At 40.9% G+C, this 142,582-nt stretch overlaps 12 protein-coding genes and 1 pseudogene across 18 annotated transcripts; 8 read left to right on the plus strand and 5 right to left on the minus strand.

Moving 5' to 3' along the window:
- Positions 1 to 3,005: 3,005 nt before the first annotated feature.
- On the minus strand, positions 3,006 to 3,952 carry LOC121591538 (transmembrane protein 70 homolog, mitochondrial). The gene is made up of 2 exons (XM_041912171.1): positions 3,319 to 3,952; positions 3,006 to 3,253 (listed from the first exon to the last, which is right to left on the minus strand). Exons 1-2 carry the CDS (start codon positions 3,826 to 3,828, stop codon positions 3,038 to 3,040), a joined length of 726 nt encoding a protein of 241 aa, XP_041768105.1. The 5' UTR covers positions 3,829 to 3,952; the 3' UTR covers positions 3,006 to 3,037.
- Positions 3,953 to 5,767: 1,815 nt separating this feature from the next.
- LOC121592735 (catalase-like) lies at positions 5,768 to 15,222 on the plus strand. The gene is made up of 2 exons (XM_041914473.1): positions 5,768 to 6,026; positions 13,401 to 15,222. The coding sequence occupies exons 1-2, from the start codon at positions 5,973 to 5,975 to the stop codon at positions 14,859 to 14,861; spliced, it is 1,515 nt and encodes a 504-aa protein (XP_041770407.1). The 5' UTR covers positions 5,768 to 5,972; the 3' UTR covers positions 14,862 to 15,222.
- A 1,611-nt stretch (positions 15,223 to 16,833) lies between these two features.
- Positions 16,834 to 27,127, plus strand: LOC121592485 (deformed epidermal autoregulatory factor 1). The gene is made up of 5 exons (XM_041913970.1): positions 16,834 to 18,234; positions 22,585 to 23,266; positions 23,379 to 23,894; positions 24,134 to 24,369; positions 24,450 to 27,127. The coding sequence occupies exons 1-5, from the start codon at positions 18,166 to 18,168 to the stop codon at positions 24,618 to 24,620; spliced, it is 1,674 nt and encodes a 557-aa protein (XP_041769904.1). The 5' UTR covers positions 16,834 to 18,165; the 3' UTR covers positions 24,621 to 27,127.
- A 9,069-nt stretch (positions 27,128 to 36,196) lies between these two features.
- LOC121594037 (mitochondrial pyruvate carrier 2-like) lies at positions 36,197 to 37,073 on the plus strand. The gene is made up of 3 exons (XM_041916906.1): positions 36,197 to 36,403; positions 36,522 to 36,562; positions 36,650 to 37,073. Exons 1-3 carry the CDS (start codon positions 36,319 to 36,321, stop codon positions 36,878 to 36,880), a joined length of 357 nt encoding a protein of 118 aa, XP_041772840.1. The 5' UTR covers positions 36,197 to 36,318; the 3' UTR covers positions 36,881 to 37,073.
- A 4,634-nt stretch (positions 37,074 to 41,707) lies between these two features.
- On the plus strand, positions 41,708 to 46,105 carry LOC121594036 (helix-loop-helix protein 1). 2 transcript variants are annotated; one of them, XM_041916905.1, is made up of 2 exons: positions 41,708 to 42,038; positions 45,620 to 46,105. In XM_041916905.1, exon 2 carries the CDS (start codon positions 45,620 to 45,622, stop codon positions 46,046 to 46,048), a length of 429 nt encoding a protein of 142 aa, XP_041772839.1. In that variant the 5' UTR covers positions 41,708 to 42,038; the 3' UTR covers positions 46,049 to 46,105. The 2 variants fall into 2 exon arrangements, with proteins under 2 accessions (XP_041772839.1, XP_041772838.1); XM_041916904.1 differs by having other exon boundaries at positions 41,708 to 42,024.
- A 328-nt stretch (positions 46,106 to 46,433) lies between these two features.
- On the minus strand, positions 46,434 to 58,994 carry LOC121593209. Of its 4 annotated transcripts, XM_041915398.1 has the most exons (7): positions 58,882 to 58,994; positions 58,654 to 58,776; positions 58,504 to 58,584; positions 58,277 to 58,403; positions 47,978 to 48,328; positions 47,595 to 47,888; positions 46,434 to 47,457 (listed from the first exon to the last, which is right to left on the minus strand). In XM_041915398.1, the coding sequence occupies exons 5-7, from the start codon at positions 48,303 to 48,305 to the stop codon at positions 46,670 to 46,672; spliced, it is 1,410 nt and encodes a 469-aa protein (XP_041771332.1). In that variant the 5' UTR covers positions 48,306 to 48,328; positions 58,277 to 58,403; positions 58,504 to 58,584; positions 58,654 to 58,776; positions 58,882 to 58,994; the 3' UTR covers positions 46,434 to 46,669. The 4 variants fall into 4 exon arrangements, with proteins under 4 accessions (XP_041771332.1, XP_041771333.1, XP_041771331.1 ...); XM_041915399.1 differs by lacking the exon at positions 58,882 to 58,994 and having other exon boundaries at positions 58,654 to 58,782; XM_041915397.1 differs by lacking the exons at positions 58,277 to 58,403; positions 58,504 to 58,584; positions 58,654 to 58,776; positions 58,882 to 58,994 and adding an exon at positions 52,346 to 52,664.
- A 1,305-nt stretch (positions 58,995 to 60,299) lies between these two features.
- Positions 60,300 to 62,041, plus strand: LOC121593211 (protein arginine methyltransferase NDUFAF7 homolog, mitochondrial). Its single transcript, XM_041915401.1, has 4 exons — positions 60,300 to 60,726; positions 60,805 to 61,479; positions 61,555 to 61,734; positions 61,799 to 62,041. The coding sequence occupies exons 1-4, from the start codon at positions 60,358 to 60,360 to the stop codon at positions 61,976 to 61,978; spliced, it is 1,404 nt and encodes a 467-aa protein (XP_041771335.1). The 5' UTR covers positions 60,300 to 60,357; the 3' UTR covers positions 61,979 to 62,041.
- A 25-nt stretch (positions 62,042 to 62,066) lies between these two features.
- LOC121593212 (arfaptin-2) lies at positions 62,067 to 64,512 on the minus strand. 2 transcript variants are annotated; one of them, XM_041915403.1, is made up of 4 exons: positions 64,393 to 64,512; positions 63,421 to 64,252; positions 63,242 to 63,349; positions 62,067 to 63,171 (listed from the first exon to the last, which is right to left on the minus strand). In XM_041915403.1, exons 2-4 carry the CDS (start codon positions 64,243 to 64,245, stop codon positions 63,127 to 63,129), a joined length of 978 nt encoding a protein of 325 aa, XP_041771337.1. In that variant the 5' UTR covers positions 64,246 to 64,252; positions 64,393 to 64,512; the 3' UTR covers positions 62,067 to 63,126. The 2 variants fall into 2 exon arrangements, with proteins under 2 accessions (XP_041771337.1, XP_041771336.1); XM_041915402.1 differs by having other exon boundaries at positions 62,068 to 63,171; positions 63,421 to 64,256.
- Positions 64,513 to 64,959: 447 nt separating this feature from the next.
- On the plus strand, positions 64,960 to 66,466 carry LOC121594235. The gene is made up of 2 exons (XM_041917291.1): positions 64,960 to 65,276; positions 65,389 to 66,466. Exon 2 carries the CDS (start codon positions 65,391 to 65,393, stop codon positions 66,432 to 66,434), a length of 1,044 nt encoding a protein of 347 aa, XP_041773225.1. The 5' UTR covers positions 64,960 to 65,276; positions 65,389 to 65,390; the 3' UTR covers positions 66,435 to 66,466.
- Positions 66,467 to 66,535: 69 nt separating this feature from the next.
- Positions 66,536 to 67,591, minus strand: LOC121594236. The gene is made up of 2 exons (XM_041917292.1): positions 67,333 to 67,591; positions 66,536 to 67,254 (listed from the first exon to the last, which is right to left on the minus strand). The coding sequence occupies exons 1-2, from the start codon at positions 67,527 to 67,529 to the stop codon at positions 66,924 to 66,926; spliced, it is 528 nt and encodes a 175-aa protein (XP_041773226.1). The 5' UTR covers positions 67,530 to 67,591; the 3' UTR covers positions 66,536 to 66,923.
- Positions 67,592 to 70,792: 3,201 nt separating this feature from the next.
- On the plus strand, positions 70,793 to 76,256 carry LOC121592605 (ATP-dependent RNA helicase dbp2-like). Of its 2 annotated transcripts, none has more exons than XM_041914227.1 (4): positions 70,793 to 70,926; positions 70,984 to 72,250; positions 74,931 to 75,109; positions 75,182 to 76,256. In XM_041914227.1, the coding sequence occupies exons 2-4, from the start codon at positions 71,083 to 71,085 to the stop codon at positions 75,869 to 75,871; spliced, it is 2,037 nt and encodes a 678-aa protein (XP_041770161.1). In that variant the 5' UTR covers positions 70,793 to 70,926; positions 70,984 to 71,082; the 3' UTR covers positions 75,872 to 76,256. The 2 variants fall into 2 exon arrangements, with proteins under 2 accessions (XP_041770161.1, XP_041770160.1); XM_041914226.1 differs by having other exon boundaries at positions 71,007 to 72,250.
- Positions 76,257 to 80,534: 4,278 nt separating this feature from the next.
- On the minus strand, positions 80,535 to 83,322 carry LOC121592229 (annotated as a pseudogene).
- A 21,533-nt stretch (positions 83,323 to 104,855) lies between these two features.
- Positions 104,856 to 106,398, plus strand: LOC121594348 (tubulin beta chain-like). The gene has a single exon (XM_041917512.1). The coding sequence runs from the start codon at positions 104,992 to 104,994 to the stop codon at positions 106,315 to 106,317; it is 1,326 nt and encodes a 441-aa protein (XP_041773446.1). The 5' UTR covers positions 104,856 to 104,991; the 3' UTR covers positions 106,318 to 106,398.
- The last annotated feature ends 36,184 nt before the right edge of the window (positions 106,399 to 142,582 follow it).

A 142,582-nucleotide genomic window follows, 5' to 3' on the forward strand; every position in this document is an offset into this window, starting at 1 on the left:
CGGGGCCCCTTATTGATGGGGCCCCTAATAGACGGGGACCCTTATTGATGGGGCCTCCTTACCGACGGGGCCCTTACCGACGGGACCCCTTCATCGAAGAGTCCACATAATCGTTGAGGCCCCGTAAACCACCTTTGAGTTTTGGCTTCAGTATAGCTGTAACGGTTTTTTATTTTGTCTTCACGCAAAAAGTTGTATGTAAATACAACTATGTTCCTTTTTCGAGTTCCTTTTTGGACATATGAATACCACCCCTTCCCGATTTCCCCTATTTGTCAGTTGACCACAAAAGTTGAGTAGGACCCCGCGTGAAAATTTAAGGTTTTTCGTTAAAAGCAGGCACGCTCCACGATCTCAGGCTTGAGATGTGAATACCATTTTTCGCGTGAAAACAGCTGTCTGTTTTCGGCACACATCTGCAAAACAAGTATAGGGGCCCCAGACAAGCGCAGGCACGTTTCATCCCAGCCAAATTGAAAAGCGCACACATCGATATCGATGGAATCGTTTCTCGAATGAAACCTCTACCCACTGGAGCACCGTTGCTTGCTTGATGTTAGTCAATTTTTCCTGCTAATTTTACCGGCTACGAGTCGGTGTATTGATATTGTGTTTCGGGGTCTTTAAATTTTTGCTTGGGTGTGTTGTATGATTGTGTTGTGTAACGGGTTTTCGGTGGTAGTTAAGCGCAGCGTGCTGTGCATTCCATTTTAGCAGCAAGTTGCTCTGCGTGGTTTTGGGTTTGGGTGCTCGTGCACAGGCCACCCACACCAGCAAAAATTAACGGTTTCTCGCTCTGTCCAATACTTTGCGACAACGATGATGAGGTATTGATTTGAGCTGTGCGCGCATGTCGCAGCGTTCTTCGCTTGCGACTGTGATGCAAGTATTGGCAGATTTCTTAGAACATTTAATGTGCTGCTTTGAGTAGTATGGGGCCCCGGTATTTCGGTTCGGGCCCTTGACAAAATACAGTGAGTGAAGCGATGGGAAAAATGCATTAATTAAAAATGAGTCTTTTTGAAATAGATGGTAAAAGTCCCATCCAGAGGGGGGGGGCGGGGGGGGGGGGGGGGGGGGGGGGGGTAGAATCGATACGAAGTCGAACATCCACAATGACGGGGCCCCCTAGATCGCCGGGGCCCCTGGCGGCCGCCCAGTCCGCCCACCGTTTAACGCGCCACTGCCGTACGGACAGAGTACTAACGACAAGGGCCCCCGGAAGGATGGACGTTGGGGCCCCGAGGCTGGCGAATCATTTGCACCTGATCGAACTGAGAGTTGCTGTAGAGCACTTTCTTGGTGAGGCATAAGGCTAACATACTCACATCATCCTCATAACATGTCTTCTCACGCCACGCTTGTTTAAGGTTGTTGTCGGTAACGAATACGCTGTATCCCAATAAGTCGTTTTGCCGTCTCAGACTTCGAACAGATTCGTACGATTCTGACATATATTCTCACCTTACACTGCACGTTGATCATGGTACCGTGCAACAACCAGATCCACATGCCATTGTTCATTCCGATATATGGTGTCGTATGTCGCTTTAACATTGATTAACAGATGGCGAAGACAGAAGAAAGATCGATGATAGACTCAGTTCCAACAAATTCACCATGATAATTGTCAAAGAAATGTGTCGAAAACAATAGAGCGCATTCGGTAAAATACGGTCTGAGATATGATCTCATAGACGACATTGAGAACTGTGACATAACGAAATTTCGAGGAATCCAGTATTTCACAATATTGTATACTGGGTGAATGTTTCCCAAAGTCCACTTATTGAGTTCCTCACGCAGCAGTTTGTCCAATTCCTGAAAACGACGCTTTTTATACTAAAAGGGTTGGGTCTGCAGTCTCTTCAGGTTTCTTTAGCATTGCCGTTTCTGGCGGCATTAATGAGAGCGCTCAGTGCATCCTTCTCGGATGGTACTTCCTTGCCCTCGTAGAACAACCATTTCTTGCACTGCCTAAGCGCTACAAAACCAAGCAATTACAAGACTGATGAGTTGATGAATGGTTCCACCATACGCATTGTGGTGATGTTATTGTCGTCTCGTAGGCGCATTATCGTGTGGATCAGAACGCTTGGGTCGTTCCTAATGTCCTTCGAGGAGCTAAATTTAATGATCCTGAAAGCTTTCAAACCATTGCTTAAATGCCATCTCCCACCTAAAATGACCGTTAAGATGTCCGATTCAAGAGTATACAATAAGTCAAGAGCATACAACCCGTCTGCCTCCAGACCCGCAACATTAGGTTTGAACTGGATGTTCCATAATCAATAACGTGGTCCACGTGTATGTGTAGGTCGTTAGTAAGCAGAAAGAAAATAATGGTCTATTCCTTGGAAAATCTAGGAGGCGTTGACCATTTCATCTACATTGTATAAGGAAACAGCTCATAATACTCCTACATTAAATGGAATTTTTTCGCTTATTTCCTGTTCGACGATCTGAATGATCGCTGCCGGTTCTCTCTGATTGTTATCTTTACCTAGTATACAGTAGGTGACCGCTAACTGAGAGGTAAACAAGCTCCAGTTAACGAACAATGTTCGCTAACTGGAGCGACGTTTCTATTCTATTGATTATTAAATTAAAACAGGCGTTGACTGGAATAAACATACCAAACTTTTTTTTCATTTATGTTGATATAAAGTATAGTAATTCGTCTAATAACATAAATTAATAGCAAACGTAGGCAAAAGACCCTAAATTTGTTTGAAAAATGCACATTTGCGACAAATTTCTCTTTATAAGATTCCGGATGTTTCATGTTTTGACGTTTAAGTGTTCGTTAACTGAGAATCACTCCAGTTAGCGAACCTCCAGTTAAAAAGCACTCCAGTTAAAACACATCCAGTTAGCGGTCACCTACTGTAATTGTTTAATTTAATTTAAAGAGAAGCTAGAAAGTTCTATTAAGCCCGGATAAATAATTAAACTTACTATTTTGTAGCCGAACAGCACATCATAAGAAATGTCAAACAGTCAAATTGAATAATCACTAGCTTCGTTTTATTTATTCTTATCGATGTTGCTTTTCCTTTTCTTCGCTGTTACTCGTTTGTCGAGCTTCTTCAAACTTGAAATCGATCGGTTTGTCGTAACCCATTATTTTGATGTAATGTGTAGGATCGGGAAACAGCTGCGGATCGACAAAGAAGGCTTTGTTTTTCACCAAAAATGTCGTAAACAAACCACCAACTTCCGGCACGGTAACATCCTCAATTTTAAAAGCCGTCTAAAACGATCAAACAAATATGTATCACAATCACATGGAATGATTAGCAATGCAGCATAACTTACCTTTTCCCGCTGAAGGAAAAACGTTATCGTTGTGGCCGTATACTGCTGCTTGGAAGGATCGTAGTGCAGATCGGTAATGTATCGTTTTGTGACCAAGTGCAGCAGTATCGGTGTGACGAAGGTGAAGAATCCGGCAAACCCGCAAACGGCCACTATCATCGGCATACCGCCTACCTTGCTGGCTTGTTCGAGCAAAATCGGTTGCGCAACGATGCCGCCTATGCTGGTGGCCAACGAGAACACCTTTACCGCCCGTATTTGTGGCGTGAGACTCCCGTAGTACACTCGGTCGCCCAGATTGTCGTCCTTGGTGTGTTTGGCAGCGTCTTGAGCACTGGTGGGTGGCGCTGTTTTCGAACATAGCATCCGCATGGATGTTGCTGAATCTTGCCGCTGGTGCAGCAGGCACGAGTTTTGCCTCAATATTACGCCTAATGGTGCTCGAACTAAAGCTGAGGAACTAGGTATTGCGCGCACAATTCGTGGCAGCGCTAACCGTAGCGAATGCATGCTTCAGTTGTTTTCTGATAAACTAATTTCAGCAATGGAACTACGCTCTTCTACCGGCGACCTGCTGCAAACAACGACACGTAAATAGACGAAATTGTATAATCTTTGTTATTTGTCAATGTGACTGCTGATTGGCGGATTTGTTTTACTTCGCTTCTGCAAATGTTTTTGGAATGACTCAATCAGTCGCGTCTTGGATTTTTGTCATCCATGACTGTTAACCCTGTCACTAGCAACCAGAAAGCGCTTTTCATTCAAATCAAAATTCCTTTATCATTTTAAAGCTCATAGAAAAAATCTGAAAATGTATGTTAAACTTGTAGTATACAGTTCTCCAAACTGTTAGGGGCATTTTGCTGTGAAAATTGTGTAAAGTACTATAAAAAATGTTTTTTTTACATTTTTTTTTCAAACAAATCCGATTGACTTTGAAAAGCTATAACATAAAAACGGTTGTAAGTTGAACCAATCAATGCACAATTACGGAAACTGCATTAGTTTATTAAATATTCATCAGGATATTGCATCAATATTGAATAGCCTTCAAATCGCTGACTACTTGGGTAGCTCGATTGCCGGTAAGTCGTTGTAGGGTATAGCAAAAAAAAATATTCAAAAAAACAAGTTTATTTTTTTTAATCTAAAAAAATCAGATGGCACGATGGCTGTGGTTTACACACACATTCCAAATTTCAAATCAATTGCATTCCTAGAATCAGAGAAATAAGCAATCAAAATCGTTTTGGCTACCCTTGTTGCCTGGAATAGGGTACCAAAATATTTAATTTTTGAGTTTTTTTTTTCATTTTATTTACGTAAGCTTTCTGACAGTTTTGGTTCTGGCGTGTAAAGAAGTTTACCATACGTCCAGTCAATGGATTAATTGAAATTGAATTAAACTTCAATAACCGTAGAGTTGGCAACCAGATTTACACACGTAAGTTGGCAACTGGCATACCCGGGTATTCCACACGTTTTGATGCAAAAAATTAACGATATTCATAGGTAAATAATGCTTTCTATATTTTAATGCTGTAAGCAAGTAATGCCGACCATATATTCTCTTCTATTTCATTTATTTATTAAGTTTTTTATTTTTTTTTTTTTTTGATAAAAATAACGGTCAAATTGAAATTTGGAATCGCTTGATTTTGACTCGAAAATAAGCACAATACGAAAAGAGGAAGAAGAGAAACGTCATTCTCCATACAAAATGTATGGAATACCCGGGTATGCTGGTTGCCAACTTACGTGGTAAAGTTAAAAAAAATCAAAATAAAATACTTACAGGCTGTTTAAAATTACAACTTATGCACCAAAAAATCATAAATTAAAAGTTGGAAGGCTACGGAAAATTTCAGGTCAATAAAAGCAATGAATCAAAAGTTATTGCAGTTCGAAGCTGAAAAAAATACCCGGGTATCCGGTTGCCAACTTAAAGGTTAAAGGATAATCTATACAGGCGGTCCCCGAGATACACGGTTATTGGGGACCGAAAACGGCCGCAAAATACCGCGTATCTCGAATTTCCGCGTAAGTCGAATCTCGTGATTTCCAGCCAAAATATCTCTAATTTCCGTGCAATTTTGCAAGTAGGGGGTGGTTTTAGCCACCAAATTAATTATTTGATATGTTTCTAATGAAATGAACAGTTTTAAACCTTTTTAAATGGTATTTTACATTCGATCAACACGGAAATTATTTGGTATTTCACAATGGATGTGTCAAATCAGTACAATTTGCTCCAAGAACTGTCAAATTTTGAAAACCGCGTATCTCCGAATCCGCGTAAAAGAGGTACCGTGTATCTCGGGGACCGCCTGTATTCAAATCTGTACATAATACTACTTTGAACCACCCTGTAATAATGACCGGATGGCTCTTTGTTGTCGGAACGGATCGTTCCGGAGCTTTCATTGCTCCACCAGCTATACATCACCAACTCTCAGTTCTCTATAAAAATAAGACAACAGTCCGGTTATTTACTTGCAATTGTTTCACGCCAGACGAACGTCTCGGTAGCGTCCAACCGTGTTTTGTGTGTGTTGTACTGTGCCTTCTAGTGATATTTTAATCACTGTTTTAGCAAATCGTTGGCTCCAGTGTACCAGTGCCAGTGAAAAGGAAAACAAATCCCATCAGCAATGTCGCGCAATCCGGCCGAAAACCAGCTGAACGCATACAAGGATGCCCAGAAGGTACGCAAACAGTTTCGGCCAATTTGACCGTGTATGGGTTAACCTATCGTCGTACCGCGGACCATGACCGTACGAACTTTGGAACATGTCCAATAGTGCTGCATAGCAGCAAGTAAATCGTCCACAAAAGTCCAATTTCCCGTTCGATGAGTCTGGTTGAGTATTTCATTTCGCTTCCACTTACACGTATACGCGGCCTTTTCCAAAACAGCGTGTTGCTGAAATTCGGGTGATCTTTATTCATTCGGTGCTGATTTTCGATGGCAAAAAGTAATAGAATGCAAAACCGCACGGCCCCTGGCCAGCATCGCCATACGAAAGAGCCTCAACCCAGCACCATCGGGCGATCAAGAGCGCAGTGACTTCTAGTAAAGTGTGGTACGAATCAAACTGCGCAGCGTAGCCGATAGAAGTAGTAGGCTGGAATTAAAAACTGATCCGATCGGGGGAAATAAAAAAAATATCGCTCTTGCGCGTTGTGTGAAGTCATGAAACTTACGTGGTCCGATGGCATTGAACGTTTACCTTGACCATCTGGTAAATATTTTTTGCTGGTGTAAAAGAAGGGAAAAGGCTTCAACCTGACACGAAGTAGTCACGGCATTGAAAATAAACTCGAGAAAAGGAGCTGAACTAAGTTTGTAAAATCATATTTACCAGGATTTCGAACATTGTTTCATATAAAAAAAACTGTTTGGTTTAAATTTTTACGAGACTTTCAAAACCATTTGCTGCAGTTGCATCATTCAAAGCAGTTTTTTTTTGTTCGACCAGAACATATGTAAATAAATCCATCACAAGTGGTTGTTGCATCTGCACATGATCACGCCATTTTCAAATATTTACAAAGCTACTCGTTGCAATGGACGTTACAGTACTTACGGCCAAAGTAACCCCCCCCCCCCCCCCCCCCCCCCCCCCAAACCCCGCCCCATGCGGCAAAGCGCACACACATGCCTTCTGCTAGAACTGTCGATAGCATGATTTGCAAAATTAGCAAACCCAAGTCTGTGAATCACTTAGCGGGCGGGCTGTCTCTTTTCCCCCTAACCCCTCCCTATTACCACGCTAGAATAGTGTAGAAATAAGTTCCGGTTCGACGATATCTTTACCGAAGGATCGTTTACAACATGCAAAAACATAATCAATAGGAAAGCCGATACGATGCAACGATGCCGCCGTCTGTTGCAATTGCGCGGCAACAATTTTCAAACACCCCCGTTACATTTCGATTAAGCAGATCGCTGGCGATATTCAATTAATCCTTTGGCTTTGTACAAAGGAAAAATAAAAAAAAATATCATAAGCTGATTTAGTTAGATGATTCGATTATTTGGTTAACCTTCAAGAGGGTAAAGCAGCGCCTTGCCATTGATCGAAACGGAACCACAGTCAGAGGGGCGGAACAAATAAACTTCATTGTTGTGAAATTGCAAGGTTGCAGTTCTAAATAGTTATTCGATTGTATAATTAGTTTGGTACCAGTGGTTCGTCATTTTTGTGTAATTAATTAAAAAAGAGGCTTTTCCCATCTGCACCTACAGCCGCTGCACTTCGTTCGCTGCGAAAAATAATTTGTTTGATGCATTAATGCAGCTGATTAATGATTGTGCAGTTTTAATAAACCATTCGAAGCTTAACATTGGGAAATAGCTGTGAAGAGAACATTTTATTCTCGATCACTGGGGGATCAGTGGATACAGCGAGCCCCGGCGATGATAATAACCTTCGTTCGTGCTTGCGAGCACCTCTCATTACATCAACTACATTACATGTCCGCTAGCAAGCACCCTTGGCCGGAAAGATTGTTTCTCACCGGCAGCATTCCAGCCACTGCAAGACAATTGTAATCAATTAGCAACGCAGGTCACAGTTTTCTAAACTGCAGATGTGTCTTGCTACTACCTACTGAGAAATTGCAGCTCTCCAGTCTGCTGTAGGGGTTCCTTTTGTAACCCTGTTATTTTCATGCTTTGTGTACAAACATTGAACTATTTCTTCTCACAATACCCGTTTTGTGTGACCATGCTGATGATGAATTTGTCTCCAATCGAATGACGATGAGTGATGTGACAGCTATTATATCGCTATAAAAACACGCACCGCCTGCAAACGACCGAACCGAAAGATAATTATTTATGCACAGCACTGCTGATGGTTGAACAGCGATTAAACGGGAGTGTTATTTTTATGCTGTTCATGAAGTCATTGCGATCGGGTGATCTAGTTGTAGTATAATTACGCTCCACCGGCTATCGCGATCGAGCGCAATCGCGCTGTACGTGAGCATCGCAGGAAGATGCATCGCCCACAGCATGTCCAAGACACTTTGAGTCTTTTAGCGCCCAACGGCCAAACGTTTAATCGGGTAACATATCAACCCCACCCCATCCAGACTTTTGATGGTTAAGATACCAAAGTCCTTCTCGTATCGGTACGTGACCGAGGTATATCGTGGGGGGGGGGGGGAGGTTGTTGTGTGCGAGTCTTTTGATTGTGTACTGCAAGACCCATTATCGCACCGGGCGATACAAGATAACGCGCCATTTAATGAGCAGCAGCCCTCACCCAACCAGCAGCAGCCCCTCTTAAGATCGTCGATTGTCGGTAACGACCTGTCACATAACACCAAGGGACCAGTTACCTTACCCCGCCTGTAACGGCTGTGTGGAAAGAGGAAGGAAAGGGATGTGAAACTATGCGCTAGCTTGACATCAAACCACCAAGCTAGAACCTACAGTACTACATCGAATTAACAGCTTTTGCTTTCTTTATCAAATTTAGGACAATTACTTAGGGCTTTTGAACTACGGATTTTATATGCTCCGGATCTTGACACATAGAAGACGAACGATGTTGCCCCCTTTGCCCACCTAACTGATAACAGCTAATCTACTGGTTGTAGTAGTGGCGAGGGCGAAGGTGTCCTGTTCGTGCGAGGGGAGTTTTAATTACTCGACGTTGACTGCAGGAAGACAAACAACGACCGGGTCTTTAGGTCAAACTCCCGCCTACAGCTGGCGATGCAGTAATCTTCAAGTTCAAATGTGAAAAAGCATATAATACGCCTGAGCTCCAACTGTTTGGTAATACCGAAATTGAACGGATCTTGAAGGTAAAGATGACTTATCACTTTGCAAAGAAAGATGTTTTGTCTGGAACCGCCGGTCCTTAAGTCTGTGAGCAACATCTCCGTGGGGTGGTGGCTGTTTCGGTTGGATTAAATTGCAAAAATTAACAATTGGGTTGTCAATCAACAACTGTTGGTTAATTTGTAATCTTCCTAGCCAAAAGAAAACACCTTTCAACTAGCAGTACTAGCACAGGAGCGAAATGAGTTTGTGTTTGGTTTGCTGCATTAATATGTTTTTTTTTTATTGTTGTGCCACTTTAACGCTACTGGAATGAATGTGAAAACAAGAAGTAACAATTAACTTACATTTCTGTTTTACTTGAGGCTTTCTTTAAACCATTCAAAATGGCAGCTAGAAATTTACAAGACTCATGCACATTTTATTCCGTTTTCTTTCATTGTCCTATTCTTACGCGTCACTTTGTTGGCGGACTGACCGCGACGTTGAATCAACAATGATAATGAGTTTAAAATTATCAATCGTCCTGCATGCGAGGCTATTATTCGTTCCAGTGTTTGTGGTTGTGCTACCGAAACGTGGTTATAATAGTAGTAGTTAACATTTGCGCAGTTACTCCGGGTGTCAACCACAACATACTTGTACTTGAGGTGTATTTGTTGCGATAGTAAACATATGTTTTCAAAATTAGAAGCTAATAGACACATGAAATTTGTACCGGTATGTACAGGGCGATGTCATTGTTGAGCAAAGTATGTGACACTTTGTGGGAACGAGTAAAAGATCATGCGTGCATACTGCAACTGCGGCAAGGCCTAGGCGTTCTCCTTGCATTGCTATGCATCCTAAATACCACTGGATAAACTTCAAGTTTAAATACGTTAAAACGAGTTTTGCGCTCAATTATGAAACAAGGGATGCAAGACTATCCAGTAGAAGCTGATTGTACGACTTTTTTACGGTGTTTTTTTTTGTAAAACAACTAATTTGTTTTTGATTAAGATGCTGTAGTGCAACATAACTTAGTCAATTGAAATATATCAGCCTATACTGAAATTAGAACATTCGAATGTACCTAGGATTAGGCATTAATAGCTATGCATTTTAGTTACAATACATGTTAATAAATACATTTATTTGTTTTGGAATTTATTTTCATTTTAATCGACTCAAAACAATAGCAGTACGTGAAATATGTTAAACAAAAACTCTCCAACAACTCCTGCCGATTCAATTTAAAAAAATAATTACATTGCTCATACGCAAAACCTTCGAAGCTTGGCGCACTCTGCACTCGCCAGACAGTGAGAGGGGAAACTGTTTACAAGCGCAAGCTCCAGTAACTTGAATAATTGAACCCCGGCAAAGCACCTATGCAGTTCGTAATCAAAACCAAAACAAAAAAAACGTTAAAAATTATCCATTTTTAACTGCAATAGCGGCTTCTCCTTCTCTCCACAAGTCGCCCGGACTCATAGAGATATTATGCGTGACCGGTTTGCGTGTTTTTTTTTTGTTCCTATTTTTTCACTGATCGTAATGTCGTGTGGAATTTTGTTGTGGCCCTCCTTAGGGGGGCGATGTCTTAAGGTGCACCGGAAAAGGGAAGAAACCGGTACTAGACCTTTGTTTTATTTTTTTTTTTCCAGTACGTTTATCTTTTCGCTCTTGTGGTAGTGGCTGTTCCCAACAGATGTTTGTCTTCTTAGTAAGAGTGTCGGATGGTTGGTCAGTATAGCTTTCGACGATATAACTAAAATAAACGCCGAGTTAAAGTTCATAGTGATTCAGCAACAATTTCAAAGAGTTGGTGTATGTTTCTAAGCCCCAACAATTCTGACAGTCGATAAGATAATTCTTTTAAAAATTAAACCTCGTCTTCAGTCGTCAGTTCTGCCGCACAAAACAACCGTTGTTTGCATGCCTTAAGCCAGCTGGTGACCTTTTTGGAGTGTCCGTTGGTCGTCGGTTATGATAAGATAAAGCTCACTCTCTTTCTCTTTCGATTCAATGAGGTTGCATTTGTGTCAGTGATCAACGCCGAGCACACAAACGCAATCGCAATTGTTGCTCATTTTCTTCTGCACACTCACACATACCAGAACCTACGTGGTAAACATGTAAGATTTGTTTATTATATGAAAAAGAAGCTTTCTTTACTTGTTTAATCTCCAGTGGGCTATCTTTTCGAAGTAGTGAAGCTTTTTCATTCAACTTCAAGCAGTAATGGCGTCAGTGTTTCTACCCCATTGTAGTGCAATATTTTTCGGCGATTACACGTACCCCAATCGACTAAGCTCCGATAAGATTTGGTGGGTCCGAAGCATGCGATATCAGCTTGGAATGAAAAAACTCGTTTACGATCGAGCCAATAACACTGGCAACACCAGCTAAAGCAAATATTTGGACTACTTCTTCGTAAAAATTCGATTCCTTTCGTCCCTTTACGTATGTGAAATTGAAGAAATCGAAAATTTAAGATAAAGTACTTGTTTAACTTTATGACATATACTTTGAGAGTGATGTCCCTCTGGTATGTTCCAGATCATGCCAATCGCACGCGCCGATCGCGTGGTCCTTCTGCTGCAAACTGCTCTTTTTTGCCAAGCCGTAATCGAACGGATGTAAACGGTGTGCTAATTGCATCGCTCCACCCCAATTGCTTATGTTAACTTCTTAAATAATTTGCAAACACTCCTTCTTCAAGGCCAAGCAGACGAACCGAGCCGATGCACTTTACGTAGCGCAAACGATAGCACAAACACAAAGCGGTCAGGTAATATGTTGCAAAAATAAAAAACATACACACACATTAACGACGGTAGCACTATTCGTTCCGGTGTCCAGTCAAGGACGAATTTAAGTATCACCTGCAACGATCCACTTTAATGTTTTACTCTAGAAACCGTTTGCCGTTCTAGTCTAAATACATATCGTTTAGTGCATTACCTCCCTCTGGTGCATTTCACCGCTGGAGGGTTACAAAGAATGCTACCACAGGTGCAAATGCAATCATCCGGAAGGTTTGTGCTAATGTGGTGGGTAGCTAAGAGTCTCAGGTGGCATCATTGTCCTATTAGTAAGATGTACTATACAACGAGTTATGTTGTTGTGTAAATGTAACAACAAACGCAGTTTTCATCGAACAGTAATAAACTGTACAGAAAAAATAGGTATCATTGTTCAATTAATAATAAATGTGTTATTCTATTCTATATATGCTTGAAAGCTTAATGGCTTAATGCTTTAATGGTTGGCAAAACCATTCCAATAAGACAATTGTAAATTTGAATTTTGATTGATTTTATGTAACAAACTGATTGCAACTGATTGAAACTATTCCAATTGCTAGTAGACATTGAGCGAAACATTCGTAACCTTCTAGCATTTTATCTAAACTACATTATGCCTTCCCCAACAATATATCCAGTGAATGGCTGTGCTCTTAATACTCTTGACCATCGTGTACCCCGCATTCGAAAGTCACACGAACTCTGGTCGCCTCGTGACGACGAACCCACGGTTTTGTCGCGTAAACACACCTGGAATTTATCTGGGTCATTCGGGGCTCTTTTTTTCACGTCTGGTTTTTACTTTTCACTTACTAGCGCCCCGGTTAATCGTGCATTTAAGCTGATGAACTGTACATGATCGTAGCATCGCTCAAGAAAACATGGAGTTGATTGAATCGTTTTCTTCCCTTTCAACCCCCATTGCCGATTGTTGATACGAAAAAGGGGCATGATTAGTTGATTAGAAGGATGCGTGCGAAAAGAGAGCAAAAAACAAGACATTTGGAGCATGCACATCAAGAGGTGCGACGTGTTCATGATCATTGTTCAAATGTTTTGTGACGAAAAAGGTTTATGTTTATTAATATCCAGCACAGCGACAAAAAAATGTTTAGAATGTGCTTTTGTAGCACGTGATTGAGTTGCATTCACGCTAAGCAAACGTTGATTGTGATCAATAGCTGTGTTAATGTGGCTTACGTCGAATACCATTAAATCTTTAAAAAAAACGAATCCAGAATCGTAGACTTTATAAAGTGCCTTGGTTTTCGCTATGCATAACAAGCATTAAGTAGTAAGTTGGTAGTAACATTGACTTCCTGTATTTTTTTACGTCGCCATCAAACTAGGTCAGATTATAGAATGTACCCGTGCACGCAATTCGTGCGCCGCACATTCGCTTTACCTTGGCGTCCAAGAACTGGTCGATTGTTACGTTCTGATTAATAATACGTATGTGTATGTGTTTTCGTTCTCATATATCTGTACAGGATAAGGTGACGGCTACGATGAGCCATGGTGCTCCCGTCGGTACCAAGACCGCGTCGGAGACGGCAGGTCCGCGCGGTCCGGTGCTGCTGCAGGACGTTCACCTGATCGACGAGCTGGCCCACTTTGACCGTGAGCGTATTCCGGAGCGCGTTGTGCACGCTAAGGGAGCCGGTGCGTTCGGTTACTTCGAGGTTACCCACGACATCACGCAGTACTGCGCCGCCAAGCTGTTCGAGAAGGTTGGCAAGAAAACGCCACTTGCCGTACGCTTCTCTACCGTCGGCGGCGAGAGCGGCTCGGCCGATACGGTACGCGATCCGCGCGGTTTCGCCGTCAAGTTCTACACGGACGATGGGGTGTGGGATATGGTCGGCAACAATACGCCCATATTCTTCATCCGTGATCCGGTGCTATTCCCGAGCTTCATCCACACGCAAAAGCGCAATCCCGCCACCCACCTGAAGGATCCGGACATGTTCTGGGACTTTATTTCGCTGCGACCGGAGACGACGCACCAGACGATGTTCCTGTTCTCCGACCGGGGCACTCCGGACGGTTACCGTTTCATGAACGGGTACGGTTCGCACACGTACAAGCTGGTCAACGCGGACGGCAAGCCAGTGTACTGCAAGTTCCACTTCAAGACGGACCAGGGCATTAAGAATCTGGATCCGGCCCGTGCGAACGAGCTGACCGCCACCGATCCGGACTACAGCATTCGCGACCTGTACAATGCGATCGCCAAGAAGGACTTCCCCAGCTGGACGCTCAAGGTGCAGGTGATGACGTTCGAGCAGGCCGAAAAGGTTCCGTACAATCCGTTCGATCTGACCAAGGTTTGGCCGCAGAGCGATTTCCCGCTCATTCCGGTCGGTCGTATGGTGCTGGACCGCAACCCGAACAACTACTTCGCCGAGGTGGAACAGGCCGCGTTTGCCCCATCTCACCTGGTGCCCGGCATCGAGCCGTCGCCCGACAAGATGCTGCAGGCGCGTCTGTTCGCTTACGCCGATACGCACCGTCACCGCGTGGGTGCCAACTATCTGATGCTGCCGGTCAACTGCCCTTACCGGGTAGCGACCCGCAACTTCCAGCGCGATGGGCCGATGAACTGCACCGACAATCAGGGCGGCGCGCCGAACTACTTCCCGAACTCGTTCAGCGGTCCGCAAACCTGCCCGAGGGCGCACAAGCTGCAGAACACGCCGCTGAAGCTGTCGGGCGATGTTAACCGGTACGAAACGGGAGATGAGGACAATTTCTCGCAGGCGACCGTGTTCTACCGTCGCGTGCTGGATGACGCTGGCCGCCAGCGCCTGATCAATAACATCGTGGGACACCTGAAGGATGCGTCGCCGTTCCTGCAGGAACGTGCGGTGAAGAATTTCGCCATGGTTGATGCCGATTTTGGCCGTCACCTTTCCGAGGGACTGAAGCTGCGCCGCACGGCCAATCTGTAAGGTGAAAGACGATCGACGCGGATGTAGCAAAGCAAACATTCGGTATCGTTCAACATTCTATCATGCACCGGTAAAGAAGCATACAATTATTACGGTGCCGCCAGTGAGAGGAGAAGCGGCTCAAGAAGCTGCCGGCAATAGCTTCTGCTTAGGATTTACACCAGCTAGAGGGAAATGGGGCTTACGTTATTCTGTACTTTTGATCTTCTTTTCTTTGTATTTGGCATGCAATTGCTTAGACCCCATGTAAGTGCATCCGAGTGCAATATTTCCTATGCGAGTGCCAGACACTCGTGTAATTGTTATTTTTGTAAACAATTTTATCAATAAAATCTAATAAAATCTTATGGTTTTATAAAAATAATTAAAGTTTTTGGTTATTCAAAGCGAAAGAAAGCACTAATATCCCTGAGTCGATTTTACGCTAGACTGGGGAACTGGTGCGCTAGGAAGGACTGGAATGAAAATAGCCTAATGACCTCTTTGCTGTGCGCCTGCAGGTATGCAATATTTTTCCCTGTTTCTAGGTTACTCGTTATTGCTTAGCACAAATTAAAAAAATAAAAATTTTGGAAATTCAACCAACAAAGGTAAGAATTAAGGCAAACTTAAAATAAATAATTAAACTGCATTCTGAGTCTGAAGGGGTATGTAATCTTTTATATGCATGATTAAAAATCACAGAAATTAACAGATACGTTTTTTTAAATCGCCTAAATGTAGGCAATCCAAAATACGCACTGTGATCTCACCGTTCCACTGTGGTCGCATTTTCTGTGCATTTGAACTTGTCGTATATTGACAGTTGATTTTGACAGTTCTGCTCATAGACGTTTATAATGCGAAGGTACGGTCATATTTGTAATTTGAGCAGATTTGAAATTAAACATATCCCTTAAAAATGTGTATTTAGTTAATTATTCATTCGAAAATAATTGAATGGTTTCAGTCATATCTATTACGAATACTGATTGTTTACATAAAATAAAGTAATTTGCTTTAACAAATTGCAGTTTGTTTATGGTCATGGTGTTTTTTTGAATTTCACAATGGTCTCGAAAGTAACCGTTTTTATCCCATTTTTGTTAGTAATAGATTATCATTGGGTATAGCAAACTACATACTGTATAAAGCAACCCAAGTGCCACAAATCCACTAAACGACCACTAAACGGCTTCTAAACGACTCAAGTTCTCTACCTAAACGGAATATAGAAAGACTTCGTTTAGCAGACGGCAAACGACTCATTCATTCTAAAAATAGCAAAAAAGCTGGTGGCGCTCTCTGTTGGTGGGATACCCCAACCAGTTGAGCTTCATCGCTTGGAGGAGAGCTTTCTTATTTCTTCTGTACTGTTGTATGGTTTCGCATTGAAGTTATGCATCGCTAGAACTAGAACGGCGATACGATTGTTTAAATACTAAACTCCAATGGAAACCACCAGTACTGAAGCAAGTGAGATTTGAGTAATGGTCGTCGGTGTTGATACCCATGTATCTGACCACACGACCATTCATATAGATTTTTGCTCGGAAAGTTAGAAGGCTATATAATAGGTATAATAGCGAAACATATTGCAAGAAAAGGATAGCAATATAATGATGAGTTGTAATACGCCATCTATTGATCAAACCAATGAAGCTGTGGAGCTTGCATTTTTTTTATATGGATATTCAATTTTTCAGTCGTTTAAGCTTAATCTGTGGCGCTTGGGAAATTCTTTTTTTTTTTTGTTAATCTAGGTATTGGTGTAGATAATCTATATTATAACATTATCTTCAATTATAAAAAAAGGAAAACAAAAAAAATAACTACAAACAATCATATTAAATTGTAAGCTCAATAAAATATAAAATTCTTACACTTTTTTTTAACAGTTCAATAATTCGTACAAAACCACTTAATGAGATTTGCCAACGGGCCGATTTCAACTGCCCGAGACCATTGTGCGATGTGTCCGATTGTGTGCGCGTGTGTGTGTGAGTGGTTGTGTGCGTAGAGGGTGAAAAGTCGCAGGCAACAAACAGCCAGGCTCTAGTGTAGCTTTTGCTTAGACGGACTTTTTTTTCGTGGGTAGTGAACGGCAATGTCGAAATCCACTCGTTCTGTGCGCATTGTGCTGCAGATTGTTATTGATTGAAAGTGTAAAGTTTGTCAAACGCGCGCCGAGCAGTGTTTCAGCCACCCTTGTGCATGCGTGTATGTGTAGCAATCGTCCGGGAGGTTTACGTTTGCCTCTCCGTGCCATTGTGACTGACGGAGCATTTTGTGCGTCGTGCGCGCGACACTACCAACGAGAGGCCCATCACTTTCCTGTGCCCCGAAACCTGTGGAAGCCAGCCAGCCTGCCCTCGCACACCGGTGAATGCTGTGAAGCGTCCGCTGGCAAAGCCTACTCCGTTGGTGCTTTTGTAGCGCACGATTGTCCACGCGCCAGCATCGGGAGAGAGAGCGCCGCCCGAAACGCATACACACGCGCGCACACACGCGCTTACACGCACACGGCCGTGCAAGGGCACAGATCGGGCCAGACTAGCAGAACCGAATTGGTGTGTGGCAAAGTACCCGCGCGCGCGTTCGCACATCGTCGTCGTCGTCGTCGTCGTCGTCGTTGGCATTCGTAGAAGTGAGATTATCGGTCGTCGGTTGGTCGATTCGGACGTTGTCGCTCCGCTGAGGGCGCGCAGCAAAACATAACACACAGCGGCTCGCACCACTATTCCGCACCTGTGCCCTTTCCGCGCGGTAAAGTGCCCCCTCTCCTCCGCCGCCGACCCCCCCCCCCTGCTCCTCACCCACGGGAGGAGTCCCTTTTAGTTTCTACGCATACACATACGCACGCGCCCCACAGCTAGCGAGAACTCCACCAGGCGGCAGCAGTAGCAGCAGCAGCAGCAGCAGTTGGCAGGCAGGCGCACACAGAGGAGAAAACTCCACCATCATATCCCGTTGGCCGTGTGTCGCCGTCGTTTTCGTCGGCGCTTTGTCCCCCGTGATAGCACAGGATCAACATCCGAGGACGGAAACTAAATTCCGCTGAAAATATCTCCGTCCGCGCGCGCTAGACAGCAGCATCGTCGTTATCGGTTCGGCCGACAGGCTCTGAGGCTCTCGGTTTCGCTTGTTAGCCAGCGTCGGTCGGTCGTCGTAACACCGAACGAACGGGTAACGCGTGCCAGCCAGATTCGGCGACAATCATCATCCTTCGCAGGTTTTGATTGTCCTTGTTGGTGTAATCCACCCCGCCCACTCTCGCTCTCTGCCCTCCGTCCCTCCTGCGAACCGGGGTAGACGCTAGACTTCAATGGATTCGGAGATTCCGGAACTTTCGGACGAAGCCGAGGAACACGTCAAACTCGACAACGGTGATGAGGTAATGTATAAATCAGTGCAAATGCTATTCCCGTGTGCACGTCTGTACACTGCTGCTGTTGCATCCGTGCTACGATTCCTGCCTGGCCCACCATGGGGGAAAGGTAGGAGGGGAAGATGTATGTGTAGTGAAAAAAGAATCGACATACCAATAGGAAAGTGCTATTGCTCTTGTTTGTTGTGCTGTTTGTGGTGTCGCGCCGCTTTGACGTACCTCGTTGACAGTTGCATGTTTTGTGCATGTTCACTGTGCAAAAATGGGTGCGAAGCTTTTAGTCCCACGTCCAAGTATGCGACGCCACTCCGGACTATCTACCGCATGCTAGGTTTAGTGAGTTTGTGCAGGAGAACGATGCCACGGCTGGAGGGAGAAAGTGTCCTCTGAGAACAGAGTCTCATCCTTCCCACACCATTATCATTAGGGGCTTGTAACGATACGCTTGCCAATCGGTGCCAATCGTAGCCCAGCGCAACAACAACAGCAGCGGACAGAAGGTCCGCACTACTCCCGCCACTTCTAGCCAATAGATCCGCGCGTAACGTTGCTTGACAACAGAGACAAAAACAACAACACAAAAAAACCGACCGACCATGCCGCCCGATCGGGCCAGATCGATCGGACGGTGTTGCCGAACGGGAGGGAACGTCCGAATATGTCGGTCAAATCTCGGCAGCCGTAGCTGCAAAGCTTCACCAACAGCAATAGCAGCAGCAGCAAGCAGCGAGAGGGCAAAACGCGAAAGGCGAACGAACCACACCACACCACGCGTGTGTGTGTCATCGGAGTGTGCGGCTGTGTGGCCCCGAACGAGCACCGCACAAGCACATGCACACCAGACCGGTCGCGTATGCACACGCAATCCTCTCCCTTTAGGTCCCTCTCTTGACACATCAGCAGCAGCAGCAGCAGCAGCATCGAAACTGGTCGATTCGGTTTGCCGCGATCGTTTCGTGCGTTGCCGTTCGTTTTTTCCCTATCGCGGCCGACATATTTTGGGACAGCATCGACACTTCCCAACTGGAGCCGGCCGCCGGCAGTAGCTGCAGCAACGGCAACAGCAGCGGCACCACGCACGCCGACTGGTCGGGATTTGCTGCTCGCAGTCGGAAGAGGAAACCGTGTGCCACCACCTACGCAAATGCATTCAATTTTTCGACCGTCAAGCACCGCTGTTTGTGACGTAAGCCACACTGTGTGTATGTGTGTGTGTGTGTGTGTGTGTGTGTGAGAGAGAGAGAGAGAGAGAGAGAGAGAGAGAGAGAGAGAGAGAGAGAGAGAGAGAGAGAGAGAGAGAGAGAGAGAGAGTACTTTGCACAAGACTGAAGATTCATGAAAAGGGTATGCATGGAAGCGAGGCTGTCCCTTTGGCGTTACAACTCACACTTCCAGGCCACAGCGCTCTACGTAATTGACCAAAATGGTTTGGTGGTTTTGTGTCAACAACAGTATTTTTCTATACGCAAACCCATACCACCAAAGCGCTGGACCGATTGCAGCTCGTTGTAATATTGGCACAGCAAACAATGCTCTTTCCCAGAGCGTCTCCGGAGCCTAAGGTGCGCATGGATTTTGTCTGTGTGTGTGGCTGTATGTGTGCACTATATGCGTGTGCGCACAAGAGAGCACAATTTTACAACAGTTGAAGCTATGATGCCTTTGAGCAAAAAAAAAAAAAGAAAAAACAGCTAAATTACACCAGAAGCACAAACCACCATCGCTATGTCGTGAGCCCATTTTCTACAATCACACAAACACAATTACCCCGATTAGATTGGGTGCAGTGGTTTGGTTAGGGTATTTGCGTTTACAACGAATATTGAAATAATAGTTGCCATAGCAATCTTGTAAAACAAAAGGCCGATTTTTAAATGTCACTCAAATACTTGTTTGCTACAAACATATTCAATTCCGCTACCAGACTACCTGTGTGTTCCTTTCCCATCCACAGTCAGAACTTCAATGGAAGAAAAAGGGGGCAAAAGTTAGGAAGAGATCGGTTCCGATCTCAACATCATGCACCAGCCGACGTCAATACAAATACAAACGCACGTACACACAAACATACTCTCACACACGCTTTCAATAGAGCGCACGAAGCATTATCATCCACCTATGGACCGCTAGAAACTGGCTGCTCACCTTTTTTTTGCATCATCTTCCATACTCTGCCGTATGTTATGAGAGTAAGTTGCTGTCCAATGGAAACTTTCGTCGTTTCCCGTTGCTTCACCGCTGCGGATGGACGAAAGGCGCCTGACACAGCCTGATGAAACCAGAACATCCCTGAAGGCGGACTGGTCCTGAACGCTGGAACGCTTTGACTGACGCGATCGGTCTCTGGCGATAGAAGATCTCTCGCTGGATCATCGCGCCAAATATCCACTCCAATGCATTCTGTGTGGAGTGTTTTCCATGTGCTCTGGATGACTTCGTTTCTTTTGCTTCCTCCGCGCGTCCTCCTCTGCGCTGTGCCGTCCCCTGCCGGTATACCCTGCCCGCCAGATTTGACCGACAATCCATGTCGGTGGGCTTGGCCGTTCGGAAATGGTCGTGCAATGTGGTCGGGTCGGGTCGGTCGGATTTCGCTTTCTGCCTACGTTCGTTCCTTTCCGCTTTTCGGGCGGCCGTCGGAGGGTTTGTTTACGTTTTTTATCGCCTTCGGTGGCAGTGCGTCTAGATATTGCATCCCCTACCCCCTGAACGGCGTTAGCCGTTCTTCTTAACCTCTCCCTCTCCAAAGAAAGAAGAACAAAAAAGACGAAAACGAGCAACGCGCCAACCGAGGCACTCTGTTCCGTCTGACTGTACGACGATATGACAACAAAACACACCTGGCCGGACGATGGGTCGGGTGGCGCTTTACCACGACCACCGTGACTGGCCGAAAAATCGGATCCGGCCTTCGGGACTAAACAAATTATGGAGCCTCTCGCTGCGGCTACAGACCCAATGGTGGAGTGGGGTATGGAGGGGATGGATGGTTGCTGTAGGCCTTCGGTCGTACCGGTTCGATCGGGACCGTGTAACGACACACAAGCACGGCACAGCTTCGGCGTCGCGTCCATGTGTTCACTCGGCTTTCGAGATTGGCTCCGCTAAGCAGATACGTTTCCAGCTGATCGCACGAAGAACGCGAACGTACGTAGAGCCCTCCCGGGTTCGTGCCATAGATTGGCCGCCCCGAACCCGGAACGCTCTCGCACATCATCATGCACAAGGCGAGCATCTTCAAACCGTGCACGCGGTACGCACATGTGCACGTGGCTTGCGCCACAGCTCGTCGTCTGTGCCCGCGCGATAAAGCGTGCAGGCCAGGCGCATTCGCACCAAATAAGTACAGCGACACACACGCTCACCGGCGCGACGATCTTCTCTTTGGCAATGGTTGTTATGAATCACTCGACTCGTATGGTCACAAATGTGAGTGTTAAAGGTCGGTCCGAACGTCAAACACAAGCGGTCGCCGAGGAAGGTGAACGAAAGTGGAGCACATTTTGGGCACATTCAAGGCCTGCCTTGGTATCGAATCGGACGCGTGCTCATGCAACGTAGAGGAATCCGTTATATTCGAAAAGCTATTTTCGAGAGGACGCTCCGTTGCTGCAGCTGCTGCTTTTACTGACGCTGCTGCCCCTGTGGCAGAGAGATGAGAAGCGTTGCAGCCAAGTGCAGCCGCCGCAGCCATGTGCCATGGCTTTCATTTTTAACTTGTTCTCGATAGTACGAACGTTCGAATTGGTCTATTTGTTTTTTTTTGTCTTCAACCCGCAGTCGTCGCGGCGGCATTCGTCGTGTGGCGAAAGGCTATTTACTTTCACTTCCAAGCATTTATCTCCTCTCGGATTGTGGTCCCACAATCCTGGTGATGCTTGAAGAGAAATGGTTTGAAGAGAATACAGAGGGTGCTATACATGCGCAGTATGAGCTTGCTTGTTTGCCTGTCGGCATAGGGAATACGTGTTCGATTGAAATAGAAATTGGGCGCTTCATTGAAATACGTGATGGACGGCATTCTTATCGATACATGTGCAAAAATGCATCCTAATGTAGCTATGTTGATGCAGCACACTATTCAGATCGTCTAGTAGAATATGAGGCAGATTGATGCCATACGTGTTATTCTTGGGAATCTTGGGTAATTTTTATGGATGCGCCCTGTAAGATATGGAATATGCCAGATTATGTTTGTTCCTAATTAAAATAATAATAATAATTAGGTTATAAATTCGCGGGATGAGAACAAAGCAGGTTGATTGTTTGCTCTGATCCAGGCTGATCCAGTGAAAAAAAAACTCGAACATGTCCTTGCTTAAATTCCCCATTCAACTAATTGTTTCCACTATTCCTTAGGTGGCATTGCCTCCGCGCACACGTTTAGTTACCACCACCGACGTTCAACAGGGCAATACGCAGGTAGTGCAGGTGCCTGTATCCCTGCCGGTCGGTACACTTATCGGTGGCGCCACGTTCAACGTGCTCACCACTGAGCAGATACAGCACTTTAAGCCAATGATTTGCGTCGACAACAACGGGTTCGTCTCGAGCAGTACGGTGGTCGGTGATCTCGGCAACGAGCTGAAACCGACCCATATCGTCATTCAGCAGCAGAGTTCCTCCGACAACCAGCAGCAGGACGATTCGGGCATGGTGGAAGGCGGTCAGTCGCAGAACAACTCCCAGCAAAGCTCGCAGCAAGGCGGCACGCAGGAGTATCGCGTCGAGGGCAACAGTGCGCTGGCGAACCATTTGGCTAACGTGGAGGTCCTGCAAGTGCGATGCAAAACCACCACCGGTGAGCTGTACAAGAGCCGCCTGGGATCTGGCGGCCGGGGGAAATGTATCAAGCATAAGGACGGCTGGTACACGCCGAGCGAGTTCGAAAACATTTGCGGCCGCGGCTCGAGCAAAGACTGGAAACGATCGATAAGGTACGGTGGGCGTAGTTTGCAGACGCTTATCGATGAAGGTATCCTGACGCCGCACGCCACCAGCTGTACCTGTTCGGCGTGCTGCGACGACGAGTCTGGCGAAAGTGAGTATACGTACAGTGATAGGGACATAGTAGTGATAGGGAGCGATACTTTTGAAGCACACTCGCTTGAACAAATGAATAAAAAAACATATTCCTGCTGCTGCCATTTCAGCCGCAACTGGACCGGTGCGTCTGTTTACACCTTACAAGCGTCGACGAAGGAACCAAAGTGAGCACGAGTCACCACAGCTGGATAAGAAGAAGCGCATCGTCGTGACCAGCGGTACGACCACCTCGGTTGGCGGCAATGCCACCAGCACATCGGGCAGTAACAGCACAACCCACACCAACAATGCCATCATTAACAGCAATAGCGCCGCGACCACTACGAGCGTGGTGAACAATTCCGCCATAAGCAATCAGCACCAGCAGCAGGTAGCTGTACAGACGGCACAAGTGCATGCAGCTACCCGGCAACAGCTACACCAGGCAACGGCCACAATAAATGCAACGCCCATCATTACCAACAACACGAGCACCACAACGACCACCACGACCGTAAAGGTCGTACAGCAGGAACAGCAGCAGGAGCTGCAAAACGAATTGATCACAACCAAAGAGGAACCGTGGCAGACGCTAACCGAGGGTATCGACACAACGACGGAATTCGTGGACCAGCAGACTCAATGTAAGTTAGCGTCGTCGAGAAGGATTTTTTTAAAATAATTTACATAAAATCCCTTTTTCGATAAACGATGGAATGCGATTGAAATTATGTAGAAGCACGTAGCGTATTGAGTTAATTGAGTCATTTTGCTCATTCCATCCCACAACATTCCGCTAGCGACAAAAAGCACAAACGCCAAATAATTTCTGATTTCACTCTTATTAATCACAAAACGTACCATTTTTTTTGAATTCTTACAGTACTAGCGGAAGCTAATTTACCTTTCGAAAGAATGAAAACCTTCTGCACTCAGCTGACGAAAATGGTGCAGGAAATGCGAAAGTGTATTGTGGAAACGCAGGAGCATCACAACCGCCAGCTAGAGTGCATGCAACGGGAACGGGATGCCGCAATACTTACCGTGACGCAACTCGAACAGGAGCAGAACATCAACAGCAACTGCATTCCTCCGGGATCGATTCACGCTAACAAAAAGGTACAACTCGCCACCAAGCGGATGCTTGTCGACCGAAACCAACTAATGCCCGATTATTTTTCCTTTTCTCATGTGTGCAGTGCGCTAACTGTAATCGCGAAGCGTTGGCCGAATGCTCGTTGTGTCGAAGGACACCCTACTGCTCGACGTTCTGCCAGCGAAAAGACTGGATCACGCATCAGAACGAATGCGTCCGGAGCACGCAGGAACCAACGCACCAGATAATGCTAATAGTGGACGAAACGCAATAGCCTTTAATGTTCTAATCGGGCCAACCCGAGAGGGTAAAACCGCTTGTTCGACGGACAATCGGCTTGCTTGGCTCCGATGACGGACTTAGGTCATAATATCGCACCCCACTTACGTAAAAAACGTAATTCCGGTAGCAGATGTGTTGGACAGTTCGCTAGCTCGTGAAATATTTTATACACCATTTTCACCAGATAGCAAACAGTCCAAAACAACTGCACCGAAGGACAGTTTAAGCTCGGTTCGGAATCGTTTTCACTAGCTTACAGGATTTGTTGATTGTTTTATTGCTTTAGCTATTTTTACACTGTTTTTTTTTTATTAGTTTTAAATTATATTACGTTTATTTGTTTTCGAGATATACTTTCACGAATCCGTAGTGGCAAATGTCAAAATGAATTATAATGAATGTACAGAAAGAACCAAGACTTACCTTACTTCAGCTCGTCCTTGGCAAGACATAGCAATAGTGACACAAATTTCAAACACACCTAAAGTACGACCACATACGCACGTACAATGAAGCGATTGAAATTAAATCACGCGATTGAAATAGGCTCCTTCATTCAGAATGTTATTCTCATGATTCTGTATTTGATGTAGGAAAGGAAGTAATCCCTTCCTGAGAAGTGTATAATAATAACACTAGCTGATGTACAGTGCGTCTATTTTTATTGCAATTAGTAATATTATATTGTATTATTACGTGTATTTTTTGTTGTCTTAGGTAAATTAAATTCAATCAAGTGTATGTATTGCTGTATATTTAAGTAGACGGAAGTATCGTTTACGCAGGGATTCGTGCAGATAACGTACAAGAATGATTTATTTTTAAAAATATTTCTTCAATTTTGATATACTAATGCAGATATACTAAAGTTAAGGGTAATGCAAAAAAGCAAGCTCTAGCGAATGTAGGCGATAATGTACTTCCGATTGTAAAGACTTTGGTTGCAATTTAAATGAGCATAATTTTAGAAATATTTAGGATTAGTGTATGTAATTTAAGAGAAAATAATGAATAGAATCAATCGTGCAAGGGTGTATGTAAGAAACATGTTTTAAAGCCAGTTATTTTGTCTACACACATGCTCCATCCCGATGCTGCTCTACATTATGGCGAAAAGGGTTTGAAAGACTGTCTTGTCGCAAAGTATACCCTGAGAGAGTTTTAAAATGGCAGAATGTTATTGTTTTACCTTGATATTTTCAAATTTTTATTTTATTATAATTTCAGCTTATTCCTCCTCTTCCCTTGGACCAATATAAAACTCATTTGCTTTCGTTTGGCGAAACAGTCGTTGATATTTGATACAGATACTATCTGTATTCACCATTTTGTCTTATATGATATAGCGGGGGTTTAAAAGGGTTATCATAGTATTGGAACACTTTCTTGACCGTGTGGCAACAAGTGGACTATACAGCACCCTTTTTGGACAGACGTATGTGGAATCCAATAAAGGAAATTGCAATGTATCTGTCCAAAAAGTGTGCCACAGAGTCCAATTGCCGTCACATAAAGTTCACTTCCCGTAAGTAAGAGTCAATAAAGTGTCCCAAAATTATGAGAACCCCTGAAAACCCCGAGTAAGCAACGGTAGGAATCAATCCATTGAAACGAATGGGTTATGCATTGGGAATTAAATCCCATTGGTTATTTCTTGAACACAATGCATTAGCCCATTCAGTCAAGAACCAAAAACAAAAAAAACTAACAAAAACAGAAGAGCTGTTTTGGATAATCACACAAAGCCATTAACAAAACTTTTCGTGCAGCTACACACAACACGTATAATGTTGCGTTTGTTTCTTCTTCGTCGTTCTTTACTATTTTTAATGAAGCAACATTTCTAGTACACTTATCAAAAGAAATTACACTGGTTGGTTAAGTGCATGCATACAATGTAAAACTGAAATTGATCGTAATTTGACATATTGGTGTAATTCTTTTAGCGAAGATTCTTTCCACTATGTAGAAGCGTGTTAGCACTTATCAATACATAACGACCAAACGAATGCGCAAACCGGCGACCGGATTTTCTGTGTGGCACAAGCATTCGTTAAACTTTAAAAACAATCTCTTTACATTGTAAACCGAATTATCAGAAACAACGGATGATTGTTTATGAGCAAATTTAAGCTATAGTAATAATTTGGCAATATTGCCGATTGAAGATGAAACTTGTGCAAGGTTAAGCGACTATGGGAAGGAAAAAAACGAATGATATCTTACTGTGTAAAGTGTGCAAAACAAAATCGGGTTTCCTTCCTTCATCTATGCAGTCTCGTACAATGAGTACACATTGTATGTAAACCATAGATGGAAAGATTTACTTCATGACGGTGTCCAGTGTATCGTGTGGTAAACGAAATTTTATACAATGAAATGCAATTATAGATGTGAATATTTGAATGTAGCGTGAACTAAAAACATTCATTTAGCTAAATACAGGATCTAAATTAGATTACTGGTGTAATTCTGAAAAAATAAAAACTTTGAGACACTTAAAAACGCATTTTACTAAATATTAGTTTCACTGTATTGAGAAAACATTGCGAAAAGTGCGAAACTGTTTGTGGTTTGGTTGAAACACTGTATAATTTATGTATTTGCATTTTTGTGAAGCGTATTTTATGTGTTCGTTATTTGCTATAATTTATGCTAATTATTACAAACAAATAAGTTCAAAATTACGAAAATAATGTGACTATCTTTGTCAGCCTTATCTTTTTTGCTGGTTGTCGACCCCTGCAATCGACAATAAATTTGACGATAGGTATTTTTAATTGAAGTACTGAAAATATTTCCATGCTTCGAATTTTATAGTTAACGTTAACGTATCAGTATATTATGTGATTTAAACAAAAACAAATTACCGTAATCCTTAATTTTATTTCAAATAACACATCGAATTTCCAATCGACGTTAAGGAAAAGTCAATCAATCTCAACTTCAATAATCTATCTTAGGCTGCGCTCTGGCACCAATCGAACACGACATCTGACTCGAACAAACCCATATAATCATATGGAGGTGCACTTCTTCTTCTTCTTCTTCTTCTTCTTCAGTTTGTCGAGGTCGTTTGACGGTTCGGAACTGAAGTCCAGCTTCCTGGGCCCTTCAATACTAGTCCGCTATTGTGTTAAACACAACCTCTGTTGTTTTTGGACGGCATCAAAGGCCATATGTCCTCTTTATATACCCAAGCGAAATTTTTCGGGGATAATGAACACAAACTCATGCCATCTCTCTCTATTCATCAGCCCTACTCTCTCACACGCATCGATGAACTTTTACACATATCTTTGTTAATTGTATTATATTTGAAGGGTTTAAAAGTGATAGATAACAATTCATGTTCATGAAGTAGTTATGGTCAAATGTTAACGGTGTAATGTTTGTACCATGGTCGACATGAGTTCAATTCCATTTTTATTGTTTTTATTGATGATTTAAAGTTTTATTTAATTTTTAAAACATCCTCCTCCAATAACTTCAAACCCATTTACTCATTGTTAGAAATGCGTGTTTAATAGTTAATCTGTTATTTTTATTGTTTTATTTATTTCTTTTCATTTATTTAGTATCAGTACCCCTTCATACAACCAAACCAGTAAATAGCACGATAATGAATAATAATATGGTGGCGCAACTGGCAAAGTGATTCCAAATAGAACTAGCGATGTGGTTGGTAGCATCAAGGATGAAGCATGAGCATGAATTGGAACATGAGTGGAGGGAGTGAATCCGAATGTTCATTTCTATTTTTAGCTCTTTTTCGCATGGGTTCATCTTTCACGTGTGTTCACTATCCCCGAAAAGACCAGCGAAAACCAGCGTGGTCGGGAGCTTGGGTATGTGATTTGTTTTCTGAAGTTTTGTTTGTGTTGTCAGTTTATGTTGCTAGGTTAAGTACTTCATCGGTTTATTTATGTCATGTAGTTTAATCAAGACGTTTCAGAAGGATATTCGGTTAGTATTTATAAATTTTATCACCATTTTCATTTTATTTTTATCTTTCGTCTTCCAGGGCTTGATGAAGTTTTGTTCATTTATTTCCAGCTGGTCTTTTCGTTCCATGTCGAATTTGTGGCAAGAGAAGACTCTGTGACTCGCTGTATCTTCTACGTTACAAATTGCACATGTTCCTCTGTCTATGAGCTTCATTTTGTGTAGCCAGAAATTACCATAGTCATGGCCCGCTATTAATCTATTTAGTGTTTTGATGTCCTTTGCTGGGATTTTTAGTTTATGGTGCCACATTTTGTTTTCTATTGAGCTTTGGTATCTGGCAAACTTTTTCCCTTTGCTTCGGCATAGTTCAGTGTACCATGTATTAGTCTCGTGGTTAGCTCTCTGTTGGAATAAATTAATAGCATCTTTCAATCTTATTTTGTTATTTATCACAGTTTGTTTACTAAGACTATCTTTGGCTAATTGGTCGGCAATTTCATTTCCAGCTATTCCGACATGGCTTGGGATCCATTGGATTATTGCTCGAGTAACTTCACAGTTATGTAGTATTCTCCCGAGGAGTTCGTCTATTCGGTTTTCTTCTTTGGCTGTATTTAGTGTTTGGCATGCTGATAGACTGTCTGTGTAAATGGCAATATTATTCCAGCGTTTTTTTGTCGACATCTCGAGTGCCAGGTCTATGGCGTAGAGTTCTATAGTGCTTATGGATGTTGGGTGTTGGAGTTTCTTTGATATTTTGAGTTTTTCAATCGGAGTTTTTACATAAATTCCTATGCCACAATTTTCATCTTTTTTGCTGCCGTCTGTATATATTTTTATGATGTGAGTTGATGATTTGCATGCTTGTTTGGTAAAGCACTGTTATGTTTCAAATACTTTGAAATGGTTGAAATCATACTTAGTTTTGTTGTTGAAGGTGAGTTTGTCAGTTATGTATGTTTTTTCTTGAGCGGTTAGGTTTCTTGATGTGATTGGGAGTGGCTGAGATGTTGTGGTGAAAAAGGAATGTGCTATTGCTTTGCATAGTTGTTTTTGCATAAGAAGTTTAGACCGTATGTGGAAGGGCATTTCTGCTGCTATGGCGTGGAGTGTGTTGATCGAAGTAGTTTTTGTGCAGCCTGTAATTTTCCTGAGTGACTGGTTAATTATTGTTTTCATGGTGTTGAGTTTGTTTTTGTTGGCGTTGCTACTTAGAGTTATCCCGTATTCCAGGGTACCTCTCACAAGAGCTTGGTGTAGTTGTTTAGCTTTTTCTGGATTTATGTGGTTGGATTTGTTGCATACGGCTTTAATGAAATTCATTTTTTTCTGGGCTTTGTTGATTTGGTTGTTAATATGGGAGTGGAATTTTAATCTGTTGTCAATTTCTATGCCTAGAAAGTGGTGGGAGTTGACTTGTTCAAGGGGAGTTCCGTTTAGTAAGTGTAGTAAGTGTAGTTTTTGGAAAATGTCATGAGTTTTGTTTTTGCTACGTTTATTTCAAGTTGAAGGGAAGATAGATAGGAAGTGTGTTTTTGTTTGAGCTGCTGAAGAGGTGATTGCACTTCCAATTAATGCGAAATCGTCTGCAAATTGGATTATATTTACATTGTCCCGGTTTAGTTCGTGACATCCACTTGTATACAGGTTGAAAAGCAGTGGTGAAAGGACATCCCCTTGGGGCAACCCGTTAATTATCCTTCTCTTAATCGATTTTCCTTCAGCAGCGATCTCTACCAGTCGGTTTGAGAGGAATCCTTCTATCCATCTGATATCTTCTTGTGGTATCATTTTTCCGGAGAGGATTTTTGTTAAAAGGCCAACATTCACACTATTGTAGGCGTTTTTAATGACAATAAAAACTACTGTAGTGTTTTTGTTTTTTCTTATGTTATTTTTTAAGATGTTGGAGAGTGAATCAACTGCGGAGGTTGTGGGACGGTTTTTTTCTAAATCCAAAGGATGTGCTGGGGAGGATGTCAATCTTATCTACTATGTGGTTAATGTTGTGTAAGATGCCCGTGTTTGCCACTTTCGTTATAGTAGGAAGCAAAGCTATGGGTCTGTGATTTGCTGCTAGACTGAGATCCTTGCCGGGTTTTCCAATTGCTACAATTTTTATTCTTCTGAGCCTCAATTTTTATTCTTCAACCTATTTCCACGACTCCTCTTTTGTACATGTCATTGATGTTTCCGATTATGGCTTTGGTGTTTTCGCTGCTTGAATGTTTTGTACGATAGTTTCAATGTTTTGTACGATATTTTGTCAATACCAGGAGCAGAATTCTTTTTTGAGTTTAGGATATTGTGCCATCTGTTGTAATCAATTAGATTTTTATCGCTTATGAATCGGGGTCTTGTTCCATTTTTTTCAAAATGAAATGAATCAAAATGAATTTTTAAGAACTCTTTTGCTGGGGATTCATCTATGGCAATCTTGTTTGTTCTGGCAGGTTTATCTTTGAACATTCCCATAAGAGTCCAAAGGTCATCCATTGAGGATTGAGAATCGATCAAGTCTAGTTTTTCCTCGATTCGTTTGGTTTCTGATTTTTCTTTTGCGAATCGAAATTTGGCTGATTCTTTCTTGTACTTGATTTGGTTTTCGATCGTCCGATTTTGGTTATAGTCTGTTCTAGCTCTGCATTTCTCTTCCCATGCTTTTTGAACGATATCATTCCACCATGATTTTGGGGTGAACGGGGTCTTGATTTTGTTTCTTAAAATAATTTTATTAATATCTTTGGTAATTGAGTCGATGTCAGAATTGTTATTGTATGGTAGGCTGGATATTTCTTCGTCTATTTTTTTCTTATTATAAACTGTGATTTTTGTGGGGGAGGTTTGAATAGGTTAAAATTGGTGAATATAAGCCTATGTCCACTATTGCCGATGTGTATGTCTGAAACGTTCCTTTGAATATGTGGGGTTATAGCTAGAGAGGTGATTGTCAAATCTATTGCTGAGTTACTTTTGTTTGGGTCTGGGTTAATGAAAGTTTGTTCATCGTTATTTATCACAGTTAGATTGTTTTCATTAATTTCATGTAAAAGGATATTTCCTTTTCCGTCACACGTCTGATCTCCCCATTCAGAGTGATGAGAGTTAAAATCACCCATTATTATTAATTTGTTATATTTTGCTAAGCTTGATATGCTAAGGGTTAGTAAGCTGCGGAATGTTGCGATTGGTGTGTTGGGTTTAACGTACACCGAAGCGATTACTAAGCCTGCTTGCTTTATACGAGCGGCTACTATCTGTATGTATGGGTTAGGGGGAAACTTTTAGTTTTTCTATGTTGAGCTCTGTGCGTATGATTATTGCCGCTCCTCCGTAACCATCTTCTCTATTGTCCGATATTAGTTCATAGTGTGGGATGTTTATTTTCCCTATGGCTTTATCATCCAACCATGTCTCCTGCAGGCAGGCTACATCGATCTTCCTTTTTATTAGCAATTCTATAATTTCTTCTTTGTTGGCTCTTAGTCCCTGTATGTCAGCTTGTAATAACCAAAGCATGAGACCAAATGTTTAAGTGTGGATGTGGATGCCTTGTGAGTGGTATTTAGTATAGAATTTTGAATTTATCGTATTCTGATGTGTTATCTTCTTGTGTGTTAGTAATTATGTATTCCTCCACCATCATAGTGGGGGTTTTAGGTGTTTCATTAGTAACTTCTATGTATATAGAATCTGGTGATTCAGGTGAACTGATCGTTAGTGTGTCGCTTCTTATGGGTGTGTTTGTTTGTTCGTTGGGTGTAATCGTTTGATCGATTACGGTTGTCTGTTTATGTGTTTCTCTTGGAGTGGTGGGTTCGGATGTGTGTGTTTTGTTATTTTCTGTGGTGTTTGTGTTGTTTGTATCATTGGTGGTATTTCGTGAATTTGTTTCTTCTGTCGAGTTTGTACTTACGCTTTTTGTTGCTGATTTTGTTCTTTGTGCATAGCATAGGTCTAATGTGTAGATTTTAGGGATTTCGGGACACTGTCGTCTACGTATACGTTTTGCTTCTCCGTATGTTATTTTGTTCACTGTGCGTATTTTACTGATCTCCATTTCGTCACAAAAAACAGGGCAGTTCCTGTGTAGCGTATTGTGGGCATCTCCACATGACACGCATTTTGTTCATACGCATGACTCTTTGTGTTCCAGTTCACTGCAGTTTGCACATATTTTATCGCGCTGGCAAGATTTTTTTGTGTGGCCGAGTCTCATGCAGGTGGTGCACCGCATGGGTCTCGGAATGTATAGTTCCACTTTCAGTGGATACAGTCCGAAATCGACTGTACGTGGGATTCTTCCTGTTTTGAAGGTGACGATTGCTGTGCGAGTATTGCTCAACACATTGTTTATCTTTCTTTTTAATATAATCACCTCCGTTACCTTCTGTGTTTGAAGACCGTCCAATATTTCCCCTTCCGTAAGGAATTCGATATCGGGGCATCGAATCACTCCTTTGCTACAATTTAAGGTGGGGTGTTCTGCCGTTTGAACTTGGATCTCTCCTCTGTGATCGGGGATCGATTTTATTTTTTTAATTTTCTCTGCTTGTTTCTGGTTGGCCACCTTGATCAGTAGCTTCCCGTCTTTCAAGCGACTGACCAGCATTGGTTTTCCGGAGATCGCATTTTCAATTACCTTTGAGATCAAAAACGGGCTAACTCGGCTTAGATCTCTATCTCGGGTTGTGGATTCCATCACCATGAATACCTCATCCTCCATGATTTCTTTCTCAAATCCTAGGATTTTATTCTTTTTCCCCATTTTCCTTTTAGGTTCGCTTTGGAACTCTAAAATGTCGTAGTAGTTCCCGAGGGGAGTTCGATTGGTGCCAGAGCGCAGCCTTACTTGCAGTATTCAACAGGCATGGCGTGGTGTTGTTTAGATGTACGCAGTGTGGCCAGATTATTATGGCGGATTTCGGTAGGAGCGCCAACATTTTATCTGTAGTTTTCGGTAGGTTAAAACTCGACACTCCATCTCACGAGAATATGCATCCTTTATCTAGGATATGGATTAGATTTGGTTCAGCAGTTACACAAATGAAGGTCTTTCTGAAGTGACGATCTAAAAATTGTACTAGGAATTCTAAGCCAAAGAAGGACTAAGATGCAAATTTTCTTCTCAGTGGTGGCAAATTATTTTTCTAGGGCCTCCACGCGACCGCTTAGAGCCGCAGCAGTGCTCCATGGGATACGATTCTATCGTACGTGCTGTCATTTGATTTTCGCTGGATTATTTAGACTGATTTGATTGTTTGGCTGAATATTACCGCAGGACTCCACACAGCATAACACGGAGCGCAACATAACAACTGACAGCTGCCAAACGCTTCACAAAACGCTTGGGAAATGAGGTAAAGCGTTTCATTGACTATCGATCATCGCAGTAGGGGAGAAGGTGATGCACAAATAGCACTATTAACTGTTTTTTACATTTAACAGTTTTGAACACACCGCCGACGTGTTCTTCCACTAAAAGATCATTAAGACAAAACTTTTTTTGTTCTTATTTATATCTTTTCACTGCAACAAACGACAACACTTCGTAACACTAAATTGCTCTTAAATTACTGTTATGACAGACACAACTGCTCCAATGGGTAAATTAACAAAAGGCTGTCTTACGGACGTCACACGAAGCGTAAACTAAATTTCAGCCATACAACCCTATAATCTTTTGACACGAAGTTTACGCTCTCCCATACAAATCAAGCGTAAACTTTTTGAGTTTACGCTTCGTGTGACGTCCGTATCTGACTGGGCGGCCTCCAAATCGTTGCGAGTTTCCCTCGCTGGTGACGTCGGTTTTAACCCAAGCGCCACAGATTAAGCTTAAACGACTGGAAAATTGAATATCCATAGGAAAAAAATGAAAGCTTCACAGCTTCATTGGTTTGATCAATAGATGGCGTATTACAACTCATCATTATATTGCTATCCTTTTCTTGCAATGTGTTTCGACAAGTTTCATCTTATAATGACCTATATAGCCTTATAACTTTCTGAGCAAAAATCTATGTGAATGGTCGTGTGGTCGGATACGTGGGTATCAACACCAACGACCATAACTCAATTCTCACTTGCTTCAGTACTGGTGGTTTCCGTTGGAGTTTAGTAATTAAACAATTGTATCGCCGTTCTAGTTCTAGCGATGCATAACTTCAATGCGAAACCATACAACAGTACAGAGGAAATGAGAAAGCTCTCCTCCAAGCGATGAAGCTCAACTGGTTGGGGTATCCCACCAACAGAGAAGAGCGCCACCAGCTTTTTTGCTATTTTTAGAATGAATGAGTCGTTTGCCGTCTGCTAAACGAAGTCTTTCTATATTCCGTTTAGGTAGAGAACTTGAGTCGTTTAGAAGCCGTTTAGTGGTCGTTTAGTGGATTTGTGGCACTTGGGAAGTACTTGTGACGTCGGTTTTGACGTTTTGCGACGGTTTTGCGACGGTGGCCGCCAAAAAGCTAGCCTTGACTTGCGGACCAGTGTGGCCAGATTATATTGGCAGATTTCGACAGGAGCACTGTTGAGAACGCAACCATTTAATTTTAATCAATTACAGGCGGTCCCCGAGATACACGGTACCTCTTATACGCGGATTCAGAGATACGCGGTTTCCTAAATTTGACAGTTCTTTGAGCAAATTGTACTGATTTGACACATATATTGTAAAATGTCAAATAATTTCTGTTTTGATCGGATGTAAAAAACTATTTCGAAAGGTTTAAAACTGTTATTTCATTCAGAATCATATCAAATAATTGATTAAGTGGCTAAAACCACCCCCTAGATGCAAATTAACACGAAAATTAGTGATATTTTGGCTAGAAATCACGAGATTCGACTTACGCGGAAATTCGAGATACGCGGTTTTTTGCGGCCGTTTTCGGTCCCCATTAACCGTGTATCTCGGGGACCGCCTGTATTATAATGATCAGTTTCTTTTTAAACTTTAACCGCCAATGGTGAAATTCAATTTCGAATTTAAATGATTTTCTTTGACGAGCAATTCTCGGAATCCACACAACTGACATTTTCTACTTATTATGAAATTTTAACGGATAAGAATTTGAATTTAAAACGCATGTAGCAATTTTCACGTGCCAGGCAAACAAACGTACATTTGCGCGATAAGTATAAAAAAAGCGATTCTTGAAACAGCATCTCAAGCGCCTCAAATTAAGCTTAAACGACTGGAAAATCAAATATCTGTGATTTTCGGTAGGATAAGGGCCGTGTCTGTGCTTCATCGCACGTGCTGTCAAACGCTTTTTCGATTCATATTGCGATTATTTGACGATTTTTAATAGTTTAACGATTATGAAAAAATAGTTTGGGGTTGTTCGTTCAAAACACCACACAATCAGTTTGACAAATATCATCAGATGCGGCGTCCGACGAAATCAAAATTTTTTGATTCCGTCGTACGACGAAATCGCACGTCCGACGTTATCTGTCAAATTCCATATAAAATTTTAACAGGACTTCCGATAAAATCGCATGCGATGGAGCACAGACACGGGCCTAAATCAAAAATCGGTAGTTTTAGGGTGGTCATCTGTGAATCGGTAGGCATATAAAAAATTGGTAGGAATACAGATAAATCGGTATTTCTGGTCACTCTGGAAGTACGGAATGTTTTGGTAGCTGATAATAAATTTTTATTTCCTTTTCCCAGCAGTTCAGTGCGAACGGTGCCAGTGTCCCTATTCTACCTCGAATCCAATCCCATTACCATGTCGAAGCTTTACCACGGTGTCATCAATGTGGCCGATAAGTTTGTCCCCAACGCGTTGCGGCCCCTGTGGAACCACGCTGCTGGTAAGATTTGTTTATCCAAAGCAATACGCAAGTTTATGTAACACTCGTGCGATTTGTGTTGATTTTTGGCACACTGCTAATTGATGCACTCCGTGCGGTTCCGTTCGTTTATTTACAGGACCGAAAACAGTTTTCTTCTGGGCGCCCGTCTTTAAATGGGTTCGTATGCGAAATGGCAGAGCTCGAAGCTTGTAGCAATTGTGCTGTGTTAGTCCATTTATTACTGTTACTCTACTTTCTTTGCAGGGCTTGGTCGTAGCCGGATTGAGTGACCTTCGACGTCCTGCGGACCAGCTGTCAGTTTCGCAGTCCGCTTCACTGGCGGCAACCGGAATAATTTGGTCGCGCTACTCGCTGGTGATCATTCCCAAAAATTGGGGTCTCTTCTCGGTGAACGTGTTCGTCGCCGGTACGCAAGTACTGCAACTGTATCGCGCGTGGGACTTTTCGCGCAAGGCACCGAAAACCGCTTCCTAGACGAATACGCAAGTGCGAATGCCGTACCTGCGGACTAATAACTCTATGTGAAAATCGGAGCAGTTTTTATAAAACGCTGCTATTTTTATAAACACTATATCTGAAACTGTACAGTCCAGGTTTGATGTAAATGATATTAGAATGTGTACAGTATAAATATTTGCACAAAAGATAAAAACGATCTGTAGTAGAATCTCTTGCTTGGAAGGTTAACGCTTTATTAATGAAAGAACGATTAACTATTTCATAAAAAAATCATCCTTAACATTAAATAATTTTATTATTGACTAGCTTCAATAAGATTAAAATGAACTTTTTTATTTTATTTTTGGTCGGAAAAGGGTTTAGACTTTTATCTCATAGCGTCTAAGTTTTACCAACCGTTATTGTGCATAATATTTACTTTGTATTTTTTTAATTGAAACAAGTCATAGTAGATCCGACTTGTTGATAGAGGAAAATAGGTGAATACAATTTTTCCTCTGAAAGCTGAAATTACAAATCAAAGAAATATGTTACATTGATCGCAGTTTTTAATTTGTTCTTTGTTAAAACTTCCATGAAATCAATTTGAATTTAAAAAAAAAGTTAAAAAACAAATTGTTCATTTATTCTAAATGGCAACAAAAGCCTTCTTTCAAAAAACTTAATTGGAATTTCATATTTTGTACGTTTTTACGCAAACGTGTTCTATTTACTCCTGTGGAACCTGTATAAGAGGGAATCCGACCTTAAATATTATATCCCTTTAAAACAAAAGACAAAAGCGTCTTTTGAATGTTTCAGAATCACTATTTATTTTTATTCATTTGAAACGGGTCGAAGTTTAAGTTCCATAATAACAAAACAATACAATTTTCAAATTTGATATTACATTGATGATCATTATGGTCATCGCTAGCTTGAGCATCTCACTATATATAAAATCGAAAATCGCCACAATGACGTAAGAGTAACCATTCAGCGAGAGAGAGAGAAAGCAGTGAGAGCAGAGCTCTCTTAGCAACGCGCGTTGCTGCGAAAGGACTTCCTCCATGCCACACTGCTAGCCCTTGGGTAATGAGGGCAATGGTTACTTAGATTTTTTGTTTACACAAACCGATTTGAAAATACATGGTATTGGATATAATGATTTTTGTTAAATAACTAAAGTTGCAAATTAGCCACCTGATCATAACGTGTCCCATCTCATACCCGTTCCCATATTAAATCAAGATATTCATGGCAATATTAAAAAAAAAAACATGTTTGAAAACTATGCAAAATAGCTTAATTGTGAAATGGTTGATATTCCAATTCATTGGATCGTTAATAAAGCCAACCATACTCATTATTGGTGCTTAAGCACCTCGAATACTACATACACCGTCGTCATCAGCAGATAAGTGTGGTACAGAATATCCTGTAAAACGGATTGCTATACCCAGGACGTCGAACATGTACACTCCCTCAAATCTTCTTCTATTTGGCGTAACGTCCTATGCGGACATGCCGTATAGTATAGGCTTTCGAGACTTAATTCATTACCACGTAGCCGGATCCTTGCTATGGGGGGACGGTCCATGGGCTTGAACCCATGACGGGCATGTTATTGAGTCGTTCGAGTTGATGACCACGTACCACGGGACCGCCCCAAATCTACTACTCCCTCAAATCTACTACTCCGCAATATTGGCTGAGTCGGGACAAGGAAAACGCATGACAATAAGAGGTGGATGTAGCCGAGAGACCCTAAGCGGCCATATGCTAAAAAGCCTTGCTGAAATTCCGAGCAAGAAAGCGGCGGATGTTGATGGCTTGAAAGTTAAAATTGAATTTGTAACGATTTGCTCGCGTGCGGGAAGAACTACTTATTTCAAGATGTCCTTCCGGAACAAAGCACTAAAGGGAGAGATGGTTCATTGCGCAACATGACTGCAACATACTGCGCGTTAGGTGAGACAACCGCACTGCATTCAGCCGGATCAGCATCAACAGCAGAATGATCCACAATGAAACTATGCTTACTGTAACGTGCCCAAGAGGGTTGAAAAGATTCTGACTGTATCTATCAAGAGTGATGGCTATATCTACCATGTGATGCTATCACCGTACTATGGTGTTGATTAAGAACAACCACGTTATTATTAAGGACACGTCAAATTAGAAGCAAAATCTGAAAAATGTGGGGCGGGAAGAGTAAATAAAGTAGTTTACAAGTAAACGCAAATTTAGTAAATTGATCAAGAAAGGCTATAACAGTGTTGAACCATTCTTTTCTATAACAATATAGATCGGAATATTAGAACTACACATTTGGAATGGGTATATGAGGGTATATGTTCACTATTAAAATTTGATATTTGGCGCAACAATAACAATTGTCTCATACACAAATACAAATTCCATTCAATACTTCAAAACCAGTTTCAGGATAATAAAATGAAATTTTGACGGCGTTTTTGGAAACCTTTTTGAAATTTGTGACCGGGAAAATTTACATTGAAAATGTTCTAAGCATCTATTACTTATTACCTAACGTATGAAACATAAGTCGAAAAAAAGAGTAGAAATGGAATTCGAACCATGTGCGATGTGCGAAGCAAAAGTGAGCATTTCAAAAATCGTATGTTTTAAGTACGTAATTGGGATTGGATCTAAACATGTTGTATATGTATTAGCGGCACCCTAATTTTTTAATCCACTGCACATCAATACGTTATTCAATGAACACGTTGTTGAGGATACTACTAAAAATCAAATAATCAATAATAATAATCAAAAACCTATACATTTGTGTCAACAGAGGCATGGATCGTATCAGTTTGAAAATTACAAAATTGCGTTACTTGGCTCAAAAGTAGCCTCATCGATATTTAACGGTTCTGCAAAGTACAGTAATAACTGTCCAGGATGTTACAAGGTTAACACATTTGTCACCACAAATGCATTAACGCATAAGAACAAATAGGAGTTATGGATGATGCAACGTGTAGAGTTTGAAAATGATTCGAAATTTGAGGCCATCCGGTAGATTTTACCGGGCCTTAACTAGTTAGCAATATATATAATATAAATATAAATAAATATAATATAAACATAAATATAAATAAATATAATATAACATAAGAATATAAATCCCAAATACCTGTATAGGCTGACATGGCCGGGTTGGTCGTGCCCACAAAAATTTAAAATTTTAATTTTAATTCAAATTATCTCAAATTAAATTTGGTTGTCTTTTCTTTATCCCGACAATTGCTGAAGCAGAAGATGCTTACTATCTCCATGGAATAAAGAAAAATCCCCTGTGAAGGATTTTTTTTGAAAAAATAAATACATAAATACATGAACTAGACAAAAGGAATGAAATAAAAATACAATAGGTAAAGGTTCTGATATTTATGAAAATGCTGCTCTTTGTATTGACTAGAATGATGTGACCCATGTTCAAACATGTTCAGCATTTTGTATGTCTTCTTACATTATTTATTCAGTTTAAATTAATAGTTATTTTCACCACTTTATCATCCGTTTTTTAAATATAAATTATATACTTAAAAATAGTTCTAACCCTAATTTAGCCAGCAATCACTGCTTTAAATACAAAAAATGTTGATAAAATACGTGTTAAAATGAACTAGAACAAGGGGTTTTCAAACTACGGTCCGCGGGCAGCATGTGGCACTTGGGAGTCTATAATGCGGCCCTCGATGACTTTGATAAGGTTCAAATGATTAGTATATTGTGTTGACTATTTTAACGTTATTTACGATGCAATGCGACCCGCAAACTGAAAGTCGGGACACCCCTTAACTAGAATATGCAAAAGATGTGGAAGAAAATTAGTCAAAAGTTGAATATAAAGTTGAGTTCCTTGAATGCCATTGTTATTGCCACTAAAGACGTGTCACCTTTGAGGTTATCCAGAAAGTCCACATTAAAAAATGGATAGGCACGGTAGTCTATTTGATAGTTTCGTCGGTTCAGTTTTTAGTTGCGTTTAGTTGCTCACAGCTTTCTTATTCATAAGTATACGCGCGGAAAGATGGTGGCCCAGGTGATGGGGCCTTTTTGTGGCATTATGTAAAATAGAAAGCAGCTGTAAGGTATTGTAAAATAAATAATCAAAATATAAACTCTTTTGAAAGCACGAATGAACTCAAATAGTAGCCATCAGTAGCCAAAGTATGTACAAATCATCTCATTAAAAAAAAAACGAATAAGACAACGATTTGGCGTCTTAGCGAAAATTAGTCTTAAAAATATACACCCTGAGCAAGCTTATATCACAAACCATCTTTTATATTCTTTCAATGAAATGTAAAAATCCAATGAAATAATCACTTTTGATCATTGTTTCCCATTGCTTGATTCCGAACATCTATAGGAAATACACGCTAATCCGAAGCGTTACCGCGTTTCTTTCGTATACTACTCATTCTTCTTGAATTAGTTGATTAATAGACACTAAGTAAATTCTTATTTTTTTCATGCTACGGTAATAATATTATGATAAATATGACACACGCATCACCATTGGTGCTGTTTTTCAACAAAATAAATCTTTAGTTCATTTCTTTCTTTTTGTCGCATCAAACTCCATTTGAAGTTACCCTTCACGAATGTATATTTGTTATCTTAAAGAGCATATCCCTTAAAACCGGGTGTATTGTCTGCTCATAATTAAAATATATCAGTTTGTATGGTTTGCACCTGCGATCTGCATAACGAGTGGCTCAGCTGCACGCAACAACAACATAACACTGCTGAAACAAGCGAATGCTGCTTTGATTTCAACGGTGGGCGTGACTACACGATTGGTGGAACCAATCACAGCCACGAGGATGCTGTACTTCCAAGATGGCTGACGAATCCTTTACAGCGAAAACTGTGGAAGGGATGATAGTGTCGCCGTGTTTGGTTATCTCATTCAGTGCTACTTTAGAATTCGGTTGACGTGGATGCAAGAAACAAGAGTTTAGCTAGAAACAACAGTGCAGTTGTGTGAAAAAAAGAACTTTATCTCCAAAAGGTTGAAGGACCTGTGGTACCAATAAGTGTTGTGATTTAGTGCAATGTGTTCGTTTGATCAACAGTCAGCACATTAAAACGTTTGAAACATTGTGAATAGTGAAGATAAAAGGGACTGCATTTTAACGGCTGTAAGCATTGAAAAGTAATTAGCTATGATGACAATAAAGTGTGAATAATGGACTTTCCTGAAATGTTACTAAAACATGGACTGAATCAGGATAATGATGGAAACTAGTTATTGAATGTGTTATTTGAATAATTATTCAACTCAACGTTGACTAAATATCTTCATTTTAATGTAGAAATGTTATATTGTAGTACACATAGTGCTATGAATATTTTTTCCGATAGCACTAATGGTTATAGTTATGTGTTGTTAACATCCTTAAAAAGCGGATATTTTTTGTTGGAACTGCATTACAGCTGTATTGTACGATTGTCTTACATAATAAGAATTTATCAAAAATTGCAATGTTGGAACAAAACACGCATTAACATTGTCGCTGAATGCGAGTGCATTTTTTCTATTTTTTTAATGATTAGAATCGTACCACGTATAGGCCAACGGATGATAAATTTGTGAGAATAATTACTAATTCAAACTGATTACTTATAAGAAGACACACAGAATGATGTACATGTTTGTACATAGATCAAGTCATTCTCGCCAATATAAAGGGCAGCGTTTTCAAAAATATCATTAACCTATTTTTTCTTATTTCGTTCCTTTTGTCTAATTCATTTATTTATTTATTTATTTTTTTATTGTAGGAGTCAGAATCTAGACATTTTAAATTTTAAATAAAAAAACTAATAAATAGTAAATTTTCAAATAGGGATTTTTGTTTCCAAAATTGTAAATACAGTAGAATCTCAACTTTACGTCATTTCCTTCATGTAATTTCATTTCCAGAAATTTCATGTAATCTCATTTCCTTTTTTTGTCTACCTAATGGTTTAACACAAAAATGCTTATAACTAGATTACAGCCGGTCCCCGAGATATACTCTTATACGCGGATTCGGAGATACCCGGTTTTCTTAATTTGACAGTTCAAAGAGCAAATTGTACTGATTTGACAAACCAATTGTAAATTTCCAAATAATTTCCGTTTTGATCGAATGTGGAAAACTGTTTCAAAAGGATTAAAACTGTTATACTCAGTCAGAATCAAATCAAATAATTAATTAAGTGTAGTCACAAACCACTAAAATTACACGAAAATTAGTGATATTTTGGCTGGAAATTACGAGATTCGACTTACGCGGAAATTCGAGATACGCGGTATTTTGCGGCTGTTTCCGTACCCCATTAACCGTGTATCGCGGGGACCGCCTGAAAATTATGGTAGTAGGTGGAGCATAGATAGATGTACAGAGACGAGAAGAGGAAATGCAGAAAGGAACCTAAAGAAGGAGTATACGGAGATCACTAGCTGGAACTAGCGTCGGCCGTAGCCTAGATGGAAATGACGCCAAATGAATACCATGATCGATTAATTGTGAAGAATAGACGGGGATGTACATAAAAGACGATAGAGGAAAGGAGTGTAGGGATATCGGCTTCGTGGAATAAGATGGAAGCGATAAATGAGGATTGATCATGAGTACGACGTAGTTCGTGACTCAAGTCCAAGAATTCGGGAGGCGGACAGAATACGGAGGAAGTTCATGGCCAGGACCAGTAATTCTCGTTTAAACGCTTTTTGCAACCGTTCGAATCTGAGGAAGGAAGGCGTCCACACTATGCTCCCGAACTCTAGTACTGGTCTGACTAGACTGCAACACAGAGCCTTCAGGCACGTTGGGTCCGAAAATTCGGACCCGATGCGACGAAGGACGCGAGATACGACGATTTGGATGTCGACATATGACTGTTATTATTTGATCAATTTGACAAATTTTAGATGATGATAGATAAATCTCCCTCTAATGCTCATCACAGGCTTAATCCCTTAGCTTAGCACCTTACTGCTTACCATAAAAGCATACAAAGTATTGTGGCTACAAGATCTTCTTCTACTTGGATTAACGTCTTACTTGGGCGTGGCGACCTATACAGGCTTTCGAGACTTAATTCATTACCACGCAGCCGGGTAGTCAATCCTTGCTAGGGGGGGACGGTCCATTCTAGGCTTGAATTCATGACGGACATGTTATTGAGTTGACTACTGTACCACAGGACCGTCCAATAGATATTTAAACTTTTGTTTGAAACTTTTTAATAGTTTTTTCTAGCTGTTTTTTTTTTCAAATAACTGGTCTAAAGACATCAAGTCTTTTAGTCTGAAGTCAATTAAAAGTACCGATTCCTGTAGAACCTGGCGTGAATCGTTTCTCTTCCGGATCGTCTCCACGGTAAAGGCATTTACTTGTAAACTGCGTGTATGAAGTTAGCAAATCTTTAAACAGTATGAGAAGGTTGCACTAGGAATCATGTGGTACTAACATAGATGTATCATCACAGTGATCGTAACTCTTCGAAAGTAATAACAGTTAATATCAGTTATGTGATTAATTGGGCTACAATCCCATTTCTGTTAAGCATTTAGATTTATGTAGTTTCTAAACTCTAGTCCCACTTCTTTGCCGGTCTGGTGGTACAGTCGTCAACTCGTATTATTCAACAACATACTCGTCATGGGTTCAAGCCCCCAATGGACCGTACCCCCATACGTAGGACTGACTATCCTGCTACAGGTAATCAATAAGTCACTGAAAGCCAAGCTAGTACAGGCAGGCCTTGACCGAAATGCGGTTGTTGTGCCAAAAAGAAGAATGGGAAGTCTCACCTCATCTTTTAACCGATCCAATGTTTGAAAATAATTCAATTCAATGATACCTAATAGAATATTATATTATGACTAATTAAACAAAATAAATTTCTTCCCTTTTCTTACAATAATCTGTTTACCCAGACATGTACTTCATGGGGGAATAAAATGCAATATGCAATATGCATAATGCAATAAAACAATAAATCATGTTTTGTTTAATTGGACAACAATAACACAGCAAATCGTAAATAGCAGTAGAAAATACATACGTACAAAAGTAATCAAACTTGAATAACCTATTTGTTTGATTGATTTGTTTTGATGTAACTTGGCATTTTACAATGGAATTTTACTATGCTATCGTGTAGCCGTGGTCATATTGGTTCTTTTAACATCCCAATAGCAAACGAGTCTATCCGGCCTTATAGCTGTCTGTTTCGCAACTATCCTGTAACTAGAGTAAATACTTACGAGTGTAACAGCTAAACAATATATCCTTGAGTCAGAGTTAATAAAAAAACTTAGCAATATGTTAAAAGATTTAGCTAAAATACACCCCAAGAAACGATCGATTGATTGAGTCAAAGTCAAAAGACAAAAGAAAAACAAAAGTATGACTTTTCTACTTTTTATCATACTTTATAGATTTGCTGAAGCTGTAGATCTTTATGCTATAAAAAAATTCAACAAACCTTTATTTTTGATGCATTGTAGATTATGCAAAAATATAGTCAAGATATCAGAAAATCAAATAACATTGAAGGGTGAAAGATATAACCAAGACATAATTTAGCATCTACCATAATTCTGATTCCGAAATAATGTTTACCACAGAATGAACATGTTTTTTCTAAATTTCTTTTAAAGAAACTTACTAAAAAAATGCTATAATATGACTTACCCTTTCTAACATTGGCACGGGTACTACTTACTTGTTCTCCTTGCAGATGGTGTACCAGATGAAGGACCCGATGGAACTCTCGTCGTGTGCAGTAGGCGTGCGTAAACCACGAACAAAGAGCGCCCAATTGTGCACACCGAGCCACGATCATCTTCCCGCCGGCCAACCGCCAGTCTACAGCAGTGCCGGTCCAGTACGACAGCGCAAGCAGCAACAGGATCCATCCTCGATTCAGACCACCGAGTTTTCGAACCTAACGCGCGAGGAACGGCGAAGACGGCGGCGGGCCACTCTCAAGTACCGCACGGCGCACGCGACACGCGAACGGATCCGCGTCGAGGCGTTCAATGTGGCATTTTCCGAGCTGAGAAAATTGCTTCCGACGCTGCCGCCGGACAAGAAGCTGTCCAAAATAGAGATACTCAAGCTGGCTATCTGTTACATCTCCTATCTTAATCATGTGCTGGACGCTTGATTTTGCTTTTGTTGATTTGATGCTAAGTTGCAATAAATAACTTGTCGATCTGTATAAAACATATGTAAAGGTGCAGCGTAGTGTTTAACAGTTGGGAAAGAAATGTTGCTGTTGTTGACATTTTCAGGACTCTTTTGGGATGGAAGGCGGGCAAGGAAGAACACTGATACCACCATCTCCCTGCAATTCCATCCCTCTCGTAAGATTACGCTTTTGAAACCAATAATACCGATCAGGACGACGACGATGTTGTCCTTATTTATGATTATTTAATTTTAAATAATAAATAACATTCATGCAGTTGTTTGTGGGTGCCATCTTATGCGGACAAAACCACCGATGGCGAGCAGCTAAAGCAAAACCCTTCTCGCACTAAATTGGCATGAGTTCATCTCTCCCTGGAGACTCCTCGAAATGTTCCGTTTTATTATCCATTCCGCATCAGACTATAAAGTACAGGGCTTGACACAATCTGCTATTGGTGAAAATCGACAAATCAAAATTGACCTAAGGAACCTAAAGGTGTACGTATGAGTGTATGTGTGTATGTTTGTGTATATGATAAGGTTATGAATAATTGAGCTGACTTAATGGAGTTTCTCGTCCCTGTCCTGTCCACTACTACTGGTACACGGTCTTGAGAAGCGGGTACTTTCTCTTCTCGATCGGCTTATTGTACGCCTGCTGATAGACGCTGATCAGTCGCCAATAGTCCGGATAGCCGGAACCCTTCTTCCAGAAGGCAAACGGTGGCGCTAACGTATCGATAACGTAGTTCTTCTTCGTGTACGGCTCGCGTGGTTTGGGAATGTGCAGCAGCTTCTTGTAGTTGGCCGGTTTGCGCTGCGTTCCGTTCGGTCCGGTATCGAAGCTGCTCAGCGTGCCCGACACATTGCTCTGCGGTATGCCGGCCTTAAACGCACACCGGTACTCCTGGTGGAAGTTGTACGGAAACTCCTCGGGCGCGAACTTGTGACAGAAGCGTTCGATCCGCTCCGCATGCTTGGCCGCTGCCTCGTGCAGTTTGCGCTCCATCGAATTTGCGCTGCCACCGTGACGTTGGAGTTCCGCAATTTCCTTTCCCTGTGAAGAGCCGTGCGATCGGGCCGATCCACGCACTGCCGGCAGGTTGTTATTGTTGATTTCCATCGTGGTCGGTTCCTCGTGGTGTTTCTGCTGATGCTGCTGTGGCAGATCATGTTGGCGATCCTGTCTTCCACTACCATTCTTTCGCTGCTGCTGCTGCCGGCCAGCAGCGTTTGGCGATTTGGACGAGCGGGCAGAACTGTTGCCACACTTGCAGCGATTGCTGGTCGGGCGTACCAGGCGCTTGTGCTGTCGAATAACATCACGGTCGAAAAAGTCCTCCTCCCCGAGGGTGTTGGAAAAGACGCCTCCAGCGTGTACCACTGTAAGCGTAGGGGTACACAGTGCAGGTGGATTAGATACGTAAAGGGTAAAGGGGCAAACAAAGAAACAATTGAATTGGCAATGATTTGTGGTGCGATGTTTATTTGACAGGTCCCCACGGGACAGAGCGACTTACCCGCGGGCAGATTTAGGTCCTTGGCCGGCTCTACCACTTCGAATATCGGAGGCGCCACCGAGGGTTTCGAGCCGTCCATGTAGGTTTGTGAGCGTGGTTCGTGCTTGGTACGAAACTCCCAACCGATTGCCAAATCCATTGCACCGACCTTCTTCTTCACGCGCATACTTTCCGGCCGCTCGGGTGTGTCCAGCGCACTCGGCACCTTCGGTATGACGCCGCACGTTTTTGGCCGATAGACACGATACTTGGTGCACTTGGTAGGTCCTGCCTTGTAGTTCTTACAACCAACGCCTGTGGAAAGAGCGCAGAAATGCATAACAGCAAGCAGTCCATCGATTGTGACGGCTGTGGAGACTGCGCTTCCCTTCCCATTTACCTACCGGTTGCGTACGGTCCAACGCTTAGCTCCATGCCGGGATTGGGGAATCCGGCGGCCTGCGCTTTCCGAAATGCAATATCAATCACTGCATCCGGCAGCGGCTGGTGCTCGAGGTTTTCCTGTGCCATTTTCCGCGCCGTTTGAAAGTTACAAATGGCCGGAATGAACTGGGACTTGGTGGCCGCTGACTGGGAGGTGAACGATCGCTGATGCCGATGGTGCGTCGGTTCCCCATGCTGTGTTGGTTCCGGCCGGGGTCCTTCGCCTGACTCGAGCAGCTTCAGGTCGCGGAACCGACTAATCATGTCGGGTGAATGTGTGCCATTCATTTTGTGTCCGATAGAGTTCAATGCTGCAATAAAATGTTTTCAAACATACAAGGAGTAATATCTTTGTAAAACATTATAGCTCAGTTACACTCCCAGACTATTATAATATGGTTAATTTCATTTACTTAAGAACGCGAAGGTTTTATAAAGAATCAAATGAAATGTCCATAAAATGACAATTTTCATCAAAACATCGTTTACTTCATAAAGAAGAAGAACATCCTCTAATAATGGAAAGCTGTATACATTTGATAGTAACACTTAGCATGTTCTTAACACGAGATTTAAACGCTTCCATTAACTAAAGATTGCGTCATATGTGTCCTCAATAACGTTATTTGTGGAGCTATGTGACCAGCGAACTGAAAAGTTTGGAACAAAAGTTTGTAACAATTTGACAGTTACGGTCCGCCATTTTGGAATTCAGCAATTGTGCTCAAAAAAGATGCATGTAAAAATTGTTTGAAATGAGTTAAAGTACTTTTATAAAACTTAAAAAATCAACCCACGCAATTGTTAACGTTTCATGGCGCAATATTTATCCATCAGCAAAAAATGAATCCCTCATGAGTATTATGTGCGACAAATCGGCGTTTGTGTACTTATTTTTCAGGCTGAAATAATCGCGGCTGAAATACTGAGGCTAGTTTTGCGTGTGGATTTGTATAGAGTGTAGACATGATTTCAGCCGTCAAGCGTCAAACTCCATATAAATCAACTGGCCAGTATCGAAAAAGCCCTCAATGATAGCTTTTCAACATATTTATTAATAGCTTATGGCGGCTGCGTGGTCCATTCGAAAGTCGTACTGGTATCTACAAAGGCAAATGAGAATCGGATCTCTTTTCGGACCAACTTCGCGTAGCAAAAAATGTTTTCCAGGCAGTCCTCGCGACTAATAAGTCTTGTAAGCTTGTCTGAATACGGTTTAGTCGAATAGCAATACCAAATAATAGGAACTAGTTGCTGGCAAATACTTTTGATTCAAACAGTTTCCTTTTGAAGATTTAAACAATTTTTTTTAAACAAACAAAGGCATTTTAATATGTCCTTAGTTATCCAGCGCTACAAAACCTTTGCTGTCTGGCCTGGAGGATTGTCCGAAACCGCTCACGGTCTCTCGCTTTCGTCCGTCTATTCGGTATCCCGGTCGGATTTTAACATGTCCTAGCTTCACAATTACACTAACAATTGTCAAATGAATAAAGAATCTTAAAATTCTGTAGATTAAATTCCATGGAAACATGATCCATTCCCTTCCCTACATTGATTGATGTCGAACGATACCGTATAACGATGCCTTACAATGAATGTTCTGCGAAGTGTTGATTAGAGTGAAACTTCTCTTTCCCATTGAGACACGAACGCACCACCGGGACCTGGGTGTAATTCTAATTGAATGTTGTATCATACTTACATTCGCCACCAATTCACACGCACTTATCAGCTGCTCCTAATTTAACGCCACTGCACCTATGGCGACGGCTTGATGGCTTGACTTTCACACGCGCCGCTGTCAACACTTTGAGTGTTGGGAGCGTGCACTGGATGCATAATTTACTTACACACCAAACACAATTGGCACAACCATGACCATGACGGATCGGGTGTTAGCCGTTGGTGTCCCGTCGTTCGCGGTTTCACCAGATTGAGGGGTTCGGATGAGATAGCATCACCAAACAATCTACAACCCCTCGGTTTGCAGGTGTCTTCGCCTAAACTTCCAAACACCAAACGATCGACCAATTACATTGTAATTATGGGCGTTAGCATTCATGCCCGCGCGAGAACCGTCGTCGTGGTAAATTTCGTTTTCGTGAATTAGAATTTGCGATTCAAAATCCCTACCCTCCTGCGAGCGATCCCAATTCCACCCTCTTGCGTTCCCATTGCTCCCGAGGGGAATGTCGGTTAGATAGGGATAAGGAAGGATGCGCTAGCCAAGTTTCCAAGTTAATCCCGAAATCAACACGTGTTTCAATTACCCCATAGTGCAGTTTAAGGAGATATAGGGGGGGGGGGTGTGTGTGTGCGTATGTTTTATTTTCCTGTTCCGGGGTTGTAACGGCAACCTGTTTATAGACGACGGGAGAGTGCGGAATAAAAGGCACATACACAAATGCATTGAAAGGAAATGACGGATTTGGATGAATTTTTGGAGTGTGGTTGTATGTAGCAAGCTGTACATTTCCTGTATTTAAATCTTCAACGATTTTATTTGAAATTTTACTAGTTTTTGTCATATGGTTGGTTGTTGATTCCAAGCAAATTATTAATAAGATACTATATGTATGTTATTTAACCATGGTATTTAAAACAATCAAAAATATTCATTTTTATTTATTACTTAGTTTTCCATCTTTCTCAATCCTCATCAAAAAGTGGATATTTTTCTGAACTTTTCGAGATTATCATATTATTTTAATTCTTATAAATAAAATTCATTGCGTTCATGTGACCTATCATGATCATGCAGGACTTATACAGGCTTGAATTGAAGCTGTCCGGATATGTAGGAGCCAATATGTCTGTGGAATAAATCTCCATGTTGCTCTTACTATCTAATATACATTTAGTAATCATAAATCTAATAATATAACACACACACACACACACACACACACACACACACACACACACACACACACACACACACAATAAACTGATAAATATAAAATTTCTTATGGAATGAATGTAGATGTTTCTTGTTTATCGGTTTAAATTTAAAAATTGAAGAAAGTAAAAATAATTTTTATTTATATTGATAACGCATTTAAATATCTTTAAATAATTAAGGTTAAAATTTAGATTGAATAACATTATAATATTGTGCTTATAATATAAGACAATGTCGTCCATCTTGATGAAAAGACAAAAAATAATGTAAAAAATCGTGTAAAAAATTAACTCAATTTCTTTTTAAATGATAAAATTTTAAATAAAATGCTTGCCAAAATATCCTGTCTTTAACTTTGTTACACGTTTATAAAAAATAAAATAAGGCACACAAAAAGGATTCAGAGTTACAATAATATCAACGTCCAATTGTGAAAAACTACAAAAAAGCGAGTGTCGTTAAGTTTGAAGGACGTTATCACTCAAATTAAACGGTAGCAAAAAGCAACATTACTACAGGCTCAGCAGCGGATCCAGAACGGAGCCCCCGAATCACTAAAATATATGGTGCTCTTACAATTGCTGGAGCTCTCACACCCACGGAACCCCTCGCGACCGCTTAGTCTGCGTACCGTTCAAGCCGCCACTGTCCAGGCTATAGGTATTTGGTGGTTGCAAAATGTCACGCAAAATTCAACCATTTCAAACTGAAAACTTTTCGTCTCTGAAGCAGCAAGTATTAGTTCCAAAGACTCTCCTGCAGGTTTGTTTGACACAAGTTTACAGATACCACCACGCCTAGAAGCCTTGGCTTTGCAGCTGGTGCGTCTAGGATGCAGGACAGAAACAAATCCGACACTCTTGCCAATGCTCTTTTAAGGGACACATGTGCAGACAAACTCACAGACATACATACACATACACATAGACGTACTCAACGGGACCTCAACCTGCCAAAATGGGATTTCACAATCTGTCTAGGGAGCAATTTATCACTACCGGATTTGTCGTTCCGCCCCTTCGACACCCTTCGATCGTAGTAATTGTTTGAAGTAGCAGCACTGAAGGGACTGTCTCGGTGTGTTTATATGCTTAGGATTGTTAAATACGAAACAATTGGTATACTGGGCAGAACACACACACACACTGGAAAAGGTAGCGGGAATGAGAGAGATTCCCCAGCGGGGTCTGGGTTAACGTTGGTGGAATATTATTTGGCGGAAAATTACCATCATTACGTTAGGTGCCGTCGATCTGGTTGTAATGGAATCGATACGTTCAGCAGACTGATGTTGGCAGCGGTAGTGTTGAAAGTGGTTCAAATAGCTTTTCGATCGTAATGGACACCCCGATGTCCATTTGATATTTGCAAAAAGCGAACAATGAAAATGGCACAGTAAAGTAAAACCGATTACACAACTTACCCTATCACGGAGCAGCTTGAAGCCTGAGTTGTGCAGGGCGTAAACGATCAGTACGAAACACAATTAAACGCTTCGAAACTAAAAAAGTGTATTAAATTAAAACAAAACGTAACTGCAACGACACTCGCACAAACGTCCCGTCTTCGAAAGGTGCGTCCGATACACACTGAGGCAGGCCTACACCATAACGAAAGGGCACACTGTTGTGTTATGTGTTGGGTGTAGAGAAATTGATTTTTGGCTAGAGAAAAAACGGCTTCTCGTGTTGTGGAACGGTAAACAATGCGCCGTTGCCGTAGGTTATCAGTAGCAGTTGTGCGGAAATCGGGCATGCTTGCTCGCTTCCGGAACGCGGTCCAACGGTCCTATGGTTGTAGCAGCACGGAAAGATAACAAATGCTAGGCGTTATCGAGTATATCGGCATTTTGGTATGGTTTTGTACCGCGAAACATTCCACCACCATCTGAATTAATGCACACAGAACTAATCAAATAAATTGATTAGTGATTGCAATTGCAAACAATCACAATAGAGCGGAATACAGCTATTAGGATGAAATTTTCTAATAAATTTTAAATAAATAAATTAAAATTGCTATACTTTAAATACGTCTAACCCAATCCAGATAACCTTTCTGCTCTTTTATAATCAGTTTCTAATGATTTGATTAAGCAGAAGTACCCACAGCAATTTAAAGAGCTGCAATAAGAGTGTGGTAGATGCGTTAAATTCTATTAGCGCAACCAATTCTAATGCATATGGTTAAACGGAACGGGGTGGCATTGTCCTCCCGACCGTAACATACCGTAGCTTGTATGTGTGCATAAAAAGGCTCTTGCCTAGGCATTGCCAAGGGGGAAAAGTATAATTTGCGAGGGAAGAAAAAAAGGATAATTGTCTTCCCGCGTGAGGGGAATGCCTAACGCCGCTTTACGAGTAGGTGGTGGTAGTTGGGATTGAAAACGGTGTTTATTTATAATTATTTTTTATCCATTGGCATAGATAAATGATACTATTTTCGAGTCAGTAATCCACCAGCTCAGCTGGACATATGTTTGATAGTTTTGTGATGCGCATGTTTATACCAGATTTCGTTGTAGGTTGCTCATTGTGTGACTTGGATAAGCCCTGCCAAGGGTTTGATAGGGTAGCGGCTTTGTCTTTTTAAAACAAAACAAACAGATTGATACGGCAAATAATTATGAAATATGAGAAAGTAAATAAAAGGAAAACAAATAGCTTCACTATGAGCAAAAGAGGACAAAACACGTTTTTCTTAAATGGATCGATTTGACTTTTTTTTAACTTTGTTGGGTATTTACTTGTAAATATTGGATATTTTCGTTTGAATGGAATTTTCTATCGATTCTTGAAACATATATCAGAAATTTGATCGAATGTTTTTGTAAAACAAACTTATCCATGTACATATACGCCGTTAATCCAAATAAATAGTCTTTTTACCTAAATATATAATATATAATATTTTATATTTAACGCGACTGTGATCTAACACCTTTACTTTTCTACTGAAGATGTCGTGCATCCATGCTTGTTAACACTCATCTTCACAGATTAAATACCCTGAAACTTAGGTTGCTGTTAAGGCAGGCGTAGATCGAATATAATTTATTTATTTATTTATTTAATTGTTATACCGATTGCGAATATAAACTCAGATTCAATTGAAGAGTTTGTATTGATTGTTTGATTTTTCCATTTCAGATTTCTTTTTTATACAAGTTTTATAATATCAACTTCATTATTATGGAGGTTTAATTTTTTTTTTTCGCGGGCCACACAGAAAAATCTTGCGGCCGCATTTGATCCACGGATTTCAAAATACAGGTGTCCCCCGAGATACGACTGTATTTGGGACCGAAAAAATGTCCCAAAGTAAGGCGTAAGTCGAAAAAGTCGTATGTCGAATATCTATGAATATAAAGTTTATAACCGAAGTTGAAGAGTTTGAAATTGTGATATCGTGTTTTTTATTTAAAATAATGTTCGATAATGTAATAATTATATGTTAAAAACCGTACACAATATAGATATTCAAGATAGGGTAGTTGTGAAATCTTTGGAAATGTGTGTACAACGGTTATCAGCCCAGATATTCAAAAAAATACATCAATTTCTTGTCAATGAAAACTTTTAACTGTCAAAATCAAAATCGTCGTATCTGCGAATCGTCGTAACTCGAAGGGGTTGTAACTCGGGGGACGCCTGTACTCATGTATGTCCTAATACATTTATATTAAACGGTAATTCAAAAGTCATTGATAGCCAAACCCATAAGTGGTACAGGCAGGCCTTGACCGACAACGGTTGTTGAGCCAAAAAGAAGAAGAAGAAGAAGTTCACCTTAAAGCGGCCTTAACCTAGCTTAAATAATAGTGATGAGAATAGTTCCGAAAATCGAGGAACGGAACGAACCTGCCAATCTGGAGAAAAAGAACGGAACGCGGAACGCAGGTCGCAGGTTCAAGATGACCTACCATGGTTACGCTTTTTTCAGTTGCTCACTTTATATATGATTAACTTCAAAGTATTCTTTGAATATTTTGTATTATATTTTTTATGCAGTAATCACACAGTTTCAATTAAAACAAAGCTTAATAATAGTTTACTGAATGTGTAAAACTATTCTTCTACTAAAATATACCCGCTTAACTTAAGTAGCCCGCTATACAGTTCCTTTTTCATTAAAAGCTTAAGGAATTTTGTTTGTTTTTACTAAAATTAATCATTATTCCCTTTTTATACTTCTAAATAAAGAAGTAAATCAGAAATTTGTTGCAACGCGTATGAAATGTTGATGCAAAATCATAAAGCTTACAAGTTTAATCGGCTTTTTTAAATTTCGTATGGATTAAACTACGCTGATTGAATTAATATTTCTTAATAGAAGCAGATAGCATCGAATAACATTGGTTTATTTAAAATACATAGACTGTTAAGTTGTTTCTGTTTCTGTTTCACGGGGCGATAAACGGCGTTAAATAAATTATTGCGGAAGGATAAACATGTCATGCACCCTCAATATTTAGTTGCACAAAGAAGATCTAAAGTAAAAATTCAAATGAGTTCATTGGAGATGCATGCGCAACGAAGCAGCTTAGCACCAGACACATAGCAAGTCATTGACTACCACAATCCAATCAAAATAACGCACCTATACTGATAACATCCATAGGGCAGAAGAGAAACATTTCATTCATTGTGCTTACCGCTAGTGCAGGATTGTCTCTTTAAATTTTAGCGATTAGCTTCCCACCAATCATAAATCTCTATCCTGGCTTCACGGCTCAGGTGTTGTACCGTTATCTCTTTGACTGAAAGAGTATGGCTTGCGCTGTTATCACTCACATAGACAGAATGTGTGTGTGTGTCCATACTAGAAAGAAGCAAAAGAGAAGGCCGTTCTTTACCGGAACCCCAAGCGAAATTTTTCGGGGATAATGAACACAAACTCATGCCATCTCTCTCTATTCATCAGCCCTACTCTCTCACACGCATCGATGAACTTTTACACATATCTTTGTTCATTGTATTATATTTGAAGGGTTTAAAAGTGATAGATAACAATTCATGTTCATGAAGTAGTTATGGTCAAATGTTAATGGTGTAATGTTTGTACCATGGTCGACATGAGTTCAATTCCATTTTTATTGTTTTTATTGATGATTTAAAGTTTTATTTAATTTTTAAAACATCCTCCTCCAATAACTTCAAACCCATTTACTCATTGTTAGAAATGCGTGTTTAATAGTTAATCTGTTATTTTTATTGTTTTATTTATTTCTTTTCATTTATTTAGTATCAGTACCCCTTCATACAACCAAACCAGTAAATAGCACGATAATGAATAATAATATGGTGGCGCAACTGGCAAAGTGATTCCAAATAGAACTAGCGATGTGGTTGGTAGCATCAAGGATGAAGCATGAGCATGAATTGGAACATGAGTGGAGGGAGTGAATCCGAATGTTCATTTCTATTTTTAGCTCTTTTTCGCATGGGTTCATCTTTCACGTGTGTTCACTATCCCCGAAAATGATCTGTATTTCGTTGGTCTTTTCGGGGATAATTCGTTAACGAATTATCCCCGAAAAGACCAGCGAAAACCAGCGTGGTCGGGAGCTTGGGACGAAAAGAACGCTGAGAGAAACAGGTTCAGATTTTACCTGCTTCTTTTGTACGTACCAAATCGGCCCATCGTACGAAAGAGAGCAGATGATCGTGCGTTCCAGACTGGATCGAAAAGAACGCTGAGAGAAGCAGGTTTAAATTGAACCGGCAAACCGGCTCATCAATACAAAGAGAGTAGAATGTCGTGCGTTCTACCGGATCGCAATAAGCACTGAGAGCAACCGGCCCAGCACAGATCGCCGAGAACGCTGAGAGCAGCCGGTTCAGATCGCATCGATAAGATCGTTGATAACAGTCGGTTCAGGTCGGATCGCAAAGAACGGTAGGAGCAACAGGTTCAGTTTGAACCTGCTTGGGTAAAAAATAAGGATTGCGGTCCGGATGCTTGCATGCTGGAACGGATCGCACCTGGCAGGTTCGGAACGCAACGCGCATCACTATTAAATAAACTTATAATGCTTACAACTTGTATATAACATAGGAAAAAATATCATAAAAACAGTTACTATGTATACTAATGTACTAACACATCCTACAGCTGGAATCTTCCAGTAATGCAAAAATCAAGCAAAAATTGACTTGTGAAATAGACATTAAGTTAGACATTACTACAAAACTAGGAGGTATGTTATTGAGTGGTTTATGGATGTCCTCTAATGACAATCCAATGCTTTTATTGTTTTATTTGTAGAATTGCTATTTTAATTAAAGGTTTTAATGATTTATTTGTGTTAAATTTGGATGGAGTAGTTTTGGTTTTCGAATAACCAAAGGAAAATTTACCCTAATTTAAACGATAAAAGTAAGTTGCATTCCACAATGGTGTTCTATTTTTTTTATTTATCTTGATTTGTATGGCTCATGAAGGACGTGAGAAAAAAATTAAGTACACCTCAATCAGAAAGACATTTTGTTACTATTGTGTAACAAGTTGATTCACATAGCAGACAACAAGTTCAAGTCGTGTAGTGTAAATGAAATAAAGGATATTCGCTGACCCAGACCTCAAAATGCAGCATGCTTGCATGTTACACGTAACATTGGGGCGACCGGTCAAATGATTAGCAAATTATACGATTAAGCTTTTAAAAGGGCGAGCGTAACAAGAAAAGTTCATTACGAATTATGTACCGGTAGCTATAAATTGAAATCATGTATATTCAAGAAAATCAGTCAACTTATTTCTCTAAAAGTGACCTGCCGCCTAGAAGTAGGTTCCATATAATCGACTGTTCAGAATCTGCCCAACAGGATCCCATGCGCTTTATATAAAGAATTTGGGACGATTTACAGTTTTTAAATAGTATGAATTGTATACCAGAAGATAATTATCGTTCCATTATGACCAAATATTTGAAAAACAGTCAGGCTGTTGCGCAAACTGAACAAACTACTGCAAGATGGGCACATAATTCAAGTAAACTAAGACAAGTAAATCGGATGAGCCCTATTCCAATAGTAAAAATGCACACCATTGAAGGACCGCTAAAAAATAAACTACTAATCAAGCATCGTTTGCGTAAGGCGGCCGACAATAGCACTATCAATGGTATGAAGTACCTTGGAACACGCTGCAACAGCTATGCAAGGCAAGTGGACTGTGGAAAAACTGAACGCAAACAAACTCTGATGCGATTAAGTGTTGTTTTTTTTTTGTTCCTTACAGAAGTTTTTGGGTCCTAGTACTATGCGGATCATTCGCATCGATGGTCTTTATTCTGCTGTTTACAATCGATACATACGATGAAACAATTAGTGTTAATCCGGACACGACTTACCTTCGCTGGAACAGCACCTTTCCGGCAATATCGCTCTGCTACGCCAAAGGGCGTACTAATCAAATTTCCAGCTTCCTTAAGGAACATTGGAAGATTACTAACTTTACACCCGCTAAAAGGTTTAGTGCTGAAACGGTATAATGTTGTAGTTGGATCTATAAATTGTAGTTTTTGTGTTGTAATATTTCAGTACCGATTATTTGTGGCCGAAAATGGCTCAAACATACCTATTCATCAACCCGAACAGTAATCTCGACGAAGATATTACCGCAATATGCAAAGGTCTCAATAGTACTTGCAATCTTAATCTAAAAGTGATGAAAAATAGGGTACGTAGATAGTTAGTATGTTAGATTGTCGCATACCAAAATAAATACCCTTTATTGTTTCTTTTAGTTTCTTCCTTCCAATTGCAAGGACGTGCTTTTCGATGTGAAGTTTGTCGGAAAGTCCTTTGATTGTAATCATATTTTTCGCTACACTCTCACCGAGATGGGCAACTGTTTTACGGCAAACAGTATATTTGATCAGTAAGTAGTCTAAAGTAATACTACTACTACTTCTACTACTTTTACTACTAGTAGTAATAGTAATACAAATAATACCTTTACCATTTCAGTGAGCTCAAATTCGATAACTTGCCGCTTAAGTTCAACGTGTGGACTCGTAAAAGAAGTTTAGAATTTCGTTATCGAAACTATGACAGTATAAACTATATGGTAACTTAAAACTAACTAACTAACTAACTAACTAACTAACTTTCGACTAACTAAAGAATTGTCGAAATTAAATGTGTCTGTAATCCTTTTTTACCTTTCTAGATGTACATCCACAGCCCTGAAGATTATCCTAATTTTGTGGAACCATTCTTTGCACTAAGAAAATCTGGTACGGTCTCCCATTTTATGCTTGAGGTAAAATCGATTTATTAATGCCGAAATAGCCCATTTCGTAATGATTAGTAATAAATGTTCGCCCAAGATTACCGAAACAGTAAATAAGCCCGAGGTAAAGGATGAACCGATCGACAAGCGCAAATGTAAATTCCCGGAGGAAAGGCTATCGCCAACTCTCGCATACAGCTTTTCGCAGTGTTTTCTGTACAATCGAATCAACTTGGAATTGAATTTGTGCAACTGTACGATACCGACCTCACCGAAAGAATGTATGCTAATGTACAAACCCTGCTGCTCTAGGCTGTTTTACTAATTCTATCCACTTTGTTACACATTTTTAGATGAAGATTTTTACTGTGACTTTGAGGGTCTTTTATGCATTAACAAAGGTACGAAATATTGACTAAATAATGATTTATAACATATTATCTTGCTCAGCAACATTAAAAGTGTGCTTCATTCACGTTACAAGCCAATGTACGACAATCCACCAAGCACGTGCACACTGTACACAAGGAAAAGTCGTGTATGCAAGCATGCGAGTCTTTGGAAACTCACGTGATTGGGTGAGTAAATTTGCATTTTTTTAATCATACTTTATGATTCTATCTGTACGACTCTATGTGCAGGGAAACTTACTCTTCTGCCGCATCTAGCTCCGAGCCTGGGAAAGTTGTACTGGAAGTGCTGAATGTTCCAATTTTCCGCTACCAAAGGCGAGTTATCAGAAATAAGCTGGATTTCGTTGGTAAGAAATGAGGGCCAAAAATCAACCCAGGCAGTAAGATTACTTCTCTACTGCAGTTTCTTTGGGCGGAATCGGTGGACTGTTCTTTGGAGCTTCATTGATAAGTATCATTGAGCTTATGTACAACATGTTCTGCAAGCCGTATCATCTTAAAGTAAAGTTTGCTTCAAAATGAAGAGGTTAAATCTAATTTTTAACTGACATTTGTAACACACTACATAATTGTAAAAAAAAAAAAAAACAGTTCAATTACACCCACACTTATTTAATGAAATTGCTAGTTGTAAAACTTCTTCATTCATAACCAAGTCCGTACACACATACACAAGCAAACAAATCGGCTCGTGTACGCACCACCACATGCACACGCCTGCTCTACGCCTGCTGCAAATGTCATAACAAACGTACTCGTGTAAACAAGTGAAACCGCGCAAGAGATGAATTCTTTTCATCGCCGTTCAAAAACACTTTTGCAAACCTTGCTAAACGCAAATATTGCTGGCAGCAGCCCGAGTCGTGTATTTACTCGATCACAATGCTACAAAGCTGTTAACAGACGTGCAATAACGGAGCTAAAAAATCTGCGGCGTGATCCACCGAAGGAACCAGCCGGCACTTCCGACCGAAGAACATTGGCCGAAGCATTGCACGGCCGGATACGAGCTACCGGGCCAATGACGGTGGCCACTTATATGCGAGAAGTTTTGCTAAACCCAGCGGCTGGATACTACAGTACAAAGGAGAATGTGTTTGGCACAACTGGAGATTTCATCACCGCGCCGGAAATTGGACAAATTTTCGGTGAGGTAAGACGGGTTTATTCCACAAATAGATTTGTGACGATTGGGTGGATAACGATGTTTTCCCATTTTCACCCTCTTAAGCTGGTAGCCATTTGGTGTATAAATGAGTTGCAAAAATTTAACTATGATGGCCATATACAGCTCATCGAGCTAGGACCTGGCAAGGGAACGCTGATGCACGATGTGCTGCGCGTATTCGAACGATTCGGGCTGTCGAGAGATCGAGTCAGTGTGCATCTGGTGGAAATGAGCTCCAATTTGCAGCGCCTTCAGGCCGACAAGCTTTGCAACGGGATGGCCCACCGTACACCGGCGGACCAAAGTGAACCTCACGTACAGGAAGGCACTGCCAGCTCCGGTATCAATATTCGATGGTACACAGATGTCGTGGAAGTGCCGAAGGGATTTTCCATCATCCTGGCAAACGAGTTTTTCGATGCGCTGCCAGTGCACGTGTTCTGTAAGGAAGCGAGCGAAGGCGGTGCTTCGTGGAAGGAAATGTTGGTTGATATTAATCCAGAGCAAAAGGAACCGAGCTTTCGCTTCATACAATCGAACAGGGCAACTCCGTACTCAGTAGTGTTTGGGAAGCGATTCGATGGTAAGCAGTCACTTTTGAGGGATCGAAATCGAGTCGAGGTCTCGTTTGAGACGGAACAGATCGCACAGGACATGGCGAGACGCATTGACGGGCATGGGGGATTCGGGCTAATAATCGACTATGGCCATGAAGGTGACAAAACGGATACACTGAGGGTAAGTGTGCGAGAGTAGTTATGCAATTTTGCATTTTAATACTTTTCTTTTGTGCTCTGATTCATTATCTTCCAGTCGTTTAAAAATCACCAACTGCACGATCCGCTACAAGATCCTGGAAGTGCCGACTTGACGGTTGATGTCGATTTCGGATTCTTGAAGCATTTTCTTGAACAAGACGACAAAGCCACAACACTGGGGCCAGTTAGCCAGGGGACATTTTTGGAAGCGATGGAAGGTTCCGCTCGATTAAAGGTAAGATTAAATAGCACAAACATACTCGAAAAAAAGTATTACAACAAAGTTACGCGTATTGTAGAGTCTGCTAAGTGCAGCAAAGGACGAGAAGTATCGGAAAATGCTGTCGGACGGTTACGACGAGCTTACCAATCCATCCAAAATGGGAGAGCGTTTCAAGCTGTTATCCGTCTTTCCGTCAACGTTGAAAGAGTTTCTGAAGACTTCAAACAAAGTAGTGGGATTTGATTGTAAAAAATAAAACTGTTTCGTCGCTCCGTATCCTGGTCGGGTTGAACAACAAATAAACAAACAAAAAAGCATTTGCAAACATTGGTTGTTTCAGTTTAGTTGTTTAATTTTTGAGAAGCTATTATTTACGTTACATTTTGTTACATGGAAAACAAAAATATCATTTCGACCAATCTTGCATCAATGCATCGAACATATTTTTCCTCCATTTATACAGTCACGCTATGCAAGCTTCACATTATTCTAATTTATATATGACCCCAATCAAACGTACCCCAGCTTTTGTTTTTGCTGCTGCTGTGATGCGATCTGAGATTATTGTTTACAGTAATCTCTTTATTTTACACGCTTCGAGGCCAATGATCGTGTTGTTGTTGTCTGAATGTGTATAGTTTGGTGTGAGATTCGTGTACCATTTACATTCTACCATTACCTCGTTCACGGTGCGCGGTGTTAGTGCTTTTAAATTGTGTGACTACCGTTAACCTAAACCGAATCGATGACAATTGCCTTTCACTTCAACTTGCATTGCCTAAGCTCCTGCGCCCCATGGCACTCATTGTAAAGGGCCAAAGGACGCCAACAGATTGCATCCCAAACCTTCCAAAGTGCCCGCTTTTTGTTATTGGAACAAGAAACAAAAATAAATTCGCGAAATGAATAGCTAAGAGAGCTAAAAGCGAAAGAACCGCCTTGAGTGAAGTATGATTGTAAGGGAAATTAAAAGTGACTAGTACATAAAAAAGGAAGTATTTGCTCTGCAATAATCATAACAGGTCTTGTTATGGAACCTTTTCCACCGGCGGAAGATAAATAGCTGTGCAATCCTATAATGCATTTATAAATATACTGACAATTAAATAATGTGAAATCACGAGAGTTGTAATGATTTTTTAAGTAATATCTAGACCAAAGGAATCTCAAAAAATGGAAATCTCAAAATCGTCGAATAGCCCCGTCTGTTGCTAGGACTGCTTTCACCACTACAACAAGTAAGGCAGATCGATTATTTGCTCTGGGTGCTGGTTGGACAAGAATGCTTCGACACTCGTCCGATCATATGCTTAAAAACCGAAATTCACATTCAGATCAAATACTTTTTAAATGACAATGATGCATCTATCTGCTTGCCACGGTTTGGGACAGCGGCGTTGCAGTCTATTGTTCCAACCACGAACTGGTGACGGAATTTGGGCTCTTTAGCTACAAGCAAGAAGTAAATTAGAGATTAGACGAGACAACACAAATATAACATGTCGGCTAGAATACTCACGCTAATGTTAAACTGTTGTAACGTCTTTTCCAGCCCGTTCGCATTTCCGGCAAAGTATGCGGCTATAGCGTTGTGGAAGAGCAGCAACTGTTTGTGCATAACTTTAATCTAAAATCAACGAAAACGTGTATGAAATTCCGAATCTGGTTCTTAGGTTCACACGGCACTCGGCCACTTACCCTATTTTCCTCGAGAAATTGCATTTTTACCACTATGTCCGAGCGCAACTTTTCGTACTGATCTTTGCACTTTTCGTATTTCTTCTGCACCTCATCGTTCGAATACTTTTGCTGCGGTTCGCTACCGCCCGTTCGCTGCTGCTCCATGTCCACGCGGTAAGCGTCATACTCTACGCGCGCCAGCTCGTACTGGCGAATGGTGAGTAGCGTGTCCTCGATCGTCTTATTGCACAGTGTATTGATGGACGATATGAAAAAGTTCAGCGCATTTAGCAACAGCTCGCCGTTCTTGGTCAGGATCCGCTGCGTTTCGGCGTTCCGCAGAAACTCCTCTTGCAGTTCCGGACTCTTTTGTGCCAGGTCGGCAAATGTTTCCGACAGCAGGCTCTGGGTTTGCATGCAGTTGTAAAAGTGAGACGTGAAGGCGCGCGACAGGCGTAATATGCTGAGATACTTTTTCTGCGTCTCCTTCAACTGGTCGATCTGCGCCTCGAGCTCGAGATCGACTGTACGCGTCGATTTGCCCAGCTTCTCCAGCATAATCTGTTTGGTGCATTTGTACGTGGTAATGCTCCAGTTGCGGAACGTATCGAGCTTCGAGGAGCCGTTCTTAATGTACGCCGACTCGTCCTCCAGGCTGACCGAGGTTGGCGACGATAAACTGTGATTGCTAACGTTTCGCAGGGTCAGCGTGGTCGAGTGCTTGATCGTTTGCTGCTCGGAGCCGGTGTGAACCACATCAGTGCTATCGTTCATGGACGGAGTGTTTTTCAACATTTCGTGTATACTTTTCTCGTTCGATTTGTTCATGTTTGTAGCGTACATTTACTTCCTGTCTGGGCGAACAGAAACAAAGAATCACAAATCAGCCCGTTAACGATTAGCGCGTGCTGGAGCGATTTATGGCGCTACAATAATGTTTCCAACTAAAATGTACTATCTCTTCGGCCGCACTGTTGCTGTTTTAATTACCTTCTACTTTAGTTATACCGATTTGCTTTTGGTTGAAAATCACAGTAAAATGGGATTTTTTTCGTTTTGTGTATACTTCACGACAAACGTCATTCTTTCACGGCTCCTCCAGCTGACGCCTGCGCACTAAGGCCACGACCGGACATATTTCATGGTTCGCAGATGACGTTTCATAAAATATTATAAAATTGTTTGACAAATTGAAAAAAAATAACACCAAAGAGAACATAAAAAATAAATAAGCTCATTTTTATAAATCATAATTTGCCTAAATTTATTCATAAGATAAATAGACATTTGTAAATAACATGGAAGATTCGGATATTGAAACATAACATGGATGTGAAACACATAAGCAATACCTCATGATTAGTTATATGTTGGGACAAATTAAACTCAGTTGTAGGATATTTGTTTTATACCGACAGAAGAACAATAAAAATGTTTAAAAAATAAGCTGATCACAAAGTTTGATAGACATCCCACTGTCCGCGTCAACAATTCACCAATACCAACAAATGTCAATTTGTTTACGAGTTTTTCGCCACACTAACCATAGCACCTGGCGAAATCAGGGTTGTCCAATTGACTTGCATCAACTTGTATTGCGGAACGTAAATTTGTGCTGCTGCGTGTTTGAGGCAATTGTGTTTCGTAAAAAAAGACCTTGTGCCGTTTTAGCTGGTCATTTTTCTGACGTTTGTGATTGATGCAATCCAAGTTCAATAAAATATAATGAAATATTCATTCTAAACACATGCTAAGCACAGTATAAGTCCCCACCAAACTAGATCAAGTACGATCACGCAAACTCCAACAATTACTGTCAAAGGGGTTTCGTGGCAGGTGTATTGGTAGCGTTCCCGTAAAATACATTTCGCTAGGCAAGTTTTCACTTTTTGCTTTTGCAGTTTATTAACCTTCGAAAAATCTACACATAACAAACATTCAAACATGAGTTCTGTTATTGTAAATTCATTTTCTCAAACCATGCAGCCATGACCGATCAGGAAAGTATGGAGGAAGATATGCTGGGGATGCTGAAACCAAGGAAGCTGAAAACAACATCCAACGAGGATCGGGAACGCATTGTACAGGCGAGAGAAATGGGCAGCAGTGTTTCCGTGATTGCTAAATCGCTGAACATCAAGAGAACTACAGTGTACAATGTGCTGAGGAAGTATCATGCAACGATGAAAGTGGAGGCAGAACCACGCGGAAAGGTAATGGAGAAAAAGATTTCACCACAGATCCGGGAACAAATCAAACGATGGATTGATGAGGACTGCAGTACATCTTTGGAAAAGATAACGTACAGAATTTTGGAACAATTTCAAGTTAGAGTGTGTCGATCGACGGTGGCAAAAGAAGTAGGTGACTTTAACTACTCATTAAAAAGACTGCATTTACATGGTGATCAGAAACATGAGGGGGACATTGTGGCTGCTCGTCAGGAATATGCCAATGCACTGTCTGCAATGTCTGCTAACCTACCAGACAATAGCGTCGTTTTCATAGGTGAAGAAGCGTTCAAGATCAGCGTCAGAGTGATGCGAGCCAAACCTTGCTCAGGAAATCGGGCATTTAAAATTATGCCAGAGATACGAATCCGCAACGTAACGGTACTTTGCGCCATGAACCGGTTTGGCATATTGCATTACCTTACCCGTAACAGGGCCATCGATAGAAGCGTTTTTAGTGCGTTCATAGAAGAATTGATAGTAAAATTACGCTTGATAAACATTCCACGCGCAGTTATCATAATGGATGACGTTCCAACCCATACGAGTGTAGAGACGAAAAGTCTGTTTGAACAGGGCCCAGACGAGCTAATGTACCTACCTTTACAATCCTCATTTCTGAACCCAATCGAAACCCTCTTTAGCAGCTGGAAGCAGATATGCAATCGTGCAAACCCAAACAGCGAAGAAGAGGTTATTGCAGCGATAGAAAATGGCCAGGACCTTATAACACCGACTGATAGCGAGGGATGCTTCCAGCTAATGTGGAGCCACGTTATGTTTGAGACAATACAAAATTGAAAATGGGAAACTCCATTTAGTGATCGAGGAAATGAGAACGTGAGATTATTAGATTACATAGCGTAATATATTATATATATTACAACGCGTTAGAATATTGCATTCCACAACTATTTAAACAATATTACTTGAAGTAATTAATTGAAGTACCTTAAAAAAGCAATATTATAATTAACGGTTGTGAACAATTTATTTCACGATACGCTCAAGGTGATTTTTTTATGTCTCTAGGAATGAAGGACAAATACGATCAATGCAACATTAATAGCTTATGAACTTTGATATTTATAATATTTATATTTGTGAACATAAGAGTTAAGGCACGGGAAATAGAATATCCTTTCTTTTGGTATTTAATAGTCTAAGCTTTGATGTGTGTTTTGTAAGGTATCATCCGAAGAAAACAACATTTCACGTGCAATCTGTTCTATATTATCCGCCTTAAGCAATTTACTTGTACCGATACATGATGCCATTGTTTGATTGTTGCTACATTTCCATTTTGGTTAACAAGCTAAGCTTTCTAGACTTGAGATTGCATGAAATGAGTTCCCTTGCATTTGATATGGTGCGTATATAATCTACCTCAATGTATGGCTTACAGTTTGTTTTCATATGTTCATACTGCTGTTTAAAGACGATGCCATCTGCCGCTTCCAACATGTTCCGCAACGTACCTGCATCCGTCGTAATTTCCGTCCTTCTATCGCGTAGTTTAAGAATGCCGGTCACTTCGACCTGACTCCCTCGCGGTACGATTCCACTGTAATTGTCTAGACAAAGTTCAACACTACAGGCACCGTCGGGAAGCTGCATCGCACTGTGAATAAGCAATTGTGTAAGCTTTACATTTTAGTCGACTGAACATAACGTGGTCCGCTTGCAAAACAACACTCACCCCGGCAGGTCAGGCAGGCTCAACGATCCAAGCACGTTGTTGGTACAGGAAAGCGTTCCAATGACCGAACATTTTCCATAATGAAGGTGAGCAGGATGATCGGCAAGCACAATTTCCTCGACAATCAGTGGTTTGTAATGTTCACAAAACGGAATCTCTAATGGGGATGCATCTCGGCCGTTTGATGTTTGCTCCATCGAGCAGGTTTTGTTTACCCGTGCAGAACCGACGTTTGCTTTGATTTCGCCGCGGCTTTCCTAGCACGGCGTGTGGTTGTCAGTGTGGCCAGATTATTTTGGCGGTTTTCGGTAGGCGCATCAAAATTTTATCGGTAGTTTTCGGTAGGTTAAAACTCGAAACTTAAAAGAAGTAAAAGCGAAAGAAATGTTGAGCGGGATGGGGGGGGGGGGGGGGGGGGGTTGCTTATGCGCAAAATGAAAGTTCCATCTCACGAAAATATGCATCCTTTATTTAGGATATGGATTAGATTTGGTTCAGCGGTTACACAAATGAAGATTTTTCTGAAGTGTCGATCTGAAAATTGGAATTCTAAGCCAAAGAAGGACTAAGATGCACATTTTTTTTTGTGGTGACAAGTTCTTTTTGTCGGGGCTCCACGCGACCGCTTAGGACCGCAGCAGTGCTCCTTGGATACGATTTTATCGTTCGTGCTGTCATTTGATTTTCGCTGGATTATTTAGATAGATTTAATTGTTTGGCTGAGTTTTGTAGTTCAATGATTAAAAAATTGAGATTTTTTCCTTCAAACCCTAGATATATATACATCGGTATTTCTTGTCACTTTGCCCACAGGGCAAGGCGAGCTTTTTGGCGGCCACCGTCGCAAAACCGTCGCAAAACGTCAAAACCGACGTCGCATGTACTGCAAACCCAAGGTGTGTTTATTTAGAAGGTGAATTATTAACGCGTTTGCCGGGCGCCATCGTTGAGTATTGTTATGTCAAATCGCATACAATTTTCTATACCCCCCTCGAATCCTTCCCGATTTTAATACCGGAGCACGCAGTATTGTTATGTCAAGTCGTGAAATGTCAATAAGCTCTGAAGCACTTCACCTCCTAATATCCATACACCTTGCTGCAAACCGACGTCGCCAGCGAGCGAAACTCGCAACGATTTCGAGGCGCTGGCGACGGTCGTTTTTGACGTTTTGCGACGGTTATTGACCTTTCGAGCGAGCTTTTGCCCTGCAGACCAGTGTGGCCAGATTATATTGGCAGATTTCGGCAGGAGCACTGTTGAGAACGCAACCATTTAAATTCAATCAATTATTTTAACGATCAATTTCTTTTTACCCTACTAGCTTAGAGAATGAAGCAGTGCGCGTCTTTTATAAATAATGTGTGAGGTTTGAAGTAAGATTGTGTGAAGCTATGAATTGAAATGTGCGTTTAATTTGCAATAAAAGTGATAAAATATTTATAAACCAAGTTTGATGTGTTAAAGTTTTTCTTTTGATTCGGGTGCACCAAGTCCGTGTAAAGGGAAGCGCACAGCGTGCTAAGAAAGAAACGAGCGGGAGGGGGTTTTAGTCCAGCGCAGCGCAACTCGCTGGAATCAAGTGGGGTACCAATTCAGCGCAGCGCATGCCGAAAGAAACGGAAAGGAAGGGGTATAACAGCGAAGGGGTATGAAACAGCGCGAGCGAGCGTTCTTTTCAGTGAGAGCGCCTCGTGCATTTTAAAGCCATGCAATAGAGCGCATTCTTTCCGTGGTAACGCCCCAAGTGCCACAAATCCACTAAACGACCACTAAACGCCTTCTAAACGCCTCAAATTCTCTACCTAAACGGAATATAGAAAGACTTCGTTTAGCAGACGGCAAACGACTCATGCATTCTAAAAATAGCAAAAAAAAGCTGGTGGCGCCATCTGTTTGTGGGATACCCAACCTGTGGAGCTTCCTCGCTTGGAGGAGAGCTTTCTCATTTCCTCTGTACTGTTGTATGGTTTCGCATTGAAGTTATGCATCGCTAGAACTAGAACGGCGATACGATTGTTTAAATACTAAACTCCAACGGAAACCACCAGTACTGAAGCAAGTGAGATTTGAGTAATGGTCGTTGGTGTGGATACCCACGTATCTGACCACACGACCATTCATATAGATTTTTGCTCAGAAAGTTAGAAGGCTATATAGGTCATTATAAGATGAAACTTGTCGAAACACATTGCAAGAAAAGGATAGCAATATAATGATGAGTTGTAATACGCCATCTATTGATCAAACCAATGAAGCTGTGAAGCTTTCATTTTTTTCCTATGGATATTCAATTTTCCAGTCGTTTAAGCTTAATCTGTGGCGCTTGGGGCTCCATCCACCATTTTTAATTTTTAGCCCAAAACAACGGACTTCGGATCTGATCTTGGGCCGGATCCCCACCGTGTGTTTCTACTTACCCCTCGCCTGAAAATTTCATTCTCTTTGTCTGTCCGGTAAGCTTTAACCGCCGAATGATTTTCTTTGACGAGCAATTCTCGGAATCCACGCAACTGACATTTCCTACTTATTATGAACATTAGGCCGCAAATACACGACGCGCGTTTCCGCGGGCGCGTTCAAACGCGTATAACAGTTCCGCAGAGATATCCAGCAAGAGCATCTCTGCGTTTCCGCGGTAGCGCGTTCGAATGACATTTCATTTCTATGGCTGGATTGTTATACGCGTTTCCGTGGGCGCGGAAACGCGCGTCGTGTATTTGCGGCCTTACATTTTAACGGATAAAAATAAAAAGTGTCAAACAAATAAACGTGCATCAGCGCGATAAGTAACAAATGAGGTTAGCAATCCTTGAAACAGCATCCCAAGCGCCACAGATTAAGCTTAAACGACTGAAAAATCAAATATCTGTGATTTTCGGTAGGATAAATGGAAAATCGGTAGTTTTAGCACCGACAAACCGACGTGACACTGGCGTTACAAAAGTGTCCCACACGAAAGTACTGTCATTCACCAGTGAGGCGAACACTTCTGTCAAAGTAAACTCTGTTCACTGCTGCTTCGATGTAAACAACTTTTCTAAATACAAATGGCAAAGGAAGTGTGAGGCAAGATTTTGTGAGAATTATTGGACAAAACACCCAGGAAAATCATTTTATAAGTTTCCTAATCAATGCAAAAGATGTGAGAAGTACATAAAACAATACGCATTGGAATTTGCGAAGAAAAACAAAAAGGGGGTTTAGCAGTTTCTTCTCTGTGTCAGTGTAGTAAGCGAATCATTATAGAGATGGCGCTAGTGTTTAACGTATTTTCATTTGAAATAAGGAGACAACTTTTGAAGCTCATTTTGTTCGAAGTGTCACGTCGGTTTGTCGGTGGTTTTAGGGCGGTCATCTGTGAATCGGTAGGCATATGAAAAATCGGTAGGAATACAGATAAATCGGTATTTCTGGTCACTCTGGTGGTTGTGTTGGTGCTGTCAGTTGCGCTCGAAACGTCAGCGAGTTGTGGACAAAACAAAAGATTTTCTTCATTGTACGCCATCTTGTCTCGGGGCAGCCAGCTGCGCTTTCGATTTGCTAATCGCGCAATATTTCAGTGCTTTTTGTGTGAAATAGGGGCTAAAATATGTAAGTTTTTGCGCTAGCGGTTGTGTGGCGAGAGCGGTGCAGCGTTGCGAGTAACAGTTTGCCCCTGCCATTTCTCGTAGGATTCGTCGTGGAGGTCGCGACAGCCGCAGCGCTGAAAGGAGTAGCCGCAGTTTTGGAGGTGGCAATTCTAGCTTGATGCGTCGCAACGATCGCAATGGTGGCCGCGTCGAGAAGCGCTTCGATCGCATGGAGCGCAACGGGGAAAACCTGCGTAGCATCCGGTGGGATCAGGTAAAGTTGGAAGCGTTTCAGAAAAATTTCTTCCAACCCGCTAGCAGCGTCCTGACTCGCTCGCGGGCCGAGGTGAACCAGTACCTGGACAAGAACGAGATTACGGTGTACGGAAAGGATGTGCCCGCGCCGATTATGCACTTTCACGAGAGTGGCTTTCCGCAGTACATGCTGGACGAATTCCAGCGGCAGGCGTTTAAGGAGCCGACCTTCATTCAGGCGGTCGGCTGGTCGATTGCCATGAGTGGCCGCGACATGGTCGGCATTGCCAAGACGGGCAGTGGCAAAACGCTGGCCTACATCTTGCCGGCCCTGGTGCACATCAGCAACCAGCCGCGGATCGCACGGGGTGACGGTCCCATCGCGCTCGTGCTGGCCCCGACGCGTGAGCTGGCCCAGCAGATCAAGCAGGTGTGTGACGATTTCGGGCGGCGCATGGGCATTTACAATACGTGCGTGTTTGGCGGCGCCTCGAAGTACCCGCAGGAGAGCGATCTTCGCCGCGGGGTCGAGATTGTGATTGCCACGCCGGGTCGTTTGATTGATTTTCTCGAGCGCGAAACCACCAATCTGCGCCGCTGCACGTACCTCGTGCTGGATGAGGCCGACCGAATGCTGGACATGGGTTTCGAGCCGCAGATTCGTAAGATTATTTCGCAGATCCGTCCCGACCGCCAGGTGCTGATGTGGTCCGCTACCTGGCCCAAGGAAATACGCAAGCTGGCGGAAGAGTTTCTGCGGGATTACATACAGATCAACATCGGTTCGCTGAACCTGGCCGCGAACGAGAACATCTTGCAAATCATCGACTGCTGCGAGGAGTACGAGAAGGAAAATCGGTTGTTCAAATTGTTGGAGCAGATCTCGTCGCAGAACGACGGCAAAACGATCATCTTCGTGGAGACCAAACGCAAGGTGGACAAGATTGTGAACGTGATCCGCCGGCAGGGTTGGCGGGCGGACGGAATACACGGTGACAAGTCACAAAAGGATCGCGATTACGTACTGAACACATTCCGCCGCTCGACCAACGGCATCCTGGTCGCCACGGATGTGGCCTCTCGCGGTCTAGGTGAGAATTACTGTGCGGTAGGATGTTTTGGGAGCAGCATCGTATCATTCCGATACATGTGTATCCATATTTGTACAGATAGTTTGAATTTTTCCGTTAATTGTTCTTATGTTGGGTATTGCTGTGTAGCCCGGGATGGAATGGAGCGTGGGTCCGTCCCGGGCATTTCGGTCTTTTGTTGAATTGGAACGTCGATTAAGCAAGTAATTGGGTCAGTCGTTGTACATCGCAAAGGAGCTAGCATTGGGTTTCCCTTGCTTCGTTACACACTCATTGCACACTGTTTGAGACATGAATTTGGCATTTTAATGGGTCTAACTTTAGCGACAAACAAACTCTCGACACGGCACCAATGTTCGAATGCTTCAACTCGTCCCCGTTCTCCTCGACGTTCGGAATCCCAGGGCTGGCTGGGACCTATCGGCGCCCGGAAAGGTTGCAGCAGCCACATGGACGGAAGCACAGATTAGCCTTTCGCATTAGACAATCGATAATATGCTAGCACATATTCCGTTTATTCTTGTTTCTTCTTCCAGAAAGCATCAGCTGGCGGAGCATGGTTAATAGATGATTGTCGAAGCATTGTGTTTCCGTTCGTAAAAATCGGGTTCCGTTCGTCGAGTGTTCGCTCTCGGGCTCACGTTCCGCGGTGCGTTTTCCATACTAGCTGACAAAGCGTGCCCATTCGGGACTGATTATGTGAATTCGCACGCGAGGTGTAGGTCGGCTAGTGCATGTGTTAGTTGTCGCTCTATCGCAGCAATGCATAGTCATCGTTCAATTGGATCATAGTAGAGCGGATCTCAAACTAGATTCGCTAGTGCAGCAAAAATCGCTTTGTGTGTGTGTGGATTTCAAAGGGAATCTAGCGAATTCGTCCCCATACACCAATATGTTCACCATTGTGGCTTATGATAACTATTGCTACGTTTTGTTGAGATGTGTTCGTAATCGTAATGCGCGCCAGTTCCTAGCAGGGCTCTCTTTTGTACCATTACATTATGGCCTAGTCAGTCGTGTTAGCAATCATCCGATCGTCTATAACAAAAGCGATCGTCGTCCAATATAGCTCGATGGCATCGTGACTTCGTCAATGGTTCCGAAAGATCGCTACGGGAGTTAATTCGAGGCGTGCAAGTAGATACGGATGCATCATGCTACTTGATATGGTGCAGATGTGTGTTAGGGCCTATCCATACGGTCAAGCGGCGTTGACGAGATCTGCGTGGGATGGATGGAGATGGCATATTTAGGATGACAGCCTGGAAGACAGTCAACCAAGAATAGGTAAGTGGCCATCTCATCTATAGCACAACTCTATCAACTGTTGACCGTATGATAAAAGGCCAGGAATTCTGCTTCTGTTTGTGATCAATCGTACGGGCTTGTACGATCTGAATTCGTCACTGCACACGTTTATGGTTGTTCGCTATTTTGGAAATGTTTCGTCGATTGTGGAATTTAAGGCTTCTGATTATATATCGAACCAAAATAACAGCATAGAAGTAATGTATTTCTTGCTAGACTGTATTGATGCAGTTGTGTATGAGCAATAAGTGGGATATCTACATAATTAGAGTGTTATATTGCTTCAAGGAACTGTTCGCGCATTAGATTAGTTAACGCAGAAAAGGACACGTTGAAACCACATGGGGTCGTACGGATTTTTTTAAATTTTGGCGGGAATCTGGAATCTTTATCGTTTCTAGAACTTTGCATTACATTACTGATCATGTTTGGCGTCTAATTCCTTTGCAACAAAGATTCTACATGTGGTGCAGTTTACTTTTAGATTGGTTGCGAGGCTGTTTTTGGTGTCACCGTATTTAAGCGTGTATCACGATCTCCCTGATTAACTGTTATTAATCATCATTTTAAAGAACCAGTGAGATCAATTATTTCCTCAGTTTCCAAACTTCTGTCTTTTTCCTTATGCAATTCCTTGGCAAACACCCCTTTGCTTTTTCTAGAATTATCTTTGTGAATTCCCATTCATCAGAATATCTTTGTAAGTAATCGAATGTTATGTTTCAGGTGTAATCGGGAAGTTAATACATATGTAAAACGACCCCCTTAGTCTGATTTTTATCATTTTTGACCTAGAAGGGAAGAAGCTCGTTATTCACGCTAAAATACGCTAATTAAAATTATAATTTAGTATAGACGAGATAGTTAATATAATTTAATTGTGAGGAATCAAGAAACATATTGGTTGTGTCTCATACAAATTATTATTACCCTCCTAACGATTTTTTTAAATTTGCGATTCCCCTTGCTCCAACTGCTGGCAACTGCGATACGTAAAATAGGGGCAGGTTAAATGGCCAAATGTCCATTTCTTAAACGGCGGCGAGTTCGTTTCATTCTCATCCTTTCACGAACGGTATTTTGCAGAAAAGGGCAGATATGCTACCAATTCCTGTAAAGCAAATAGTTTGTACTGCATTCATGTTTAATTGCAATGACTGACCAATTCCGTAGTTTTATGTTGTGTAGTTTGAGTATAGTTTTTTGATGGTTTTATTATTGCTGTCTGTACTTTGGTGGCGCGTATTAGCTGATGTTCTGAATTACACATCAGGAGCATCGGTGGCGTATGAGAGTATCTGGCTTGTTGTTATGAATCATATTATAATACAAAACCTTCTATTTTGCGTTTCAACCTGATCGATTCTCAAAGATGTGGACGATGTGAAATTCGTTATCAACTTCGACTTTCCGAATAACACCGAAGATTACGTACATCGTATCGGTAGAACGGGACGATCCACTAACAAGGGAACTTCATATACATTCTTCACTCCGGCCAATTCGTCCAAGGCACCTGATCTCATCACCGTATTGCAGGATGCTAATCAGGTAGAATTGACCACGTGCAAGTTTGTCCGACTACACGTTAATTAATTCTCGAAACTTCTTAATCTACTGCAGTACATCAACCCGGAGCTGCATGAATATGCACGTGGCAGTGGTCGTTATCGTGGAAGTGGTGGTCGGTCGCGCGGAAACATGAGTGGTGGTCGTGGCATGGGAGGAAGAATGGGAGGCGGTAGCCGTTTCAGCGATTCTAGATCGGGACGCCCTAATGATGGTGGATACCGCAATGGCAATGACGGTCGCGGTGGTGCCTCATATCCACGTCGTGACGATTTTGGTCGTAGCGATCGTGATCATCGAGATGGAGGTTCGCGGTCTGGGGCCAGCTATGGTGCGGCTGGAGCGGCACGTGCACCGAACGGTGTGGGAACCAACGGATATGGTGCTAGTGGCACTCCCGCTGCGTACGGAAGCGACGACCGTGGTTACGGAGGGCATTATGGAAGCGTGAGCCAACCGCAAGCACACTACGGGGCCAGTGGCTACCCCGCCCAAGGATCAGTTGCCCGGCGTCCAGAGTCGGATCGCTCTCGAGTGCCGGCCAGTGCTGCCATCGGACTGCCTGTCACTCCCGCAATGCCTAGTGCCATCGCGTATGCTCATCCAGGAATGGCATTGAGCGCTGCGCCGTATGGTGCTGGGGTAGGATATCAGTATGCTGCCCCACCCCCGACAGCCATGCCTCGAACCGACGGTTATCCTCCACGAGGAGTGATTCCTTCGATGGCAACGGGTGGCATGTAAAAAGGAGCATTGTCAAGATTTGTACGCGAAAAATTCCTATTTTAAACAGCATCTGCTTCATGGCGACTCGGCTGATTTGATTGATTGCAAACAAATGTATGTATTCTTATTAGGAGCGCAGGGAATGAATGATTACATGTACATCAACAAAACCTCGTAAATCCGTGACAATTTTTTTCGGCTGTATTATAACGATAAATTTGATTGCAATAATGAATATGGAATCATTTCTACATCATGCAATGCTTAGAACACACTAGCTGTAGGAGTTATCGTATACAGAGGGCGCTTAGTTTTATCTCAACGTTTTAATTTCAACTCATATTTATGCAACGTAAAATCTTTTCTGAATTAATACAAATAAAGAACATTCTTTTAGTTGTAACATCTGACTTTCTTGTCTCAAGCTTCGTTGTATTAATTTTGTTTTTAATTTCGATGACATATCGATCAATAGTATCACTTAGAAATTTTTTAGAAACCTCTGACACACAATACACATCACGATACAACCGCATGCAATCTACATATATCTAATGGGACTATTTACTTTTTTGGCGACGCTGTCTCCACACTTCGTATTCTTACGCCAAGCCGCTTAGACTCATCCATTTCTCGTACAGCAATATCCCGGCCTTTATCTCCGTCTAAAAAAAATACAAAAAATAAACGATGAAAATATTTCTTACATTTCATACGAGTTTTGAACTCTTTGTACCATAACACTATTCAATTTATACATATTTGTGTGGGCAATATTCTTAAATTTGAGAAGTCAAGCTCATTCACTTGTGAACGTGAATCAGTTTCATATGCCCTTGGGAGTCTCTTTTCCATATGATTTGTATGAAAATTGCAATAATTGTTTCAAGGACTGGAAAGGTGTTGGTAAAAATGGCGTGATAAATATCATATTTTATGATGAAAAATATCATGATGATGCTAATGAGTGGAAGATAAAAGTGGTTCACTATTTCTTTCCCATTATTATTCATCCATTTTCTTGACAAACTGAATTCACCGCTGTAAAACTACAATGTTCAACGGGTTTTCATCGGTTTATGTCTAAGCAAAATTTTATTGTTCATTTATAAGAAACACTCATTAATATTTCACACACTTACGCAACACGCAATTATACGCCACTTTTCCTTCTTTTTATAGCTTTGCTTTAAAACGATTTTTAATATCGAAACTCTTAAGAAAATCTAAGAAATGTTCAGTGTAAATCGATCGTGATCTTTACTTTACATAGGAACCAAACAAGTGTGGTGGCAACATCGGGCCAAAAAAACCTACATAGGAGTGACGTACAGGTACGTGTACGCACTTTTGAAGTCGTTCAAGAATTCACCTATCTCGGATCAGCAACGACAATAGAATGGTTACCGGTACTCACATACGCCTCTGAGACATGGACACTGTCCAAATCTGACGAGACTCGCTTAGTAGTGTTCGAAAGGAAGATGCTAAGAAGGATCCTTGGTCCCGTTTGTGTGGAACGACAATGGAGGAGCCGTGATAATGACGAGCTATACGAGGTGTACAGCGTCACTCTCGCAGCTCGCCAGGCTCCGGGGGGCTAGCCATGTTGTACGTCTGGAAACAGACGACCAAGCACTTTGGTAGGGCCAAAGTGAGGTGGCAAGATGGCGTGAAGGCGTCCGCCATTAAGGCCGGGATAACGGACTGGCAGACGAAGGCGCGGGACGGTGAGCGGCTTCGGACACTCCTGAAGCCAAGACCGCAAAGCGGTTGTAGCGCCGGATAAGTAAGTAGGTAAGTAAGATATCGTGATCATGTCAAGAGTTTCAATACTAAGAATTGTTAATTATCAAGCTATTTCCAAAAGGGGCATTATATAAGTGGGGAGGGAAAGTGCAAGTGAGGTTTTTATTTTTATTTTTATAGAGACTTTGAGCCGATTGGCGTAACATTGGCACCGATTGGCGATTATTCTGACACTAAAAATCTAACATTCTTCTTTGCAAGCCATTTGTGGCTTTTATTAATAGTAATTAATTTGATAGTAGCTATTCCATAAGTTTAGAACGATTAAATTAAATTTTTGTATTTCGTATGTGGTTGTAAAAATGGTCATTGATAGCGGAATACATGTATTCCCCGATATACGCTATTAATGCGGACCGGAGACAAAAGCGTAACCTCGAATATTAGCGTAAGTCGAATTTCGAGATTTTCAGTCAAATTATAGCCGATTTTCGTATAATTTTGCTTGAAGTGGTAGGTTTTACGCTCTAAATTAGTTATTTGATATGATTTCAACTGAAGATTACAATTATATACATTTTAAAATGGTTATTAAAATTCAACCAAAAGGGGATTTATTTAGCATTTTACATTCAATGTGTCAAATTAGTACAATTTGCTCAACGAACTGTCAAATTTAGAAAAAAAGTTAGTGTAGCGAAATCGCATATGTCGAGTATGGCGTATATCAGGGAATACCTATAGTCAAACATTTTCCTCTTTGCCACAACAATCGTTGTCGGCCAAGGCCTGCCTGTACCACAGCGGGGCTTTGCTTTCAGTGACTTCTGCCAGTGACTTTTTGATAAGATATAGGAGGATAATTGTCAGTCATCCATACGGGGACATGGTTCGTTTGGGCCTTGAACCCATGATGGGCATGATGTTAAGTCGTACGAGTTGAAGACTGTACCACGAGTCCAGTCGATAGTCAAACATACTGAGAAAGAAAGTGGACCACGATTGCTAATGTAATGGAAACAATAACATTTACCACATATTCTAGATCAGACCAAAATTTGGATGGGCTATGAACTAGGGTAAGAATTGGATAGAAACCAGTACCAAAATAGCAACAGGGTCGTAAAGAGTATCAGGAGGAGTAAAAGGACATCAAAAGAGAACAGGATTGCGTATCTACATGTTTGCATGAACACCTTTAAATGTGCCCTGCAGTCAGTATACATGCCTGTTGCGAATCCCTGCAACCGGGCCAAATATACAAATTATATTATTTGTTGAAACTAACAAATAAAACTGTTTCTTTTGTACACTATTTTAAATTATTGCATTTTCTTTCTATTTCTAATCGTATTTCGCTGGTGTTTATTTATTGCGACTGATTTCGCAATCTGCGATCTGCGCGTACGGGCGTAGGCCGTTAATGCTATCGTCATTCTTATGCATGGGATACATTCCTACCTCAAATGCTTTGCACCAAGTTGTGCGCGTATGCAGAACATGCTGTTTATTTTGTCTCTTTACTGTTACCTTGTGGCCAGACGAGGTGAAATACACAGCGAAATGAACTATTTGACAAGCAAACTATTGCTGACAAATTGCTGACAAGTAATGCTAAAGTGTTAGGGAATATACAGCATCCACTTTCAAAAATCACTTAAAAAGAGTATCTTCTTAAGCGGAACATTCACAAATGGGAAGAAATGATGAACTGTAGAATGAAAATTAACGAAATACTGGATATCGAAGTTTTTTAATGGATTTAGTTGCAATTTTTTCGGACTGGCAGACAAAGGGGCGAGACCGTGAGTGGTTTCGGACACTTCTGAGGCAGGTCAAGACCGCAAATCGGTTGTAGCGCCGGATAAGTAAGTAAGGAAGTTTCAATTTTGTACACGTTATTTATTTACATTGCACATAAGCTGGTTGCTGTGATGCATTATCTGAAAGATATTTCACCTTTCAAATAGTTCATTTCGCTGTATATTTCACCTCGTCTAGCCTTGCGGTTACACAGTTTGTGTTGACGGCGGAACTCGGGCCAGGCCACGCGAAGGAAAGGCCTTCAGTGTCCTGAGATCCAACCGAAAACAAATTTATATAAAGATGGGTTTCTGCCCGAAAGGAGTTACCAAAATAAATTGTACATTAAACCTTCGGCTAGTGTTCGCGGTTCGTGGGAACCTATGCTTCGAAAGTGGCACAATTCATTCAATAACTTTTCGGATGGGGGCAGAGGGACCCGGATGAGACCTAAAGAAAAACCTAGGAAAGGCCAAGACGTTCAAAGAAAATCGAGACGTTTTCCGTTCAGTTTCTAAATTAGATCTAACGTTTATTTGACAAAATTGGTTCTTATATACTAACATTTTTGAAGGTGTTGAACGTGTCCGTACACGTTGTTTAATTGTATGGGTGCCAGCGTATGAAAGTACCGTGGCCCTTTTTGGCTGGTGCATGCAACGGTTTGTTTATAATCTTTATGTTTCCATATGCTGCTATGTCTACGCTTCAATTTCACGCATTCTAGATTAATCCTAGGAACACTTGAAATTTTATGACGCCCTTGAAATTTTATAACGTCTTCGTTTTTGGTCGATTGGTGAAAGAATTCGTTACATGCACATATGCATTTTTCGTTCTTCATGCATTTTTTCTCCGGTCGTTCTTCATGCATTTCTGTCCTCCTACGGGGTGCACCAGATCTAAAATATTTTTATTACCCTACGCGTTGGTCGAGTGGCTTATGCTTATCGATGAACTCAAGAAACGGGCCGTTCCCAAGATGTATGTTTATTTAGGCCAGCGATCTCGTTCTCATACGATAAGTTACAATAGCTTCGAATTTCTATCCAAACTTAGCCGTTGCAAATGAAATATTCGTTAAACTTTGAATCGTACCAACCTAACCGTTGCTGCCGCAACAGTTTGCTCAGCTGCAATTTTTTAGAAATGATTATTATGATTATTATGATTATTATGATTATTATTATTTTTATTATTATTATTATTATTATTATTATTATTATTATTATTATGATCATTATAATTATTATTATTAATATTATTATTATTATTATTATTATTATTATTATTATTATTATTATTATTATTATTATTATTATTATTATTATGATTGTTATGATTATTATTATTATTATTATTATTATTATTATTATTATTATTATTATTATTATTATTATTATTATTATTATTATTATTATTATTATTATTATTATTATTATTATTATTATTATTATTATTATTATTATTATTATTATTATTATTATTATTATTATTATTATTATTATTATTATTATTATTATTATTTTTATTACTATTATTGTTATTATTATGATTGTTGTTATTATTATTATTATTATTATTATTATTATTATTATTATTATTATTATTATTATTAAGACGCCACATCTGCTTCAACTCCTCTGCCAGGCCATGGTACTTCGTCACCTTGGTGGAAAATGTTGTCTGGAAATTTTGGTCTAACGTTACAGCAATGCCGATGATGGTCACTCGTTTCTTTCCTTTTTCGTAGACTAAGATGTCTGGCCTATTGGCACGGATGAAGATGTCCTTTATAAATTCGTGATCCCAATACGGCTTTATGCAATCATTTTCCAGAACCGGATCTGGGAGGTATCTGTAGTAGGATAAAAAGCGCTCTACCAACTTGTGCCTCAGTGCAAGCTGCTGGTGCACAATTTTGGCAACTTCGTTGTGGCGATTGAGATACGCTAACCCAGCTAGCACTGGACGCAATGTATACCGCCGATAGTTCCTCGTCGCAATTACTCGGTCTTGGATGGCTTCCATGAAACCTTCTGTCTCCGAGAAAAGCTAACCCCTCACCCCTTTGTCGATAGGTCCAGTTGATAGGGGTGCGTCCCATGTAACTCCTTCTGTTTCAACGTTGCGACTTTTTCATGGGCAGTTTTAATGTTGCAATTCAGCTGGTAATCTTGCTGTGCTAGATGCAGTGCGCTGAATCCGTGATCTGCTTTACACACAGTGCGGTATAGTTCATGTCGGTCTTGGCTTTCCACGAATTAACTTCGCAGCTACTGGATCTGAGAAACACAAAGTGCCTGAATGTCAATGATGCCTACCCCTCATATTTTTAGTAAGAGGCGAATGAGCTAGACCTCAAAGTCTCTATAAAAATAAGTAAAAGTAAAGTCATATTTTTAGTGGCAGGGTTACTCTCCAACGTTTGTTCGTTTGTCCGTTTGTCCAAGGGTTGTTCGATCCAACGCTTCCAAGTCAATCTGAGACAATTTCACCACCTCAATGCTGTAGGTTAAGAGAGGGACCGCAAATGTGTTTATTGCTTTCACCTTGTTGCCGGCTGACAAGAAGCTCTTCAGGATGCAGTTAACACGATGTAAAAACTTGTCCTGCAGCTCCTTCTTGATCGTTGTATGGTGAATACCTTTCAGCTGCAGGAAACCGAGGAAATTGTGCGTTTCACCTTGAACCATGTTGCGGATTTCCTTTTGTTCGTTGACACGGAAGCCATCGGCATCCACTACTTGACCTCGGTCTAGATGAATTGACCGACATTTATCGATACTACACTCCATATGAATGTCGTTTCTAAATCCCTGTACGGTCTTTAACTGTTTCTGCGAACAGTTTCAAATCATTCATAAAGAAGGTGTGGGTAATTCTTGTGCTTATTTCTTCACTCTTGAGTAAATACCCAAAGTTACATTGCCGGTTGAGTGTTTTGCTAAGCGGGTTCATAGCAAGGTAAAACCACAGCGGACTAAAGGTGTCGCCTTGAAAATATCCCTTCTCGATATTGAGAGTTCTGGACCGTAGTATAACTTTTACGTCGATATCGTGTAGAAATGTACTCCACATACCTATCGCGTGCTGCATTAGCTTGATGACATTCCTGTCTACTTTGTACAACTGGAGTACCTTAAAAAGGTATGAATGGTATGCCATATTCAGATTTCTTTGCTTCCTGGCTGCCTGACCAACAATTACTGCATCAATGATTACCTAGTCTTTGCAGCCTTGCGTGTTTTTCCGACATCCTTTCTGTTCTTCGGTCATTACATTCGGTTGTTGATATCGCAATGATCTTGCACTTTCTGCGTTATTACTGACGACAGCACTTTGTATAAGTTAGAAAGACAGGTAATTGGTCTATATTTGGCAGGATTTTTTGCGTTTTGATCTTTTGGTAGAAAGTAAGTAACTCCCCTGGTGATAAATTCTGGTAGCTTCCTCGGGTCTTCCAGCACCGTATTGAAGCATGCCGCTATCTGCTCATGGAATGTGGTTAGATTTTTATACCAAAAAATGTGCACAAAATCGTTTCCTGGTGCAGCCCAATTCCTGGTGTACTGCGTTGCCTCACGTAAGTCTTGAGCAGTAACCACTAGCACGGACATGTCTTTGATACCAGCACTGAATCGCTCCTCTTCGGCTAACCACATTACTTCGCTGTTGTGTTGGACAGGTTTCTCCCATAGATTGGCCCAAAACTGTTCAAAGTCGCCAATATCCGGGAGCCCTTCTCTAAAATCGGGCTTGTCATTTCACATGCGGTTGTAAAATTCCCTCTCGTTAATGTTGAATATTCGATTTTGTTATTTCCCCTTCGAGCATACAGCATAACATCGTAATCGTTTTGCAAGGGCACTCAACCGTTGTACATGGATGTCGAATACTTCCGTTATTGTTGACATCAGTGACCAACAGAAATCCTACACGACTCGTGCGAACCCGCATCTGCCTCCCCAAATTCCTCAGCATGAAAGTCTATAGTGAATAGTAGGGAAGCAGTGTCGATATTAGGGCCCTTTCCTTTTTAAGTTCGTAGCCAGAAATTTCAGCCTGTCAGCTGTTTGCATTGTATAGCAGTTTTCGAGCAGTTATCTCTGTTCTGTTCTGTTTTCCGGTACTACAACCGCTTTGTGGTCTTGGCCTGCCTCAGGAGTGTCCGTAACCGCTCACGGTCTCGCGCCTTCGTCTGCCAGTCCGTTATCCCGGCCTTAATGGCGGACGCCTTCACGCCATCTTGCCACCTCAATTTGGGCCTACCACGCCTCCTCTGTCCTTGTGGACGGCCTAAAAAGACTTTACGGGCTGGGTCGTCCGTTTCCATGCGTACAACATGGCCAGCCCACCGGAGCCTGGCGAGCTTGGTACGCTGCACGACAGTGAGGTCGCCTTCCACACAAACGGGACCAAAGATCTTTCTGAGCATCTTCCTTTCGAACACGGCTAAGAGGGGTTCGTCAGATTTGGACAATGTCCATGTCTCAGAGGCGTATGTGAGTAATGGTACTATATATGTAGGTACTATACAGTCCCAGCTTCGTTCTTCACGACAGGTTCTTTGAGGTGAACTGATTTTTCAGGCTGTAAAATGACCGGTTGGTAGCCAGCAACCTTGCGCGTAACTCAGCTACTATGCTATTGTCGTTGCTGACCTTTGACCCAAGATAGGTGAATGCTGGGACGACTTCAAAAGTGCGTTCACCTATCTGTACGTCACTCCTACGTAGATTTGGATTATTTATTGGTAGGGCTGATGTTGCCACCATCAGTTTGGACTTTGTCACTTTTATCTGCAATCTGAGGGTCTCTGTCGTCTGGTCAATCCCTTGGTAGGATTCTGCTACATAGGAGTGCCGCACACCAATGATGTCTGTATCATTAATGTATGCTAGGATCTGGCTTAACTTATAGAAAATGGTTTCCTAAATCTTCATCTTCGGGTCTTGAATGACTCTTTCTCTCTAGCGCAAAGTTGAATAAGAGACAGGCAAGTCCCTACTCGCATACCTTTGGTGATCAAAGCTAAAATGGAATCCACCAAAATTAGACAAAAACTAGCGAGTACGGACAATGTCCCCCGGCCTTAATAGTTTAACGATAATTGACCATAATTTTGAACACAGCTTACATAATTTTAACAAACCGTCTGATCGCATCAGATTGAGCACCGCCACCACCTTTAATGATATTGTCTCCCCCCAGATGATGTGGAGTTGAGGTGAGCCAGAAAATAAAGAATAGTACTAAAATTAATGACATCCGCTTAATCAATGAGGTGTTAATCCGTTTATTTAAAGAGCTTTTTATACAATATAAATTGTGCTCTCCAATTACGAGGTCGGTGCATGGATAACGATCTAAAAAAGATGAGAAAAAGTAATAGCTAACGATATAACATACTTGAATCATTGAATGTATTGTTAAATTGTCACAAAATAAAACCTTCCATGCGATAGGCAGATTATATGTGATTAAGCATTCCACCTGGTGGCTGATATCTTTAACGAATTTTTAATGTACAGTGACAATAGCCACCCAGCGTGCTGCGAACGTTTCCAATTTGTCCACTTTATGTTGGGTTCAAAACCGTACAGACTAGTGAACACAATTCCATAATAGATCTCACAGTGTTCAGTGTTAAACATTTACGAGCAGATATCTCGAGTGTGGTGAGCCGGCGTTTCGTTGCGAATTTCGCTTTCGCAATCATGTATTCAGTGTAATTATTTAATTTTGTGTTTGTTTCGTGCACCCACACCCGGTTTGACCATGTTTTTTTCTCTCTCTCTCTCTCTCTCTCTCTCTCTCTCGCTCTCTCTCTATCTTTCTCTCTCTCTATCTCTCTCTCTCTCTCTCTCTCTCTCTCTCTCTCTCTCTCTCTCTCTCTCTCTCTCTCTCTCTCTCTCTCTCTCTCTCTCTCTCTCTCTTTAGGTACAGTTTTATTTGCAGCGCTTCTTTGCTGCTGATAGTACCGTTGCTCTGTGCAGCATTCAAGTTTTTGTGCGCTGACATGACGTGTACCATAAGGAACTGGTCTCCCAGCGAGGAAGGCACATTTTTGCTTTTCCACATCCCGAACGAAACTTTTATGTTGACGCTTATTAATCTTAAAGCGTCACCTGAACCTGTGCGATAACAAAATACAGTTTCTTCATCTGTCCGACGTAGCGGGGGGTAATTTTGCGCAGCTGAGTGACTTGTTTCTCAGTGGCAATCTGCTGACCACGATCGACTTGAGTGGGTTCAGCAATATGAAGATGTTGCAGACGCTAGATCTCCATAGCATCCGGATCAGTCGAGTGCAAGGGGCGCTGGTGTCGAATAACTTGAAATTTCTCGATCTATCTGAGAATCGTATTGAGACGCTAGACTGTTGCGAGTGGAACATTACCAGTTTAAACCGGTTCATGCTGAGTAGTAATGAATTGGTGACGTTACCAAGCTGCCTACCGTTGATCATGCCCAACGTAAACTACCTCATATTCCACACGAACGCGCTGACCGATGGTGAATCGTGGTACAGCCTTTTTACGCTGGAGAGATTGCAACAGCTAGACATTAGCTGCAATCGGCTAACGAAGGCGGTATTCGACATCATTTCACAATCATTGTTGGTTCTCGATCTACAAAACAATAACATTAAAGTCCTGAGTGTTCCAGCAGCGGGCAAAGGTCTGAAGGTTCTGGCATCCTTTAATTCGATCGATACGTTCGATATCAAAAGCCTGTCTCCGAACGTTACGTCCTTGGAAATGTTAGGCAACCCGATCGACTGCACGTTCGATCGAGCACGTATGAAGATTGGGCAAGAACCTGTGTGCTACATCAGTAATACATCTCAAATATTAAATTAAATAAATTAATTTTGCAATTTTGATCAATTTCAAGATATTTAGAGCCGTTTTCAATTTCAGTCGGCAGCTAATCGATTGAAGAGCATGAGCTTTGCTAATTAATGGTATACATTATTTATGCTTATTAAAATAAAGCGTATAACATGTATGAACTAAGATTTAGAGTGTGACCGTCCCTGTTTTCAAGTGAGGCATGATCCTCCTTCCGATCGTGCCGTTTGGCATCTCGGGGTAGCTATGTAATCAGCCAGTGAGAGCCGAACTATTACTTCAGGTTGGCAAACTTTTCGCATGTCGCCATAAAACTCCTCCATAAGAGATACACTAGAACACCGCTAATGGGTCACTAATGTAGCTAATAGGTATTCCATAGGTGCGACGATTTTACTCGCTTTGACGTTTGGCCCACCAAAATGTGATGTTTTTGCTCCGTATCTAGCCAGTATTGAATCGAAATCGGCAGGCCAAATTCTACTTATAAGGTTATTGAAATAGTTCGTTTGATTTTTTTAACGTCGAACTTAGAAATGTTGATAGATAAGAAAAAAGCACTTTTCGGAGATGATCTGAACATGTTTAACACGCCATTTCCTGGATTATTTCTCTCAGTGGTGCTATGATAACCTATGGCGCATACACATAGGCGTAATGAATATAATTATAGTAAGCTATATAGCAGAAATTATAGTAAGCTATCTTTATAGGAATAGTTGTGATTGGTAAAAACTTGTTAGTATAGGTTAGAATAGGATAGCTAATACGAAAAGATAAGGATAGAATAGGTAGCATAGGAAATTAGGCATAAGACGGAATTAAGGATACATAGGAAGTAAATGAATTAAGCTAGGATTAGATAGGGAAATTTTAGTATAAATAGCGGGATAGGATTTAGGATAGTCAGAAAAAAGTTAGACTTTATAAGGGGAAACGCTGTCCAATTATAGAGAAAATAAACAAAAGTTATAGTGCCAACAAAACACCCCTTTTTCAATTGTAAACTAAAAGTGATATACCACATGGCGACCGTGATCGTGAAATCCAACGACGACACGAATCTGTGATAAATCCACGCAATACCAAATCGGATGTGCACAGAATACCAACAACAAAACATCCATCGGTATACAAAAAAAAATAAGTCTAACGGTAACGTGTGTAATTCCTCGACTACGCAAACCCGAAGCTAGCAAGTGTGCTTGAGAGTACATTGACCGACGTTTGGAGCAACGACCGAGGATCACGTCGAATCAGGACTAGATTCCCAAGCGGTCAGGTGAAATCGCATGCGTGTCAAGAGCGAGAGAAAAAAAATAAGAACCGTACGGGAATAGCACACCACGGCAAATAGTGATCGACATTAGTAGGAGAGAATAGAGGTGTGAAAAAATTAATAGCGTAAAAGCGGGCGTAATGAGAGTGGTGGATTGCTATCATCATCAGCAGTCGAAGGCAGGAAAAGAGTGCGACGAAAGTAGTGATCTGTACGGCGAGTGCAGTGTACAGTGTACCACGAGTCCAGTGAACAGTACGAGAAGTGTGCGACGAAAGTAGTGATCTGTACGGCGAGTGCAGTGTACAATATGAGAAGTGTACCACGAGGCCAGTGAACAGTACGAGAAGTGTGCGACGACGGCGGTAGACGGCAGGAGTATACTGTGTGACGACAGCAGTGAACAGTACGAGAAGTGTGCGACGACGGCGGTTGAAGGCAGGAGTATACTGTGTGACGACAGCAGTGAACGGAAAGAGAAGTGTACGACGAGAGAAGCGAGCAGTAAGAGAAGTGCATCACATTATCAGCGAGCGGTACGAGAAGTGTGTTGTGACGACGGCAGCGGAAGGTGAGAATTAACGAGAGCAGCGGACGGCGTTTGGCGAGAGCAGTTGACGGCGTATGAAGTGTTTGAGAATATCGGACGGCAAATGCAGCAGCGAAATGTGTAAGATAAACAAAATAACACGACACACAATAGAGAAGCCAGTAGTAACAACAACACCCTTAAGACCGTTCGAAATAATTTCAATAGATACAGTGGGCCCTCTTCCAAAAACAGCCAAGCACAACAGGTACGCTGTTACTGTACAATGTGACCTCACAAAACATGTAATCTTGATACCAACAGGAAATAAAGAGGCCAACACAATAGCAAGAGCTCTCATAGAGAATGTCATTTTAACATACGGTAAATTTGCAGAAATGCGGTCGGATCAAGGTCTAGAATACAACAACGAAGTGTTGAAAAAAGTAGCAGAAGCACTGGGGATCAAACAGACGTTTGCGACTGCTTATCACCCACAAACAATAGGCGCTTTAGAACGGAACCATAGAACTTTAAACGAATATTTGAGAGCATTTACCAACGAGCATGGCGATGATTGGGATAACTGGGTCAAATTCTATGAGTTTACTTACAACACCACAGCACATACAGATACTGGCTATACGCCATTTGAACTATTATTTGGGAGAAAAGCAAATCTCCCACAAGACATAGTGACAGGCAAAATAGAACCTGTGTATAATCACGAACTTTATTACAATGAATTAAAGTACAAAATACAGAAATCAAACGAAGTAGCGCGAAAGAAATTAATTGAGCAAAAAGAAAAAAGACAGATCGCTCCAAACTGCAGCATCAACCCGCTAATAATTGAACCAGGGGATGAGGTGTACTTAAAGAACGAAAACAGGAGAAAACTAGATCCTTTGTATTTAGGTCCATATATTGTTTCTAAAATACAAAACCCAAATTGTACAATCGTGAGCAAATACAGCAAAAAGGAAAGTACTGTACATAAAAATAGGTTAGTCAAACGATGAAAATCTATGTTATACGATTTTCATTTCTAAAGGGGGGAGGTGTGGCGCATACACATAGGCGTAATGAATATAATTATAGTAAGCTATATAGCAGAAATTATAGTAAGCTATCTTTATAGGAATAGTTGTGATTGGTAGAAACTTGTTAGTATAGGTTAGAATAGGATAGCTAATACGAAAAGATAAGGATAGAATAGGTAGCATAGGAAATTAGGCATAAGACGGAATTAAGGATACATAGGAAGTAAATGAATTAAGCTAGGATTAGATAGGGAAATTTTAGTATAAATAGCGGGATAGGATTTAGGATAGTCAGAAAAAAGTTAGACTTTATAAGGGGAAACGCTGTCCAATTATAGAGAAAATAAACAAAAGTTATAGTGCCAACAAAACACCCCTTTTTCAATTGTAAACTAAAAGTGATATACCACAAACCTATACTTCTTTCTTTCGTTCACCCAACGCCATCGTTTTCAACTAAGAATTGGATTCAATTGTACTAAATAGAGCCAACGTTGGTCGTGACCTTGGCGTCCTTCTAGAAGTGAAACATATTTTCAATCATCACATCTAAAATTATTGTAGATATAGCAATCGCTTATAGCCTAGCCGATCTAAGTAGTTTGGCATAGTGTAATAGTCAGTTGTAATGAAACCACCAGCCAGAACGGACTTTAGGTTATGGACCCAGACAAGCAGAAAGAAGTAGAGGTTCAGGGAATTCCACAGTTTTCCAGAGCACGAAAACGGAATACTAGGAAGTTTCGGGTCGAAGTGTATTTGAAAGCCTCCAAAGTGTGAGACGCAGTTGTAAAGCGTTTTTCCGCAGCGGCTAGTGAAGTGGCTATGTTTTAAACAAAATTACGACAAAAAAATCTCTGTTGGTGAGTGTTGTGTTTAACGGTTAGTCTTGGGACTCAGGTACTTTTATTATCACTTTCAATAAGTACACAATAATAAATAATACACACAAGACACGCTACACAATAAACACATTAAAATAACATCGGCCGCGCGCCAGCCGTACCGTGCCCTACCGGGAGCCCTGCTCGACCGGCTGCTCACAACACCTCTCTTGTTCGAGCGCACGACACACACACTAAGCGGCCCGCACTTAGTGTGCGTACGACAGTGTGCGTGACACACTGTCGTCCCCTGGACATTGACCAGTGGTAGCGCAACTACCACGGCAAGTCTAGGGGTCGGCACGGCTGCCCACAACAGTGAGCTTAATTTTCGATGATTATTTGGGATGTATTCGAGAAAAATCCTCTACAAAGGATACTTACTTACTTATCCGGCGCTACAACCGCTTTGCGGTCTTGGCCTCTGCCTCAGGAGTGTCTGAAACCGCTCACGGTCTCGCGCCTTCGTTATCCCGGCCTTAATGGCGGACGCCTCCACGCCATCTTGCCACCTCAATTTGGGCCTACCACGCCTCCTCTGTCCTTGTGGACGGCCTAAAAAGACTTTACGGGCTGGGTCGTCCGTTTCCATGCGTATAACATGGCCAGCCCACCGGAGCCTGGCGAGCTTTATACGCTGTACGACAGTGAGGTCGCCGTACATCTCGTATAGCTCGTCATTATAGCGACTCCTCCATTGTCCTTCCACACATACGGGGCCAAGTATCCTTCTGAGCATCTTCCTCTCGAACGCGGCTAAGAGGATTTCGTCAGATTTGGACAGTGTACAGGTCTCAGAGGCGTATGTGTGGAACAACATACAAAGGATAAGGATAAGGATAAGCTCTGAAAAAGACATTCGTCAAGAAGTCGTCGGGATGGTAGATGGTGTTAAGGAACCAGATTGCTCGTCTTAAGTTAAAGGAAGGGACAATTGTTGCACACTTAAGGCAACAGCCAACGTATTTCATATGTTTGAGATGGATAAAACCACAATATTCTTGTTATTTTTGTCTAGCATACATTATTATTTTTTCAAAAATATTTGCTACCGAATTGAGAGAATTAACTATTTTTCTTTGATTTCAATCATAATATGCAGTTTAAGTGGTTCACAGGGCAAAATAAACCTTAAATAGCGAGGCAAAATTCTTTACGGTTATGCCAGTGGTTAAGAAATCCATTAGTTTTTTTTCAAAATCAGTTGAAATATTTTCGTTTAAGTTTAAAAATTCAAAAAATGCTCTTAAAAATAGTATAATATGCGCCAGAAATGCTGAATATTAACCGAAAAATACTGGTTTTCATCGATATTTTATAAATATTTGGATAAACAACAATTTATACGCAGTGTGCTATAATTGGGTGGTGTGCAACAATTGGCAAATTACCCTTATTGGTCAGCTTGACGGGTAGTTGGATAAAAACTTGAATAAATTCACGTCTGCTCGGCTATATGTTTAAGCCTTCTGGAGTCCTACGATTCCCTGATGAATGCATTGGAAAACCTTCCCGAATCTTTACTGACTTATGAGTTAATGAAGACCCGGTGGCTCGGCGACGAATGCAAGCGCTTTGATTGAATTGAAAATTCTGAGGAGAAGCATACGAATTAAAACGAAATCCAACGATGTCAGTGCATCAAGACAAGTTGTGTTCATGGCGGATGGAACCAGACATACGATGCAAACCGGGGATCAGCTTAAATTCCTGCTGGGTTCAGGAGCTATTGTTTGTATGATTAATTCAAAGGAGTGTTTTTCATCCGTGAAAATTTGATTCATCAAGGAAACAGGTTGATGACCATTCGTCAAATGAAGCAGACCCATGGCAAAAGTGTTCAGATGGTACATCTACTGGAGGCCATGCGAGTGTCAAGTGACTTTCAAACAGTTTCGTATGATGCAGCTTGTGTTGTCGCCAATACCATCCCGCTAGTTCTCCTCATGCAGGAATCCTCCTAATGGATATCCGCTGCTACAATGAAATGGTTGTGAGTTATAGTATTTGTTCTTTTTTAAATCGAGACCGAACCGATTGGCCTAATTCGCCTCTTTGAAATAGTATATCAATTCGAATCTTAAAATCTAACATTCTTATAGTAAAGTCATTGGTGGCTTGCAGTTACCTTATAGCGGGTAGTTCATTTTCAGGGTAGTTCAGTATATGCATGGCATTCGGTTAAGATGTGACGGACGGTGATGTCGACGTCACAGAAACTGCTTAGTGGTGAGCTAGATTTTTGCAATAAAAAGGTGTGTCTGACAGGGTGTCTCTAATACGAAGCCATGACAGGATTCTCTGGTCTTGGTGTGATGGATGGTCTTTCCATGGTGGTGTTGTGGTCTTGATGGTTCTCAGGAAAGAGCGGCAGCTGCTAACCCAATAACCATTCCAGCTATTGGCGATGACGGTTTTGATTAGGCGAATGAAGTCACAGAGTGGAAGAAAGTTATGGAAGCAGGCTGGATTATTACGTCCGGTGTTGGCTAGTCGATCTGCTATTTCGTTTCCCTGAATATTTGTGTGACCAGCAATCCAGCAGTGGTTACGGTACTTTTGCTGAACAAGTTCAGCAAAATGACGGTTGGCAATGAGACGATTGACACCATCTCGAATCTTATTTTTGATGGTCCAGTCTATTTGTGGAGGGCGGCAATACCAGGGGCAACTACCGATTGGATGAGTTTGGTGACTGAGGGGAGTGTTTGTTGTGTTAGCGTGGTGAAATCGGCGTTTGCACTTTGGATAAGGGCATCAGCCTAAATGTAAGGGAGGTGACACATTAACGCCCACTGCCAGTCCAAAACTCACGAAATCATACAAAAATCGAAAAAAGCCGGGGCGGGGTGTGGGAGCGTCCACTCCACGTCCAGACAAGTCTTTTCAGATCAGATAGCGGAGCTGAGAGTTTTGCTGCTATAAATCATTCCTCGGGGTTTTCTTCGGTAAGTGAGATAGTGTTTTTAGTTTAATTACTCCATTTCCTTCCATCTACTTGATCGTGTAGGCAAGAATTTTGATACAAAAAATTGAACAATGCATTACTGTTGCCACTTGGATTATTTACTTAAATTACTGTTGCCACTTGGAGGTGTTCCGTATGGTTGTGATGTATATATTCTCAATGTACCTGCACTTTTCTTGATCTCGAACGAATTATTTCACTTTTCATACAAATTGCCTCCCGCATAACGAGTGAGTCATTGGAACGGATTAAACTCGTTATGAGGGGTTCCACTGTAAAGTTCTAGGACATGTTGATATCAATTTGGTCAGTTTAAAATCAGAACAGTTCGCAACATGGCTGTTTACCGATACATGAAACAGGATAAAAAAGCTATAAATTTGATATATTTCTTTGTTGCCAACATACTGACATACGGGGTTTTTTATGTGTGAAGGTACGCAGGGGCCGGATTACTAAAACCGCACCAACTTGGTGCCCCATATGCTTGAGACGGATGCTACTTATCTGCCTCCATTTATCCACCAAAAAAGGCGAAAGAAGCAAAAGCATCCATGCAGGAGGTTAAAAAATCCCTCTAACCCCTCTATCTTCCACTCCCCCCCTTCCCACCCCGTGAATTTACGTTTGATGTAAGTAAGAGGCCGAAGCTCTTGATAAGAACCGCCGCTGAACGATGCATATATAATGCAATAATCTAGCTTAGGAAACTTTTCACTTGGCGAAGTTCCAGGATTAGAAGATAGCGAGCCACGCCAACCAGACGTTAGAGACGGGGAAGAGTGAATAGTGTGGGCTATATAGTGCGCGCACAGAAGGGAGTGGGAAAAGCAGATGAAAAAAGTGGAGAACCATAACGCCACGGAATGAACGGACCGGCGACCAGGGCGTGCATTAAACCAGGTAGTACCGAAGGCACCGCAGGTGTCAACCCAGCACGAGCCAGTCGGCGTGCTTCGGCACAAGCAACGCCTGCATTCCCAGCGCCAGGCCGTGGTTCGGGTACAATCTGGCAGGACTACTGCTGCTGCTGCCAGCCAGCATAGTGCGATAAAAGTTTACTACTTGCACGATAAGATAGGGAAAAACGCGCGATGACACACCGAGCTCGGTTTCGTACTGCAATCCAGCAGTGGTTCTGGGTCCCGCAAGTGGTCGGATGAGGGAGCTTGACGGGAAAAATCATTCCTCCCCCTCCCCCTCCCCTCTTTCGATCCGGTCATGAGTGGGAGTGAGTTGCCAGCTTGCCATGGCTCGTTCCTATTTTACAGCAGGGGACGGTTGCCCCTTGCCTCCGCCGATGCTCCTGCGCTGTGTTGTTTATTCTTGCATTTTTCATATCCTGGTGGCATTTTTGCTGATGCTTGTAAAGCGATGGAAAGCGGAGAGCTTAGTTAAAGCGGCAAAGTGGCTGTTCGCTGATGCTCCGAGAACAAAGCGTAGATTGTGCAAATGTGGCGATAGTGGTGGCTACCGGTTGTGCGATACTAAGCAGTGGTGCTCTGGTCGAAATGCACTTACGGAAGAAGATTAGTTGAAAGAGATAGAGAGAGAGAGAGAGATAGAGAGAGAGAGAGACAGAGAGAGACAGAGAGAGAGAGAGAGAGAGAGAGAGAGAGAGAGTAGAAAGAGAGGGAAGAGAGCATTATACAAAAAATGCAAAAGACAGCGCAAATAAATGCCGTGAAACGAAAAGTAATACGTGGTACGTTAATATTTTATTCAATAAAACGGATAGTCTCACTAAAAGGGTAGGGCGGCAAAGACAATGAGTAGGTGAGCACTAGAATGCACGACTCGCAACGGAAAGTTGTACCCATTTCGGACACTTGGCTACCAGTGTGGTTTGCTCTGGAGCACTTATGTACGGCCGGTGTGCCAGTGTCCGATGCATTAAAAAGCGTATGGCTATGCCGCACCGTTGTTTTACAATTATTATCATGCTTTCCAGCAGTAATTTTAGTAGATGGTAGATAGAATAGATGGTACCAAATTGGGAGTGGTGCTTCACGTGCAGAGATACCACACGTTGGATGCTGTGTGTTCTGCCTCATAGAGGTCAATAATATTGTGTTCGATTTGTGCAACTGTCATGCCATGTGGCTAGCTAATGATGTAACTTTATCAGTAATTGGACTAATTTGGGTGCTGATTTTGTGGCATTAAAAAGTCGGTTCAAATCATGTAAGCGGCTCGGTGGTCTAATGCAGCCGGGGTTGCATCTAAGCCAGATGTCTAATTACGAAACACCATTCCACTGGTGCAAGGTGCAATACCGATTACATGTTCTGATGTTAAAATCATAAGGGTTAGTTCTAAGCTGAATAGATATCGACTGTCATGTATAGACCGTTCTTTATGTACTAGTAGTATTTGTCAACTAGCATCCTATAGTTGACAAATACTACATCGCTAACAGTTCTTTCAATAACCAAATGTCATAGTACGACTGTCTGCGGCTATGAATGGTTGGACAAGCTTATCAAATATAAATTATTATAAACAATGTAGTAACAGTGAATGTTGAGACGTTATCAACATGACTCTTTCTTTCATCGAAATGAATTATTTAACAATAAAACAAGCCTTTTTTAAGTGCCCGGATTAATCAATTTAAATATCAGAAATATTTTAAAGTAAGGAAATAATTGAAAAATATCAGGAACTAAATTAGAGAGATTTTTTTGTTTTTTGTTTTTTTACCCTAGCGATAAGGGCCCCCAGAATGATGAACGTTGGGGCCCCGATGCTGGATATTTTTACCTATAACATTTATAAAATTCGGTAAATTTAAGTAAAAATAGCTTCTTTTTTTTATTCAGGAGGGACGGCTTTGCCGTATTGTTAAAAATAGCTTTTCATTCTCTCATAAAATTCATTGGAGTCCAAATTTAAGGTTGAATTTATGGTCTGAACGGTTGAACGGTAAAATCTAGAAGGAATACTTATATTTAAAACCGTTGAACTTGTTAGGGTATCTAGACAGCTATGGGGATACATGAGCGCTTAAGGCACAAATTCTTAATCATTACTTTGCTGAAGATACGATTCATATTATTAACATGTTCAAACATGCTCAGTAACTACGGAACAAAAATGTTCGAATTCGAACCAATTCGAAGCAGTAACTTCTATCTGAATAATGAACAACGGCATTGACACAATTAGGCCTTTAATGACAGATAAGGCAGTAAATTGCCACTACTTCTTCATTTCTGATAATTCTAAAAGTTAAAGTAATTCAAAAAATATGAAAAACAATAACGTTATCTTCAAAACTACTATGCTACATATGTTAGACCCTTCCACCAACTGTATTTGGCTGATTTAAACCGTAGAGCACTAAGCCTACACAGAAAACATTTTTTACTGAACTTCAGTAAAATTTTACTGATTTTTTTTAGCTGAAATTTCAGTAATTCTTTTCAGTTAAAAGAATGTTTACTGAATCATTCTGTAATGATTGTCCGGTGCTCACCAAAATGACAGCTCGTGTACTGAAATCGCAGCAAATCCATTCTCATATTACTGATTTTTCAGTAGTTAGTAGCGATTAAAAAATGACAAAATATTTATTTTAAATTGTGTTTTTATTGATGCACAAAGATTGCCAGTCCCTCAGTTCATATTCATACATGTTTTATGTTGTTTTATACAGTTTTTATACTGTATTTTGTCGCAACAAGTGTTGATGGTTCAATAAGCGCTCACAGACAACACGAAATTTTAGCAAGCACCGTGAATTGTAGCCAAAATTTTAAACACCAACACGGCTGCCAATTCTTTTAAATTAACTCCGCAAGCCGAAATATCCTCTGAATTTTTATCGCGGTGCCTGTAAGCGACTATCAAATCAACTTTTAACACATCACGAGCACGAGCACACGGCGTTGTTTTGTTTTGATGTTCTGACTGACAGGTCGAAAATGTGTATTACTGAAACGCATTCAGTAAATTATTTTACTAAAAAAAATCATGAATGACATTTATGCTGAAAATCAGTAAAATATTCTATTACTGAACCGTTTCAGTATTTTTTTTTACTGAAGCAGGATGAGAAAATTTGCTGTGTAGGTTATGTAATATGCAGATGACCACCCAAACTAATCAATGGACGTTTAATAACTGATACCAAATGGTATTAGAACCATATTGGTCAATATTGTCGTGCTACGAGGTAATTTTTCTATGAAATGAAAACTGTTCGATTGTTTTGGAGGGACATAGCTCAAGAGAGTACTCACCTTCATCTTTTATCTGCCTATGGGGCAACCTGGACAGTTCCCTATACCACTTATCGGAAAACTTTCTCCACACGTCTTTGAGGACACTCTTTATCTATGTCCCTGGGAAAAATCAGACCGGTATCTTTTAAAATCTTGGAACAACATTCATAAATGTGATAAAAAGTATGAAATTTATGCAGTCCCATAAAAGTCGGACAATCTTCATTTCATGGCAAAAAGACCACGTAGCACGTCATTTGATAATTTGAAATTTAACGTTAATTAGTTATTTAGCGCCGGATAAGTAAGTAGTTATTTAAACAGCTACATGTATGGTAAAAATAACTAAATTTTTTACTACAATCAAAGCATCGAAAGAACGCCCGGTTCCGGATTCCCGACGACCCTGAGCGAATTAAGGATTTAATGAAAGCTGTTCAACATTCCCAGATGTGTCCCATCTAAATTTTCTAGACCAACATGAAAAGCTCTATTCTATCAATTTTGTCACAAAAACTAAAGAAGAATTAATAAACATTAAGGTATGTCTTAAAAATATGACTGCTCACATGTTTTCGTGCGCCACGGCCAAAATTCCGGATAACTGACGAAAGGCAGATCGCAAGGTCATAGATATCAATCCGGTTGCAAGTAAGCTTTAATGATTACCTTTCAAAGTATGTTCATGGAAAGAAATGATCTCTCTTTTTATCTACAGGCAGCCGGAAAAATCCACTTTTTAATGCAAACGTTAGATAGCTAAAGATACTATGTTGAATGTACTATGGTTTGTGTTGTCAGGCGCAACAAAGAAACACTGTTAAGACTTCAAAATAAATTTCGAAGTCCGATTGTCTTTGCAAAGGCGGACCATTCGGATAACAAAGGAAATAATCAGACCACGCGACATGATACAGCATTACCATTTGGTTTGGGAGCTGAATTGCAAGAGACTTTATTTTCGCGATCTTATTTGTTATATCTAATAGTTGTAATTGTATGGGAGCTTATACGATACGTCTTGGTGGTTGCATGCGTTGAATGCTCAACGGCGGTAGATTCTATCTAAGAGATATCGTTGAGTCTGATCACCATGTTGATCACCAGTGAATTAAGTAACGAACCATTGACTTTATATGGCAAGAGTTTGAAAAACTTCACCTTCTTAAACTGGAATTTCTATACCGGGTGCACTTAGTGCAATGCTTGATTTCTTTCCTCAACGTCGAGCAACAATGTTGTTAAGCTTTTTCTTTCCTCTATTAAACACAATACACATCTTTTTGTGAAATTCGGGAATGCTCATGGTCCGGTTGTTCCAAGTTTTTCGTTTCATTTACACTTCGATGTTCTTCTTATTGCAGCAGTATGGGGAGAAAAATTGCAAAGGACATCGATTTGTAGTATTATTTTATTGCTAAACTGTTGAAAAAAGTCTATTACCAAAAGGGCGCAAGATGAGATCTCTCCGCAGCAGCAGGCACTACTTCGTACGTACGTTGTGACACAACGGGCACGCTTAATATCGTTTTGTGACCGTTTCGATATTGGCGGCTTCGAAACCTTCGAAAGAGTTTCCTCCATTCCGGAGGGTAAACGGTATGGTGCAGAGAACGACAAAAAAAAAAATCTCATCGATACCAAATGGCACCTACGGAAAATTTCATCCCGAGTTTGGAGCGCGAGGTTGCGAAACTTACCCCGCTTTGTTTCGCGCGCTGAACATTGCGTGTTTCGGTCACGCCACCGATTGGTCCCGGTTTTGTGAATGACGGCGAAATTAAATTCGTGAAAGCACCATTAAAATAAAATTAATTCGCAAGCAGCGTACCCGACCGCGCACTCGTCCACTTGGCCACACCAGAGGCCGGAATATTGGCGTTTCGGATTGGTGGTTCCCAGATAGCGCTTTTGTTGTGTGCTGCTTTGCCAATTGTCCGCACACTTTGGCTTCCGGTCGCGAAACCCGAATCCTAGGCCATTTTCCGGTTTCCTGTTCCGGTTTGCGACATCGAAAACGGGAAAGCACGGGTTACCAGCACTTTGGAATCGTTTGCATTTTGCTTCTTTTTTTTCGTTGCCATCCCTGGATTGATATTTTTCAAAATTCCAATACACTGCAATTCAACACTGCGGAGGGAGAGCACACTATAGGTGCGGAGGGTAATTTTAATTCAAACGACACCTGAGGTAACGGTCGTTTGCAAAACGTTCACACATGCGGATCGGTGGCGACCTTCATGTGGTCACCTCAACTTGCCGGACGAAAACGCCACGGGGTGCAAAAGTGTTTGGGCGCCGAGCTTTAAGGGATTATCGTGCCGTTCGTTTTGTCGGCTCAACATTCGACGGTGTGGGTTTTTTTCGTGGATTTGGTCGGTTTTGCCCGACCGTTTCGGAGTGCACCGTACCTCCTGTCTTCGATGGCCGGCCATACTCCCAACCACCTTTCACGCGATCACTGGAGCAGTGAAACATGAAGAAAAAGAGTACAAAAACAGGCATTAACACATTCAAGCCGTTGACTCCCTCCGTAATGGCGTTAACTACACGGGGCGGTGGGGGAATGGACTGGATGGAAAAATTGGTCGTTAAGACTGGGCGGTGGATTGGGAGGTCCGCCGACGTGGACCGGTATGCGGCGAGTGTAATGGGAAGGATTTAATGAATATTGTATTGATGTGGTAAATAATGGTGGAAATCGTAACATTTCACCGGATACAGATTTATCTCCTTTGATGCTAGGGTGCTTGGGGGTGTTTCGCGATGATAATAGGATTATACGCACAAGAATAATGCCCTTAATTAGCCAATCATATGCAGCGTCGGTTGGGTGCATCGGTTGATGCCGAGCCTGAGCCTCGTCCAGTGGTGGCCACCTACGTGGATTGTGAACTTTTCTGGCAAAGTTTAATCGTTGTTAATCACGTTTGATGATTGAAGTTGGTTTGCGGTTGTACCGGAAACATGACTATATTATCGTATTAAAAGAAATTGCTACGAATTCTTTCATAAAAGTTTATTACAAAACGAATCGTTTCATGGTCTGTTTCCGTCATTTGGGAAAATAAATAATTAATTAATAGTCACAATTACTTACTTACTTACTTATCCGGCACTACAACCGCTTTGCGGTCTTGGCCTGCCTCAGGAGTGTCCGAAACCGCTCACGGTCTCGCGCCTTCGTCTGCCAGTCCGTTATCCCGGCCTTAATGGCGGACGCCTCCACGCCATCTTGCCACCTCAATTTGGGCCTACCACGCCTCCTCTGTCCTTGTGGACGGCCTAAAAAGACTTTACGGGCTGGGTCGTCCGTTTCCATGCGTATAACATGGCCAGCCCACCGGAGCCTGGCGAGCTTTATACGCTGTACGACAGTGAGGTCGCCGTACATCTCGTATAGCTCGTCATTATAGCGGCTCCTCCATTGTCCTTCCACACATACGGGGCCAAGTATCCTTCTGAGCATCTTCCTCTCGAACGCGGCTAAGAGGGTTTCGTCAGATTTGGACAGTGTCCATGTCTCAGAGGCGTATGTGAGTACTGGTACTATATAGGTACTATACAGTCCCAGCTTCGTCCGTCGCGACAGGTTCTTTGAGGTGAACTGATTTTTCAGGCTGTAGAATGACCGGTTGGCAGCCAGCATCCTTGCGCGCAACTCAGCTTCCATGCTGTTGTCGTTGCTGACCTTTGACCCAAGATAGGTGAATTGTGGGACGACTTCAAAAGTGCGTTCACCTATCTGTACGTCACGCCTACGTAGATTCGGATTATTTATTGGTAGGTCCGCTGATGTTGCCACCATCAGTTTGGTCTTTGCCTCGTTTATCTGCAATCCGAGGCTCTCTGCCGCCTGCTCAATCCCTTGGTAGGCTTCTGCTACATAGGAGAGCCGCAGACCAATGATGTCTATATCATCAGCGTATGCCAGGATCTGGGTTGACTTATAGAAGATGGTTCCCGTAGTCTCCACCCTCGAGTCGCGGATGACCCTCTCTAGCGCCAAGTTGAATAGGAGACAGGCAAGCCCGTCCCCCTGGCGCAGACCTTTGGTGGTAGCAAAAGGTCCTGAGAGTTTTCCATCCACCCTCACCTGGCATGTGACGTTGGTCATAGTCATTCTAACTAGCCTTATCAGTTTGGCCGGGATTCCAAAAGAGCTCATAGCGTCGTACAGTTTTACCCTGGCTATGCTATCGTATGCGGCTTTGAAGTCTATGAAGAGATGGTATGTGTCGTTTTTGTATTCAGCCATCTTCTCCAAGATCTGCCGCATGGTGAAGATCTGATCAGTGGTTGATTTTCCGTTTCGGAATCCTCTTTGATAGTTTCCTACTATCTCTTCGACGTGCGGGACAAGGCGATCCTGAAGGATCAGGGAGAATATTTTATAGGCGGTATTCAACACCGTAATACCCCTGTAGTTGTTGCAGTCCAACCTGTCTCCCTTCTTGTATACGGGGTAGATGATGCCGAGATTCCAATCACAAGGCATCGATTCGCTATCCCACACCTCAGTAACAATTTGATGAATCTCGTTTTCTAGTCGTGCACCTCCATTCTTGACCAGTTCAGCTGCAATTCCGTCGGTTCCGGGTGCCTTGTTATTTTTCAGCCGACGGATAGCCTTTCGTGTTTCTTCTATGCTAGGTGGCAGTAGCATGACACTATCTGCTAGTGGCGCTTCTAGCTGTTCGTTTAACTGGTCGTTGAGTAATTCATCAAAGTACTGAGCCCACCGCGAGAGGACCTCTGGCTGGTTACTAACCAGATCTCCATCCTTGTTGCGACAGCAGGTTACCTTAGGTACCACGTTGTTTCGGTGACCTGCTATCGCTTGGTAAAACTTTCGTGTCGGTCCGTACGCCTCTCTGGTTTGCTCGAGTTCCCGCATGTTTTGCTCTTCCAAAGCATGCTTCTTGGAGCGGTGAACTCGTTTCTCTTCGCGTCTGAGCCGTGAATATTCCTCTGCGCATGCCCGCGTTCTATGCCGTTGCTGCATTGCTCGGTATGCAGTATTCTTACGTTCGGTCACTTGTCTGCATTCATCGTCGAACCAGCCAGATTTGGTGTTGCCACGACGTGGTGGGAGTATATTTCTTGCACAGTTTATTATTTTTGTTTTTAGAGCGTTCCACCTCTCGCTCGTAGTTTCATATCTGTTTTCTGGTAGTAGAGACTCGTCTAAAGCGGCTTTGAATTCCTGTTGGACAGTAATGTCCCTTAGAGAGTCCGTGTTGAGCCGAGGCTGCGTGTTTTCTCCGCCCCCATTGGTGCGGGGGCGGGCGATTCTACAACGTATCACTAAGCCAACCAAGTAGTGATCGGAATCGATATTGGCTCCTCGATAAGTTCTGACGTTTAACAGGCTCGACTGTCGTCGGCGGCTTATTAACACGTGGTCGATCTGGTTGAAGGATTCGCCATCCGGGTGCGCCCACGTCATTTTGTGGATGTCCCTCCGCGCAAATTTGGTACTTCCTACAACCAGATTGTTCGCTGCGGCGAACTGGACCAATCTACTACCATTATCGTTACTGTGCTCATGCAGACTGTGACAGCCAGTGTATTGGCGGTACATTGGCTCCCTACCGACTTTTGCGTTGAAGTCCCCCAGGATGATTTTGAGGTCATGCCTGGGGCACGCATCTCAATTAATCACAATTAATTTTATTTTCGTAATAGAATAGTAATTTCGTTATAGAATATTAGTTTTCGTAAAAGAATTACACTTTTAAGCTATACTTCGTATAGTTACTCTTAAAATTCTCCTCGGATGCATTTCGCTGCATCTCAATGATCTTTTAAGCTTGATTAATGATGATTTCATTTCGAATGATGGTGATATCATTTCAAAGATCGCTATCAAACATACTCATTGAATATTAACGCATTCATTGATTTCACGACACATGAACATTGTGGCTTTCAATAAATGCAACAGTTAATTAAACAAACATTGAATTTTGTTCATGTCAATTTCACTTCCAAAATTTTTATGTGTGGTACTTTTCTCGTTAAACGTACGTTATAAAAAAATTGAAATATTTTACAAAGAAACGAAGCATATTTTAGCTTTAATCGAGTGTCGAATAACAAGTTTTTTTAGTTCAATGATATATAACCCTTAAGCCGTATTAAGGTAATGACTGGTAGGATTAAATAATAAATTTGTAAAGCACTCCATTATAAACATGGCACGGACAAAACAGCTCCCTCATGATAAAAATAAGGTTCGTATAAACAAAGCAGCAAATGAAATTAAAATGTGTATGGATTAATCATTATAATGTGTACATTAATTGAATTATCCCCAAATGTTCAAACCCACATCAGTTAAATTGCAAATTATGTGATAAATTATCAGTATAAAATTGTTAAGCTCAAATAGCAATTTTGTGTCAAGTTCAATAACCACTTGCATATGATTTAGTTAAAAAAAATGCTTCTTCAAACCAAACAAACTTCCTAGGAAAACTCGTTACCCAGACCTTAAAAGTTAAACCACACAAATGCTCTACATTGCTCCCAATAGACCTTCCTCCCTTCCTCGTACGCCTCTGTTGGCCAACAGTTGAACCCAGCGCAAAGGAAATCGATCTAAAAGCGCAAAGAGTAAGGCGTTTCCTACAGTTGGCAGGGCACATCGGCATTCGGTGAGTGTAATTAATAAGTTTCGCTAGCCGGTACAGGCCTCATTCCGTATGCGAAGAAGTTCCGCTCAAGAAAACTATACATCACGCCAAAAAACACCACCACCAGCCACGGTCAACAAATCAAACCCGCAAGCCATGTCGCTTTTTCCGGGTGGGCCCGATGAATAATTAACTTTCCAATTTACGGTATTCCCCCGACGGACGGGGACACCGGATCCCATTTGGCTCGTTGTGATGCTGTTGAATGTTTTATCCTTTCCATTTGCTGTCGGCGTGCTAGCGATACTAGCAATACTCACAAGTAAACAGCATCAATCTTAATCACAGGTAATTAGGGAACATCAATTTTGCACTGAATTAATAGAGGTTTGTGGGCGTACTAGCGTCCAAACGAGCCATAAGGGAGGGCATGTGAAATGAGCGTTTCGGTCGTGTGCTTGCGCTTCGGCGGTGCAGCCAAGCCCGTCTCGGGGTATGTAGTACGTGCGGAGTTGATTAGCTGGTAGGCAGGGAAGGCGCGTAAGACACAAGTGGTCGCTGTTTGCAGCAAAGTACTCTGCAGCCACAGTTTGGCCACCATCCGGACGGTTGATAATAAAATATGTAGTTTATGTATCAATATTCAAAATCGTATTAGGATAAATGCCAATTTTGAATGAGTTAGTTTGAACTGGGATGGCAGCAGAATGGTGGAATTTGAAATAAATATGACATACGCTCGGTACTTCAAACTCTGTGATCTATTTATGTGGGTTTTTATTTTTGGTGTTGATTTTAGAGTTCAATGATTGTATCCAAACGTATTTTCAATTCGCAATTACCGGGGATGCCAGTTCTGCATCTGTGGGGAACATCGGGAATTAAACCCGTTTAGCCCCTATAGGACACGGTTCGTCTAGTAACATTAATAGCTTATGATCAATAATTTCTTTCGCAGTCCATGTTTTCACTACAACATGTTTTGCGCAACTGTCCCTCAGCTTGATAAATGTTAGCGACAAAGTCAATTTTGCACAGTAGGCTATGTAAACTAGTACTGTTTTGGTTGATGAAGTAGAGGGACGGAAAATTATGAGTCAGTCTAAATTATTGAGTATTTAAAAAAAACAGTAAAACCAAAAAAAGAAAACATTTCAAGAAAATGAGAGAAATAGTAGTATTTCACCTGGGCCAGTGTGGCAATCGAGTGGCGGAAAATTTCTGGGAATACATTTGCGACGAACACTGCTTAAATACGGAAGGTCAGTTTGAAGGGCAGCACTATCTACCATTGCAGCGTATCAACGTGTACTTTGATGAGTCACCGTGCTGCAACTTCGTCCCACGGTCGATCTTTGCCGATCTGGAACCGAGCACCTTAAATTATTTGCGCTGCAGTCGCTATGGCTCCTTGTTTTCCCCGGAAAGCTTCATCTCCGGGAAAACGAGCGCGGGCAACAATTGGGCCCGTGGTTATCACACTGAAGGGGCTGAACTGCTGGACCAGATTGAGGACTGCACCCGCCGAATGGTGGAAGGGTGTGATTGTCTGCAAGGTTTCCAACTGGTGCATTCGATCGGTGGCGGTACCGGCTCTGGACTGGGAACGCTACTGCTGGAAAACTTGAAGGATCACTTTCCGGGGAAGATCACGAACACGTTCAGCGTTATTCCTTCGCCGAAAGTATCGGAGGTCGTGGTGGAACCGTACAATTCTGTATTTGCACTCAGCTCGATGATACGTTCGAGCGATGAAACGTTTTGCTTGGATAATGAGGCGCTGTACGATATCTGTGTAAACACGTTGCGTCTGCCGGTGCCGGATCTGGACGACTTGAATCATCTGATTGCATCGGCTATGGCCGGTATCACCTGTAGCTTTCGATATCCGGGCCAGCTCAACTCCGACCTGCGGAAGCTGCTGACAAACATGGTACCCTATCGAAGGTTACATTTCTTCGTGCCCGGTCTTGCTCCGCTTTGTGCTCGCGACTCCGAATGCTACCGACAGACGACGGTGCCGGAGCTGGTGTACCAGCTGTTCAGTACTAACAATCTGATGGCAGCGTGCGACCCTCAGCTTGGGACGTTTCTAACCGCAGCAGCCATCTTTCGGGGCCGATTGTCAACTCGCACGGTGGAGGAGCATATGGGCAGTGTGCGTTTGAAGAACGAACTCTCGTTCAGCAACTTCATACCAAACAATGTCAAGTCGGCCATTTGTGATGTGCCTCCTCGTGGCATGAAAATGGCCGCCACTTTTATTGCCAACACGACGTCCATCACTCAACTGTTCCGACGCATAACGGGCCAGTTTGGGACGATGTTTCGACAGCGCGCCTTTCTGCACTGGTACACCGGTGAGGGTATGGATGAGGCTGAGTTTACCGAGATGGAGAAAGGACTGGCTGACCTGGTGGAGGAGTACGACAGCTACAAAGAGGAAGGCAGGGCCAAGGATGATGTTCAAGATGATGATGAAGAATAGAGAGGGGGTTAGCCTCCCCTTCTGCCTTCAAGTAATTAGGAAACTATTACTACAATAAATATCATGCAACTACAAAAGCAATTCTAATAGCACGTTGACAAGTATTAGTATAATTTGAACGGAGTCGTCTACAATTTACTTGTTGTAGTTGAAAAAAAAACAAGAGGCCATTTAGCTCCTTGCTTTCGCATAATTTGGCAACATATCTTCGTAAAGCTTCGGCTGATGGGTCACCCGAGACCACCGTTACCGAAATCAAACACTAACGGCCTTTCTTCTAACGGGGTGATTTCGAATGTGCAATTTATTATCATTTCGTGTCAATGTCCCTTTTGTTCCTCTACCCGCTGTGGGAGATCAGAACGGGTCACTACCCGTGACACATCGCATTGCACTACTGACCAGTAGCTAGAGCTACAACACGCAACGGGCCGCCCGGTGGAATGAAGAAACAACGACCGACCAAGATATAATAATTCTGTGCCGAGTCAGCGATGAATATCCGACATCATTTATAACAGAGCGCCTTATAACGAAGTCAAACGAGACTGTGCGAAGCTTACCAATGGGCAGTTGGGGGATAGTATGACGAATGGCTTTTAATTACACATATTGACCGATCCGGTTCAGTGCACACGGAACGATGGAATAGGTTAGTGAAATTGAGTGTACTTTTCCTTTTTCGCATCCGATATGGTTGTGGTGGCGTTGTTGGTGGTTTATGAAATATGAGGTTGCATTTAGGGGAAATTAATCTTTCGGTGGTAGGGAACGGATGCCACCCACTTGGCATGCGGTTGTGTGTGTGGGGGACGGCTTCTAGGACGTGTTGACAATTATGTTGAGAAAAATGCTTAACCTCTATTGGACTGCAAGAGAGCCCTCAAAACAGAGCAATATTAAAACCCCATTTTTCTAACTAATTCTCTCTCTCTCTCCCTCGCTATTGTGCTATGGGCGCTTCTTCTTGGTAATATTTCACGGAGCGCTGAATGTCGTCTAGTGGCTTATGCAATACTTGAGATGAACGAGAATTTAATATTTGCTGCAATAATGCCCATTCTGCTTATTTTGCAAGCTACGTCTGGTGGTCTGACTGTTTTTGTTTTGGTTTTGGTGAGTTATGCGAGAATTTACTGATAAAAGTGAATTCAATAAAAAAATATTTAAGGGTTATATGTTTTATGTGTTTTTCCAAAAACAATGTGTGTTCCATTTCATATGTGATTCCAAATCTGTATTTTTATAAAACTAGTTTTAAAGCAAAATTATGTATCACCTACAACCTATAACGTAAAAAAAATGAATGATTCATGTGGACCATCAACCGGTTCTTTATATACCACAAATTGAGTGGTAGGCAATCTTGTGACGCTTCAGAAAATGAAATCATAAATCCGATTAATTTTTATTGGAAAACTTAAATATGATTACTGAAGTTATAATTAACCAGTGCAGAAAAAAACGTAAAATTTCAACCGTACATGCAAATTGATGGTTCGTACCGAAAAACCGATAAGATTGGATGGGCTTTTTTTCCTCATCTTGGTTCATGTTCCACGTTCACGAGGACACTAGATTACGCAAGGTGTGTGCTTTATTACGGGACAGGTTTTTATGAAATTAACTGTACCCTGCGCTTTTATGGTAAATGAATATTCACCAAAACACGTTCCGCAAGCAGAGCGCTAGCAGGAAGCTTGTAAAAATGGGAAGTTGGGTCCGTTCTTAATTGGCAAGGTTGGTGATGTTGGGTGTTTTTCACATTGAATTACAAAATATGTACCTAGCGACGCAGGGACGGGGTGCATATATCGTGATAGAGGTTCGATTTTTGTTCAGGATTTAATGAAATGTCGGCCGTAGACATTCATTTACACAAACATGAAGTGTAAACAATTTGAACACAACAATGTATAGTTAGATAGTAAACTACTAACATTTATACCAATTTATAACATTTTTTGTTATTTTATAATTGTGCAAGTGTTCTTGATACTCATTTATGTCATTTATTTTTTTTGCTTTGATACGTTTGAATATTGGTTGGTAAAATTTTTACAATGGATATTTTGAATTAAAGTTTTTGAAAAAAGTACAGAGTCTCTAAAAATCATAACTTTGTTGTTTTTATTTACTTCGTTGCTATGTTTAATTCGTAATGGTTAGTTAGTTAGGTTAGTTGATTACATATTTAATTACCATTTTTATGTACAATAGTTCGAAGCTTTACGCATTATTGGGTACGAAACTATGTTCTCTTCTCATTGAATTCCAATCTTAATAGCAATCTTGGCTTATGGAACTAATTAGATGTCTAGGAAGGGCAAAATTTAGCAGTAATTTGATTAGGAGAAAACAATTATTTTTAATTTAGACCTTCTTGTTAGAATACTTACTTACTTACTTATCCGGCGCTACAACCGCTTTGCGGTCTTGACCTGCCTCAGGAGTGTCCGAAACCGCTCACGGTCTCGCGCCTTCGTCTGCCAGTCCGTTATCTCGGCCTTAATGGCGGACACCTCCACACTATCTTGCCACCTCAATTTGGGCCCACCACGCCTCCTCTGTCCTTGTGGACGGCCTAAAAAGACTTTACGGGCTGGGTCGTCCGTTTCCATACGTACAACATGGCCAGCTCACCGGAGCCTGCAGAGCTTGATACGCTGTACGACAGTGAGGTCGCCGTACATCTCGTATATCTCGTCGTTATAGCGATTCCTCCATTGTCCTTCCACACATACGGGGCCAAGTATCCTTCTGAGCATCTTCCTCTCGACCGCGGCCAAGAGGGTCTCGTCAGATTTGGACAGTGTCCATGTCTCAGAGGCGTATGTGAGTACTGGTACTATATAAGTACTATATAGTCCCAGCTTCGTCCGTCGCGACAGGCTTGGCAGAAGACACGACTTAAATTAATTTCACTGCTTATAATACTTTATACAGACGTTATCATAAAAAAACACAATAACTGTAATATTAATCTATCTTTTTAAGAATTCAATTCTCTTTTGCAGCGGGTTTCAACCTTTTTGCAGCATTTCCCACCATACAGAATGGATTTAGGATTTCATTCCCACTAACAAGTTCATGAGCGAAGGGAAAGCGTGGCATCTCATGGTATCAAGCGAAATTTTGATGAAAAATTTCCTCCTTTTGGGGAATTATGCACCGGTTTAAAACCGCTTTGTTAGTGTTTGTATTGGGCTAGTTGTGCACTTTGTATTGTAGTTTAATTTCAATCTGGCTAATATTTTTAGAGTTTTGGATATGTTAGATTCGGAGTATAATGCAGCTGTGTTGTACCGCTAGGTAGTTCCTGGTCCAGTACAAGGAAGCTTTCGAAATCAGCTATATCTGGTGCAGATGATATGTTCAGAATTGCTTCCATTTAAATGAATATTTCATTTTGTACAATATTTACACTATTTTTAAATGCAGTGTTTAGAGTTTTAACAATTGTTTTTGGAGTTTTCGCTGAGGACGAAAGCGTAAAATCGTCTGCATAAAAGTATTGCTCACAGTTTTTCAGGTATGGAATATCTTTAGTATATAGATTAAATATTTAAGGTGACAGAAAGCCCCCTTGAGGAACACCTGTCTATGACCTATATAGGCTTGATGTACTATTCAAAATATGTACTTTGTTATGGCGATTAAAAATGAATAAATTTACTATATTGATTAAGCATAAGGGAATCTTTTGTGTATGATATTGTTTATTAATCTATGTAGTTGGTGTGTAGTAGAAAGCGAGGAACACAAATCAAATTGAATATTCGGATTTATTTTATTATTGTTGGATGCTTGTCGACTTTCTTAAATTTTATCATTCGTGATAAAAAAAACTAGTTTGATGGCGTAATTCAAAACGAAATTTTCATTTAAATAGGGTCGTTTTGCATGTGTGTAAATCAGTAGATTTGGTGGGATTTTTTTAAATTATTTGTCAATTTAGTGTAAGAAGTTTATATTAAACTTGTTTTTACTTTTATAAGAAAAGGAACATTTTAAAATTGACAAATATAGAATTGAAAATTATATTATACTACCTTTGGTACTCATGTTGGTTTTAAAATAACTAATGATATTAAGAACTTGGTCGAGACTTGGAAGAACTGTTATAAAAAAGGAAACTGCGAAACAAACATTTCAAGGCAATTGTTTCTCAAAAATATGGCTTATTCCAGTAAAAGAATTCAACATAACAGTAAAATCCTCTTTTCATGTCTTGTAGAAAATCTGATTCATTTATATTGTTCTGGAATAGAAGTTCTACCATTTAAAACTTTAGCAATGTCCTGGATAGAATTTCGATACGGTTATGAAAAGAGGAAGTTTTTTAGATATATTTTAGTGTCAGCATCAATCATATTGTTTAAACAATAAATGTCATTGTATTTGCTCAGCTATTATTTGTTAAAACTATTTACATTTACAATCTAACTAGAAACATTTTTGAATTTCCGATTTTTGTACTAGCACGATCTATGAAACATTTGCCTCTGATTCGCTTAAGGAAAAATAAGGAAAAATTAAGGGAAAATAGATGAAATAGTATACTCGGTATTATTTTTAAATACAATAATGCTCTCGTGATGTGATAGGTAGGTCAAAGATTTGGTTTTAACTACGAATGTTTTGAGGGAGCTGAAATATACGAGCATTGGGGCCCTTCACGATTCTAGTCAGTTTTTTGTATGGAGTTTGACAGTTGGAGGCTGAAATCATGTAAACACTCCATACAAAACCACACATAAAACTAGCCTGCAATTTTCAGTCTAGATTATTTTAGCCTCAAAGCTAGAATTAGATTCGAGTACCTGCTCGAAAACATGGTGTTGTTCACATTTATACCAAGGTGCATTAAAGTTCAGAAGCAGAAGCGATAAAAATAAGCCTTCTAAATTCATACACCTTGGGATAATCCCACCTGCATACTATACCCACTTTGTTAGCTGCTCGGAAACTGCAATACAATGCAAACAGCTGACAGGCTGAAATTTCAGCCTACAAACTTATAACGGTAAGGGGCCCATTATTATAAATCATTATAATCATTATAATTATCAAAATCAAAATTTAATATACAGTCAACTCTCTCTTATTTGAGAGGCGATGGGACTGTCGAATAAGAGGGGTTTTCAAATTACAGAGGCTGAAAGTGAATGAAAGGTCCATACAAACTAGAAAGAAACAGAACATTTAGTATGCAGCCTTAACTGTTGCTATAGGAAAATGCGAACAGAATCGCCAATTTGAGCATACATCTTTCAATAACCATGGCAACACCATACACAAATAAGAGGGATACAGATTTCAGAGGTTTTCCAAATTAGAGGGACAAAAATGTACTGAAAATCAAGGGACTGTGAAAAATGTTCAAATAAGAGAGGTTTCTCAAATTGGAGAGGTGTCAAATAAGAGAGGGTTCACTGTATAATGAAGTTTTTATTCAGAAAAATCAATCTAACTAATCCTAACATAACCTAAATACCAACTTATAACTATTTGAAAAATTAGCTTCAAAAGTTGTCCCCATACTTCAAATCAAAATGCATGAAACTCTAGCACCATCTCTATAATGCATAGCTTGCTAATTTGATACAGACGAGAAACTGCTAAACCTCTCTTTTGTTTTTCTCTTCAAATTCCAACGCGCAATGTTTTATCCACTTCTAACGTCTTTTGTTTTGGTTTTGAAAACCTATAAAATAACTTTCTTGGAATTTTGTCCAATTGTTCTTATAAAATCTTGCCTCCCACTTCCTTCGCAATTTGTATTTGGAAAAGTTGTTTAAATCTAAGCATCTGCGAGCAGAGCTCATTTTGACAGAAGTGATCGCCTCAATTGCAATTGATAGTACTTTCGTGTGGGACACTTTTGTAACGCAAGTACCACGTCGGTTTGTCGGTTCAATGCCAATTTAGGAGAAATACTTCTAGACTTGTGGTCTTTTCGCTTCAATGTAATTCATAATGCTAAGCCCTAGTTATTTTATAGAAGTGGCCTTGTAGATTTTTATGTGATTTTATATGTATAAGTAATAGTTTATAAATAGTAGAGGAACTTACGTAGTACTACATCTTAGGAGCTGATGTGTTATATTTATTTTTAAACAACCAAATTTTGACCGGAAAATACTTTTATTGGTTCCAAGTTAGAAGGAGAAGGGCTGCTTAAGGAACGTGTATTGTTACATATTTATTATGTTATCGCTTGCTTCCTGCCGGTACGCATACGATGGTTAAATATTCCTGTTATTGGTAAAACGATCAGACACTTTTAGGATAATGCAATATAAGTATCACTTTGTATAGATTTGATGCTTGAATACGTTTACTTGTGTCTACAGAAGGGTTCAATTTATTTATTTATTCCATTATTACGGCACATTTATAGTATTTTTCCAAAAAAGGTTGAGTATTTGTACAAACAATATTTTATGAAATCAAATAAACTTCGAAACCATCGTATCCATATCATGTTCAAGATATGAAAATATTTATAATCAATCAAAATCAAATTGAATCAAAATAATGTTCCTTCCGGCCTTGCTGTCGTCTGCCGTATGAGTCCCTGAGTAAATGTAAAACTCCTTCAGCCCACGTTCTACGGACGTCGTTTGATCTGAGTTTAATGTGAACAGAAGAAAAAAGCTTGTTTGAAGGTTAATATCCTTTTGCAGAATGAATCGTCACAAACACGACCATATCGCGCAGATGAAGTGTTTTCTTTGAATATACCTTTTCGTGAAACGAGCTTTATAACCAAAATGCTACCCACAAGCTGCCGGGCGTTACAATGGTTAAACTCATTCTGCTAAATTGACTTCAAAGCTCAACCAATGGATCGCGCAAAGTGGAACGTAATCATCAGCGATTTAATCCCATAACATGTTTCCAACAACGTTTGCCGCGGGTGCATTGAGTCGCAGGTATGAATGGATGATGTTGGTTTGATTGTAGGGCCGCGGTGAAGCCGGTAGATGAAACATTCCGTTTTCATTCAATTAGTGTTTACCGCTCGTCAATAGCCGTTGCGCCTTTTACATACACTACGAAAACGTGCGGTGACATCGGTTTCACGGTAGGTTGGTTCGCAATGTTTGTTCTACAGTCATGTTACCGGGGGTTCGCCAAACGCAGTACCGTTTGTGTTTTGTGTGGTTAAGGAGAGGAAGCAGCGTATCAATTGGCTTGCAAATGATGGTTTGACGAAACTCGGTACGTGCAATGTGCTAATAAAAAGCATTGGTATCAAACTGTGTTTCTTTTTCTATAGGCACATATGACAATCACAATTTCATGGTGAAGCACGTATCAGATATTGTGTTCAATATAACTTAATCTGGCAGTTATGTAAAATGCATTGAAAACATGAATGTAAATTGTAGACTGTATCATTCAAAGCATGTGAATAACAGTGCTTCATTCAAAAATAATTATCTGTTAACTGTGTTCGTTGAGGTCTGTAATACTGATGTACCCTCTAGATTTAAAAAATGATGCGGTTTTTTGTCTGTTTTGTCGCAGAGAAATTTTTAACGGTAGTTTTTTATGCACGATTAATTACAAACTTTGATGGAATCATTGACACCATAAGAAACATTTTAATCACTTGTTGGATGCATTTATCCGTATAGCCATATGCAATTGCTATTTATTAAATCCACTGTTTTTGGTCTAGGTTTGCCTTTTCCAATTCTATAAAAGTACGAAGGGCTCATTCCGTACTTTTCAATTACATTTTTTTATCTACATTTGCAATAAAACTATGTGCACATAAAGCTAGCTCATTTTAACACATTTCTTTTAGAGAAATTATGTGGAAAAGTAGTTTATACTGTTTTATAAAAAAAAATGCGTTAGCCTGGACCGTATTACGTACGTTAATTTAATTAATAATTTAGAGCAATATACGGTTTTTAGGCACATAGGATTAGCGGCGAATCTAACACAGATTTATGGGCCCCGTAGATCGGTAGTCCATAGTATGCACTATCTATGTAAAAATGGACAGAGTGCTAGCGCCAAGGGACTCCAAGGGGAAGGATGGATGTTGGGGTCCCGAGGCTGGCGAATCATTAGCACCCCCTTCCGGCCCACCCCGGCCTGCAACAATTGTAGTAGGGCTTGTGACCGATGATCGTTGGGGCCCCATGGCCGTCAATTCAGGAGCAACCTCCTCCCCCATCTCAAATTAAGGTAGACTTACTCCCAACAGCAAGCTAAATGTCAGTACCACCTCTCCAACCCCACTCGCTCATTTCAAGAGAGCCTAAACTCGTCTTACCGCCTAGGCCCTCCAATACCCTACATCACCACTGTGTAGGATCATGGACACATTTTCTTTACACATTTGCATCATAAGTCCTAACGCCATAAAACTTGTCTTTACATTCTAGCAAGACCTCGTATGCAGGATGTGCGCGTCAACGAGATATTAGAGATTACATAATTATCGGGTGACGTGTTCTAGTGAAGGATATAGTCTGGCATTTAACTGGACACAGCTTTCATCGTTTTCGGATACACCAATCTTCGAATAGGTCGAGCATTTCTTACAGGCGCTGACAGTTGCTTGTGTTTTGGTCGCAGTAACAATCTTTAAATCATAGGCATAGGCAAGATATGACCCCACGGGCAGAATGCTTGGTCCAAGGAATGGTCAAAGTTTGCTCCCCTGCGGAACCCCAGACATGCTAGTCAACGTGTATGATCGTTGTGAAACAATTCCCACTTGGTAGGTATGGTTCGAAAGATAGGACTCCACCCAGGATGAAAACCAATCAAGTTTTTTAGTGTTACCAATTTTAGTTTTAACCAACCAATTAGTTTTAGTTTTTTAGTAGTATTTTGTGGGAGATGCAGTCAAAGGCAGATTGGAAGTCAATGTATATTGCGTCATCCTGAGCTCCGTGATCCATATTCCGTAGGATAATAATAGCTTACTAATTCCACGAGGTTTGTTGCCGAAGAACGTCGTTTCGTGAAACCGTGCGGACATGAGGTAATATAACTTGACACGGAATTAAGTTGGGGTGAATAAATGACTTGCTCAAATATTGTTTGCCCAAGCGCAAAGTGACACAATTCCTCCCACAATTAGATGACATAATTGTAAAATTGTTATATTTTTGCACAAAAAGCAAATAAAATTATAATGGCTGCTGGTTTAGTTGCCAAAGGTGAGCAAACAAAATTATTATAATAAAATAGCACATTTTGATATGATGCCGAAATAACAAAGACAAAAATATAAAGTAGGCGACCAACTGTTCAGAAGGTAAATTGCATTATCCGGTTTAAAGGGTGGTGCTGACGACGACAGTCACATTGTACGTACTTTTGCCCTGCTATTAGTGCTTCCTGCGAGTGCGCCACCCATCCACCCAATGACACGACAAAAGGATGATAAACTGGAATAAAAAATAATCTACCAGCATGGGCCCACGATTAGCAACAGCAGCGGAAGTGAGTTAGCTACGACAAATGGTACCGCTCAGCTACATAGGGGTGATGGGAAGAATGCACAGAAGCTAGCAGGGACAGGAAGAAAAACAAACTAACCGCAAGTCAGCATGTCGAGTCGCAATTGCAGTTTTGTGCTTTAGTTCGCCTAGGTTTACTTACGATGTTCACACATTTATAATGCATTATCACTACAGCGAGTCATGAAATATTTATAATCTCATTATTTTTGTACGGCACGGTAGCATAGCGGCAAATGGTGGGCATTTTAAGCTGTCGGTCGCATGCATGGGACCGTATGCTGGTAACAAGAAGTGGCCCACCAAAACTGGAAACATTTTAGCGAGTTGAGCTGGCTTGAGGTGGTTGTTTGATTGCATGTGCATTCCGCAAAGCTAGTGTGTGCATTTAGACATGGATATGTTATTTAGATGTCTTTTACAGGTTTATAAAATGGATTTTTTTCGTTAGTTTGAATGTTAATTTGTTTTTCATAATTTTGTGATTATTGTCATGTAATTGGTCAGTTTGAACGTTGTATTGTCTATATGGCTTATCGGAAAGATAATTATTTAAAAAATATCTTCTTTACCTTGTCGTTTCTTCCGCTAACACGTACTCACACACTCAAAGGTGCTCAAAAATAATGATTTTCCACACGTAAAGGGTTGCTAATGGCACTCCAAACAAATTCAAACAATTGAGCATAATTCACGGAAACGACATATCGATAAAAACACGAGTACTCTCGAAAGCAAGCAAAAGTTTATGCAACGAGTGAGGCTGTGGTTTCGGCTGCTGCACGATTGCAGTGCAAGCTATTTGGAAAGTTTAACGGGTTTGATATTTGGTTCGTTTGAGCGGTGGCTCTCCATCAGAGGGACGCTTGCGTATCGCGCAAGAGGACAGAAAGTTTGTTTGGCGCGTTGCTTTTCCGCTTAGAAAGCAGGTAAATTGAGTTTTCAAAAGTAGGATTTCTTAAGTTTGTGGCGAACGCTGCGAACCGGCACTACATCGGGCACGAAGAAGCCAACCAAAGGACAAACTTCGCAAGCGGAAGTAATCCGCGAGCAATTGCATACCAAATCATTAGTACGTTTCTTTCAATGGTTTCTAATGCAACATGAAACGACTTGCGGGAGTTTCTTTAGCCGTGCGGGGAAGTGAAAAACTTTTGCGGTTCAAATTGCCTAAAGTCTCCCGCGAGCCGATTGACATTAGATAAATGTGCAGCAACCGGGGACAAGCATGAAACTAGCACAATGGATATGCCAAGATAAGTGTGGTGAGTGATAAAAACAGAACACAGAACTCTTCCGTTGAATATCCAGCATCTGTTGGGTGTACATTATGAATTGGTTAACAATTGGTTCGTTTGAAAGCATTTGAAAGGTAATTTTCGTAGCCGCTTCTAAACTATGTTTAACTATTAAAAGTTATTTGGAAATGTTGTTTGATAACAATTCGTGCGAAAATAACACGTGTTTTCTGACACGTGCGAAACCCCGTTTTTTAAGTACAGTCTTTCCGCGATTTACGTGAATAATTCGAAACAATCATGTATCATGGATTTACATATAATTCGTATGTTACGTTTTTCAGCCAAAATGTAGTTGATAAATAGTATTTTTTATTAAGTTTAGTGCTGTTTTGCCCTTCATTACTTATTTAATACATTTTGTGTAGAACGTTAGGTTGTTTCTGTCTTTTTGTAGATTTCAAATTTGTAGCAAAATGCGATTTATTGCATTTGACAATCATTGAACAAAAAATTGAACCTCAGACCTATGTGGACTGTCAAAATTAATTCGCGTTACACGAGTGTCGCGTGTCTTTGGTAAAGACTGTATCTTGTATGATTACTATAGGCGTGTAGTTGTCCATGGATTGGAAGTGATTGATTAAAAGGCGGGGAAATAGGGAAGTTGTCAGAAAAATGCTCTGATGTAGCTCTAATAGCATTTTTTAAAGTTTTTCTTTTACTTAAGAAAAAACTAATATTTTGCTCAACCTCATAAACTCATTCAATGAACTGATGCAGAAATAAGAAAAGCTTTTGCTGGTGTTTGGTCCTTTCTCGCATATTTTTCAACTGTTTCTTAATTTTAATTAAAACTTCAAAGGCAATAACCTAGAAAATTTATCCAAACATGTACGAGAAACAGTATAAAATATTGTAAATAGCTAAAAAATATTGTACCTACAAGGCACCAGGCGTCTCCATTACAATTAAATTCCTTCATAGTTTGGAACAAAACATGGGGCAAACATTTTTTATCCTTTTTTAATTCTGGTTTTGAATTTTAATTTAATATCTATCAACAAAAACAGAGATTCTTTTGATACAATTTTCATAACTTTAATTTTGATGACTTAAGTAAAATGATATAAAAAAACTTTATATACGTTTTTTCGTTAAATTGGTTATTATTATTATCATTACAAAAAAAATTATTACGAATTGTTGAAAACAATAGTTTTTTACACGTTATAACGAACTTTCACATGTGCAGATAGCTCATACATTATAGGCATATAAAGTGCAGCGTGTAAAGCGAAGTCAAAATAGTCACTACATTGTGATATCCTTATCATTATTGGGGCCCTTCACGATTCTAGTCAGTTTTTTGTATGGAGTTTGACAGTTGGAGACTGAAATCATGTAAACACTCCATACAAAACCACACAAAAAAACTAGCCTGTAATTTTCAGTCTAGATTGTTCTAGCCTGAAAGCTAGAATTAGATTCGAGTGCCTGCTCGAAAACACGGTGTTGTTTATAATTACCCCAAGGTGCATTAAAGAAATCACGTGGTGGAATCTAGAATCAAAGTGTATGTAGTCCAGGTGGTCGCATAGTATGTTTTTTATAACCAAATTTGAATATCCCCTTTTGGCAAGATGGGTGAAAACTTTTGTTCAAACAAGCTTCCTTGAGGCTTGACGAATACTCAAAACACTTTTAAAATCTTTATTCAGAAGCAGAAGCGATAAAAATCAGCCTTCTATATTCATACACCTAGGGATAAGCCCACCTGTATATTATACTCACTTAAATAGCTACTCGAAAACTGCTATACAATGCAAACAGCTGACAGGCTGAAATTTCAGCCTACGAACTTACAACGGAAAGGGCCCCATTATTGGAATTGGAATTTGAAATTTGGCGTCTTAATGTTGACTGATGGCGTCAACACTCCGTACAAAGCTCTATTCAATCTGATAAAATATAGGGAAAGGTAGGTAAAGACGGGCACAATAAGGGAAATGGTAAAAATTTAAGGATATATAGGTGCAACGACCATGAAAATGTGCATACATTATCTTACACTCATGCTTTATCAGAAAATGTGTTGAATCTTTTAAGTTTCCATCGATTTTTGCATTTTTTTCATGAATTAAAAACATGATTTTTTTAGTGCAGTTTTAAAATGTTCGGGTAAGACGGACACCTGTCATGGGAAAGATGGACACCATGAAGACTAAGATGGACACCTTTAGAAAACGTTTGACATTGAAGAGTTTTACAGTATTTTAACAAATTCTATCGCTTTCCACGTCCTGGTACGTTTATAAACCAATTCTTGGCCAATTGCAACGACGATTCATTCAGCCGCGAATTTAGGAAATGTAAGCACCGCTTCTAATAGAACGAAGAATGCAGAATCTAAAGCATCTTTTTAATATCGGGAACAGTGGACGTTGCAGCAGCAACGTTACAAAACAACAATCTAAAACTTCGCTTTACGAAATTTTTCCGCGGAAAGTCCACGACCACAGCTTATTTGAAAGACTTGTTAATAGGTCCAGCCATTGAAGATTGAACTTTTTGATATCTGTAAACCCATAGAATCTCTCAACTATTCCTGAACAATTCGATATCAGTATTTTATCTTTTTATTTTATTAAAGTTGTCCAAGCTGTGACAAAATATTGGATTTCGTGAAGAACCTCATCAGCGTCGAGTGAGTAATAGCATAACGAATGGCTGCTATTTTGACCGGTGTTTCATTTCTCGCTTATTTATTACTTTTTCTAGTTGCGTGATGGTTTATATCTTCAAAATATCCTGATTTAAGGTGTTTGAAGAAATATATTCATCACCAATTGATATAAGAAGTAAAATAATTCAACAAATTCGGTGTCCATCTTTCCCTGTGACAAAGTGTCCGTCTTTCCCGCTTTTGTGTCAGGATGTTTAAACCAGCAGAAAACAAGATGTTTTAATTCTTCCAATCTCATTCTTTCGCCAGTTTTTTGCTTAACAATCATGACAAATTGATCATGTAATAAAAGTTCCTAAAATATAAACAATGCAAGTTACAGAGCTAAAACCCGCAGTAATCAAATTAGATCCACAAAGGTGCGCACGATTGAAAATTTATTTTGTTCGTGAATTTAACCAATTTCGCATTTATTACACGCAAAATGTTCTCAAATGTGTTGTTTGACCTTCAGTTTGGATTCTACATTGTTGAATTACTCGAAAATTACCTTTTTCATGTATTTATGAGAAGTGTCCATCTTACCCGTAGTGTCCGTCTCTACCTACCTTCCCCTAAATAAATTCTCGAAGATTGTGTTCGTGTTGAACTCTTTAGTTAGCCCCTACATGAAAGCTATTTTTACCATTAAAGGAGAAGAAAATAGGTAAGAGCTAAGAAAATCCATTAAAAAAAGAGTTAAAAAACAATGATGAGTTTACAAACTCATCGCGGGCCGCATTACAGGCTTTTGAGGACCGTATGCGTTTGGAGTTCCCTGCGTTAAAATGTTATAAAAGTATCAGAACATTGTCTATACAAAGTTAAGATGCTTTATGGTTAGGGTATAGCTGTCGAAATTGAAATCGATAACAATAACGAATATCCATTTGACCCCGTGCAGTATAAACAAAAATGAAGTTCTTATAACTTGTCGTTGATAAGACCCCATGTAGTATAAACAAAAGGAAGTTCTTATAACTCGTGGTTGCTATCTTTGGTCAGTGCAATTATTTGGACAGGCAGCCCAACCACTTCATGTAATACTGTACAAACTCTGATTGATCGTATTTTAGGTGATTGGAGTGGTGCTGTTACATTTTGATATTCACCGCCAGGCGTAAATGCGGAAGTACTCACAAATATGTAACCCTTTCTTGTGGATTCCTCGGGCGTATGTAGAGGAGTAAAGCAACAACAACAACAAAAAACCGTTCCAAGCAAGCTACATACACGATTGTTCATAAACAGTTGCAACCAGCAACGGTCTGGTACCTTTTGGTCGTAAAATTTATCTGACGCTTCAATTCACACAGATGTACACAACTGAAGACGCAGCAGCACGATGGCGGTGGCAAAAAGAGTTGTTCGTAGCAGGATGAAATGTAGGAAAATGTTGATATAAAATGCACGCACTGGCAGTTACAGTTGCTGGTGGAAAAGAAGGTCCCATAATCTTGGTACGTGCCTGGAATACGAGAACAGACGGAAAGGAAACACACTTTAGTAGCTGCCCCGACCAAGCGCATGATAATGTTGTGGTCAATGAAGAACGGAGAACTAAAAAGAAGAAGTTCTGCTGGAGGATTTTTTTGTGACGACTTCAAGTCGTCATGGCGGCAGTGCCGTCTTGCCTGGTTTTCATCATTAATCCTACAGGTATTCGTCACCACAGACGGGTAGCAACCAGAGACTCTCTCTCTCTCTCTCTCTCTCTCTCTCTTTCTCTCTCTCTCTCTCTCTCTCTCTCTCTCTCTCTGTCTTTTGTTTATGCCCTTCAATATGTTACATCTGTCATACGTCTGTTTGATACGAGCAATGAGATGCGGCATGCTCTCTATTTGCTGATTGGTGGTTTTAATATTGATGAAATGCGGCCTGTCTGGCCAATTGTTTCAAGATTTTTCCTTTTTTAGATTCATCCAGCAGGTTGCAAAGTGAAATCAAACATTTTGTTTCGGTATAATAAATGTAGCATACGGGTAACCGGGTAACTTGGGAAGGAACCTATCGAACAATTAATCTTAGTCCATTTGTTGTTGGGAAGGTGTGTTTGGAATGAAAACTTTCCCTGGGAATATTGTTTAACCGTTTGACAAGGGTTCCCTACAAGAGGTTTATTTTGAAACGAATGAATTGCGGTAACTTCTTTCATCATGAAAACTTTACTTCTTAAAAGAAAAATACTAATTTACCTTTTTAAGTCAATTTTATTTATTGGTTGGTGTGGAACTTGCAATGTGCGCTATTTTCAAAGCAACATGACTAAAAATAGTAAATGTTATTAATAACAAAATAAGTAAACGAAGATTTGTTATTCGGTCAAAGGTGAAGTTAAATACATACTTCCATCGCAACTCCTTCTAAAGATAGAACTACTGCGTAATAATTGCATCAAACGGCTCGTTTGGTCGTTAATACTCAAGGGAACGTATTTTCAATTACAGCAACAACAACCACCTTTACTATGTACAAGATAACCATCTTTTTGTTTACTTCATTCCGATCGTCACCCCGATAAGCAGCCATGCAAACAATTCAGTAATTTAGCCAAGCATATTGAGAGATAATTTGTGCGACTGATAAAGCCATCCGTGCTTGGAGACTATTCACAAACACAAAAGCCAGCGGAATATGTCATAAGCCCTTATTAACTGCTTCGTATCTCATGCTTTGCGTTCCTTTGCATCCGCCCGTTTGGATCGCTTGGTGCTTCGTTTTTCTTTTCCCGTGTCCCTTCCTTCGTTGCTGGTGGACACTTATCAATGGACAATCGTGAGAAGGGAATGCTTCCACAATCCCGTCACTATCTTGCATCAAAAACCCGTCCGGAAATTATGAAACTTTCCGCCAAGTGTAAGGTAAGGAAAACTTGCACGGAATTTGTGATGGCATTCGTTTGTGTGTGTGTGTGTGTGTGTGTGTGTGTGTGTGTGTGTGTGTGTGTGTGTGTGTGTGTGTGTGTTTTCTTTCTTGCGTTTAATATCTTAGCCTAGCGTGCGAACGTCCCTTGGTGCTCTTCATCAGTGTACAAAAGGGCGTAGTGGCCGCACATTGTTGAGGAGTTGAAACCTTCCCTGCCAGCAACAGGCACTCGATGACATTACCCGCATTTGCGAGCAAAGCAAAAGGAGACAAACAGAGCGGCCAAAAGAAAAGGCGGCATCAGCGTCAGCCACACCGCCACACAGTCTTCGGCAGCGGTGGTCGCGTAGGGAAGCATTATGCCGCAGAAAAAAGGAATCCCCGAACAAAAGAGCGCAAGGGAACAAAACCCACCGGGTACTTTGGGTCCATTGTCAGCGGTATGATCTGGTCGCTCTTTTCTTGGCTAAACTGATTGCTATAATAATAGTGGTCTGTGCATTTCTGGAAAATTAAAAGATTTTTCTGTCGTGTTTTTTTTATTTGTATGATTGTCCTTTTTTGCTGTGCACTTTTCTTTGACAGATAGGGTTTGGTGGTTTTGTATCCCTTTGACGGCTGTAGCTGATAGCCGGTAAATGAACGCCGGGATGCAGATAGCTTGTTTGTTTGCGAATGCTGGACCACGCTCAGCGTCGCCTCCAGCACCTTGGGTTCGTAATCATTTAGGCAGTCAGACACTATCGCGAGTCACAATCGCAAGTATAATGATTAAGACAAAAAAAAGTGGTGAGAATGGGAAGGAAGTCGTGTATTACTCTCAGTGCGAAAGTTACCTTTTGTAGTATTAGCGAACCGGATAGTTCTGTTGTTAGAGTAATTGTAGTTGCAGCATAACAGGAACAGTGTTTTGTGTCATACCTTATTAGAGAGACTGCTCACTTTTTATTATTAGCCTTTATATAGTTCATCTGATAGCATATCCTTGTTAATACAAAAATTGAGCTAGAATTTAAACCATTTGTACTTTCAGAATTCTATTCCCCTTTCTATGCAATCATACGTAAGCGTGTACATTGTATATAATAAGCACACGTGAGATCATTTACTTAGCCGTGCTGGGTGCCGTGTTGAGTGTTGGTGAGTGTCGTGTGTGTGCCATCTGCGTTGGCTCGTAAATTCCGCAATACAAGTTAATTACTAAACCATTACCCCATGTGCGGCGGAAAGGAATACGTTACTGGTGTGTATTTACGTGTTTTCGCAACCAAAAATCCGACCAACACGCCAACGCTTACGTTACATTGCGTCGTACGTCCCATCGAGAACACATTTTGTACCGGGTGTGTATAGTTTTGCGCCATACCGGCAAATGTGTTCGCTACTTAAGGGCGCTGTTGAGTATCGTTTCATAGTGGATAGTTGCTACCGGTCGGGTTTAACCTCCGGAGGATTCGGTTAGTTATGATAGCGTCGTGCCAAAGCTGAACATTAACATTAATACAATTAAGGGATCGTAAGGCAGCAGAAAATGGTAAGTAAATCTTAGTTGTTAGTTTTGTATACGATTGGTCAATTCCGTGGTTAACTAATGAATGTGTTTGAGGTAAGGCTGGAAGGTTGGTATGTTAAGAATTGCTTGGATATTAAGGAATGAAATGAATATTTGTCACAAAAGCTAAAACTGTTTTTGTTAACTACAGGTTGATGAAATAACTGTTTCATATTATATTTATAAATATCAAATGGGATCAAGTTTTTTACTTCAATCAAGGCGTCAGCCAGAATTTGAATTGGTTGATTCTTCTTCTTCTTCTTCTTCTTTGGCACAACAACCGATATCGGTCATGGCTTGCCTCTGTACCAATATTGGGGCTTGGCTTTCAGTGACTTATTTATTACCACAATAGAATAGTCATTCATACGTATGGGGACACGGTTCATTCGGGGCTTGAACCCGTGACGGGCATGTTGTTAAGTCGTTTGAGTTGACGATTGTACCACCCATACCGGTCCAATGAGTTGATTATTTGTGTTTTATTATTATGTTGCTAACAATATTTATTATTTTACTATGAATACACAAAAAATCACGAAATTAATGGTACTGCTGTAAAAAAACTTAATTTAAAAATGAAATTCATAAGTTAGTGAAAGTTCTAGCTTCGACTTTTGCGAAAATAAAATTTTGTTAAATATTAATGTACGTTAAACGTAATGGCTGGTATCATTGTATCCGTTCGTAGCGGGAACGTATGGCATTCTCATGAAATTCTAGCGAAAGCAACACATTTCTTTAGCCCGGTCCTACAACGCTGCGGTAAATAACTGTAGTAACCATAACTAGGAAAATGAATGTCGGGACGTACGCTGGTGCAACAAATAAATTCACAAGTACCAGCCAATGATTTTCAATTAAATATCCACGCAACCAAACTAAATATCCACGCAACCTTCAATTTTATAAAGGTACTCCCCCATATACGCTATTAATGCGGAACGGAGGCAATAGCTTACCTCAATTTTCGTATCATTCTGCTTGAAGGGGTAGGTTTTAGACATTAAATTAGTTATTTGATCTGATTTCAACTAAAAATTACAGTTTTGTACCATTTAAAATCGTTTTAAAATTCGACCAAAAAGGGAATTTATTTCGAGTTTGATATTTGATGTGTGAAATTAGTATAAGAACTGTCAAATTAAGAAAATCTCGTATGTCGAGTATGGCGTATATTGAGAAATATACCTGTACCTTTTGAAATGGTTTTAAAATTCGACCAAAGTGAAGTTTTTTGCATTTAACAATCAATGTGTCAAATTTGTACAATTTGCTCAAAGGAATGTAAAATTTAGAACATATCGTTTACCAAAATCATGTATGGGAGATAGAAAATTGCAATTAAATTAAGTTTAGTGTAACATCTGAACCGGTAGTAAGTCTTAAAACCTATTCTCATGTCACCTCGAGGTGTGTGCAAAGTTTCGTTGAAAATGATTCAGCCGTTTCGAAAGTTGCTGGCAGCAAACACCGGGACACGAGATTTATGGGTAAATGTAACAATAGTGGTGCAATTTGCAGAGGTACAAATTTGTTTTTATGGATTTAAAGTGTTAGGAAGGTAAATTCATGAATATTTTAATACATAGCAATTGGAATATGTTTTATCTTTGCAATCACAACCATTTTTACCATGAAACACATAAATTTTACGATAAAATACATATTTTTGTGATTGCTTCGTTGTACCTATAATGGTGGTATGGTTCCTATAGTCGTCGTATTGTGTTCCTATAGTGGTGTTAAGCAAAGATGCCTCAAAAACAGTGTATAATAGCAATGGAACTTAATTTTGAAGCTGTTTTCGTATGAATAGCAAGGATTACTGCCATAATTTCGATCTATTACATAATTTGATCGAAAAAAATGTATGGATTTGGTTGATAAAAATATTGACTAAAGTACTGTAGAACACCTGTCGTCAACCCACACCCGGAAGAGAAAGCTTGATTTGAGGTCGATTTTTCACTCCGCCAGATAAGCGAATTTTGGCCTTTGTTTGATAAATTAATTACAGAAAACTCATTTATGTTACTTATTTTAATGAAAACAGTACGGCATATAAAAAATATCGTCGAAAAAAATCTAAAATGTTATGTTTTCATTGATTTCATAACTACGACTACTATAGGAACATACCTATTTTGCGTACCTATAATGGCACTATCGTAAAAAACACTTAAAAATACGTAAATATGGTCTAAAGGCAATAAATTTTAATAAAACAATATCGTATGATAACAATTATGTAAAAAAAATAATAATTGCGTTGTTATGTGGTCATTTAAAACGTTAACAAAGATATGAGTTTCGTTATGAAATCCTAAGGATTTTGGAAAAATTTTAACACATTTAACAAAATAATGGATTGTTAGGTCATTAAGTAGCGGAATGGCCCCATTTTTAAACCCTTTGTTAACGGCCAGAGATCATTTCACACCAACATAAATAACTTAATTACTTTTAATTTATCGTATACAACGCATTTTAGTGCAATACCACCACTATTGGTACTACCACCACTATTGGTACTACCACCACTATTGGTACTACCACCACTATTGGTACTACCACCACTATAGGTACGTTTACCCTATACAGTCTGAACTCATTGATTGAACTTCGATTCCCTGCCAACTATTGAATATGTGCTTTTTAGTTGGCACGTTTTTCCATACAAAAAAATTATGAAATTTTTCTCGGCAGGCAATGAGATTTTAACGAAATTTTCAAAAACCGGTTTTCCCATACAAACGCATGTTTTTTCATTGAACTACGCATGTTCAACTATTGAATTCTGACTGTATATATATATAGAAGAAGAAGAAGAAGAAGAAGAAGAAGAAAAATAAGATTTAATATGATCTAATTGGTAGTAAGTATGCGGTGTAAAAGCATGATTTTTTTTATCAATAATTACCATTATTTTAACATATCAAGTGTATTGTCCATATTGTCTATACAGGGTTTCCCACGATTTATTGGTCAGTTTCCATGATTTTTTGGTGCGTTCCCACGATTTTTTGGTCGTATCTCATAGATTTTTGGTTCGTTCCTATAATTTATTGGTATTTTCAGATTTGATATCAATACAATCGGACCAAAAAATTCTGGGAAACGGCCAAAAATCGTGGGAACGCACCAAAAAAATATGGGAACCCACCAAAAATTGATGGGAACCGACCAATAAATCGTGGGAAACCCTGTAAGAAATAACATTGGAGTATGAATAACCAAAACTAGCTACGGACGCATGTTAAACTTACTCTTATGCTCCTGAATAAACAAACCTGCCAAAGATTTTAGGACGTAAAGTAAAAAATCAATAACCGATACCAGCCTCCAGCTGTAATCTGAACCGTACAATTCACCTTTCCTCGAAGGGACAAGGTATGACTTCTTGGTTTTCTGATGGGTAGCTGGCCGCGGGCGAGTGTACCATTTTTAACCGTTCGGTTGCGATACTTAGGCGCAGCTGATGGTCCATAAAGTACAAAATAAAACACACCATGCTCAGGAGGTGCATGGTTGTTTAGCGTTCAAACATTTTTTGTCTGTTTGCTGCCAGATCCTCGGTTCCAGTGGAACGAAGTGTAAAATGTAGCATAACTTTTTTTGCTGTTGTTGTTGTTTTGCTTTCCATTGGAATCTACAACACCATCTCGCATGAGCGGTAGTGCCACACTTCTCTTTACACCAAGTGCTCCCAAATCTGCCACTAGCAGGTGGAAGAGGAGGCCACGTTACTCGTTCTTCAGTCAGGGGTGAGAAAATCGGGCTGTTTAGCACCGCGGGTCTGTGAAATGCTACATAAAAAAAGCAAAAAAAAGGAAGGTAAAACATCGTGCGAAGAGGAACGCCTAGCACTAGCAGCAGCCACCGCCTGTGGCTGTCTGGCGCTGTCATCATTGTTGTTGATGGCCAAACATTACGATCATGATTATTATGTTGCGAGCGTCAAAGGCGTACATCATTTTATATGGGTTTTACTTCATCATCCTGTGCGCAAGATATACTGGCATTCGTGCTTCTCGTCTGCGGAGTGTGCTGTTGCGTGCAGGGTGAAAAGCGTAAATTTAGATACCATCACACGCAAAGAAGATCACAAGAAAGAGCAACGGTAGCCAGAAAAAAGGGAACTGGTAACTGGCGGTTCCGTTCGACTGCTGGCACCCGTGTCAAGCGCAGCCAAATTTGGCGCTGAATGTTGTGCTTATTCATTGCCCCTACAGTTCCACCCGGAACCTGGCTTGGTTGGTTCGGGATGGCGAAGCAGAAAGTTATTCACCGTAAAGCTGGGTGGCAGTATTTACTTTTCATTATACAAATAGATATCAAATATTAATAATGCACGGTTCCGCTGAAACGAATGAAGATGTATTTGTTTAGCGACGGTATTGTTGCTAGTGCTAGTGCAACCACTCCACTAACAATGATTGATTGCACTTCTCTTCAGTAAGTTTATGCGAACAATGAGTGCTCCCCCACCGTTCTGTTCTGGTTGTGTTTGGCATGCAAAGATGGGTTTGATCAATCGTGCATCAAGCGCTAAGTATGCTGGCTGTCGGGTGAAAGTGATTTGCTCGATGCGTTGCCACCTTTCTTATCAGCGGCTAAAATGAGCGTCATAACCATAACAATCAGTTTTATGGCAACGGGCATATATTAACGAACGCTGGATGATGTTGTTGCCCCAAGCTGACTATGTGCCTAGGGAGCGAACCGCGGAAGGCAACAGCATTTGAAGGGTGACGACTTTGAGTTCATAAAGTTCAAGTGTGTTGAAGTGATCGTAAGGTACGGGACATAATAGCTTCCTTTTGAAATGTCTTCATACGTGGGGAAGGATTCGGGATAGGGAGAAAAAGATTTCAAAAACTTTGGCGATCAGTTTAAGTACGCTAGCGGCCGTTTATTTTTTATAGCTTGTAGTAGTGATGACTTATTAGCGTGCTCTTGTAAGGTGTTTTAATATACGGCTCTGCTCAGTTAGGTTCGCCTACGAATGAGGGAATATTTATTGAGTTAGTAGAGGTTATTATTGTCATAAACTGCAATAAAGGGATTCCTGGCGGAATTTTCGTAAGACCAACTGGATTCTGCAAGACACGGCCTGAATCGATTCCGATAACAAAGACTGACTATCTCGGCGATCGACAAAGTACCACCTAGGAAGATGATGCCTAGATGGTGACTCATACAACTTTATATAACTATTACACATTTTTATCGCTTGGTTCCTCCATTTGGCTTTTCACGTGAAACCCTGCGGTCTTCTTTACAGTGTTTGGCTTTTTTGGCTATAAAATATGCAGACCACTGAAATATCTAGTAACGTAGTAATTATGAATCTTCGTGGCTTGTGCAGAGTGACATGGCCACGTAGCTAAAATGCTAAAATCATAATATAAAGGGTGTCATGTCGAAGTCATAATTTGATCAAAATTGGCTTGGTGTAAAGGTGTGAATCAAATTCTGAGAATTAGTATCAATTCGTAATAGCAACTGAAAATAATTAAAAAAATAATGTTTTTTTATACTATTACATCAATTATACCTTTTATTAGTAGTATCATGTACATTGTTTGACCATCAATGGGGGTGTTTACGATATCATCCAGCTGTTTCATATGTAGTTTGACACTCGGTGGCTAAAATTATGTCAACACACCATACAAAGCCACACGAAAAGCTAGCCTCAGTATTTTCGTCTAAATCAGCGGTCGGCAAACTTTTGAGGCAAAGGGCCAATTATAGTAAATGATCGAGTCCACCGGGCCAGGAGATGCGTTTTTTTATTACTGTGCTTAAATTATTACATTTTATTATTTTACGATCATTTTAGGAGCAATATAATGCCCGTTGTTATTTTCCCGGTTTTCCCGTTGTATTGTTGTTGTTGATTCCGGAGATGATACAAAAGTATGAACGGCTGAAAATTTATCGAGGCAAACGTGGATTCAGAAATTATCAAAATGCTTTATGGACAAGTCATGCCATGTCAGATAAATTGATAACTGATTCCTTGTGAAAATCACTTTGACTACCGTTGTACTCGTAAATAGCAATATAGTGGAATCGTCTCGTTAAAACAACAGGGGTTTTTAAATATTTGTTTTTGCTTTCAAATACGATCTAAAATATCCCTAAAATATTTTAAATACTGATTTGTGTGCAATTAAGAAGAACGAATAAAACAAAATTTAAAATAAATTAGTGTGAAAATGTATGGCGCTGTTTCATTATATTTAAACATTTTGTATTGCATGTTTTGCGTTGGCGAACGTCAAATGCTCACCCATCAAATGCAAGTCGCATGCAAAATTTTAAATAAATTTATTGTTACCAGGCTTTAGTGTATCTCATCAATATCAAATTTCGTGTGCAATTTCCTTCATTCCGAAAGTCTTATTGTAGTGTTGAAACAATGTTAAAATTATATAACGGGCACATTAACAAAATTGACAAATTCATAGGTTTATCATGGGATTATCTTTACCCGCTCTAACAAAATGTTAATTGCACTTTAAATAGTAGTATCCCATGTGGCAACAGACAATTTCTATCAGTCACCTCACCTTGACACCTCTATCATTCGAACTCTAATCATGATGACCAAAAAAGTGAACCAACCAACTTACAAGCGTGCGCAATCAACGAATGACACCCCGTAGCTTCTTAATTAGACTGCATACAGAAAGCCTATCGTCGCATGAGAACGTTTCAGCGTTTTGATCGCCAACATCTTGTCACTATTAGGCAATCAATCAAAGCATCGCAAGAGAGCCCAATATCATTTTTGAGGTTCCAAATGAAGCTAAAAATGAAGACAGGGGTACAAGTGGCTACATTACTGGTTTATCTGGACCGGGAGATCGATGCAACTCGCCAATGAAAACAATGAAATAGTACTTGGGAAACATAAACACACCTATCAAGAAGCAGAAATCGCGTCCACTGGCTTGACGATGGCAAAACAATGACGAGAAACTCAATGCGCTTATATTATGTGTATTTTGGAAAAAAAAACGACATGACACCCTAGTCCGACATCCGTCACATGTGTTCCTTCGATTTTTTCTAGACCAACATTATGCAAAAGCTCTACTCTAACAATTTTGTCGCGAAAACTTAGGATGCCTATAGGCATGTCTTCGTCCATCATGGTGAAAATTCCGGATAACTGATGAAAGGCAACTCCCAAAGTCTTAGATTTATTTGTCCAAGGAAGCTTAAATACATTACCTTTCAAATGATGTATACGTAAAGAAATTATCGCTCATAGTTTTTTTTTCTACAGCCAGCCGAAAAAAGGCGATTTTATTCATGTAAACGTTACGGGGATATTGATCACGAGTTCGAACATACCGAACGATCTGTCATTCCATAGTACTTTAATTAAAGTTGAAAGAGTACGATGGTAGAAAATGATATTCTAAAAGATATTCAGTAATTTGTATACGAATAGTTTCTTTCCATTTTTCAAAATCAGTCAAAACCATTCGCGGGCCGGATTGAATGTTGCGGCGGGCCGCATTTGGCCCGCGGGCCGGACTTTGTCGACTGCTGGTCTAAATTATTTCAGCTTAAAAAATATGTAAACAAACGCTAAACAAAGTATTGGTCCAAGAAAGGTTAAACATTGTTTGAATCAATTTTTTGAACTTTAATAAAAATACTATATCTAATTTCAAACAGAAAAAAAATAAAATAAAATAAAACGATTGTCAAATGTATCTTTGTTTTTACAGAATTGCTGAAACCCAATATGGCGAAAGGTAATTGTCACATAAAAACAACCCAGAAAAGGCCTGAATGTCAGCAAACGTGCTACGTACAACAACGTACAGCTTTTAGGATACATTAGAAAACAGAAGAAAAGTTGCTCAATGTTTTTTTGCTTTTAATGTACTGACTGGTCACATTGATGCACCTCAATCGTTGTCTCTTCTTAATATGTACGTCCCAAGTAGAAAATTAAGAAACAGACAATTTTTATACATTGACCTTTATGCTGGTGTGTATTGTGCCAAAGACCCTTTACTTTTGATGTCCAAAACTTATAATGACTATTCGAGTGTTATCCTTCGATGTTACTACATGTTTGCGACGTTTAAAAGCATATATCGCACTAGGTCATAGGAACGCTTAGTTATAGGTCCTTTCGTTTTTAAGTCATGTGTGTAGGCCACAGAGGCCAGATACTTTAGCAAGAAATAAATAAATTCATCATCTTGGCGGGAATTGATTACCTGGTATTTTCTTTTATGATAATTAATATAATTTCCAAAATTATGAGGAATTGAAAATTGTTCTATTGAAAATAAACCCCAAAACGCATAAAATTGTGGGTTTAGATTTTGAGAGAATGAATACTAATTTCATCAACAAAGTCCTCTCGTAAAGTCTAGATTTAGGGCAAGCACAGAATCTCGCTATGACAAAACCTCAGCATTCCTGTAATTCAACCAAACAGGATCATTTCAGTTTGGAAAATAATTTCACTGCAACCCGTTTGTTTATGTCCAGTCAACAAGTACCGTAACTTTTCTCATTACATTCCCAATCACCTCGGAAACCGGCGGTCATCATTGCACCCGGCGCCTGGGAGTGGGGCAATTTTTCGAAAATTAATTGAAAACAATGCGGTTTGCTGTGCATGCCCAAGCCCCAGCCATTGGAAAATAATTAAAACTTAGCTTCCCGGTGTCAATAGGATTGGACCAGCTCTTCTTTATGACGCAGCAAGAACGAACAACAGCCGTGCGGCAACGGTCTGCAGGGAGCGGTGCATATCTATGCGGCTGTTTCGCTATGATGCACCTCAACAATTTCTACCACCAAGGTCTACCGACAGCAATGCTTTGTCTCACGTCGAGATTGCATGAGCACGAGCATGGCGTTGGACTTCACAGGCGCAGCACGAAAAAAAAGGAAAAACTTCCTGCGAAGCCCAGATAGAGCTGCTGTTTTCCAGCGCTCCTTTTGACCATATGTTTACGGCAACTAAATAGCGAGAGCCGCGTGCAAGTGCATGTGGGGGTTTAGAACGAACATGTTGAAAACTATGGCACTTTCGAACTATGGAGCGTAATATCTAATAGAATGGAGGTGAAAATGGTAAGAGGATGGCAAGGGCCAAAGGAAGATAAATGGAAATATTACTCCGATGAGGCACGTTTTTCGTGCCGTCAAGCGTATGAAGTTTGTCTCAAGGGCTTAGCAGCGGGGGAGGAAAAAATGAAATACAGCCCCAAAAATGCTGGCGGAATGTACAAATATTTTCGTTTCTCTCAGAGGGATGGGCAGAAAAAACTTTAAACATTTATTACATCAGTTTCCGGCGTTTCATTCCAAATTTGGTACTGCTGAATGGTAAAATGAAAATGTAGTATTTTTGTTTAGTTTTAAGTTGTTGCATAGCATCTGGCTTTGATAGTGGGTGTTTGCCTTCACTAAAACCCGATGTGTCTCTCTTGTTTGTTTACTGTTTTTTCTTTCGATGTTTTTTTCTCGTGAGTGTCGTTTTAGTTTGCTAGAAATTACACGATACACTCAGTAAGATTTATATCGTTCCTGTAAATGAAATTCCTTTAATAATATTAATATTAATAATATTCAATAATATCAATAAAACAGCTTTGAAATCCGGTGTTATCATTATTAAAAAGTTGCTTTTTAAATCAGCCGATGTTGTATGGTGCTGGGGAAAGGCTGCAACATAAATTAGCTTAAGAAGTAGCTTATAAAATAACGCCAATTTAAGTTTATCCAATTTGACCTGGGCTAAACTATTTACCGTTGTTTTACGTGCCGGGATCAGCGAGTATCAAACGCAAAGTCGGAAACATAGTGAGGGAGAATGAGTTTTCCCCGCTTAGGATATCCGGTTATCCAGTATAATTAGATTTTTCTCGATTCCGCATAAATTAAGTGGGCAGGCAAAAATGCCCGCAAGATGACAGCTGTCGTCCTTTGTAGTCGGTATTGTGCTGGTGTACAGTAAATTTACCCACCAACCGCCGGCAAACGTTCCCGCAAGCAGCGGACATCACGCGGACTGCGATGGTAAACCCCATCCGCTGCCTACCCGTACCCTCGCCACCCCCGTAATGCACCGCGACCAAGAACACTCTGGCCAGGTCAGTCTCGTTAACGCTCCTTAGGGGGATGACAACACGGGACCGTGGCCGTGTTCGCGTTGTTGAGTAATTTAATTCAACACAATTGGTGAATAAACAACGTGACAGCAGCAGCAGCAGCAGCAGCAACAGCAGCAGCATTAACAGCAGTAAAAGCAACCGCTGCAGAAGCTTTGGCGACCTGCTGGAAAAGTGGTGTCCCCCTTACCTTCAGCCGAGTGGGAAAGTGCTTCGGGTTACACGGACGGTTTTCGGTTTCGGCGGCTGAGTGACGTGGCAAGTGGACGAATATAATTATACGGCAAACTGACACTCGCAGCAGCCGTAGTGCCGGTGCGTTCGACTACCGGCTGATTACCGCCTGGGGGAGATATTCATGAAAATTATGTAATAAGGAAGCACTCGGTCCGAAGCCTTCCGAAGCTTCCGTTTCGCGGCAGCTCCCACGGGAGGGGCGTTTAGTGGCGACCGGTACCAAGCCGACAGCGCACAATGCAATTACTTAATCGGTTTGTTTGAACAAATACCAGCGGTGCCATTGAATATTGCGTTCCGGCCAAATCGTCATCCGTTCTAATAGATGCAAACTAATTATTGTAGCTGCAAATAGTAGCTTTTTTGTTTTGGTTACATCGTTTGATGGACATTTTGTGCCGGGGGTGGTTAATATGCCATGCTTAGGCAAATATAGGTACACGTTGTCGGACAGCTGAATACACAGTTTGTAATGGGTGTAGTTGTTTATCGTGAGAAAACTGATAATAATTAAAGCAAAGGGCGTAGAATTTTCGCTGCAAGTTTGATACGCAATGTGTGTTTTAATCACACGGCTTATTTAAAATTCATTCTCTTTGATCCCCAAGAACTGCTTGTTATGCATGGGTGTTATCAACTCGAGGTCGTCTATTGCACACGTTAGGGTACGGATCGTACATCGGAATTAAACGTAATAACAATCAGCAAGTTTATTGGAAAGTTTTCCTAACTTGCCGCACATAGAAAGCTTTGAACTCTCGTCACACAACTCACCGTACGGGGTGGTGAGTTTGCAATTTTGCGAATCAATGGTTTGGAAGATAAGGTGGTGCTCCCTTTGATGATAAAAAGTCTACTTACAAACGTTACAGAGCAAAGTTCAACAAAAAAGGGTGATGTTGAGTTTTGGAGGCTCCTCATGCTAGAAACTATCCATTTCGCAAGCACTGCATGTTTCCGGCACGGTAAAAAGTGTTTACTCTGCTTCCAGGCAGTCGATAGCACAATTGAGAAGTGCAAGATGCTTGAACCGAAATCAATATCATGTCAATGTATAAGTAATGAAGTTTTACTGCCAGCAGCGTTTACTTACCTGCGCTACCCTGGGAAAATAGGATGGGGGCTGAGTGAAGCTGTACTGAAGATGGCAGAATAGTACAGTGTTGTTTGTTGTTATCGCTTTGTTTGTGCTTTTGGTTGAATTGCTTGCAATAAAGAATCTAAATAAGGTTTATTTCTTGGCTTCCTTCCCGGGTGAATGTTCAATCTTGGTGAGTGTTAAAATTGTTCTTGCATAATGGGGGTTGGTAAACCGTATGGCAAAACCATAGATGTTGAACAATATTGTATGAATTCTAGTTGGGTGAGCGCAAAAGTATTCTCCACAGTATTATTCATAGAAATATAAATATTATAATGTGTTCAAATGATGTGATGATGGTAAAAGTGTATCTGAGTTGTTACATTTTCTAGTATCTCCATTTTGCTGCACCTTATTTCAATAGACAGATAAATTATATTGTCTTTGGTGTACATTACATACAGCTGAAATAAAAATTAAAATGTAGGTTCCATGTACCCTTGTACATCATGAACGTTTTATCGTCATACGTAAGACACTTAGCTCTACCCGTGATCCACTAGAAGTGAAAATAAATATCTGTCTAATGAACACCTGGACTTAGGGGGTGAGAATAATTTAATTAAAAATATAATATTCTCATTTATTTCATTTCCATGCTGCGCTGAGCTCTGTCCCTTCAGCAGCATACTTTACTGTCACTTGCGTTCGGGTTCTTGCGCGAGTTCTTCTGTGAGCGTTAACTTTCAAGAAATTCCAACCCATAAGACGATAGCAAAAGCTTCAGCCCGGGATCTCACCAGATGTTGCCCATGCTGACGGTGTACGGTGCTGGTAATGGAGCACTGCGCTTCACCGTTTTGGTCCACGGTGACCTTCTTTCGGGCAGACGGAGTGCACTCTATCTCGTCGCAATCGACATTGAGTAATGTCACACTTTTGCACTTTTCGTGCTCATGTCCGCGTACCATTTGCAGTTGGTAAAGTTTGTTCCAAAGTTCGAGATGTGCTGGGAGGTTTTTTTTGTTGAATACCCTCGTTTTCGTCCTGAACAATCTTCACGCGTCTGTTATCAATTGTCGTCTGCTTAAATCTTGTCTTTCCCATTAGCTTTTGTGACATGATAAAATTGCACAAAGTACCGCCATACACGGTGCCCTGTTGCTGTTGCCGGATGGAAAAAGTCGTGTGTGTGTTTTTTAACATCGTGTCGTAGCTGTAAGACTGCAAAAAGACTGACTCGGCAGTCAGAGGTGCAGATGGATTACGTGCTAAGTAGTGCCACCTAGATCACCGACCGCTCCGGAGGTACATCATTTATAAGCATCTCTGAAAGCAATCGAGAGAGCCGTTAGTTGTAGTGGAAAATTAATGACAACGCTCTGAGTAGAACGTAGCAAAGATATTGAACAAGTTGTTAAAGCATTTAGACCATTGTTTACTGACTTAGATTACATTTATAAGACCATGGATATTTTGAATTGCTTTCCTAATGCATTGAAAATATGTATTCCATGGCATCTCTTCCTCGGAATCAGGCCAACAACGGTTTCATCGTTGCATAATTGGACAAGAATGCCGGCACAGTTCAAGAAACCAATGCGATTCATAGATCGACGAGCAGAATACAGACCAGCGGGGGTGCTGGAGTTAAACGGGGAAAACAATTCCTGGGTTATCCGTGCAGATTTAATGCAAAGTTCAAACAAATTTAATAGTCGAAGAACTTTTACTCTTTTCTTCGCCCCACTGCTAAACCAGTTCTGTTTGTCTGCGAAAGGAGCAGAAAGAGATGTCGATAGCGAATAAGGCACGACGTGAAACGTAACGAGAAGTAGTGGAGTACGGGCTCGAATATGCAGGGAGTTCGACGGAAGTTCCTGTTCTCGTTCTCGCTGTATCCGAAGCATATTGACACAAGAATTTATTCCATGCCCCGCCCCGGTACATACGAAATGCCTCATCCATCCACTAGGCGTTTGGTTTAGCTTCGTAATAGTTATTCCATTCTTGGAAGTATCCTTTTCAAACATTCATTGTTTCATCGTGTTCAATTCCCTTCGCTATTGCAGTCGTGATCCTGGTTCGGGTGCACTTCCGTTGTTCCATAATACTTTGTTAGTTTGACACCATAATCCAAAAATCAGATCACCGTATGTGCGGCGGCTGCTTGGTCAAAAAAGGAAGGCAAACATCCCGGCAAACGGATGCAAACATCGAAGTTTTTTTTTTGTTGTAGTTGGAAAAAGTGATGTACATATGGTATGTCCGGTTGTGAATCGCAAACACATTCCACGTAAGCAGACACATTTGGTATTGAAGATGCCCTGTATACTATCTAGATGTTGTGGAAGTTTTCATCACTTACACAACAGACTAAAAATGGCACCTGCATATTATTGAGATTACTACAAGGGCTTAATTTGTATGTGGCTTTATTCAAAGCAGTGTTTTATTTTAATTTGTATCACATATTGGACGTAACACACGTAGATAATTGGGAGCGAATGTTCTGTGTATTTGGTGCCCTAAGCAAAATATAAAGCATTCTCAATGACACTTTCTACACCCTCCATGTCTTCAACAAAAAGGGATTTAGTAAGGTTTTTTATCCTCTAATTCATAGTCTACCAATAGGCAATCAAAGTTTACTTGTCACATTTACATTGAAAATTCAATATTTTAAAAAGTTTTCCTCTTCAAAAGCCCCCCTTTAATTGGATAAGGTTTGTTTTATATCTGTTAAAGTAAATTAAAAGTTCGTAGAATATTGTCTTTAAAGCAATCACTAAGATCATTATCACTAAGATCGTTTTAATCGTCTAAGCATTAATCTTAAGTTTAGAACACTTGATGAATCGTGCTTTTTATGTAGTCATTACGTCGATGAAGAGAGATAGCACATGCAGGTAAAGTGAATGTTGATTCTACATGTTAATAATGCACTTGTATTGTAAGTGTAATACACTTTTATGCACTATGCCCTCGTAATTTTCTGTTAAGAATTGACCTAACAACAAAAGGTCCCATCAGGGTAGAGGTCCAACCAAAAAAAGCTTCGATGAATTTATTTATTTAGTGAAACATTTGCATGGCCTTCGCAAGTGGCCTTAACAACTTAAACCAAGTATCTTAACACTATGTGCTACTTAACGATTTAACATTAATTGGGGTTAAGAGTGTTAAACAAAGTCAATAGCTGATTTTTATACATATCGATCGTGATATTATACTCAAAGTATGAATAAGACGAATTAAAACTGCGAGACATATACAACAATGTACGTTATAGCTATAAAATTGCCTCCTACGGTCGATACTTTAATGTTCATAGTGTCAAAGAATCCTAGGTGGAGTATTTATACTTAATCGTGCTAACAGATCTGGAGCGTCGATGTTGTGTGTTAGAATTTTTGCAACAAATACACTCTGAGCAACAATACGGCGATATTTGAGATATTGAATACCTAATATTAAATACCGTGTGTGGTAAGGAGCATCGTGTCATGTTGTCTTTATTACGATTCGGCGGGTGTATTTTTTATGGATTCTAGTTTCTTAATCCAGATCGACGAGCGGGGAAACCATAATACTGAACAATACTATAGTACTGACCGGACAAATGACAAGTACAGTGACTTAAGGCAATGAATATCCGTTATAGTTTTGGAATGGAGATTAACAAAGCCAAATATTTGGTGCGCTTTACCAATAATAGTCTGGTAATGGACTATATCAAGGTTGAAATCAAGTTTAGTGTCAAGAAAAAGTGTGAATCGATGTTCATGTGAATGTGTTTAAATGTGTTTGCATTAGTTATAATAATTGGTCAATAAACATTTTTGTACCTTAGTTTTGGATAATGCAAAGACTGTGATCGTGCCAAATAAATGATGTGAATTAACTGATTCATAGCAAGATGACATTAGTAGTCTTGTTTAAAATTGGAACAATCATCTAAATAGGTAGAATACCCACTTTAATGATAATCTCTAAATAACTAAGTGATACATTCAGTGGGGTGGCCGGTCTGGTGGTACAGTCGTCAACTCGCACGACTTAACAACATGCCCGTCATGGGTTCAAGTCCCGAATAGACCGTGCCCCCATACGTAGAACTGAATATCCTGCTATGGTAATAATAAGTCACTGAAAGCCAAGCTCACTTCACTAGTGGGTACAGGCAGGCCTTGACCGACAGCGGTTGTTGTGCCAAAGAAGAAGAAGACATTCAGTGGTTGATGCCCTAGGCGTCCTACGTAGATGTTGGCTCTGCGTCGAGCAGTGTGAATTGGGAGAAGAATTTACTTATTACCGATGGTGGAGGGGGTGATCGTTTTTCACTAATCGCTTTGTTTGTTTTGAAAGTTATGTTGTTGCTATTTGTTTTTCATCTTCATTTCAAATGGCATTCACATGCATTTAGATTTTAAAAATATCCAATTATACAAAAATCTTTTACATAAAGTGAACTTGAATTTCATTTGTGGTTGCTTCGCTGTATTGTTTGTGCATAGAAGCATATCACATATTGTTGACGTATGCATAAAAGAAGATAACTTGAAAAACGATATTATATACATAAAAAATACAGTTTGTCTTTGACCATCAAACCGAAATACTTCACAAAATAATGAACAAAAATGTTCTTGTTCTTTATTATAGTGTGTTCGTACAAAAACCAATATGCTAAGAAGAATCATATTTATTACATGAAACAAGTTCATTAACGTTCTCTGACGCTTTTAGACGGTGTATCAAGTGTACGGTTCTATTCAACTGATCAGAAAGAGCAATACACTTCATGAAAGTGAAGCCGAGGTAACAAATATTGCTACCGTTGAAAGTAAATCAAGAAGCAATCAACTTCCAATTTACCACCATTTTACAACCACTCGCTTACATACACAGCCAATAAGCGTGCACAAAATGTGCCATGGCACGGCAGCATAAAGACCGTTTACGCACCGGAACCCAAGCCAGGGGTTTGCATTGCCCCATCATTCGGATGCTTCAATTCAGTCTCAATGGACTGGAAGCATGCGGTTTCAGCTCTCAGCAAAAGGCTGCAGTGGCAAGATTGAGGGGCGAAGATATTTTCAATTTGATGCTGGTGCGAGTTGGTGGCTGAAGCTGGGCATTTGTAGGACACTGGCGTATCTACCGTTGAAAATGGTTTTTGGTTTAATTTTCTTCAGCTTTCAAATCACTCTGTGTGTGAGATGTGCTATGCTCACGCTCTACTGGACGCTGTGCTCGTACCGAACTCATGAAACAATATACTTATTTATTAGATCCATCGAGCAATTGGCACTGGAAGTAAACTAGAGGCAGACAGCACCGCAAGCATGACGAGTGAAAAGTTTTATAATTATCCATACGGCGGGTTGGTTGCAGAATGTTTCGCCGGTGCTATTGAAAATTTCATCAATTGGATCGCCCAGCTGCATTAATGCTGGGAAAATTGCGCGACCGACGGATCGTTGGATTCCGTGAAAGTTTTCCATTTCCCACGAAAATACCTCGTTGATCTCGTTTTGAGAAGCGCCTAATGCGCATCCCTTTGTGTTCTTCTCGTCGCGAATGTATCGCTGAATGCAGCCCGTTGGGGTCTCTCTCAGTTGAATTTCTCCATCGTCCATAATTTGTGCACCCGGGGCCGTGCGCTGAAGAAATCCTTCGGTCATCTGGGGTTTGGCAAATTTCGTTCGTGCATTCATACACGTTCAGTACGGTGAACGGGTGCATGGTGTATCGCGTAACAAAACCCCTTGCGAAAATCATGTGCATGAATTCTGGATTCGACCGAACGGTTGCACGGTTGTTATTTCGCCAACATAACGTCATTGCAACGCGATTATTTTGCACAGCGACACTGAATGGCGGCAGCAGCTGACGATGCAGAAGCCGCATCGAGCTACCTCGGAGATAGTAGCTCGGGGTTTTCTGTGAAGAAATTTCCATAAATATAAAATTGATATTATTTTTTCCTGATCTTCCTTTCGTGTATGTGTGTCCGTGTCAGAGTTTTACGCCTGGGGGGAGTGCCAGGGATGAATCAGTTTCTTCGTCACTTCTGATCAGTTTCTACGTCCCTTTTGCTTCAGATCTGCCGCAAGCCACAACATTCGTTTACCGAAAGGACTGGTAGCAAACAGCTTAGGCTTAAGTCGTAGTCCACTGCTACTGACGAGCAGGGAAAACTCCAAAGTATGGCGAGGTTCCACCAAGAGACATGTGGTAATAAATTGTGATAAATGATGTCTGGTAGCAGGATACCCGTAGGAGTTGCAACTGTTGGCAACGCATTAGCAATGCAGTTCTGCATGAGCCCGGGGTGGAAGGGACATCGTGAAAGGAAGGTAAAACAATTCTCTGGCGGGTTTAGTCACTTGCCCTTTTTCCAGACCGATCACCCAATACAAGGGGAAAGTTGATAATGTCAGCTCTTTTTTCAGTTTGCAGCTGCGGTAAGGAGATACCAAGCAGATTGCCAAGGGTGCGCATTTTCGATTCAATGAGTTACGACAAGCACCCACAAAGAGCCTTCGGACGAAGTGCACCAGTTGCGGTATTTCATAAAATTATGTTTGATACGAAAAGGCGACGGTAGTAATTCAATTGTTTCAAAACACTTAATAATAATGCATGCGAATTTGTACACACTATAGGATGTCTCTTACTTATGTTGAACGACCACTACAACCAGTACAGTGCAACATTAATGGATTGCATCATACAGAAGGCAGCAAACATGCTACAGAAAACCATTTAACACCTGATGTAGCATTTGTTGAATGAAAATCTTGCCTACAGGCTTTAATAAATCGTGGCACTGTTTAAGCGATTATACAGACCCCTTTCCAAGATCGCTTTGAAAATGTTTCGCTGTAGAACGCTGCATCCA

This window comes from Anopheles merus, chromosome 2L (assembly GCF_017562075.2).
Source record: "Anopheles merus strain MAF chromosome 2L, AmerM5.1, whole genome shotgun sequence".
In the NCBI taxonomy this organism is placed as follows: Eukaryota; Metazoa; Arthropoda; class Insecta; order Diptera; family Culicidae; genus Anopheles; species Anopheles merus.

Excerpts from the sequence above, each read along its gene's own strand:
- LOC121591538 (XM_041912171.1), bottom strand. The coding sequence starts at position 3,828 with ATGCATTCGCTACGGTTAGCGCTGCCACGAATTGTGCGCGCAATACCT. Across the intron at positions 3,254-3,318 it reads TTTTCCTTCAGCGGGAAAAG|ACGGCTTTTAAAATTGAGGA; the intron begins GTAAGTTATGCT and ends TGATCGTTTTAG.
- LOC121592735 (XM_041914473.1), top strand. The coding sequence starts at position 5,973 with ATGTCGCGCAATCCGGCCGAAAACCAGCTGAACGCATACAAGGATGCC. Across the intron at positions 6,027-13,400 it reads CATACAAGGATGCCCAGAAG|GATAAGGTGACGGCTACGAT; the intron begins GTACGCAAACAG and ends ATATCTGTACAG.
- LOC121592485 (XM_041913970.1), top strand. The coding sequence starts at position 18,166 with ATGGATTCGGAGATTCCGGAACTTTCGGACGAAGCCGAGGAACACGTC. Across the intron at positions 23,267-23,378 it reads CGACGACGAGTCTGGCGAAA|CCGCAACTGGACCGGTGCGT; the intron begins GTGAGTATACGT and ends CTGCCATTTCAG. Across the intron at positions 24,370-24,449 it reads CGATTCACGCTAACAAAAAG|TGCGCTAACTGTAATCGCGA; the intron begins GTACAACTCGCC and ends TCATGTGTGCAG.
- LOC121594037 (XM_041916906.1), top strand. The coding sequence starts at position 36,319 with ATGTCGAAGCTTTACCACGGTGTCATCAATGTGGCCGATAAGTTTGTC. Across the intron at positions 36,404-36,521 it reads CCTGTGGAACCACGCTGCTG|GACCGAAAACAGTTTTCTTC; the intron begins GTAAGATTTGTT and ends GTTTATTTACAG. Across the intron at positions 36,563-36,649 it reads GGGCGCCCGTCTTTAAATGG|GGCTTGGTCGTAGCCGGATT; the intron begins GTTCGTATGCGA and ends CTTTCTTTGCAG.
- LOC121594036 (XM_041916905.1), top strand. The coding sequence starts at position 45,620 with ATGGTGTACCAGATGAAGGACCCGATGGAACTCTCGTCGTGTGCAGTA.
- LOC121593209 (XM_041915398.1), bottom strand. The coding sequence starts at position 48,305 with ATGAATGGCACACATTCACCCGACATGATTAGTCGGTTCCGCGACCTG. Across the intron at positions 47,889-47,977 it reads CGTTGGACCGTACGCAACCG|GCGTTGGTTGTAAGAACTAC; the intron begins GTAGGTAAATGG and ends CTCTTTCCACAG. Across the intron at positions 47,458-47,594 it reads GGACCTAAATCTGCCCGCGG|TGGTACACGCTGGAGGCGTC; the intron begins GTAAGTCGCTCT and ends CTACGCTTACAG.
- LOC121593211 (XM_041915401.1), top strand. The coding sequence starts at position 60,358 with ATGAATTCTTTTCATCGCCGTTCAAAAACACTTTTGCAAACCTTGCTA. Across the intron at positions 61,480-61,554 it reads ACAAAACGGATACACTGAGG|TCGTTTAAAAATCACCAACT; the intron begins GTAAGTGTGCGA and ends ATTATCTTCCAG. Across the intron at positions 61,735-61,798 it reads AAGGTTCCGCTCGATTAAAG|AGTCTGCTAAGTGCAGCAAA; the intron begins GTAAGATTAAAT and ends CGCGTATTGTAG.
- LOC121593212 (XM_041915403.1), bottom strand. The coding sequence starts at position 64,245 with ATGTACGCTACAAACATGAACAAATCGAACGAGAAAAGTATACACGAA. Across the intron at positions 63,350-63,420 it reads AATTTCTCGAGGAAAATAGG|ATTAAAGTTATGCACAAACA; the intron begins GTAAGTGGCCGA and ends CGTTGATTTTAG. Across the intron at positions 63,172-63,241 it reads TACAACAGTTTAACATTAGC|CTAAAGAGCCCAAATTCCGT; the intron begins GTGAGTATTCTA and ends TCTTGCTTGTAG.
- LOC121594235 (XM_041917291.1), top strand. The coding sequence starts at position 65,391 with ATGACCGATCAGGAAAGTATGGAGGAAGATATGCTGGGGATGCTGAAA.
- LOC121594236 (XM_041917292.1), bottom strand. The coding sequence starts at position 67,529 with ATGGAGCAAACATCAAACGGCCGAGATGCATCCCCATTAGAGATTCCG. Across the intron at positions 67,255-67,332 it reads AGCCTGCCTGACCTGCCGGG|TGCGATGCAGCTTCCCGACG; the intron begins GTGAGTGTTGTT and ends GCTTATTCACAG.
- LOC121592605 (XM_041914226.1), top strand. Across the intron at positions 72,251-74,930 it reads TGTGGCCTCTCGCGGTCTAG|ATGTGGACGATGTGAAATTC; the intron begins GTGAGAATTACT and ends CGATTCTCAAAG. Across the intron at positions 75,110-75,181 it reads TATTGCAGGATGCTAATCAG|TACATCAACCCGGAGCTGCA; the intron begins GTAGAATTGACC and ends AATCTACTGCAG.
- LOC121594348 (XM_041917512.1), top strand. The coding sequence starts at position 104,992 with ATGAGAGAAATAGTAGTATTTCACCTGGGCCAGTGTGGCAATCGAGTG.